The sequence below is a fragment of the Onychomys torridus genome, chromosome 2, assembly GCF_903995425.1.
Source record: "Onychomys torridus chromosome 2, mOncTor1.1, whole genome shotgun sequence".
Taxonomy (NCBI): Eukaryota; Metazoa; Chordata; class Mammalia; order Rodentia; family Cricetidae; genus Onychomys; species Onychomys torridus.
In genome coordinates, this window is record NC_050444.1 from 145822348 (window position 1) to 145966526 (window position 144179).

Genomic DNA, 144179 nt, shown 5'->3' on the forward strand with positions numbered 1-144179 from the left:
TTCAGGTCGGCTATCAGGTGGAGAAGCTGGAGGTTTTCTAAGAGGCATCCCAAGGGGGAATGAGAGGGGATGGAAGACACTGTTTCCAGGGATGAGAAAGGGAAAATGTCACTGCAGGCTGTAGTTGTGGGTGTTCCCCAGGACTCAAGGAGGACCAAATGAGGACCAAGCCGTTCAATGGGTCATCACCAGACTCAACGGGGGTCAGGGCCTTAGCCAGAGGAGGGACTCAGTGCCTGGTACCAGGGCTTTTGTAGACGCTGGAAGGTGAGGATAAAAGCTGAGCTCTAGGAGGGTCTCATCTGCAGGAAAGGTCTCTAATGGGGTGGAAATAACCACGAGGGCCTAGAGGAGCTGTGGGATTACAGGCTGCTCTGAAGGCAAGGTAGAAGAGGGCAGGAGGAGTGCAATAGTCCAGCTGGGCCTAAGGAAACTGCAGGATTGCAGCTCCAAGGGTGGGGGGCAGGGTCAGGTCAAGAGGACCAGCCATAGCCTTAAAGATGGTGGATACCTCTACTTCCAAGAGTACCAGAGGAGTGCCGTACACTCTAAGGTCACTTTCTTGGACTCAGGGAAATGTTCACACGGACCAAAGGGAAAACTTACCTACTTGCTGCTGGTGGGTGGGGTACTGTGGGATTGGTAAGCAGGAAGGTGAGTCTGTTGTGGGTAGACTGGAGATGAGGGATAGGGTCCCAGTGCAGGCACGAGGAGAGCCAATCTGAGTCACAACACCCAATGTAAGCATTACAGCTCAGATGGAAAGGGACTTGGCAGCTTGACAAGGAATACAAGCCACACTTCCTAACAAACCTCACACCAGAGATTTATTGTCAGGACTATGATTCAGCAGGGAACTGAGCAGAAGGCAAGGCTTACAGAGTTTCTCGGGGGAGGGGGAAACTTTTCAGGGTGCAGCTCTCCAGGGTGGTTTTTCACTCTGTAGGGTGGGGGCAGGGTCCAGCTGTTAGGACAGTTAGAGTGTTCTGTGGGTGGAACCTGGCAGTTGGAGGTCCTCAGGGGAGGAACCTGGCTTACACTCAAGATGACCTAGAACTTCTCACCCTTCTGCCTAGGCCTCAGAAGGGTTGGCATCCGTTTTGTCTTGTTTTATGACGTGGGATTAAACTCAGGGCTTGGTGCATACTAGGCACGCACTTTACTGACTATGCCCCCAGCCCTGGGATTTTTGTTTATGGAGAGAAATACATGAACGACAGATTCTCACTTCTGGCTACATTGAACATAATCATTTATCTTCTTCATTTGAAGTCACTAGCAGTATTTTGGGTATCATTTTTTCTTTTTCTTTTTCTTTTTTTTTTTTTTTTTCTGAAATAGGGTCTTTCTGTGTAGCCCTGGCTGTTCTGGAACTCAGAGATCTGCTTGCCTCTGCCTCCTAAGTGCTTGGATTTGGGTGTAATTTTTTTTTGTTTTTGTTTTTCAAGACAGGGTTTCTCTGGGTAGTTTTGGTGCCTGTCCTGGATCTCGCTCTGTAGACCAGACCAGGCTGGCCTTGAACTCGGAGAGATCCACCTGCCTCTGCCTGGCTCTGCTTCCCAAGTGCTGGGATTAAAGGCATGAGTCGCCGCTGCCACCGCCGCCACCACCCACCCCAGCGCTTGCTAGGCAAGCACTCTACCACTGAGCTAAATCCCCAATCCCCAGATTTTTTTTAAAATTTATTTTATTTTTGGGGGGGGTTTAGAATTTTTAAGTTGCTTTAATTTTCTGGAATGAAGTAAAACAAAACAAAGCCTGAAGAGATGGCTCAGTGGTTAAGAGCACTGACTACTCCTCCAGAGGACCTAGGCTGAATTCCCAGCACCTACATGGCAGCTCACAACTGTCTGTAACTCCAATACCTTCACACAGACATACATACAGGCAAAACACCAATAAAAAATAAAAATAAATTTTTAAATGTAAAACAAAACACAACACAGGTCAGGGATATGGCTTTGCAGTACAGTAATGAGGCCTGAGCTCAGTCTCCACCACTGAAGAAGTAAAAATAAACAAATCCAGGGCGTTTTTTCCAATATTCTAAAATACTTTAATAATTAAGACTGGTAGGAAGACTGATATACAATGTAATTATTTTTTTTTTACATGATTCTGTACATTAGGGGAACATCTTGACGTACAATACGCTAGGCTTCTCCTCCTTTACATTTACAATCGTGACTCCAAGTTACAGACAGAAAACACAAAGTCAACTTTTATATACACTAAGACAAAACCACTGACTAGATGCCACCCTCACCCAGGTTTCAGAAGACAATGAGATGAACAGTGAATCCGAGCCCTGATGGCACACAGGAGCGGGCAGGTGGCTCAGGCTTGGCACTGAGAGGGAAGGAGCAGTGAAGGAAGGCTGGAAAGTTTTGCTGTCAGGCATGGTGTCATGTCTGCACTCCCTGTACTTGGGAGGTGGAGGCAGAAGGATCAGAGGTTGAGGTCTTCCGTGGCTATCTAGTGAGTCTGAAGCCAGCCTGCGCTACATGAGACCCTATCTAATAGAACAAAACAGAAAATGTCACCTCAGCCACAGACAGCGTAGGTATATGCAAAGCAGTCTCCAAACCAAAGGAAAGAGTGGTTAGAATCAGGGCCGGGGACAGATCAGGGGCAGGGAGCACCGGCCTAGCTTGTGAGAACTTGGGTTCCATCCTGGGCACACTGAACAAAATGCAATCACAAAGGAGAAAGGAGACCGATCAGGTTAGCAGTTGCGGCAACCCGTTTCTAGACTTCTAACAGCCTTAGCACTGCCACTGGGTTTCCTCCTTAACCCAAGTGTTAGCGAGCTCCGGGGAGCTGGGGTCTTGTTCCATAGCCAGAAACTACCATGCAGGAAGAAAGAACAAAACCACCTTTTCCTCCGTGGAGAAGGAAGTACTATTTAAGGTCACTTGAGCTTTTTTGTTTGCCCTCTATTCTAAATCTTCACTAAGTGTGATGCTAACAAGGAGAAAATCGCTGAGAGAACACCAAGAGGAAAGAGGATAAAGCAGGAGAAACTCAAAACAGTCACAGTTTACTAAATACGAAGGTAAGGAAGAGCTGGGCAAGCCTGCTGACCTATGATCCCAGATGGGGAAGGCTAGCTGAGCTACATACTGACTGCAGACTAAAACAAAAAGACAAGAGAAAATGGGACGTTTCCTTTCCCACTTACAATGTAAATCACAACCAGGAGGGAACAGTGAGGCTGTGTGGGTTTCAAGAGAAAAATTCTTCGAGGTATACAACCAGATCTGCTTTAGGAAATCATACATCACAAATGCAACGGGGAGGGCCTGATCCAGAAACTTAGGCACCGGCCACACTGCTACAGCGTGGAATTGAAAAGGCAGTGAGGTGAATGCTGCCAGAGAGCAGAGGCAGGAGGGCCCCTGGAGTAAAGGGGGCTCCGCAGTAGGGGGGCCAAGAGCTCTGACAGGGGCTCTGGCTACAAGCATGGGCACCAACGGCACATGTGTGCTCGCACAGGGCGCCTACATCCACTGGCTGAAGTGATGATTTACAGTATTTGGTACAAGGAACGTATATAGTCTATGGAGTTTAACTCATGAGTCAGTTCTCTGCCAAAATGACATTAATATTAAGGCCTTTTTCTTGGTTTGTATAGAAACCATGCATGATATTCTCATTTAAACAGCTTGATTACAGCCCCGACTGTTTAATGAGCAAATTCCCATCATTTCTTTCAGATAACTTTAAAATAAGGACCAGGATGAAAGCCAAACATGATGGCTCATGCTTGTCATCCCAGCAGGTGGGAGGCTGAGACAGGAGTTTGAGGCCAGCCTGGGCTACACAGTGAGTTCTGGGTCAGCCTGAGCCACAGTTTAAGATCTTGTCTCGAAACAAAAGGAAAAGAGCTGGGAAGACAAGTGTCAAGGAGGGACAGCCGGGACGCCGAGCTTCCTGTCGGCCTCGATCTAGGAGGGATAGTACATTCTTCCAACTGCCACGCCAGGGGGTCCAAGCACTTCTTCTGCAAGTGGGGCCCTTTGCTAGAACGGTAGTGCCTCCAGGTTTCCTGGCAGGAGGATTTGGTGGCTAGAATAACACCTACATAGTGGGTCTCACACACAGCGCGGGTGGGTAAGGCTAACGGTACAACCTGCCTCAGCACAAGCAGCTGTCTCAGGGCAGGGTGTGCTGCAGCCAGTAAAACTCAGACGCGTCAAGTGCCTGAGCATGGGTGGCTGGGGAGAGGCCTTCAAGTCCACTGCAGTGTTAACAGGTTCAAAAGCATTAGGTGTTTCATTCTAAGGGCAGCACAGGAGACTCCGTTCCAGGGAAAGCTACATTCATACAAGTGCTCTTCACCTCTGAACCAGATCCCAGAGCAGCCTGGCTGTGTGGGAAGTGCTATGGTTGCTTTTCCATGGTCCTTCAGTCCCTTTCTCATACTTCAGCATCATGGGCGATGGTAGCTGGAAGGGTCAAAAAGGGACAAGTTACCAGACAATGGAGACTGCTTCTCTATTCTTTAAATTTGTTTGGGAAAAATCAAAAGGATTTTTGTTGATTACAAAAATATATACACTTCAAGTGGTACTGAAGACTGACCTAGAGCTTGTACATGCCCCACCACTAAATTAAACCTCCAGCTCTGGCTTTCTCTATTAGTACTATTATGCTGTAGCTGGAGAGGTAGCAGAACTTCCAGCAATTGGGAAGTTGAGGCAGGAGGACTGCTTTGAGTTCCAGGTTCCAGGCTAGCTTGAACTACAGTGTGAGATTCTATCTCAAAAGACCAATAAATAAATAACTAAACAAAAGGACAAAAAGCTCCTCAAGGAAGAACTGGTCAGACCTGTGCTTGTCACACTGCAGACAAGCGGCAGAGCAGTTCGTCAGAAGCCGAGTAAACAAGAGCAGGGTCCCTTGCTTTGTCTCACAGAACCAAACCAAAACAAAACAGAACCAAAAAACTTGGATTTTCCCCTTAAGGATCTGCTGTCTTGAGTTGATATGGTGGCAGTTCAAATGTAGGCTGAGGAGGGAGGGTCTGAGAGAGAGGGATGCTTGCTCTCTAGACTCCAGGCAGCTCCACCTCAGTATGTCACAGGTGCCTCAGCCTGAAATGTCTGCAGTTTATTTCCCAGCTGCCCTTCTGCTGCAGCATAAGAGCCTGTAGAGACTCGAGGTTCTTCCCGATTCCCTGTTGTAACCAAAGGATCCAGAATTGTATGTACCATGTTGTAGGCTCAGTAAATACTTGCTAAATAAACTAAGCTGTCTACACAGCTTATGGTCTCACAGATCTCACACTCAGGTGTGCTGGCTCACATCTGCAGCCTCTGCTCTTAGGAGGCTGACAGAAGGGTCGAGAGCCCCAGGCTAAGCTGGGCATGGTGGCACAGGCCTGCAGTCCAGTCTCGGAACAGTGAGACCCTGTCTCAAAACAACAGCAAAAGAAGTATCTGGGAGATTAGTAACTCAAGTTTGTAATCCCAGCACTTTGAGGGTAGGGGCTAGACAACTGTGAGTTCCAAGCCAGCCCTGGTTATATATAAATTATAGGTCTGGGCTACACAAAATGGCAGAACTCAGAAAGGCATTTACAACTACCCCTTAGTTCTCATTCTCTTTTGTTGGTGGTGTTGCTTTGGTACAGGGTTTGATTTAGCCCAGGATGCTCTGGAACTCCTGACCTCTATCACTTGAGTGCTAGGACATGCACCACCATGCCCAGATTATGCAGTGCTGGGGATGGAACCCAGGGCTTTGTGCATGCAAGACAAGCACTCTACCAACTGAGCTACATCCTCAGCCCTACTTATTTCTTCTTTTTGTGTTGTTTTTTGGTTTCTTGAGGCAGGGTTTCTTGTATATCCCTGGCTGTCCTGAACTCTCTGAAGACCAAGCTGGTCTAGAACTCAGAGATCCATCTGTCTCTGTCTCCTGAGTGCTGGGATTAAAGGCATGCACCACCATGCCTGGTGCATTATTCTATTCTATTCTATTCTATTCTATTCTATTCTATTCTATTCTATTCTATTCTATTTATTCCAATTTAATCCCTCCAAGTGCTGGGATTAAAGGCATGTGCCACCACTGCTCGGGCTCATTGTTCTATTTTTAATGCGTGTAGTGTGTGGGTGCAGGTCCACATATACAATGGGCATGTGGGAGTCAGACGACAGCCGAGGGTGTCAGTCTTTGTCTTCCACTGGTTTAAGTCAAGAACTCTTGTTCACTGCTATGTACACTAGGCTAGCTAGCCCATGGACTTCTGAGGATTGGCCAATCTCTGCTTTCCATCTCATCATGGTGCATGGGGATGACAGACACTCACAGCTGCATCTGGTTTTACATGGTTCTAGGGATCCAAACTCATCTTTACACTTTCACAGCAGTGCTCATCCACACAGCCATCACCCTGGCCCCACTGTCTTTGTTCTTAATACAAAGTCTCATGAAGTCTAGGCTGGCTAGACTCACTACAGGGATGGGTTAGCCTTGAACTCCTGATCCTTCTGCCTCTACCTTCCAAGTGCTGTGATTGTGGATATATGCCACCATGCCTGGCTTTCCAGCTCAGTAGAATTCCTCCTATCTGAACAACTTTGTTATGCTTGTCCATTGGAGAAATTTTACTTAGCTATAAATATTTGGCGTCTTACCGTGTAAAATGTTTGCTGTCTTCATGAACCTCCATCTCTGAGCTTTTAAATTCATTCAATTCTTTTCTTATGGCAGCCTGTAGGATAGAAATAAGATTGAAGCATTGTTTCTCTCCTGAAGGACAGCTGTGTGACCTGCCATGTATCTCTAATGGGACAACCGACAGGAGGAACCACAAGTCTTGGGTACAGCACAGAGGGGAGAAAAAAGCCAGGTCAAGAGAGCCGGCGGAGCTGAGCCAGACACATGGTACTCTCCTTGACACCACTAAGCTTCATGCAAACCCAAGTCTCAAGTTAACGCAAAGCATTAAAAAGATAGACTGTAAAGCCTTTGTAGTTTCCACAGTACATTAAACAGGGTATAGAAGTGAATAAGTATAATTACTCAAATACAGCACCAAATCTCCTCCAATTGCAGCTGTTAAAAATATGGGGATTTTTTTATGTTTTATTTTTCTGAAGCTTTATTTATTTTTATGTGTATTGGTTTTTTTTTGTTTTTGTTTTTGTTTGTTTGTTTGTTTTTGCCTGTGTGTATGCCTCTGCAAGGATGCCAGATGCTCTAGAACTGGAGTTACAGACAGTTGTGAGCTGCTATGTGGGTGCAGGGAACTGAACCTGGATCCTCTGGAACAGCAGCTGGTGAATTCGAGGCCAGCCTGGTCTACAGAGCAAGATCCAGGACAGCCACAAAAACTACAGAGAAACCCTGTCTCAAAAAAATCCCCCCCAAAACAAACAAAACAAAAAATGTAACAACAACAACAACAAAAAGAATTTTATTTCTATCTTAAATTTTTTTTTTTTTTTTTGAGACAGTTTCTCTGTGTAGACCTGGGTGTCCTGGAACTCACTCTGTAGACCAGGCTGACCTCAAACCCACAGAGATCCACCTGCCTCTGACTCCTGAGGGCTGGGATTAAAGGTGTGTGCTGTGCCATCACTGCCTGGCAATACAGCTGTTTTCTCAATGTTTAATATAAAACTTGGGTTTACATCTTGGCATTTGTATCTTGCTTTGAAATTTAGCATCCTATCAAAACTAAAATGTTTGCTGCCGGCTTACTCTCTCATTAGTAACTTGTATCCTTCAGAGAAAGAAGAGCAGAACACAGACTCTGAAGATGCCCATCCTGGGGTGTATGCTGTGCTTTGCCAAGTGCCTCTTTCTGTTACCTCCATGCTTAAGTCTGTTTAAAATCTCTCTTAATAAACCCTAAACTGGGCGGTGGTGGTGCTCGCCTTTAATCCCAGCACTTGGGAGGCGGATCTCTGTGAGTTCGAGGCCAGCCTGGTCTACAGAGTGAGATCCAGGACAGGCACCAAAGCTACCCAGAGAAACCCTGTCTCGAGAAAAAAAAACTCTAAGTGTGTTTCAAAATAAAAAAATAATAGAAAAGAGAAGAGTAGGAAGGAAAATCAAAGAGACTATGTAAGCATTTTTTAGTTACCTTGTCAGCAGGGGTCAGTTTGGTCCAAGGTTTATCTGCTCGCCGGTCATAATCCTGAGCATCTGTTACCTCCACATACTCATTAAACCTCAGAATCTTCCTGGCAAGTAGTTCAGCCACAGTTGGCCTTTGACTGAGCTGAAAGAAACAGAGGCAATCACAATTCAAATTGCCTTTACCATTCACTGGACATGGAGTTACGTGGGGAGCTTGCTTTCTTTTATTTATTTATTTTGTTTTTTGAGACAGGGTCTCTCTGTGTAGTTCTAGCCATCTTGGAACTCACTCTGTAGCCCAGGCAGGCCTCGAACTCAGAGACCCGCTGCCTCCGCCTCCCGAGTGCTGAGTTACAGGCGAGCTCTGCTGTCGGCAGTGTTTTTCCTTTTGAGAAAAGGTCTCACACTGTAGCTCAGGCTAGCCTGAGACTTGCAGTAATTTTCCTGCTGACTCAGCCACCTTCGTGCCAGAATTATAGGAATGAGCCACCATACCCAGACTACCCGGGAAGCTTTAACTATACCCCCACCCCCACCCTGGGTCCCATCTTCCCCAAAGCTCTCCAAGGATTCTGGGTATCTGGAGTTTCATTTTGGGCTGGTAAGGTGGCTTGGTGGGTAATGAGTTTCAGGTCATCCTCGACTTCATAATAAGTTCAAGAATTGATAGCCCGGAGCAACAGGCCTTGTGACCTAAGACAGGTTATTACTCCTAAAACAGGAACATCACATTTATATGTATAAAAACTGTAAGGTTTGGCTTTTCATTTGAATTCACTTCATTGTACAGAACTCTTGCCATGCCCCATGTTCTTCAAATTTTAGTATGTGTTCCTGGTGCCTGAAAGTCTGGTTACCATGTAGACGCTGCCTGAGAATAGAACTCAGTGCAAAGGACATGTTTACTGTCCATCCGTGATACCCTTGGTCCACCCCCAGCACTGGCCCCCTCCCACCTCCTTGCCCCAAGAAAAAGTAGATTATGATTATAGATGGGTCTAGAATAGAACCTGAGATTACATAGCTCTGATACATTCCCAGGAAATACCTGGTCAATGCTACCAAAATAGCAGATTCTGTGGAAATTTTGACTTTTTTCCCCTAAAGATTTATTTATTTATCTTAAGTGTATGAATACTCCATCTGCAAGTATGCCTGCACACCAGCAGAGGGCATCAGATCCCATTCGGCAGTCACCTTCTTTTGTGTCCTGCTTGTCCAGTTTGGACAGCATACTTTTAGCAGTTGAGGCAATGGCAGTTTCTTTGCCCAGTGGCAAAATTTGCCACAAATGAAATCAAACTCCATATGGAGGTTCTTCAATGCCCTTCATCCTCCCTTTTTTCCCCCTCAAAGATTTACCTATTTTTTAAAAGATTTATTTATTTATTATGTATACAGTGTTCTGTCTGCATGTGTCCCTGCATGCTAAAAGAGGGCACCAGATCTCATTACAGATGGTTGTGAGCCACGATGCAGTTGCTGGGAATGGAACTCAGGACCTTTGAGCCAGTGCTCTTAACCTCTGAGCCAACTCTCCAGCCTGGGAAATTACATTTAAGGCTATATAATTAGGTCACCTTAAATGTTAAAAGGCAGTAGGACTGGGAATGGCCTCTAATCAGCAAGGATAATTCCTCCATTCCTGGAGAGGGATAAAATAATTCCAGAAAAAAAATGTCCATATTGTCACTGTTCTGGGATTTCTTGTTTTGTTTTTTGAGACAGGGTTTCCCTGTGTAGTTCTGTCTGTCATGGAACTCACTCTGTAGACCAGGTTATCCTTGACTGAGATATCCAACTACCTCTCTGTCTCCCAAGTGCCAGGACTAAAGGTGCCACGGCATTTGCCTGGCAAGTCTTATGACTTTCAGTAAGTATCTAGAGAGCTGAGAACATATCCGCATCTGCAGGAGGCAATCATAAACGTAACGGGAATAGAAAAGAGACGACTCCAGTGCCAACATGGGCCCACTGCAGAAAAGGTCTAACCTAACCTAACCTGACCTGACCTGACCTAGACTAGGGAGAAAATCACGTCTCTTCTTATTTCTCAGGTCTCAGGATTATTTCAATTATTTTCTTGATTAGTTTGTTTGAAAAATGGAATGCTACAAATTCTCCTATTATCGCTTCTATATATCAATACGATTTTTAGTCTAAAAGGGCTCACTAGTAGAATAGTTGTCTAGAATGCACAAAGACCTTCTTTTGATCCCCAGCCCCCACAAAACCCAAGCAAACAGAACCCTCCAGGAGAACAAGAAACCTCCCACCACATTCAGAGTTTTTTGTTTAAATGTATCATGTGCCAACCTCTCTCAAATATTAAAAACAAACCAACAGATGCCACTCCCGCCAATATGGTGAGGTTTCTATACAGATGTGCTTATTTTCCTAGCAATTGAAGGCATGAGTCCAGCTCATTGACTCTAATCACACAGGTCATGCAAACACAAGGACACTCTACCTTTCTAGTGAGTCGACGCTTAATCTCTCGTTTCTCTGCTTGGCGATCAGCTTCATTTTTAGCTTCAGTTGACAGAAACAAAGGATATTACTTCAAAATGACAATTTGCACAGCAAACATTTTAGTAATATAATACATGTATTTCTTAGAGGTCAAAGCTAGACCAAAATACTCCATTTGTGAATGGCTAATCAAGAACCCTTTCCTAGCAAGGTAGTCTTTCCTGTCCACGGTACAGTCAAGTACTAAAGAGCAAGACAGAAAACTAGGGCGCCAGACTTAAGCCAAGGATGTTTTTCACTTTTTTTAAGGCAGGCTTTCTCTGTGTAGCAGTCCTGACTGTTCTAAAGTAGCTCTGTAGACCAGGCTGGCCTCAAACTCACATCCTGAGTGCTTGGGATTAAAGGTGTGAGCCACAACCACCAGGCAGATTTTCATATTTTTAAACATTTTCCAGCTACTTAAACATTTCCATGTGCTTAAAGATCTACAGAGCTGAAAATATTTTTAATATTGACTATGGTGCTCTTGAAGAGGAAGTTTTCAGGAGACAGTTCAGTACACTTGCTGCACTAGAGGACCTGGGTTCAATTCCTAGCAACCACAGTGGAGGCTCACAGCTGCCTGTGACTTCAGCTGGGGTGGGGGAATTCCACTCTTTCTTCTGGCCTCTACCATCACCCCACCTCAAACATGGCACACACTCACAACACATGTACACATATATGATAAAATAAACAAATACTTTTCTCAGGGAAAAAAGTTTCTAAGGGCTGCAGAGATGGCCCAGTGATTAAGAGCACTGGCTGCTCCTCTAAAGGATCCAGGTTTGGTTACCAGGCTCAAAACCATCTGTAACTCCAGTTCCAGAGGATCTGATGCCCTCTTCTGGCCTCTGAGGGCACCAGACACCCATATGCTGCACAGACATACTTGCAGACAAAACACATACAAATAAAATATATTCTATATAAAAAGAATGCATACTGCCCTTGCAGAGGACCCAAGTTTAGTCCTCAGCACCTCTACTGGCGGCTCACAACTGCCCGTGACTCTGGCTCTGGGGGATGTGATGCCTCTGGCCTCAGTGGACACCTGCACTCATGTGCATGTACACAAATATATGCAATTAAAAATAGTAATAGATCTTTTTTTTAGAAAAGAAAAGAAAAAATTTCCAGAGATAGGCCACTGATATGGCACCCTGTCAAGGGTGGTCTCTACAAGCTTCTCAACTCTCAATTCCCTGAGTGACTAGAGTGAATATAGATCCAAAAAGCACTGAGAAAACAGGCGATGGAGTGGGAGATAGCATGCTCAGAAGCAGCTTCTGGAGACCCTGCCATTCCTCTGCTGAAATAGGAACACTGTCGTTCATCCCACTGCTTCCAGCCCCAGAGAATCCAATGTGTCTCTCCACTCTCTCAGACACCCCACCCCCTTCACTGCACCCTTTCTTCCTTTGTGTTTCTCCTCCTCACTCCGTACCCTCCACATCCATGTCCACAGGGATGAGAAAAACAGAGCTGCCGAGAAGAGGACACTCTCTGAGGGCAGACAGGATTGCAGGCACAAGGACACAGAGTATCCCAGGACATGGCTAGTCCTTGTCCTAGGGGCTCAGCTCAGGTTCTTCACTGAGGTGGGTACTTCCAAGGAACCAGGACACAGAGGGGCCTTCAGGGAAGGTGTCCTGGCGCTCAGGTGAGAATCCATGCTGTGAGATGGGCTCACACGGCTTGGGGTGGGAAGACCCAAGGGAGCCCTGGAGTGGAAGGGCCTGGCTGGACTATTTCTGGTGATTTTACCTGGGGGGGGGGGGGGGCTGCCATCTGTCCTCAGGAGCTCCAGACGCAGAAGAGGAGGGAGGAGCTCCAGAGCACAAGTTCTAACCCAAAACTCGAGTAAAACAAACTAAGTCAGTCTTAGATGAGAACATTGTTCCAAAGACTTAACTATGCACATGAACAGGAAGTTAGATACATTCTCCTATTTGGTGGCTGAGGAAATACAAGTCAAGGGATAAAAGCAGAATGAAAACCATGGACCAGGAGATTGTTTGGGCCCTATCCTTAGAATCCACCAGGAACAGATATGTCCTTTACCTTTAGCTCCCTGAACAAAGAGTGCATAGGCCAAGCCTGCACACACTATCACATTATCACAAAGGCCAACATAGACCCAGGATGCTATGAAAATATTCAAAAAATTTTTCTGGTGTATTCTAGTATACTAAACAACACCATGGAGACATCTTTCTAGGAAGCTGGGCTTCCGGAGCAGGAACTAACTCTCCGTGGCCCTTTAGCAAACACTCCTGGTCTCATGCACATTGCACTCATGGCCCACAAAGACCTGCACTCACGCTGTAGTATATTCCGTTGTTCCAGTTCTTCTGCTGTCGGTCTTTGGCTCAGTCGCCTGCAACAGAGAGACACAGGGTACTTAACTGTCCATGCAAAGCTCCAATTACTGTTTCTAAGGATTTGGGGGCCAAGATTTATAGTGACCTAGAACAAAGAAATCAGTAAAATTTCTAACATATACTCCAGTAACTTATTTGTTTATCACGAAGCCAATCTGACGCTCAGAGTGCTAATACACACACACTACTACGCTGACTGTGGTGGCTCACATCTGTGATGCCAGCACCTGAGGGTCGATGCCCAAGGGTAACTAGATCTGCCTCAGAACAGAAAGGTGGGCAAGTGTGGAGGGAGCCTGGCAGTTAAAAACACCGGCTGTTCTACCAGAGAACCCGGGTTTGGTTCCAAGCACTCATGTGGCAGCTCAAAACCGACCGGAAATCCAGTTCCAGGGGATCTGATGTTGTCTTCTGAATTTCTTTGGCACTGCACACATGTGGTTACATACAGCCAAAACACTCATACATATTTTTAAAAAAGGAAAAAGAATTTGAAAACAAACAAACAAAAAGAATCCTTGCTAGGTATGATGGCCTTTAATCCCAGCACTCAGGAGGCAGAGGCAGTCAGATCTCTGTGAGTTCGAGGCCAGCCTGGTCTACAGAGCAAGTTCCAGAACAGGCACCAAAGCTACACAGAGAAACCCTGTCTCAAAAAACAAAAACAAAAACAAAAAAACACAACACACACACACATACACACACACACACACACACACACACACACACACACACTGATGCCATATATATGTTATTTATTTTTGTAAACAGGGTTTCCCACTGTGCACCAGTGTGGTCTGAAACTTGAGGCAATCATCTTGCCTCAGCCTCCCCATGCTGGGATCTCAGGCATGCATTATCCCACCTGGCTGCAACACCCGGAGAAAGGCAAAGATAACTCTCCATGGACAGATGCAGGGGGGCAGCTGCTGAGAGGAAAGGCCACACCCGTGACCATGAACAGACTGACTGGTCTTCATTTCCTGACAGAGCAGAGGCAGAGATGGGGAGGAAGGCGCTGCACTGCTGAGCAGTCACTAAGACCTCGAGTCCCAGCACACAGGAGGCTGAGGCAGGAAGGCTGCCATAGGTGCAAGGCCAGCTTAGGCCACAGCATGAGACTTTCACAAAACAACCACAAAAGAATTTACATTAGGGGCTCACAGGTTAAGATTACAGGCTGTTCTTCCAGAGGTCCTGAGTTCAATTCCCAGCAAACACATGGTGGCTAATAACCATCTATAATGAGATCTGGTGCCCTCTTCTGGCCTACAGACATACATGCAGACAGAACACTGTGTACATAATAAATAAATCTTAAAAAAAAAAAAAAAGAATTTACATTATAATCCCAAAAAACATTTGCAGTGAAAACACGGGTGGAAACTAATAGAACCCTGGCTTTCAGAGTGGCCCCAGGATCAGTGGTATGAACAAGACATACAAACCAGGCCCCACCCTCGAGCAAAAACTCTGGGCGGAACTCAACAGTTTGCTTTTTAAACAAGCCTGACAGGTAAGTTAAGCCTGCCAAGTGAATGCTTAAGTGTGAGAATCACTGACTAGAATTAATTAGAAGAATGAAAAATCAGGCTAAACACCAACTACCAGGGTTATTGACTCAATTGATTGTATCAGTTCAGTGGAGTAGCATACAGTGATCATTAGTAATAAGAACAAAGACTATATATTTGGTTGCTGGTGGTGGTATGAGCTTTTAATCTTAGCACTCAGGGAAGCAGAGGCAAGTGGACCCCTTAAAGTTTGAGACCAGCCTGGTCTACATAGTTGCAGGATAGCCAGGGTTACATAGTAAGACCTTGTCTCAAAAAAAAAGACTATATAGTAACAGGAAAATGTTATGATTTAAAAAAAAATGTTGGCCAAGAGGTGGTAGCACATACATTTAATCCCAGCACTGGGGAGGCAGAGCCAGGCGGATCTCTGTGAGTTCAAGGCCAGCCTAGTCTACAGAGATACATCCAGGAAAGGTTCCAAAGCTACACAGAGAAACTCTGTCTTGAAAAAACAAAACAAAACAAAAAAGATGATGAGGGCCTGGAGAGATGACTCAGTGGTTAAAAGCTTATACTACTCTTCTAGGGGACCCAAGCTGAATTCTCAAAACCCACATAAAGTGGCTAACTCCATTCCAGGAGATCCATACCCCTCTAGTCTGTGAGGGCACTTCACCCATGCATACACATGCATGTACACAAACACACATGCACACACAGTTATTTAACCTTTAGAATAAAGTGGCTAAGAACAATTTCCAGATTAAAGCAGACTGAAGAGTCAGGGAAACTAGATATCACATATTACCTCAGACTGGAAATTAGACTTGGGAGTATAAAACCCTGCTCTTAAAATTATTGTGGGTTAGCTGGGCAGTGGGGGCCCAGGCCTTTAATCCCAGCACTCCGAGGCAGAGGCAGGCAGATCTCTGAGTTTGAGGCCAGCCTGGTCTACAGAGTGAGATCCAGGAGAGCCAAGGCTACACAGAGAAACCCTGTTTCGAAAAACAAAACAAAACAAAAACGGATGGGGTACGGTAGTACACCAATAATTCTAATACTTGGGAGGTGGAGGCAGGAGCTGAGGACTTCAAAGCCATCCTCAGGTACATGGTGAGTTTGAGTCTAGCCTAGGCTACATGAGACCCTGCTTCACAAATAAATACATACAAATAAGTACAATTGAGTATGGATAGTATACTAGATAAAAATACTACATTGAATACTAGTTTTGTTGAAAAATTGGTAGTATGCTGTGGGGATAAGAGAATGTCCTTCTTCACAGAAGACTGCCAAAGTACTTAGAAGTAGAGTCACCTGGTATGGTGGCACACACCTTTAACTCCAGCAGAGGCAGGGGGATCTCCGTGAGTTCAAGACTAGTCAGAGCTATATCATGAGATCCCGTCTTAAAAAACAAAAATCAGGGGGCTGGAGAGATGGCTCAGAGGTTAAGAGCACTGACTGCTCTTCCAGAGGTCCTGAGTTCAATTTCCAGCAACCACATGGTGGCTCACAGCCATCTGTAATGAGATCTGGTGCCCTCTTCTGGCCTGCAGTCATACATGCTGTATACATAATAATAAATAAATAAACCTTAAAAACAAAACCAAACCAAAAATCAACTGCATGTGTTAGTGTGCATAGACCTGTCGTCCTAGCACTTGATAGACTGAGATAGGAGAATTCTGAAATTCAAGGCCAGCCTGGGTTACCTAGAGAATTTGAAGTCAGCCTGAGATACAAAGAGAGAACCTGTCTAAACAAAACAAAACAAAGATTATGAATGTTTGAGAGTCTCATTATATGGCCCAGGTTAGCTTGGAACCAGAAATAGTCTAGCTTCAGTCTCTCAAGTGCTAAAATGACATGTGAGAGACATCACATCCTGCTTACACTGTATTCTGAAAGGGTCCAGAAAAAGTTTGTGCATAGTGGCAGTGCACATAATAATCATTAATGCAAACAAGCACACATTAATACATCTAGGTAAAGGGTATTTTCTCACAATTCTTCTTGTTTGAAATGGGTATCTCCTCTCTAAAGTAAATGATATACAGTATGAGATAAAGGCTTCAGCACCCCAAATGCCAGAGTAGACTATAGGCCAGCCTTGTTTCTTTCTTTCCTTTTGTTTTTTTTGTTTTGTTTTGTTTTTTGTTTTTTTGAGACAGGGTCTTTCTGTGTAGCTTTGCGCCTTTCCTGGAACTCATTTTGGAGACCAGGCTGGTCTCGAACTCACAGAGATCCGCCTCTCGAGTGCTGGGATTACAGGCGTGTGCCACCACTGCCCGGCTTCTTTTTTTTTTAAATTAATTTATTTATTGTGCATTGTTGTTTTGTCTGTGTAAGGGCGTTGGTCCCCTGGAACTGTAGTTACAGACAGTTGTGAGCTGCCATGTAGGTGCTGGGAATTGAACCTCTTAAGCACTAGGCCATCTCTCCAGCCCTGCCAGCCTTGTTTCTAGATGCAGCATACATGGACTATGGACTAGAAAAGCTAGGTGTCTATGATAGGTTAGAAGGCTGGACCTTAACTAATGGACACTCTCAGTTAACTTCTCTTGTTGTTTGTTTGTTTGTTTGTTTGGTTTGGTTTGGTTTTCCGAGACAGGGTTTCTCTGTGTAGTTTTGGAGCCTGTCCTGGATCTCGCTCTGTAGCCCAGGCTGGCCTCAAACTCACAGATCTGCCTGGCTCTGCCTCCAGAGTGCTGGGATTAAAGGTGTGAAGGTGCGCGCCACCACTGCCGAGTTAACTTCTCTTGTAGGGAGAAGGTCAAGAGTTTTTTCTACCTTTTATCTCTTTTAGAGGGGGAGAAGTAGCTGTGTCATGCAAACACCTGTCCATACACAAATATGCTCAGTACATAAATAGCATTTCACTTCCCTCCTTGATTCCAGCTGACTTGAAAAACATACTAACTTTTTGAAAAGAAATAGCTACATGGTACTTATGGTACTTATTTATTAAAAAAAAAAAAAATACAGGTGTGATGAGTTAGGTTGGTATTTCATGGTTCAGCAAGAGGATAAAGTCACACAGGAATCTGCCTGTCCTGGGAACCAGCCTGACTTCTTTAGCAACCTTTGCAAAACCTTCAGTCTTATGTGATGGCTGAAAGTTCCCAGTGCCGTCTCTGACATTCCCTGACCTCCTAAAGCTTAGAGGAACTCTACCTGTCTAACATACATTGTTAGAAATTATTCTTTTAAAAGACAGATGAATGCTTTATAAACCCAAACGCAAAGGCCTACCGGATCAGCGTGTTCCCAATCTGGTGCCGTATTTCATTCCACTCCTCCTTGCTTTTACGAGGCCAAGAAGTCAGGTTCAACTCTGGCTCACTGGGTCTGCTGCTTAGCTTCATTGCCAATGTGTCTTTCCTCTTCACTTTGTTGGCCAGAGCACCTTTACACAGGGAAAAAATGTTCAAGCACAAAGGCACAGCTCATGTGAGCCAGGCAAGAGCGTGAGAATACAACTCCCAGCTGCCCAGTTGGCTTCAAATGATCCAGCCAAACACAGAGGAAGGAATAACATAAGACATTTAAAGATACTTTCAGCAAAATAGAGTGAGACAGATAAAGAATACCTTCTCTCTTCCATCAGCCCTCTACACCTTCCTCATTTAGTAAGAGTTTATATTTTTAATTTAGGTGCGCATTTGTCTGTGTGAGGGTGTTGGATCACCTGGCACTGGAGTTACAGACAGCTGTGAGCTGCCATGTGGGCACTGGGAACTGAACCCAGGTTCTCTGGAAGAGCAGCCAGTGCTCTTAACCACTGAGCCATTTCTACAGCACCCTTATTAATTTTGTGTTTTTGAGAATGGGTTTCTCTGTGTAACAGTACTGGCTGTCCTGGAACTCTCTCTGTAAACCAGGCTGGCCTCGAACTTACAGAGATCTGCCTGCCTCTGCCTTCTGTGTGCTGGGATTAAAGGTGTGCACCACCAACGCCCCAAAAGTGAAAGTTCCTAAAAATGGAATTGTCTGTTCTGGGGCAGTCGTCTGATTTAAAACATGAAAACTTTTTATATTAATAGACCTTCTAATCTCTTCAACATTGTTTTGAGAGAGAATCTTACTATGTTGTTAGGCTGCTCTCAAACTCCCAAGTTCACTTGATCTTCCCACCTCCACCCCTTAGTAGCTGGACTAGAGTCATCTGGTAAGCCTTGCTTTCTTTGCTGTTTAGAGACAGGGTTTCATGTAGCTAACACTCCCACACTCCCCCCACCTCTCTCTCTCTCCCTCCCTCCCTTCTTCCCTCCCTCCCTCCCTCCCTCCAGTCCCATTTTTGGTTTTTGAGTTAACTGGCAGCTTAGGCTATATTCTAACTAATGTAATACTCCTGCCTTAGCCTCTTCCATGGCGTGGTTATAGGTGTAAATTACCACACCCAAGAAAACACACTTTTTAGTTTGGGTTCTCAAGAAGTTCATTATATTAAAGAAAAATCATTATTTATCTCTTTCATTAAGTCTTTGAGATTATTTTTAATGATGTATGTGTGTTTATGTCTGTGTGGAGGTATGGGCACATAAGTGTAAATTCCCTCAGAGGCCAGAGGTATTGGATCCCCTGGAGCCAGAGTTACAGGAGGCTGTGAGCTACCCAACATGGGTACTGGGAACCAAACTCAGGTCCTCTGCAAGAGCAGTATTCATTATCATTATTATTATTATTTTTTTTTTTTGAGCTGAGGATCGAACCCAGGGTGTTGCACTTGCTAGACAAGTGCTCTACCATTGAGCTAAATCCCCAACCCCAGTATCCATTCTTAATTGCTGAGCCAGCACTCCAGTATATCACCTAACTTTTCTGTATAATTCTTTTTTTTTTTTTTTTTTTAAAGATTTATTCATTATGTATACAGTGTTCTGCCTGCTTGCCAGAAGAGGGCGCCAGATCTCATTACAGATGGTTGTGAGCCACCATATGGTTGCTGGGAATTGAACTCAGGACCTCTGGAAGAATAGCCAGTGCTCTTAAAGGCTGAGCCATCTCTCCTGCCCTTCTGTATAATTCTTAAGTACCAGCTTTTCTCTATAATTCTTAAGTCTCTATCTTCAAGGTGAATTTTTTATTTTTTTATTTTATTTTATTTTATTATTTGCACATATCCCTGCAGGCCAGAAGGAGCCAGATCTCATTACAGATGGTTGTGAGCCACCATGTGGTTGCTGGGAATTGAACTCAGGACCTCTGGAAGAACAGACAGTGCTCTTAACCTCTGAGCCATCTCTGCAGCCCAGTTTTGTTTTTTTATTTTTCTATTTTTGAATTGGGGACTGAATCCAGGCTCTGTACTTAATTTAGCACCGGCTCTACAACTGAACTATACCTCTGGTCTCTGGGTGACAAAGGATCTGGGTTTTGTTTGTTTGTTTTTGTTTTTTCGAGACAGGGTTTCTCTGTAGCTTTGCACTTTTCCTGGAACTCGCTCTGTAGACCAGGCTGGCCTGGAACTCACAGAGATCCGCCTGCCTCTGCCTCCCAAGTGCTGGGACTACAGGCATGAGCCACCACCGCCTGGCTGACAAACAAAGAATCTGAATGATGGTGGCACACACCTTTAATCCTAGCACTAAGAATGTTTGTGAGTTCAAGGCCACCCTGGTCTACACAGTGAGTTCCAGGCTAACCAGGGCTACACAATTATTTTGTCTGAAAAATAAACAAAAAATAAATTTGAATGATTTGTCAATGTGGTTCCCTCTCCTGGCTTCCCCAGCAGAGACACAATAATGGGGGGGGGATGTCCTTCACACCACTCTTGCTGGGGATCCAGCTCGCTGACAGAGGGTCTGCCTGGCACTGTGGTGCCCAGTTCCCAGCAAACACACAGAACTCCCCCACTGCTCTCCCTTCTTACTCTGATGGCTTTCGTCTTCCTCATCTTCATCCTCTTCATCTCGATACTGAATGGGACCCTCTGAATCTGAGTCACTCTCCTTTTCTTCCTCTTGCAGACACTGTGGTAGTTTAGGAGTGACTGAGGTAGATGTCATGTCTTCAACAAATGCCAGTGGGCAGGTCTGCTCCTCTTCTTCATCGTCTGGACTAACAAATGAACATAAGTACATGGTTTTGTTTTTTTCAGAAACAATGAGGCTTTTCAAAAGGATTGAAGCACATAGGAAGTCCATTAGTGAGAAGATGCATAAATCCCTGTCTTAACCTTAACATTCTTCCCAAGAAGCCTTGTGGGGTTTTTTGTTTTGTTTTTTTTTTTGGGGGGGGGTGTTTGAGACAGGGTTTCTCTCTGTAGCTTTGGAGTCTGTCCTGGAACTTGCTTTGTAGACCAGGTTGGCCTCAAACTCAGAGATCCACCTGACTCTGCCTCCTGAGTGCTGGGATTACAGGCGTGCGCCACCAACGCCCGGCCCAAGAAGCCTTTTAAGATTCGTGAATCCATGTACCAAAACTACACAGAGAAACCCTGTCTCGAAAAAAAAACAAAAAAAGAAAAAAAATTCATGAATCCAAAAAGCACTGTGTTCAAATCCCAGGCTGTTTCTTAGTAGACACTGGCACATTTCAGTTTGCCTCATTTCTTTCACAGAAGCCTTTGGAGTGGACACTACCCCCATTTAGAGACGAGATATTAAAAGAACAGAGAGGCTGAGTGACATGCCAGATGTGATAACCCAGGGCTTCCTCAGTATCAGCAAAAGCTCTTAAACACCATGTAATACATGTGTGTCAAGTAAAACTTGTAGTATTAATGTTCATATCTACAAAAGGTAATTTTGGTGTCAACACAGAAATCACCATAAAAATACATTAAAAACCCCACAAGTTTAGAGAAATTAGCAGGGTAAAAAGCACTGTTTCTAGACTGATTCTCTGGGCAGAGCATGCCTTGAACTTTAATTTACCCACATTTTCTGAAGGATGCTTCCCGTGTGGGCTATCCACACTAGGCACAAAACCAGGAGGGAGGTAGAAACACTCACACTTTCAGCATTTCAATCGTGATGGGAAGTGATCTGGTCCGACCCAGGGTCCCACTGTCCTCAGAGAAGCTGTCACTGCTCTCAAAGAGCTGAGAATGAGCTCTGTGAGCACCTTCCAAGGGAGGGGTCATAGGAAGGGGGCTAGTAAGGGCCTGCTGAATTCGGATATGCAGCGGGAGTGGGGGCAGCCTGGAGGGTATGTAGGGCTCCCCGAAGCTCTGGTCCTGTATCTTCTTGGGGACTTCCTTTTTCTGATCTTCCTGCTGGGAAATGTCCTGGGATAGATCTAAAGGAGGGGAAAATTCAACTTCTGGCACAACGTGAAAAGTCTTAGCAGGAAATGGTGGGGACCGTGGGGGCTCTGGAGGTATGTGGGTAGGCAGTGGGGGTGATGGGGAGGAAGGCGGGGTTATCATCGGTGAGTCCCAACACACAGTGGCAGGTTTTTCTCTTTGATCACTTGCTGTTTTTGTTGGGGGTGAAGCAGCAGGCTCTGAGGTGGGTCCTGAGGTTGATGGAATGCCTCTCTTGGGTGGTAAGGGTGGGGATGGTTTCGGTAACAGTGTACCACTGTTTATTGCCTGGGATAGTTCAGCTGGGAAGAAGAGAGCAACACTTGGTTAACATGCTTTACAATGCACTAAGACCTAGGTCAGAGCTGAGGTCAGAATTAACCTTTCAGCCAAATTATAACATTTCATGGCTTTGCAATTCCTGAAACAAAATTGGTATTTATTCAGGCAGAGGATCTAATGAGTAGTGCTGTTAGAATGTTAATCTGATGATTAACATTTAATTTCTATGATGATAGATATGGCAACTCTATGAGCTGATGGATAAACAGAATAGACCCTGAAAAACAAACAAACAAACAAACAAAACGTACTAAAATGTTGTTTGTAACTGAGCAGTGGTGGAGAATGCCTTTTATCCCAGTGCTCAGGAGGCAGAGGAAGGTGGATCTCTGAGTGCAAGGCCAGCCTGGTCTACAGAGGTCTACATGTATGTCTGTGTCCCACAAATGTACATGGACTAGTGCCTCTAGAGTCCAGAAAAAGGGCCCTGGACCCCCTGGCACTGAAGTTACAGGTGGTTGTGAGCCGCCATCTGGGTGCTGGGAACCGAATCGAGGTTCTCTGGAAGAGCAGCCAGTGCTCCTAACTGCTGTGTCATCTTTCCAACCCCATAATCCTAGCACTCAGGAAGAGCAGCACAAGTTTGAGACCAGCTTTCTCTGAACACCAAGTTCCAGGCCTGCCAGGGCTATATGTATAGCAAGACCCTGTTTCATCTGTAGTCGGGGCTATGGGGGTAGAACACCACCAGCCAATAAAATTTAGTCTTAAAAAAATCCAACCAACCTGGGTGGGCAGGATGGCTCAGTAGGTAAAGGCACATACCTCCAAGCATGATGACCTGAGTTTGATCCTTAACTCATAGTGGAAGGTGAGAAGCAATTCCTGAAAGCTGTCTTCTGACCTCTACAGTGCACTGTGGTAGTGTGTATCGGCACTCACAACATCATACACACACAATAATAATAATTAATTAAAACCAAAAGCACCCCAAGCTCTTGGCCATTCTTACCATACCCTGATAAATGATGATACCTGAATATCTCAGCCTTGTATTATATATTGTTCAATAAAATTCAATAAAGCTATTTAATAAATCTTATTATGGCAAATGTAAAGCCCTTCAAAGAAACTAAAGTTTTTTTTTCTTTTTCTTTTTTTAATGTCTTAAAAAAAGGGTTTTAGATTGTTGGGCATCAGTGTTGGTGCACACCTGTAATCCCAGCACTCGGGAGGCAGAGGCAGGGGGATCTCTGAGTTTGAAGCCAGTCTGGTCTACAGAGCTTGTTCTAGGACAGCCAAGGCTATCAAAGAAACCTTGTTTCAAAAAAACAAAACAACTTGGGGGTAATTGGTTCTTTTTTTTCACCATGTAAGTCATGAGGATCAAAGTGAAGTTGTCAAGCTTGGTGGCTTTAAGTACCTTTCTCACTGAGCCACCTCACAGAACTATCTTTATGTCTTAAGTCTCCAGTACCCCTGAGTGACAAGGGAAAACAAGGTATCTTTTTTTTTCTCTTTTCCTCCAAAATGAAACTGAAGCCAGACACTAGGTAACTTTCCCAAGGTCATTCTATAAACAAACATGGTCTTTAGCTGGTATCCAGCCTGGTCATTAGACCGTCACTCCACCCTCTGCTCCCCACTGCCCTTGACTAGTCTGCACACCTCCTCCGGCCCCTTGGAAAGTCCATGCTCACTTTGCATTACACTCTGGGTTTGCTGGCAGGACAGCTCTTGCCTCCATCAGCAGCATGTTCACAGGCATACACACAGTGTGCCCTCAATACATGCTTATAAGACGCTCTTACTCTGTATCATGACAGCATATATCCCACTGATCTTCCCAGAGCCCACATCACTCAGGCATTAATCTACGTAAGAAGTAGGCCATCACATCATACAGAAGCTAACCTGTGAACCAATTAAAGAGGCGATCTTTTGATGAGCAACCTCTAATCATCTATCTGAATCTTTTTTAAAAAAATTATTTATGGCTGGAGAGATGGCTCAGTGGTTAAGTACACTGGCTGCTCTTCCAAAGGTCCTGAGTTCAATTCCCAGCAACCACATGGTGGCTGATAACCACCTGAAACTCAATCTGGTGCCCTCTTCTGGCCCGCCGGGATACATGCAGACAGAATACTGTATACATAATAAATAAAAAAATCTTTAAAAAAAATTATTTATTTATTTATTATGTATTCAGAAGAGGGTGCCAGATCTCATTACAGATGGTTGTGAGCCACCATGTGGGTGCTGGGAATTGAACTCAGGACCTCTGGAAGAGCAGTCGGTGCTCTTAACCTCTGAGCCATCTCTCCAGCCCCTATCTGAACCTTTTATTGCTGTCTATCCAATGTTCTCAAGGAATCTATAAATTTCCTCAAATAAAATGTCATTTTCCCTTAATCTCCTTTCACAAATACACTCAAAGACTGAGCTAGTCCAGGACTGTCATATCACTTCTCATCACTAAACTTCATACAGGGTATTTAATGCTGACACAGTGTGAGCATCTAGTCTCAGCTGAGAGAGGAGGATGAAGACTTCAAGATCATCCTTGGCTGCATAGTGATTTCAAGGACTGGACCACAGATGAGACCTTGCCAGAAAAACAAAATAAAAACAAGAAACAGGGTTCGGTCCTCAGCTAAAACAAAAACAAAAACAAAAACCAAACCAACCAACCAAACAAACAAAAGAAACAAACAAGAAACCCCACCCCAAACAAACAAATAAAAAGGACAATCTAAAAACCCCTGTACATGATACACAAAGATAAGAATAGCAGTTAGCTATTCCATCTACAATAAAACTGGCCTCTAACACGATCTTTTTTTTTTGGCCTCAAACTCACAAAGTTTGTACCTTCACCACAATAAGACCATATTCGAGCATTTTAATTTTGTTTATGTTTTTCAAGACATGATTTCTCTGTGTAACAACAGCTCTCTCTGGCTGTCTTGGAACTCACTCTGTAGACCAGACTAACTTAGAACTCACAGAGATCTGCCTCCCAAGAGCTGGGATTAAAGGCATGCCCTCCAACACCCTGGTGAGCATTTTAATTTTTAATTGATGAAGTGTTAAACTGCTTAGATTTTTTTGAGACAGGGTCTCACTGCGTAGCCTGTAGGTTGGCCTGGAACTCATCAACCTGGCTTTAAACTTGTTTTTTTCTTTCTTTCTTTTTTTTTTTTTTTGTGGAGTTGAGAATCGAACCCAGGGCCTTGGGCTTGCTAGGTAAGCGCTCTACCACTGAGCTAAATCCCCAACCCCTAATCTTGTTTTTTAAGATAGTCTCTCACTGAGACCTGAGGCTTGCCAATTAGGCTGGACTGACTGGCCTGTGATCCCAAGAATCTACCTGCCTGTTAGTATTCTGAACCGCCCCTTGGGGACCCGCCCAGCGTCCTGACGTCATCAAGTCCCCTTTAAGAAAAAACTCCCCCCCTTCTCCTCTCCTCCTCCTTCTCTCTCTCTCTTGCCAAAAGTAGTGAGCGCACTCCTTCCTTCCTTCCTTCCTCCCTCCCTCCCTGCCTCTCTCTCTCTCCCTTTAATAATAAAACTTGCCATGTGGATGCTGTGTCTGCATGGTGTGAGTAACTTCCCACTGCCTCACACTCTAGCCCCACATCCTGTCTGCATGGTTCATCTCCATCACCCTCGGGGCACCTTGGCCCAACCCACTAAGGCCTCATAACCCTGCACTCACAGGGCACCATCAGACCAACTTTTCTTTAAGGTGAATTCTAGGGGTTGACACAGGCCCTTATGCTTGCAAAGGCCCGTATGTACTTTACAGACTGAGCTCTCTCCTGGGTCTTAAGAGATTTTTCTTTTTCTACTTTTAGAGTTTTATTCTACTTCTATGTATGTTTGTGTGTGAGTGCCCACAGAGGCCAGAAAAGGACACTAAGTGCCCTGGAGCTAACATACAGGACATCAGCCCCACTAGTTCTGATGAGTCATCTCTCCAAAATTCCCAACCCCAACCCAGCCTATCAGTTCTAAGTAAATCATTTGTGATCATAATCTTTCTGTGACAGAAGCGGTACTTTAGAATCAAAGCATTAGGAAGGTCACTAATTTTAGAATAAGATCTAACTGTGGTGGTATTGTGTTCCCCAAAATATTGTGCACTCTAATGAACTTATCTGGGGTCAGAGAACAGAACAGCCACTAGATATAGAGGCCAGAAAAGGGTGGCACACGCGCCTTTAATCCTAGCATTCCCAAGGCAGAGATACACCTTGATCTCTGTGAGTTCAAGGCCACACTGGAAACGGCTAGGCATGGTGACTCACTCCTTTAATTCCAGGAAGTAATGGCAGAAAGCAGAAAAGTATATAAGGCGTGAAAACCAGGAACTAGGCTGGTTAAGCTTTTAGGTTTTTGAACAGCACAGTTCAGCTAAGAGGCATCCAGTCTGAGGAAACAGGATCAGCTGAGAATTGGCGAGGTGAGGTGGCTGTGGCTTGTTCTGCTTCTCTGATCTTTCAGCATTCACCTAAATACCTGGGGCTCCAGGTTTGTTTTTATTAATGAGACCTGTTTAAGATTCGTGCTACAGTCTAACTTTTGAATCCTATCTATTTAATCTTAATAAAAAAACTCTGATTTACCCATTTTTCTTCTGTGAAGGCCTGTCATGGAATAATGTTCCTGTTTTAGGAGTAATAACCTGTCTTAGGTCACAAGGCCTGTTGCTCTGGGCTATCAATTCTTGAACTTATTATGAAGTCGAGGATGACCTTAAACTCATACCTCCCCAGTACTGAGATGATAGGTGTGGAGCACCAAAGCCAGTTAGTTATTTTAGGTGTTGCCAAAACTTAGAAACAGCACCTGAGCAGAAGCGTATCATATTGTCCCAGGACTAGCAGCATGAACAACCTCTGTGAATCTATTGGAAGTACAGACTCACAGGCCCTAGGCTGGGCTGACATCAGAGCCTCTGGGATCAGTGTTCCCTCATCCATGAGGCCTTCTAGGTGAACTCCATCAACAGCTTGAGAAACACACTGTCGAGATCAGAGGTGAGTTTCTGTCCCACATTAGTTACAACCTTGTGAGTCACAACATCTGCACATCTAATTGCCACTGCATATAACAGATACAATCATTCACTACAGCCCAAGGTGGTTTAAAAGTCCATGTTGGTGGCTCACGCCTTTAATCCCAGCACTTGGGAGGCAGAGCCAAGCAGATCTCTGTGAGTTCAAGGCCAGCCTGGGCTACAAGTGAGTTCTAGGAAAGGCACAAAGCTACACAGAGAAACCCTGTCTCGAAAAATAAAAAATAAAAAAAAAAAAAAAGAAAAAAAAGAAAGTAAGTCCATGTGAAAGCTCCTCAGGTTCCTCAGATCTAAGTCAGGACAACATCAACACTAAGTGTTGCTATCATGATGATCCTGTTCCTATGCTACTCTGGAAGCCTGATAAGGTTCTAGTCACTCCACCCAGCTGAGTGACATTAAGAGTGTTAATGAGGATACTTTTTATTCATTAGCTGTGCAATCATTAGCAAGAACTTTAAGCATGGGTAAGCCTAATACTGTTTTTTTCCTGAAAAATTACACTTTCATTAGCTCTGAAACACTTATCAGTAAGAGCTTTCCCTTTTTCTTCCCTTTCTGGAAAATTCTTGTATGAAGTGCAATTATGACAGGAAAATAGACCTAAGCAAGTCTTTAGGAAATGCAAAGTAATTTACTAAGCCTAAAAACATATACTGATACACTTCCCTGCTTTCATTTTGTAGTGGTCCTAACTAGGTTAGCACTACACACACACACACACACACACACACACACACACACGCATGCACACCAGCCAGCTGTAGCCCTATCCCTCACTGGTCTCATGAAGTTTAAGACTGACCATGTAGGACTTGAATTTGCAGTCCTGAGTAGCTGAAATCATAGGCCTGTTCTAGCATCCTTTACCATCATTTTTTAAAAAATCTATCTATCTATCTATCTATCTCTCTGTCTGTCTGTCTGTCTATCTATCTATCTATCTATCTGTCTGTCTGTCTGTGTTTAAGACAGGATCTACAGAGCTTTGGCAAACTCTCCTGTCTCCATTTCCTGAGTGCTCAGTTTACAGCATGCCCCCACACCTGGCAAGAGCAGCATTTTAGCTCTCCTCAAGATAAAACATGATGCTATCAGGACTGCTTAAATACCTCTGTAGTTCCCATTAGTTACTGTACTGGACACTGAATCACAAGTTAGGACACTGACAAAACTATCATTTTAGCTACTAGCCTTATGTTTAGAGAAGGAACTGATAGTTTGAAGTAGATGAGACACTCACCTTGCCCCTTGTAAACCTTGCCATTATTCTAATTTCCTCAGTGAGACCAAAGGTCTCACCATGATGGTCAAGCTTGCTTTTGTCTTCAATATCCAGCCCATCAACTATATGTAATGAATTTCTTTTGTTACTGCTGTTTTTGTTTTTTTCAGAGAGAGAGGAGTTGAGACAGAGTTTCATGTAGCTCAGGCTAGCCTCAAACTCACATATCCAAAGATGATATCCTTGAGTCATGATTCTCCTGCCCCCACTACCTGACACATTCCCAAGTGTCACCAATGCCTAGTTCTAGGGAATATTCTTTTTAAATTTTCAAAACTGTAATTATCAGGCAGGCGGTGGTGATGTACGCCTTTAATCCCAGCACTCGGGAGGCAGAGGCAGGTGGATCTCTGTGAGTTCAAGGTCAGCCTGGGCTACAGAGTGAGTTCCAGGACAGCAAGGACTACACAGAGAAACCCTGTCCCCTATCTCGAAAAACTAAAATCAAATAAATTAAATAAGCAATGTTAAAGTTAGTTTTGTAATACTTATATAATAAAACATATTAATTTCCCCATATTTCAACTTAGTTTTACTGATGTTTCTAATTCATGGCCATTTTTGTCTTATTCTTAGAACTTTTTCTTTCTTTCTTTCTTCCTTCCTTCCTCCCTTCTTTCCTTCCTTCCTTCCTTCCTTTTTTTTTTTTTTTAGACCAGGCTGGCATCAAACTCACAGGTCTACCTGACTCTGCCTCCCAAGTGCTGGGATTAAACACGTGCGCCACCACTGCCGCCTGGCTCTACTTTTTCCTATATTGAGAATATTCCAAGAGATGAGTTAGAAAACTCTTTCACAGACTCAATCAGTAATCTAGTAGTCATTCAATAAAATAACTATCCAAACCAAACCAAACCAAAGCCCCACCCCAAATCTGAAGACTCACCAATGACAGGGTTGCTGTTTCTGTGGGCTGGCTTGGGAGGGGGGATGGGGGGCTGCTTGGCAGGGGTGGCAGCAGTGCTGGTGGCAGTAGCGGCAGCAGGCGGCAGAGTCCTGGGAGCTGGGGCAGGGGTGACCGAGGAATGAGCAGTCCTTGCTAGGTTTGGGGCAGCAGTGGTGACAGCAGGTGTCGTGGTGGTGGAGCCAGAAGTGGAGGGGACGGCTCTGGCTGCACTGCCAGGCGCAGCCTCCTTTGCTTGCCCTTCGCTTGCTTCGTAAGAAGAGGACGAGAGTCTTCTTGGGGGGAGCAAAGGCTGCTTAGCTACATGCCCAGGAGCAGACTCTGCTTCAGAGCTGGGCTGGCTTCCAGTGGAGCCTGTGCAAGAGAAGAGGGTTTCAAAGGGAAGAGACTGAAAGTGAGAACACATCTACAACCAACTTCATCAGTGAATTTACAAATTAGTCTACAGACCACTTTCCAGCTGCCGTCAGCATGCTTAGGGAGTGTCCAGAAGAGAGGTTCAGTAAGGGTAATGATGCTTCCTACAAGAGCCTACTACCAAGGACACATCAGGTAAGTGCCTGCCACACAAGCATGAGGACTGAGTTCTGATCTCTACTGTTGTGTGATACATTGATGGCATACTGACGCTCCTGAGATTGACAATAAAGTTTGTTTTGAATCGGAGGGCAGAGCTAGCTACCTGCTGACCAAAATTAACCATAGAGGTTTTGAGGACTGAGGACAGATAGACACAGGAAGTAGTAGGGCAGGGTGGGAAGGAACAAAAAAGATAGGAGGTCACTGGTCACTTCTCCACCACTTCTCTCATCATTCAGGTTCTTACCCTGCTATCTGACTCACGAGTTTTGATTGATAAAGAGTAATTAGATAAATGCACCACTCCACATTTACATAAAAGCTAGGTGCTAACCCCTAGAACAGTGCTGGGGGTGGAGCAGAGACGAGACCACTGGAGCTTATTGGCCACCATTCTAGCTAAGCAGTGAGCTCTGGGTTCAGTAAGAGCTGCTGTCTCAAAATAAATAAACAACCTGGGTGGTGGCGGCACAGGCCTTTAATCCCAGAACTGGAGGAGTCAAGCAGATCTCTGAGTCTGAGGCTAGCCTGGTCTACAGAGCTAGATCCAGGATAGCCAGAGAAACTCTGTCTTGAAAAACCAAAATAAAATTAAATTAAATTTAAAAAATAAATTTTAAATCCACCCCCCAAAAAGGGAAAAAATAAAAAGGTGGAGAACAAAAAGGAGACACCAATGCAACTTCTAGTACCCACATGCATATGGACCTGCACCCGTAAAAGCACATCCAAAATTTCTTGGGGAGAACATAAATGTGGAGCTTAAAAAAATCCTACAGGAGAGCTAAGTGTGACGGCTCCCATCTGAAACCCAGCATGTGGGAGGCCAAGTCAGGAAGACCACCATGAGATCAAGGCCAGCCTGAGCTTCAAAGTGAGACTCTGTGTCAAAGAATGAGGGTGGAGAGGTGGGTACGGTGGCAATGACTTTAATCCAGAATCTGGGAGGCAGAGGCAGGAAGATCTCTGAGTTTGAGGCCAGCCTGGTCTACACATAGAGACACTGTCTCCAAACAAACAGAGAAAAAAGAAAGAGGCAGGGAAGGAAGCATAAATTTCAGAGACAGGCTGGAGTAACCAGGAGAAGAGCGCAGTTACTCAGAACACGAGCCCTCCTCCCCGCCTCCACCTGATGTCTCTTGCAGCCCTCTGAGGAAAATGACAACAGTCTGTGGCTTTCAAACTCAAGCACCCACTTTTACCAAGTCTCTTCTTTGGATCCTCTTCTGGAATAAGATTCCTAAGACTTGATATTCTCACTGCCTCCTCCTCTTCTTCTGGACGAGAAGACCTGGCACTCCCTATGGGGGTAGTGTGGCCATTCTTTAGTGTGGTCTGGCTCAGCTTGCCTGGCTCCTCACCACCTGCAAGACGACAAAGAAAAGAGCTTAGTGACAAGCCTGGCATGGCCAGATGGGAAGAGCTGGCGGTTTCTAACCTCTCTTACCGCCTTCTTTCTAATACATAGGCTTCTTATTGAAATCTGTGTTATCTGGAACAGAAATAAGCAGTTCCTCTTCCAAAAGGTAACTTACTGTCTACTATATCAAGTAACTTGCTACATAAATAATCTACCATACATACATATCACAATGTTAAGGTGGGGTAAAGCTCAGTGGAATACTTGCCTAGCATATATATGGCCCTGTGACCAACACCCAGCACTAAGGAGGAAAAGGACACTTGGGACAGAAAGGCTATAGTAAGAATAAAGAAAACTCCATTCTTCTGGGGTGGGAAAGGGTTTCGGGAAGCACCACAGAAAGCGGTAGGTTCTGGAAAAGGACCAGAAGTCCACCACATGGATAAAAGACTATTTAAATCAAGACAATAGGATGGACTGGAAAGATGGCTCAATGGTTAAGAGCACATTCTGCTTTTGCAGAGGACCTGAGTTCAGTCCCCAGGATCCATGCCAGGCAGCTCACAAGAACCAGTAACTACAGCTCCAGGGGATCTTACACCTCCGACCTATCTGCCATCAGATGCACACACCCCTGACACAGACACTTATACATAATTTAAAAAATAAGTCTTTTCAAAAAGAAGTGATAACATATAAAGGCTAAACTATGATTAGGGGCTGGCAGTGAGCACAGTATGGTAGCCACTACTAGGCTGTGAGCAGGACTGCAGTGGTTATGTGCAGGACTGTAAAGCAGGCAGGGAGCCGGCCATGAAGATCATTAAACATGCATAAAGGAGCCAGAAACAGAATTCTGGATGAAACCAGAATCCCAAGGATTAGAAGGAGCAGGTAGGTGTAATGTTGTCTATCTTGTAGAAGGTTGGCTCTGGAACCTGTTAGGAGGAAGGGTTGTAGACAGGCAGTGACTGAACAGGAAAAGCAAGAGAAACTACTATTTCACTGCACATGGAAAAACAGCAGGAGGTGACTGAGGGTAGTACGAGTGGAGCCTGGGGACGGAAGGGTAACTCTACGCTAACATGATATACACAGATTCCCTACACACTAAACTACAAGGATGGCCACTAGCCTGGAGCGGTGGGAAGCCTTTGATTATCACACACAGCCATGGAAAAGGAAGTGAGATCTTTCATGGAGCAATTAGACAAACATCCCCAGTGCCTGAAGTTCTTTCTCCTAGACTTATTTAGAAGACAAAGCTGAAAATAGTGAGGCCAGGGGCCAGAGTCAGTGGTTAAGAGCACTGGCTGCTCTTCCAGAGGACCTGAGTTCAATTCTCAGTAGCCACACCATCTGTAACTCCAGTTCCAGGTGATCTAATGTACTCTTCTAGTCTCCAAGGGCACCAGGGAGGCACATGGTGCACAGACATATATTCAAGCAAAACACCTATACATAAAAAGATCTAGAACTATATTTTTAAAATATATTTTTTAAAAAAAGAGAGAGCAGGCCGGGCGGCGGCGGTGGTGGCGGCGGCGGCGGCGCACACCTGTAATCCCAGCACTCGGGAGGCAGAGGCAGGTGGATCTTCGTGAGTTCGAGGCCAGCCTGGTCTACCAAACGAGATCCAGGAAAGGCGCAATGCTACACAGAGAAACCCTGTCTCGAAAATCCAAAAAAAAAAAAAAAAAAAAAAAAGAAAGAAAGAAAGAAAGAAAGAAAAAGGGAGAGCAAAAGGGGCTGGAAAGATGGCTCAGAGGTTCAGAGCACTGACTGTTCTTCCAGAGGTCCTGAGTTCAATTCCCAGCACCCACATGGTGCCTCACAACCATCTGTAATGAGATCTGGTGCCCTCCTCTGGTGTGTAGGCATATATGCAGACAGAACACTGTATACATAATAAATAAATCTTTAAAGAGAGAGAGACAGATAGAGAGAGAAAAAGAGAGAGAGAGAAAGAGAAAAAACAGTGAGGTCACAGGCTGACAGTCTCATATCCTTGTCATAGGGCGGTGTTAGTCTTTCCTTGCTTCCCACAGTAATGCTTAGAGTAATATCATTTAAAGATCTGTTGTATTTTTATTTGTGTGTGCATACACATGTATGCTCACCTCTTGGTATTTTTAGGGTTAGTCCAATAACTTCTCACAGACCAGCTCCTGTCAGCCAACATATCACTGCCCACTAAGAGACTAGATGGTATCCTTCAAGCATGCCCAGTAAGCAGTGGAGTTTGGACTAAAGTATTGAAGAAAAGCCAAGTCATAAGTAAAATGTATCTCTAAAGCTAAAGACACTATAAAGCATTTTTACTAATTATTTGTTTTAAAGCAAGGTCTCATACTTAGCCTAGACTAGCCTTGAACTGGATTGAGCTGGCTCTGTCTCCTACTGCTGTTGGATTATAGGTGTGACATACCACACCTTGGTGTATTTTTATTAAATTAATTAATAGGTTAATTTTTTTTCTTATTTTTCCCCCCCGCCCTAATAGGTTAATTATTAAACTAGCTTTTCCAGACAGAGTCTTACCATCTATCCTGACTAGCCTAGAGCTCTCTACGTATACCAGGCTGGTTTTTAGCTTAGTAATCCTCCTGCCTCTGCTCCTCAGGTTATAGGTATGTACCACTATGAGCAGTTGTATTTTGTTTTTTAAGTGAGTTATCACTGGGTAGCCCTGGCTGGCCTACTTATTCTGTAGATCAGGCTGGCCTAGAACTCACAGAGATCCATCTTCCAAGTACTGGGACTAAAGGTGTGTGCCATTCTGCCTGGCTTTTTAATTATTTTTTTAAATTATTACATTTCTTTATGGATGTATGCATGTGCATGGGTATGTATGTGCCATGGCTCATAGGTCATGGAGCACACACTGAGACTAGAAGACAGCTTGTGGCTGTCACTTCCCTGTAGGTACCTTTACGTGCTGAACCATCTTTCTAGCAATGCTGAGCTGTCTCTCTAGCACTGTACTTTTAAGTTTATTAATTTAAATTTGTTTGTTTTGTTCTTTGTTATTTTGAGACAAGGTTTCTCTGTGTAACCCTGGCTGTCCTAGACCTCACTCTGTAGAACAGGTTGGCCTCAAACTCAGAGATCCATCTGCCTATGCCTCCACTCACTCTGCTGAGATTAAAGGTTGTGCACTGCCGCCACCACCACCTGGCTAATTTTTAAAAATCTTTTGTTGCTGGTTTTTTTTGTGTGTGTGTGTTTGTTTGTTTTTGTTTTTTTAAAGATTTATTTATTTATTATATATACAGAAGAGGGCGCCAGATCTTATTACAGATGGTTGTGAGCCACCATGTCGTTGCTGGGAATTGAACTCAGGACCTCTGGAAGAGCAGTCGGTGCTCTTAACCTCTAAGCCATCTCTTCAGCCCCTGTTGCTGGTTTTTAAGTGTATTAGTGTTTTGCTTGCATGTATGCATGTATGTGCACTGTAAATGAATGGTTCCTGCCTGCTAGTTCCTGAATAACCACTCAGAGGCTTAATATTACTTATAAATCCTTGGTTAGTAGCTCAAGCTTATTACTAACTAGCTTTTACATTTATGTTAACCCATTTCTATTCATCTTTGCATCACCATGTGGCCCATGGCTTACCAGTGCTCTGGCATCTTGCTTCTGCAGTGTCTGCTCTCTCTGACTCCATCCTCCTTCTCCCCATCATTCTCAGTTTGGCTTTCCTACCTAACTTCTTGCCCAACTACCAGCCTGTCATCTTTTTACTAACCAATGAGAGCAGCACACATTCACAGTGTACAGAGGGATCCCACAGCAGTGCACCACATGCTTGCCTGGTGGCAGGGGAAGCCAGAAGAGGGTGCTAGGTCACCTGGAACTGGAGTTACAGAAAGATGGCTGTGAGATATTACATGGGTAAGTACCCTTAACCACTGAGCCATCTTCTTATTTTTAGGAGAGGAAGGGAGCAAGATGGCAATTCCATAAAAGTAGTAAACTGTTCCATCTATGAAACTGAAGAGAAATGAAATAAATCAAGGTAAAATAGTGTGTTTTACATTTATAATCCACTGCTTTATAACAGCCACACAAGACAGTCTCAACGTCATTAACGAGCAATGGGTACTAAAACATCAATGAGTGATCATTGTAAGATGAGCATGGAGGTGATGGCAGTTTGGTCAAAACTATCAACAGGCAATCTGAAATAACTGTCACCAATGCAGGTGACAAGTTGGAGGAAGACACACATGAAACTTTGCTCCCAGGACCCTTCACCAATCACTCTATTTCGCAGCTTAAGAGTAAAGCCAGACAGACACCTGGGAAGAAATAGGGAATCATTTTTAAAGTGTTCCTCCACCATAACTTCAGGAAGAGTAAAGCACGGGAAGAAAATTCAAACCCCTGGTGAGACCCAGCGAAAGACCACATGTAGAGACAGGCATTTGCTGATCGTGTGGAACTCACCCTGCTCAGGGTCTTCCAATAGAACCCCTCTTTTAACCAGCTCTTCTCTTGGTTTTCGCATAGATATTTTTCGCTCTAAAACTAACATTAAATTGGAAAACAGAACTCAGAAATGTGGCAGTTGGAAGGTCAACATAACTCTTAGCATTGTAAATATATTAAAAAAGTGGTTCCTATTTCTTCCTTCCTACCTTCCTTCCTTCCTTCCTTCCTTCCTTCCTTCCTTCCTTCCTTCCTTTCTAGTACAATGGTTCCTATTTCTTGTATTCTTAAGGAAAAAGAGAACAGGAAAACTACCCTTACATTTAAAAACTTAGCTAAGGATGGTCCCACATGTCTGTAATCTTAGTACTTGGGAGGTGGAGGCAGGTAGAGGCAGGAAGATCAGTTCCAGGATAGCCTCAGCTACATAGACTAGCATGGGCTACACAAGACTGCCTCAAACAAAACAAACATCACCATATGAGAGGAAGATGCTGAGGAATACTGCAGAGTTTGAGGCCAGCCTATGCTACACAGTGCTAGGCCATCTAGGGCAGGACAAGGCTCTGACCAAAACAAAACAAAATTAATTGCTGGGGCTGAGTGTTAGATCAAAAGTAGTGATTGCCCGGCATGTTCAAGACCCTGGGTTCCACAACTAGAACTACATATACAAAAAAAATCAAACAGCCGGGCGGTGGTGGCGCACACCTGTAATCCCAGCACTCAGGAGGCAGAGCCAGGTGGATCTCTGTGAGTTCGAGGCCAGCCTGGTCTACAAAGCGAGTTCCAGGACAGCCTCCAAAGCTACAGAGAAACCCTGTCTCAAAAAACCAAAAAAAAAAAAAAAAATCAAACAGCATCTTCATTTATTTCCTGTGCTGGGAAAGTATCATCTCCCAGAGAAGCCATATTCACATGTCGTCGGCAGCTTCAGTGGGCCTTCAATAGTAAGGCGTTTACAGATGAGCCATGCTGATGGCACATGGACTAAGGGAAAAGAAGCACCTTAGATCTACTACAAGACAGCTGCTCCAGAGTCTCACTGCATATTTCCACCTAGTCCTTTTATTTTCATATTTATTTTTGAGAGGGGGGGTCTTACAATACAGCTCTGACTGGCCCAGAACTCACTATGTAGTCCAGGCTAACCACATACTTATGGTAAGCCTCATGTTCCTGGCTCTCAAGCACTGAGATAACAGGTGTGCAACACTAAGTTTGTCTTTACTGAACAGATTCGATCCCATCAAAATACAACCTGGGGGCCGAGTGGTGGTGGTGCACACCTTTAATCCCAGGCGGATCTCTGTGAGTTCCAGGCCAGCCTGGTCTCCAAAGCGAGTTCCAGGAAAGGCGCAAAGCTACACAGAAAAACCCTGTCTCAAAACACCAAAACAAAAAACAAAAAACAACTTGGGAATGAGGCTGTAGAACATAAGTGTCAGCCAGCCTTGCTGAAACAGGCCTGTAAATTTCAGCTATTCCAAAGGCTGAGGCAGGAGGATTGTCATGGTTAATCTAAGGCAGCCTGTGCAATCTAGTGAGAACCTGCATCACAATAAAAAGTAAAATGGGGGCTGGAGAGATGGCTCAGAGGTTAAGAGCACCAGCTGTTCTTCCAGAGGTCCTGAATTCAATTCCCAGCAACCACATGGTGTCTCACAACCATCTGTAATGAGATCTGACGCCCTCTTCTGTGTATATAATAAATAAATAAATCTTTAAAAAAACAAAACAAAAAAACAAAAAACAACTAGACATCATGGCCCATACTATCGCACTTGGGAGGCTGAGGCAGGATAAGTATTACAAATGAGGCCATCCCAGGCAAGAAAGAGAGTGGGTAGCAGGCCAATTGAGACCCTGCCTACAAAAACAAAACACACCAGAAAAAGATGGCTAGGGTTGTAGGTCAGTGGTAGAGCACTTGCCTAGCCTAGTATGTATCCTACCTTAGGGTCGTAAGCTTAATCCTTAACACAAAACGCAAAAGAGAGTAAAGGCTCAGTGAAGGACCATTCATCAGTCTAACTCGAAAAGGATGGACTCTCAAGTAGGAGGTTATAGAAGTTCAGGGGCATATGGAAAAGCTGGGTACTTCTAAAATAGGAAGGTCAATTGGGAGAGTGTGTGCCTTCAAGCACAAAGCCCTGGCTTGATCTCTAGAGTCATATAAGTGAGAATCAGCACATACCTGTAATCCTAGTGCTCAGGAGGCAGAGGCAGGAGAATCACAATTTCAAAATCATCCTTGCTGTATAAAGAGTACAAGGATACCCCGCTACATGAGACTGTCTGCTAAATTAATCAACTTAACAATAAATTAATTAACAGAATTCCCCCCTTTTGTTGTTATGGTTTGCCTCAGATAACCCAGACTGACCAAGGATATCCTTAAATTCTTGCTCCTCATGCCACAGCCAGCACCACCATGCCCAGCTAAATCAGGGAATCCTTCTTCTTTTATGTGTGTGTACAATTTGTATGTATATGTGTGCAAGCAAATTGGGCACAAGCAGGACATGGTCTGCACATGAAGGTCAGAGGTCAACCGCCAGTATCAGTTTTCACCCACTTTGGTTGAGCTGGGTCTCTTGGGTTTGTTTGCTTTCTTCCCCCACTGCATGCCAGGTGGCCCCAGGTTTCTGGCAATTCTCTGTCTCAGCCTTTCATCTCCCCACAGAACCATTGGCTTACAATTGTATGTGTACCAAATCCAGCTTTATGTGAGTTCTGGGGGTTCCAACTCAGGTCCTCATGTTTGCATCATGCACTTTACCTGCTCAATTACTCCTCAGCACAAACAGGGGACTCTCAAAATTAGAAGCCATATTTATTTTATTTTATTGAGACAAGTTCTCATGGTGGGTGCCAAGGTTGGCTGGAACTCAACATATGACTCAGAATGACCTTGGTTCTCCCCTCTGCAGGGACCACAGGAGAACACAAGTGCACCAGGTCCTCTGTGCTATAAGGGAAGAAGAGCCCAGGGCTTTGCTCAAACTAGGCAAGCACTCCACCCTCACCCCTCAGAACACATATTTAAATCTTAGCATCTTACCTTCTGATGTCTCTTTAAATTTATCACTACTTTTTTTCTTCCTCCATTTCCACGGCTTGAAGATCTTGCCAAAACCTGAGAACTTGCTTTTTCTCTTGGTGGGAGGTGTTGTGTCCCCTGCTTCCACACCATCCAGGACCATGCCTGGATCTCCTGCTTCTTCTGTACATGGAGGAGAGCAGGAAGAAACAGCCAACTTATTAGTCCTGTATAACCTCTAAAAATGTCCCCTCTCTTCCTGTGGCAGCTGGAAAGGACTGGACAATAATAAACAATCATGCAGACAAGTCACACTCCGGATATTGCATGGACAGAAAAGGTCCACTTTAGATCCCTATAGGAGCCAAACCAACCTGGATCATTTAAGAGAAAAATTCAGTGAGATGATTCAGGACCACCAGGTCAACATTTTTAGCATACACAATGTAGATGTCCTCTCAATATGCATGAGTTCTGTATCCTTGAAGCAGGGAATTCCACCACTAAGGAGTCACTGTTAAATATTACTCCCTCCCAGAAGTTTCCAGGATTTAAATAGTTCAGGGGAGGGCACTTCATCAAGTGTTGACACCTTGGATCTGTTTATCAGCTTTTCTCCCCAGACAAAAAGGACTCTGCATAACTTTGGGACTTAGGTTGGGGAGGGGCATTAGAGAGAAGATGCTTTGAAATGAAGGGAAATGGGGAGAGCAGAGGTGAGATTCTACTTTGCCATCACCCTATTACTTAGGGAAGCCCTTGGTATTAAGGATTTGACACAAAACACACTACAAGTTCAGAACTGAGATCAAAGGTCTCGGGGCCTCACAAGGACAACACGCGCAGCGCTTTAATGGTAGGGGAAGTAGCAGCCAAGGGGCGGGGCAGGAAGGCAACAGAAAAAGCAGGAAAGCGACACAATGCAGCCTTGCCCTCCACCTACTGTCCCAGGGCTCTCTGGAGAAGTCTAAAGGAAAGACAAAGCTCTTTGGACTCACTCCTGGGATTAAGGTACAATTGCTGCTTCACAGAAATGCATCAATACACGTATCTGTAAATTACTGCATACTAGGAGCAAACAATGTTTGGGGGCAAGGAAGAGTTTAACACATGTACTGAAGAAAAATCGTCTCCTTTTAACACTCTAGGTTGGTGTTACTGTCATATTTCAATTACCCCCTCTTTCCCCCAAGACAGGGTTTCTCTGTGTAGCCCTGGCTGTTCTGCAACTTGCTATGTAGACCAGGCTGGCCTCCAACTCACAGAGATCCCCCTGCCTCTGCCTCCCGAGTGCTGGGATCAAAGGCATGTGCACCACCACCGCCTGGCAGAAACAGTGCTTTCTTTGCTTCTCTCTTCCTATGTACCTAATTATGTCAAATGTTTTAGAAGAACAGAACCTTAGTTCATGCAGTGGGGTGAAGCCACACCCAGCCCTGCATTTTATATGCTCCAATTCATTCATCCATATTAACATTTACTTATTCATCTGTCTTTGTATTTTTATGTTTGCTTGTTTTATGTGATAGGGTCTTAAGCAGCCTGGGCTGGGTTTGAATTCATTTATAGCTGAGGATGACCCTGAACTCCTGATCCTCTACAGTCTTCCTGTCAATGCAGGATTACAGGTGTGAGCCACCACATCCGCCTTTACTCATATTTCTATTCTTCCTCCTCCCTTCTCCCCTCCCTACTCTCAATGACAAATTGCATATTATTTCACTGACTCACGTTTGTCCAAATATTTAGAATCAGCCCAACTACCTTTATAATATACAAGATCTCCAGGAAGTGCAACCATGAATCTTTTTAAAAACTCTCCAGCCAGTTGCGATGGCATCTGCCTATGATCTTAGCACCTAGGAGGCAAAAGCAGGAAGATCAAAAGTTCCAGGACAGCTTGGGCTACACAGAGGAAGCCTGTCTCAAAACACAAGGGCAGGGCTGAAGCTCTTAAGTGTGGCACTGGCACAAGGCCTTGCATGAAGCTGAGGGAAAAAAAAAAAAAAAGACTAAATATTCAGGGGTCTCAGGCCCACCAAGCTTGTTACCCCAGCCCCAGATTATTATCTGGAAACCTCACATAGGTTAAAAGAGACACAGGCATTTTCTGGCTCAGACTTATGCCTTCCTTTGTTGAAGAAGCCAGAAGATCCCAGGTTGCAGACTTCTGCTCAGCAAGGCATTCCCATGGGGTAGTGAGGGGTCTCCTGCGCATGTACTTCCTAGTCTCACTCATACACTTCAAATGAAAAGGAAGCACAGGCTTGTTTTGTTTGTTTGTTTTTGAAACAGGGTCTCTCTGTGTAGTCCTGGCTGTCCTGTAACTCTGTGTAGACCAATGGTTCTCAACCTCTTTGGAGGGGATCAAATGACCCTTTTATAGGGATTACCTAAGACCATTGGAAAACACGGTATTTACATTACGATTCATAACTGTAGCAAAATTTACAGTTATGAAGTAGCATCAAAAATAATTGTATGGTTGGGGGTCCCCCCAACATGAGGAACTGTATTAAAGGGCTGCAGCATTAGGAAGGTGGAGAACACTGATGTAGATCAAACTTGTCTCAGACTCATCCACACTTACATTACGTTCCATATACACAACAGTGTGTGTTATTATACAAAATATGGTGGTGCACACCTATAATCTAGAATTTGGGAGGTTCAGGAAGGAGAATTATTTGAAGTTCAAGACCAGCCTGGGACACAGAGATCCTAAATCAAAAATAAAAAGGCGGGTTGGGGATTTAGCTCAGTGGTAGAGCGCTTGCCTAGCAAGCGCAAGGCCCAGGGTTCAATCCTCAGGTTAAATAAACAAATAAACAAACAAATAAATAAAATAAAATAAAAACATAAAAAGGCCAGAGAGATGGTTCTGTGGGTAAAAGCTTACTGAGCAAGCCTGAAGACCTGAGTTCTCTCACATAGTGGAAGGAGAGAACTGACTCCCAAAATATAGCACATCCTCCCACTAATAATAGACAAAATAACAAGGGGCCAGAGAGATGGCTCAGCTGTTAAGAGCACTTATTGCTCTTTCAGAGGACCTAGGTTTGAGTCCCAGCACCTACATGGTGGCTCACAACCATGTACAACTCTGGTTTCAGAGGATCAGATACCCTCTTCTGACCTCCGTAGGCATCAGGTACACACACAGTGCACATACATACACACAGGGAAAACATACGTACACATAAAACAAAACAGATACTTTTTAAAAAATTAAAACAATAAGTGTCTCATAAGCAGGATCCAATAGTTTACACTTATGATCCCAGCACTGTCACTATGGGGGTTGAGGTTAGAGGATTACAAGCTTAAGGGCAGCGTGGGCTACGTATATAGCAAGCCTCATCTCAAAACAGACAAACCTAAAACTATGTGCATTATGTAGTGGTTGGGTGTAGTGTAGTGTTCCAAACATGCCCATCAGGTCAAGTTCATTCACTGTGTTGCACCCTGTCTGGGGTGCCGTCTGCTTGTTCCACCAACTGCTGGGAGAGGCACAGTAACATCTCTAGCTATGAAAGAAATCTGTTCCTTTTTGTGTGACAAGGTCTGTTGGATAATTGTAAATTTAGTTAAGTTTTCTTCTTTTAAAAAAATTTAAAGAGCCAGGTGGTGATGGTGCACACCTTTAATCCCAGCATTAGTAAGGCAGAAGCAGGCAGATCTCTGAGTTCCAGGCCAGCCTGGTCTACAGAGTGAGTTCCAGGACAGTCAAGACTAAAACAGAGAAACCCTGTCTCGAAAAAAAAATTTTTTTAAAGATTTATTTATTTATAATTTATACAGTTTTCACAAACAATACTGTTATATTTTCTATATATGAAGCCAGGTTTGATTCCCAGCACCCACATGGTGGCTCACAATTCTCTGTATCTCTAGTCCCAGAGGATCTGATGTCCTCCCCTGGCCTCTTTGTGTACCAGACACACACAAGGCACACACATATATATATACAGACAAAACATCTATATATGGGCTGGAGAGATGGTTAGGGGTCAAGAGCACTGCCTATTCTTCCAGAGATCCTGAGTTCAATTCCCAGCAACCACGAGGTGGCTCACAACCATCTGTAATGAGATCTGGTGCCCTCTTCTGGCCTGCAGTCATACATGCTGGCAGAACACTGTATACATAACAAAGACATAAATATTAAACAACAACAACAACAAACCCATCCATACACATAAAAATAAAGAAAATTTAATTTGTGACAAAATGGGGATATATATTAAAATCTAACTTCAAAGTCTGTGGCTCTTTTTCTATCATGCTCCTTTTTATTTTAAAGTAAATGCTTTTATATTTATTCTTCTCACATATATTACATCGCAACTGCAATTTTCCTAATTCCATTCTTCCTAGTTCCCCCCACCTCCCTTCTCCCCCAGATCCACTTTTTATATTTTAATTTTTAATCTGAAATCTTATTATACCTTATTATTATAACTTCTTACATTTGGTTTCATTTAATAACAAAGGCTCGTGGCATACAATTTATAATGAGCAAGGTAATAAACATCTGTAATCCCAGTATTTGAGAGGTCAAAGTGAGATCAAACATTCAAGGCCATCTGGGGTATATGAAACCATATTTCAAAAAGAGACAAAAACTAAACAGCAACAAAACACATACCAAAATGAAATTTACACAATGACATGTTATATAATTCTTGTTCTCACAACTACCTACACAACTGTTATTAATCTCAAGTACTATTTAATATCAAATTTTATAAAAGGGCTGAAAAGATGGCGTGGCAGGTATAGGAACTTATTGATAAGTCTGATGACCTGAGTTTGCTCCCTGAGACCCACATGGTAGGGGAAAACAGACTTCTGTAAGTTATCCTCTGACCCTGCCTGTACAATGTGCATGTGCACACAGACAGACAGTGTAATTTTTCATTTAAAAGGTTTAAATTATAAAGTTAGATTCAAATTAAATTCTTTTTACAAACTAATTTGTCATCCAGTTATAAGTCATTCAAATGTCCTGTGATACTTTATCAAGTCTTTCTATTTATTTATTTATTTATTTATTTTTTGAGCTGAGATCAAACCCAGGGCCTTGCGCTCGTTAGGCCACTGAGCTAAATCCCCAATCCTATCAAGTCTTTCTTTATATCCTTGTATCTAGAGAAGACTCATTTTGCTATCTGTTTGTGTAGGTATGCAAGAAGGCCAGAGGTCAGCCCTGGGAATCATTACCCAGGAGCCAGCCACTTTACCCTTCTTATTACTTTTATTTTAGCTGATGTGCATGAGTGTTTTGCCTGCATGTTTATCTGTACATGATATGCATGCTCAGTACCTGAAGAAGCCAAAAGAGGGTGTTGGACTCTCCTGGAACTGGAATCATAGATGGCTGTTAGCCAAAGTATGGTGCTGGAAATCAAACCTGGGTCCTCTAGAGGAGCATCAAGTACCCTTAACCATTGAGCCATCTCTCCAGCCCCTTTTTGTTTTTCTCTTTCTTTTCCTTTAGACAAGGTCTTACATGTAGTCCTAGCTGCCCTGCAACTCACTCTGTAGACCAGGCTGGCCTGGAACTCATAGATTCATTTGCCTTTGCCTCACAAGTGCTGGGATTAGGTGCCACTGATGTCCAGGAGGGTTTTTTTGGTTTTGGAAGCAGAGTTTCTCTGTGTAGCCCTTGGCTGGCCTAGAACTTGCTCTGTAGAACAGGCAGGCCTTGAACTAAAAAATCAACTTGTCTCTGCCTCCTAAATGCTGGGATTAAAAGTGTGCACCATTAATGTGCACATTTATTTTTACGCAAAGGCAGGGCTGTCAAGACAGTCAGTAGGTGAAAAAACTGGCTGTACAAGCCTGATGAGATGAGTTTCATCCTCAGAACCCATGGTGGGAAGAGAGCCTACTCCTTCAAACTGACCTCCATATACACGCCATGGCATAAATGATGCTCCCTGCCTGCCCAAGTAATAAGTAAATACTTAAATAAATTAAAAAGAAACACAAAAACTTGGCTATGGTGGCACATGCCTATAATTCAAACACTTCAAAGACTAAAGTAGGCTGGGAGGTGGTGGCGCACGCCTTTAATCCCAGCACTTGGGAGGCAGAGGCAGGCGGATCTTTGTGAGTTCAAGGCCAGCCTGGTCTACAGAGCGAGATCCAGGAAAGGTGCAAAGCTACACAGAGAAACCCTGAAAAACCAAAAACCAAACAAACAAAAAAGACTAAAGTAGGATGTTAGCTGTGTCTTTGAGGCCAGCCTGGACTTCACAGCAGAAACCTTGTCTCAAAACAACAAAACCAAGCCATATCTACTAATATTTTGCATCTTCAGGTATTCACTATTTGTAAATTATACGTACACATAATTAAATAAAAAAATAGGATTAAACAATAAAGCCTAGATCAAAGACTGTCTAGTTTTACATATTCCTATTTTGATAGTACTAGGAATTGAAAGCAAGGCCTCTTGCATAGTAAGGAAGTATTTTACCAATGAAGAAGGTGTCACTAGCCTTCTTTCCATTTATTTTGAGGAGAGGCCTCACTTGCCCAGACTGGCCTTGAGCTCACTCACTCTCATCTCAGCTTCCAGAGTACCTGGTTTTACAGATGTACAGCATCACACCTGGCCTTCAACCAATTCTCACTCACCTATGCTAGATGGCTAAGTACAGCCAGGCACCAAAAATCCACAGAACATAAATCTTCAACATTTCTTCACTAGATTTGTAGTAAGTGACTAAATTACTTGGTTTATTTGAATTCCACATCTATCATTTGTACCTTATCAATTTTAAAAATTATTATTTGTTAATTTTTTGGTGTTATGTGCTGTTAAGTCATCGTGTCATCCCTGTCCCCTGGCTGTATATAGTGTATGTATGCATGCATATGCTGGGGCTCATATAGTGTATGCATGCATGCATATGCTGGGGCTCATATAGTGTATGCATGCATGCAAATGCTGGGGCTCATATAGTGTATGCATGCATGCATATGCTGGGGCTCATATAATGTATGCATGCATGCATATGCTGGGGCTCATATAGTGTATGCATGCATGCATATGCTGGGGCTCATATAGTGTATGCATGCATGCATATGCTGGGGCTCATATAGTGTATGTATGCATGCATATGCTGGGGCTCATATAGTGTATGTATGCATGCATATGCTGGGGCTCATATAGTGTATGTATGCATGCATATGCTGGGGCTCATATAGTGTATGTATGCATGCATATGCTGGGGCTCATATAGTGTATGTATGCATGCATATGCTGGGGCTCATATAGTGTATGCATGCATGCATATGCTGGGGCTCATATAGTGTATGTATGCATGCATATGCTGGGGCTCATATAGTGTATGTATGCATGCATATGCTGGGCTCATATGTGTGGTGGTCAGAGGACAACTTGAAGGAGTTTGTTCTCTCTTTTTTTTGGGGGGGGATACAGGGTTTCTCTGTGTAGCCCTGGCTGTCCTGGAACTCACTTTGTAGACTAGGCTGGCCTCAAACTCACAGAGATTGGCCTATTTCTACCTCCTGAGCTCTGGGATTAAAGGTGTGTGCCACTACTGCTGGCTTGCTCTCTCCTACCAGTGGGTTCCAGGATCAAACTCAGATCATCAGTCTTGGGCAAAAAGTACCTTTACCATCTGATCAATGTTTTTAGCCCTCGTTGTTTTTCTGTATTCATTCATTCATTCATTCATTTATTTATTTAAAAGACAAGGTCTTACTCCCTAGGCCTGGCTGACCTGAAACTTAATATGATCTTCCTACCTCAGCTTTTAGAACTTTGTAAATAGCATACTTTATGATACTTTGCTCAGTACTTAACACTTTTTTTGTTCTTTAAAAGAGGCTTATTGTTGGATTTAAGGAATAGTTTTAGAAAACTGCAACAAAATTATAGAAAGCAAAATGTTTCACTAATGAACAAAGCAGCCTTTGTGCAGAGAAGGCCTACAACTTCTGGAGCTCTCCAACAGCCTTGACCATGGGGATTAGAAAGCACTCCACAGAGGGAGAGACAGATAAGGTCTCTGCACTTTGAAATACAGAAACCTCTGCCTCTGCCTCAGGAAAAATGTATTTCCAGCCACAACAGCGGCAAGAAGGAGGCAGCCTCGGGTTCAGCTGAGTGCTTGCTTAACCTAGTCCAAGGCCCAGCTCAGACACATGACATGCCTACTTTGTAGATAATGATGCCTGACTTCGGACCATGGGGCCTTGGCTTTGGATCCCCAGCACCCATGTAAAAGGCAGCACAGTAACTTGGGTCTGTAACCCAGCACTGAGAGGGTAGGGATGGAGTCAATAGGACCCTGGAGCCCATTAGTCACATACTCTATCCAGGTTCAGGAAGGGATCTTGTCTCAAAAACAAGATAGAGGGGCCAGTGAGGTTGCTCATAGTGTAAAAGCATTTGTCACACAGCTATGATAAACTGAGTTCAATTCCCAGAACCCATAGCGCAAAAGAACCGACTCCTGAAAGTTGTCCTCTGACCTCCACACATGCAATGTGGCATGCATGCATTGCATTCACACATCATACACATACACACAGACACACACACAAACAAACTAACATTTTTAAATGTGTTTTTATTAAAGGGGGGGGGGACCAGTATGGTGGTGTCCACCTTTGATCTCAGCATTTGGGAGGCAGAGGCAGGCAGATCTCTGAGTCTGAGGCCAGCCTGGTCTACATATGGATTTCCAAACAAGCCAGGGCTGTAAAGTGAGACCTTGTCTTTTGGCTTTTGGCTTTTGTTTTGAGACAAGGTGTCTGTCTTAGTTAGGGTTTCTATTGCTAAGAAGAGACATCATGACCATGGTAACTCTTTTTTTTTTTTTTTTTTAAATTATGTATACAGTGTTCTGCCTGTGGGTATCCCTGCAGGCCAGAAGAGGGCACCAGATCTCATTACAGACGGTTGTGAGTCACCATGTGGTTGCTGGGAATTGAACTCAGGACCTCTGGAAGAGCAGCCAGTGCTCTTAACCTCTGAGCCATCTCTCCAACCCGATGGTAACTCTTAATTGGGGCTGGCTTACAGTTCAGAGGTTTAGTCCATTGTCATTATAGTAGGAAGCATGGTGGCACACAGGCAGACATGATGCTGGAGAGGTAGCTGAGAGTTCTACTTCCAGATCTGAAGACAGCAGAAAGAGACTGGGACTCACCAGGCCTGGCTTGAGCTTCAGAGAGCTCTCAAAGCATATCCCTAGTGACACACTTCCTCCAACAAAGCCACACCTATTCCAACAAGGCCACACCTCCCAATAGTGCCACTCCCTATAGGCTAAGCAAACACGAGTCTATGGGGGCCATTCAAATTCAAACCTGTGGTGGTATTGTGTTCCCCAAAATATTGTGCACCCTAATATATTTACCTGGGGTCAGAGAACAGACAGCCACTAGATACAGAGGACAGAAAATGGTGTCACTCATGCCTTTAATCCTAGCACTCCAGGGGCAGAGATCCACCTGTTCAAGGATACAGCCAAGCATGGTGACTCACGCCTTTAATCCCAGGAAGTGATGGCAGAAAGTGAAAGATATATAAGGCGTGAAGACCAGAACTAGAAGCATTTGGCTGGTTAAGCTTTCAGGCTTCTAGCAAGAGTTCAGCTGAGAGCCATTCTGGATGAGGACTCAGAGGCTTTCTGAGGAAACAGATCAGCTGAGGAAATGGCAAGGTAGGAAGCTGTGGCTTGTTCTGTCTCTCTGATCTTCCAGCATTCACCCCAATACCTGGCTCTGAGTTTGATTTTATTAATAAGACCATTTAAGATTCCTGCTACACAAACCACCATGGTGTTACTGTGTACCTCTGGCTGGCCTCCAACACTATGTAGATCCTATGGCCTGGAACTCACAGAGATCTGCCTCCCTCTGCCTCCCGAGTACTGGGTTTAAAAGTATGCATCACCAAGACCTCAGCATGAAACCTTTTCTTAAAAAAGGAAAAAAAAGAAAGAAAGAAAGACATTGGGGTGGAGTGGAGTGGGCCCATATTGAAAATGGCTCAGCAGATAAAGACTACAGTCACCAAACCAGAAGGCCTGAGTTTGATTCCTAGGTCCTACCAGGGTAGAAGCAGAGAACAGATTCTGGTGGGTTGTGCTCTGACTTCCACAAAAGCGCTCTGGTATACACATGTCCCCACACATATATAAGCACACACATAATAACTAAAAAATAAAAATGTAAAACAGAACAACAAAAAGATAATGAAGAGCAAAGAGTGCCTGAGAAGGTCATCAACATCTCCCTTGGGCCTCCATATGCATGCATTCATGAATGTACACATGTACACACACACACCACCACACACACCACATACACAATACCACCTATACTACCTACACCACATAGCACGTGCACGCGTGTGCACACACACACACAACACACACACACACAGTTTCTTTTTTAAAGAAAATAAAAAGACTGAACAGACTTAAGTGTATAATAAATCTAAAACACCGAACTATATCTTTTTTTGCTGTTGTTGTTGTGGTTTTCCGAGACAGGGTTTCTCTGTGTAGCTTTGCGCCTTTTCCTAGAACTCACTTGATAGCCCAGGCTACTCACAGAGATCCACCTGGTCTGCCTCCCGAGTGCTGGGATTAAAGGCATGTGCCACCACCGCCCGGCTGAACTACATATCTTAATATATTTAGTCTTCTAAAGCACCTAGTGCGACCTTCTAAACAGCTGCCTACTGAAACACTTCCTAAAAAATTAGTACCTTAGAGCTGGAGAGATGGCTCAGTGCTGTGGGATGTTCTGTATGTCAAATGTGTTGCTCTGATTGGTTAAAATAAATAAAGTGCTGATTGGCCAATAGCCAGGCAGGAAGGACAGGGTAGGCAGGACAAGGAGGAGGAGAATTGTGGGAAGTGAAGGCTGGGGATGAGAGACCTGCCAGCAGCTGCCAGGACAAGGAAGATGTAAGGTGCCAGTAAGCCACGAGCCATGTGGCAAAGTATAGTTTAATAGAAATGGGCTAAATATAAGAGTAAGAGCTAGACAATGGTAGGCCTGAGCTAATGGCCAAGCAGTTTAAATAATATAAGCGTCTGTGTGTTTATTTTATAAGTGGGCTGTTAGTGGACTAACAGGGCTTGGCGGGGACTGGAGAGGTCTCCAGCTGCAGCTCAGTGGTGTAGAGCACCACTGTACTTTCCAGAGGACCTAAGCCTGACTCCCGTTCCCACCCACCTGCAGCTCCAGATTCAGAAGACCCAATGCCCTCTACTGGCCTCAGTGGACAGACAGCAAACCTAAGCGGTGTACAGACAAAACACCATACAAGTAAGATTTAAATTTGTGTTTAGTTTTCGAGACTAGAGCTCAAATGGTAGACCAAGCTAGTCTCAAACTCAGAGATCTGCCTGCCTCTGCCGGGATTAAAGGCATGTGCCTCCACTACCTGACTAAAAAATTTTAATTAAAACATTTTCTTTATTATTATTGTTGTGTGTAATTAAAATTTTTTTGGCATGATTGGGATCAAATCCAATCCAGGGTTTCATGCATGCTAGAAAGTACTTTAAACTAAACTACACCTCTAGTCTCCTAAAAAATTTTTGTTACAGTTATTAGTGGCAAAACTGACTTCTTGTTCCTGAGACAGTGTTCTAGGCAAACCAGGAAAGCCTGGCATTCAATATGTATCTAAGAATAACTTTGACCTGATTCTTCTGCCTCCATCTGAATGTAGGGATTACAGGTGTATGCCACACCCAAGTTTTTTTTTCTGTTTGTTTGCTTTGTTTTTCGAGAGCACTCGGGAGGCAGAGCCAGGTGGATCTCGGTGAGTTCGAGGCCAGCCTGGGCTACAGAGTGAGTTCCAGAAGGTTGGGGATTTAGCTCAGTGGTAGAGCACTCGCCTAGCAAGTGCAAGGCCCTGGGTTCTGTCCTCAGCTCTGGAAAGAGGAAAACAAAAAAAAAACAAAAAAAACCCCACAAGAACAGAGTGAGTTCCAGGACAGGCTCCAAAGCTACACAGAGAAACCCTGTCTCAAAAAACCAAAAAAAAAAAAAAAAAGAAGATTTCTTTATTTTTTATTTACTATGTATACAGAAGAGGGTGCCAGATCTCATTACAGATGGTTGTGGGCCACCATGTGGTTGCTGGGAATTGAACTCAGGACCTCTGGAAGAGCAGTTGGTACTCTTAACCTCTGAGCCATCTCTCCAGCCCCCTGGTTTTTGACTTTTAAAACTTATTTAATTAAGTTTCTGTGTGTGAGAGACAGGGGCTCCTAAATCCTAGACTGGCCTAAAACTTGCTACTTGGCCCAGGATGATTCTTGAGCTCCTGATCATCTGGCTTCTGCCTCCAAGTACTGGGGTTACTAACATGTACCCCACCCCATCTCTATGTTTTAACTTACTTTCCCAAACTGCAAAGTGGTCCTAGAGGGCTTCTTATATTTTTCTGTATACCTTTTCTAGAAAGCATTTCACTCTTTTTTTTTTTAAATAATTTTTTAAGATTTATTTATTTTATGTATGTAGTGCTCTATCTGAATATACACCTGCACACCAGAAGAGGTATCAGATCCCATTATAGATGGCTGTAAGCCCTATGTGGGTTCTGGGAATTGAACTCAGGACCTCTGGAAGAGCTGCCAATGCTCTTAACCTCTGAGCCATTGCTCCAGCCCCCCATTTCACTCTTTTAAAAAGTACTGAACTGATACTCAGCCTAGTGGTCAAAGTAAAGCAAGCAGCCAGACCAACCACCTGGAGTCCTCAAGTCTGTGACTGGGTAAGTACTTTGTCATCCATATGCTCAGTGTCAGGAAAACCTGACAAACACCTTCCCTGGGAAATCAGAAACTAAACTGCAACAAGTTATGAGACACATCTGAGGCATCACCAGCTTCCCAAACCTGAACGCTTTCTTTAGTCCCCACCACTTTTTATTTCGTCTTATTGGGATTCTGTTTTGTCTTTGTTTCTATTTTTGAGACGGGGTCTCACTATGAAGCCTTGGCTAGCCTAGGAACTCACTGTGTAGACCAGGTGAGCCTAAAAGCAGAGATCCATCTGCCTCTGCCTCCTTGACACTGGGATTAAAGGTGTGCACCAGGTCAAGCTTAGATTTTTTATTTCTTAGCAGAGAGAAAAACAAAATACAAAACAAAACAAAAAACAGATTAAAGAGGCTTCCTGATGCTTTCTAAACTAGTTAGCCTATATACTTCTTTCCTAAATAGCACACTGTCCAGAAATAACCTAGATACACTCTCCTACTCGACTTTTTCCAATCCTCTTTTTAAAATCATTTCCCCCAATTATTATCATCAAACTCTACAAAGGTAGGAGAATGTGCTCAACAAGACGATGGTCAAACTCATCACTTCACACTTGAACTCTGAGCTACACTCACAATTCCCAGCCTGTCCAGTGTGAGCTAGCCCCCCCCCCCCCAGACAGTAACATTTCAGAAGTTCATACAGCACAATGTCTTCTGAGGAGCGAACATTGGTACAACGGAGAGAGCCCAGGACAGACTTGGAAAAGATACAACAAGTCTAAAACTCAAACTCAATATTAAAATGGTCTTGTTTTTATAATTCGGCAGTTTTATTTCTAGATCATACACTTAACAATTGCCTGAACCTACAAAACATCAGTAAAAGGCCTCTAACCTCTATGTAACAGCTCCTGTAACTTTTATTTTCTTCTAAGACTTGGAATTAACAAGTAGGCAACTTCTTAGCAATATAATCTAAAACACAGAGAACAAGTAAACAAGATTGTGAGAGGTAAACAAATTTAACAGAGTGGAAACAACTTTAAAGTTTTCATTCATTTCTTCCAAACTTTCATAAACATGCCAAAGTCTTGCATTCCAGTTCCTAAGAGATACTAACTTCAGCTGTACACCTGCCTCGATTATGCCAAGACTTCTACTTTCCTGCCTTCTATTACTCACCAACTGCATCTGGATTAACCGGTCTGGAGACATCAGCTTGCCCCATGATTATAGTTGTCTTAGATGTATCCCACGACAGCAAACTATCTCGGACAAAAGCAAACTTCTCTTAAAAGACAAATCCACACAAGGGACCAGCAATCCTGTTTCACCGCCAAATGCCAGGAAACAGTATGAGATCTGGAGTTTCTGTTTTCCTGTATCCCGGTCACCGGGTACTTGTGGCTCTCACAAATGTCTTCACGCCGCCGGCTTTCTTCACACAGGAATGCCTGTCATTCCAGAGTGCAGTGTAGAGAGCTCCAGTGCGGAAGGGGAGGAGACAGCCAACCACGTTCTGGCTGCCAGTGGCACAGCCCAAAAAGCCCACACCTCCTTTCCCTGACTTTGAGCTTGGTTGGAAGCCTCTAGATTCAAAGCCACAGAAGACAGGGAGCCTGCCCCAAAGTACAACAGAGACCCTATACATTTAATCACAAAAAAGCATCCCACACCATCAGTGGGGGTCGGATAACAGTCTAATGTGGGTAGAAGTCCATTTCAAAGACATAATTTAGATATCTGCTTACTTGCAAAGCATCCAGTTATTCTAGAATTTCTGTGTTGTATATGGACTGATTATTTGTTACCTCCCCATCCACCCACATTGTAAAACACCTGTGTGTTTGTGTGTTTGTGTGTGTGTGTGTGTGTGTGTGTGTGTGTGTGTGTGTGTATTGGGGCTAAAGAGATGGTTCAGCAGTTAAGAGTATTTGTTGCTCTTATAGAGAACCTGGGTTCCATTCCTAATACATACAGGGCAGCTCACAACTCCAGTTCCAGGGGATCTAACACTCTCTTCTAACCTCTGTGGGCACCAGGCATACAGTCCACATACATATATGCAGGCAAAACATACATAAAAAAAAAAAATCTAAAAAAATAATATGCATCCTAAATTCTTGGGAATCTCTGAAGTAAAAATGTATGATTATTTACCCTCCCCTCCCCACCTTTCTGAGACAGTTTCATGTAGTCTAGGCTACCCTCAAGCTGGACTACATAGCCTTGAACTGCTGACCTCCTGCCTCCAGTTCCCTGGGATTTAGGCTGGCATTACAGGCCTCTATTACTATACTTGGTTGTGCGATGCTGAGATGGAGTCAGGGCTTTTGTGTATCCTAGGCACTAGTCCAGCAACTGAACTACATTCCCAGTCCCTATTTTAAAACATTTTTATGACATTTATTTGTGTGTGTGTCTGTGTGTGTGTGTGTGTCTGTGTGGCACACACAACATGCACAAACCTGTAGATGTCAGAAAAGACACTTTTCATTCACCACATAGATCTTGGAGATGGAACTCAGGTTATGAGGCTTGGTGGCAAGCACCTTTACCTGCCGAGCCATCTTACTGGTCCCCTAACCCCTATTATCAACTTTGGTGTGTGTATGTCTATGGTGTAAATGTGTGCACGTATGCAGAGGCTCATGCGGAACCAGAGGCTGGTTGATACTGATCTGTCTCAATAGCTTCAATAGTCTCTGTGCACGATGCTGGGGGTCATCATGCTCGCACACAGCAAGCACCAAGCCGCCTCCCAGTCCTTATTATCAGTTCTGATTGAGAAACAAACAACAGAAAATCACAGTGACAACAAGAAAAATGACCAAAATGCTGAGGCATAAGTACAAGGGGAAAAACAATGCTCAGGCAATATAATATAATAACACAGTCCGGCGGCTAGGCTTGGGACACCTGTGGTAATGGCATATGTCAGTGACTATCTCACACCTGTGTTAGAAGGTCTTCCTACTCACTGGTGCGGACTCTGCACTGTTTTTCATTTGTGTAAATTGCTCCTTTAGCCAGGTGGTGGCGCACGCCTTTAATCCCCGCATACGGGAGGCAAAGCCAGGTGGATCTCTGTGAGTTCGAGGCCAGCCTGGTCTACAGAGCGAGACCAAGGACAGGTACCAAAACTACACAGAGAAACCCTGTCTTGAAGAACAAAAAAAAAAAAAAAAAAGGTTCCTTTAGCTGGAATTTCTTGATCCAGGTAGGGATGATCTACCCCGACCCTTTAAGAACAGGCTCAAATTTGCTTCCTTCACCAAAGCCTTTCCTTAACCACATAAACAGAGCTCTAGGAAAGATTCACTGAACACTGATGGTGTGTCTAGCACTGTGTTGGCACCAAAAGAAAGGTTTTCCCTAAGTGTTTAGAGTAACTGGAGCTATAACAGAATATAAAGAGCACATAGACAACATGCAAATACATAGGGTGTGTGTGTGTGTGTGTGTGTGTGTGTGTGTGTGTGTGTGTGTGAGAGAGAGAGAGAGAGAGAGAGAGAGAGACAGACAGACAGACTAGAGGAAGCCAGAGGTGTGATAGAGGTGAGAAAAGGAACAAGTATCAAGAGACACCATTGGAAAGACAAAGACCTGACCATCTGCCTCACTGTGGTACAAACCAGCACTTGGGAGTTAGAGGCAGATTTAAGTTCCAGGCTAACCTAAGCTACATGGTAAAACTATCTCAAAAAACTCAAACAATTGGAGTTGAGGATTTAGCTCAGTGTTAGAGCGCTTGCCTAGCAAGTGCAAGGCCCTGGGGGGAAAAAAAAACAAAAAACCAAAAACTCAAACAATTAAACAAAGAGAATGGACCAGACCGGTAGTTCTCAACCTTTCTAATGCTGTGTGTGACCCTTTAATATAGTCCCTTGGGCTGGAGAGATGGCTCAGAGGTTAAGAGCACTGATTGCTCTTCCAAAGGTCCTGAGTTCAATTCCCAGCAACCACATGGTGGCTCACAACCACCTGTAATGAGATCTGGTGCCCTCTTCTGGCCTGCAGTCATACATGCTGTATACATAATAAATAAATAAATCTTTAAAAAAAAAATACAGTTCCTTATATTGTGGTGACACCCCCAACCATATTATTTTCATTGCTACGTTATAACTGTAACTGTTATGAATTGTAAACACCTGTGTTTTCTGATGGTCTTAAGTGACCCCTGTGAATAGGTCGTTCAACTCCCCCCCCACCAAAAGGGGTCAAGACTCACAGGTTGAGAACCACTGGACTAAGCAGTGGTTTTGGTGTATACAACACCCTGAACTACAATAATCTTCACACTTCCCTGGTAGTCTAAAAGCTCCTCATGATCAGGACCATTATGTATTTATCCTTGATGAAAGTATCCTGGTGTACAGTGTACATGCAATAAGTCTTTAGCAACCTGAACCTCCCCGCTATGAGCATGCCTCATGCATGCTAGACAAGCATTGAGCTACAGCCCCAGCAAGAAACAAAATTAATCTGAAGCTTTGCTTATGGAACCTAGAAGTAAAAGACAACCAACATACATGCCTGCAACCTCAGCATTCAGGATGTTGAGTAAGAGGAATGACAAGTTAAAGGCAGCTAGTGTTGTACAGCAAGACCCTGTCTTAACTGGAATAAGGCCATCAGTGCAATGGAGGACAGAATAAAATGGCAGACTATAGCTGATTCCATTATTCCAATGATCATGAGAATTGTTAAGAAACTCTCACTTTTGTGGGGAAAAAAATGTTATGTTCATAATATATTTTGAAAATTTCCTCCTAATCAGGCATGATGGTGTATACCTTGAATTTCAGCACTCAAGAGGTGGAGCAGGCAAATTTCTGCAAGTTTGAAGCCATCCTGATATACAAAGTACGTTCCAGGACTGCCAGAGCTACATAGTAAGACCCCGTCTCAAAAAAAAAGGCCCTATCTGGGGGTAGAGGAAATATATATATATGCAAAAATCCATGTATCTGTCTGTCTGTCTGTCTCTCTCTCTCTCTCTGTCTCTTTTTGCACAGGATTATAAAGAATAAGTAAAAGAATAGACTGCCAAGTCCTTCATGTGACATTAGTCAGGAATTAGGGATCACTTTGTTTCATGATTAAATCAGAAAAAAAGAATGAGGATATACCTGTGAATGGAGATAATTACTCACAAAGTTGTGTGAGGATTAAGTCAAGAGAAATACCTACAGCTCACTGGCCAGCGTAGCCATGGGGACCTTCAGGTTCAGTAGAAGACTATGTCTCAAACAATAAGATGGAGAGCAACAAGCTGGGGCATGGTGGCACATGCCTTTAATCTCAGCACTGGGGAAGCAGAGGCAGGCAGACCTCTGAGTTCGAGGCCAGCCTAATCTGCAAAGCAAATTCCTGGACAGCAAGGGCTACACAGAGAAACCCTGTCTCAAAAAAACAAAAAGAAACAAATAAAAAAACAAAACAAAACAAAACAAAAAACCAACAATAAAATAGATGGATAAGAACAGATGAATATACCTGATATCTCCCTCTGGTACCTGCATGCGTACACTATACACATCACACACAAGATGGAGATTGAGAGAGGAAGACATACAATGTCCAACAGTGCCTCCATATGCATTTGAGTTTGCATCTGTACCTACACATACATACATGCAAGTGGATCCTCACACACACAAGAAAACATATATTCATCCATACACCATATATACAGACAAAAAAAATCACCATGAACTACTACATAAGTGATAAAAATTACTGTCAAAGTCTCTTCCTGTTAAACCAATGATTTAACTAATTCAATATTCTGCTAGGGGAAAAAAATAGGTTCCAGGAAATGTTGGCAGGGCAGTAGCCACAGTGTACTTTCTATAATGAATCTAAGTCAGTGTTTGCCAAATAAGGCAAAAAGATTAAGTGAATTGTATTATTAATAATCTTCACTGGTCAACACTTTCTTTCTACCGTATTATTTTTTCATGAGTAGAATGTAGTTTTTTAATAGTTACAATAAAGGAGATCAAAAAGCCTAAGTCTTCTAATGAAGAAGAGCGCTTATAGAACCACATGGACAAGCCAACTGAGCTCTATCAAGGAACCAAGGCATCAATAACATGTGGGAACAGGCGGACAGACACGCAGGAGGCCACGGCAAGGCTGGAAATGTGCTGACTGGTTCCTAGTGAGTAGCGTCACTGCTGGTGACGCAAAGCGATGACCACGAAGCACTGCTGTTCCATCTTCCTCCTCTCGCTTTCCTAACTCTACAGCTTAGCTGGCGGTAACCGTCTCTAAGTAAAACAAACAGGATCTGGGCAGAATCAGCCCTCAGTCACAAAGCTATGGGAATACAGTAACTGTCTGAGGATAGCCATGGCACCTGAAAGTTATTCAGGTACTTCTAGCAAGGATTCAGGTTAAGGGGCATTCCTTTCCGGCTCATAAGCAGAAGAATCCAGCCTTTATCCTCTCCTAAATAAAAAGTCTGAGTAATGAGCACCTGGTGTCACTGTGAGTCAATAGTAATTCCTGCAAAATAACTAAGGATGACTTGTAAAATGTTTCTATCAAACTCTCTCCAGCCAGGAATGCACTTTGCTGTTTTCATGTATACAATAGCCCTCCCTTCAAAATCTTCAATTTTTTAACACCACAGGGAGCATGGGGGGGTGTGAATAATTATTTTTTTCAGAGAACTTTTTGTTTTGTTTTTCAAGATAGGGTTTCTCTGTATAATAGCTCTGGCTGTCCTGGAACACTTTGTGGAGCAGGCTGGCCTCCTGCCGCTGCCTCCGGAGTGCTGGGATTGAAGGTGTGAGCCACCACCACCACCCAGGCTTTTCATAGAACTTTTAAAATCAAAGAGAAAATTCTGGAGTTGGGGATTTAGCTCAGTGGTAGAGCGCTTGCCTAGCAAGCACAAGGCCCTGGGTTCAATCAGCTTAAAAAAAAAAAAAAAAATTCCGTTTTGCATTACATGCACCTTTGCTTCTAACTTCAGTTTAAAAGCAGAGCCAAATGTATTCACGCCTTAGGAAACAGTCCAGTGAGATCAGAGGAAAGCTCCCTCAACTCCCACCTATGCTTATCTGTCTATGCTAATGCAGTTGTGCAATCCTACGCTGCCTTTTCTGAAAAGCTTTACAAGTACTTTAGATAAATACGCATCCCAAAAAACAGAACCTCCCAAGAAACAAGCTTGGTAACTGTCATTTCAACCTAAAAACTATTTCTTCTTGTGAAGAAAGAAGCCTTAAAAGAAACCTGATCCCACCACAGGTGGTGACAAAGGCCTGGAAATCCTAGCACTTGGGAAGCTGAGGCAAGAGGGCTGCCTTGAATGTGAAGCTAGTGTAAGCCAGAGTGAGACTCTGCCTCTAAATAAATAAATAAACAAACAAACAAACAGATGAATGAATGAATAAATAGATGAATAAGCAAACAAGCGATAAACAAGATCCGTGAGACTCTGTCTCTAAATAAATACATAAATGAATGAATGAATAAATATAAGATAAACAAGATCTGTTAACCATTAAACACTACACTTATATTCCCTGTTCCCTGGCTTAGGCACTAAGAACTCTAAGAGCACTGCCTACATAAAATCTAAGAAAGAGCCATATGATAATTCTTCACTACGAACTTGACTGGACAGAGAATCACCATGAAAACCCACCTCAGGCTATACTTAGAAGAGTATTTCCAGAAAGTTTTAACTAAGGCTGGCAAAATGGCTTTGCCATGCAAGCCTGGAGACCTGAATTTGACCCCTGGAGTCCACATAAAGGCGTAGAAAAAAGAACCTACTCCACAAAGTTGTCCCCTGACCTCCACAGGATGTTGTGGCATGCATTGGCACAATACACTAAATTAATAAATAAATAAATTTTACAAAGATTTCCCTTAGGAGAGAAGACTCACCCTACATATGAACAGTACCCTCCCATGGGCTGGTGTCTGGACTGAATAAAAAGTAGAAAGTGGACAGCTGAGATGGCTCAGCAGGTAAAGGAGCTTGCTGCTAAACCTAAAACCTGCTTTCAATGCCCAGGCTCCACATGGTAGAAGAGAACAGACTCCAACAAGCTCTCTTCTCAGGCCACAGACACACACTCACATAATAAAGAAATAAAACCAGGCAGTGGTGACCCAGGCCTTTAATCCCAGCACTGGGCAGACAGAGGCAGGCAGATCTCTGAGTCTGAGGCCAGCCTGGTCTACATAGGGAGCTCCAAGCCAACCAGGGCCACATCACCTCAAAAACAAATGAGTGGAGAGAAAGCTGCCTCCTGGCTGCCATGCCATGCGGCCCTGCAGCCACCTCACCCCTTGCTTCTTTCTCTGCCTTCTCCAGCCCAGCTCCCCATGGCAGACCCCGTGTTGACATTAAATGTCAGCAAAAACAATCCTCCTCCCTTGAAGTGCTTCTTTGTCCGGCATTTGGTCACAAGGAGAGTAATTACTCCTAAAACTCAATTTGTTTTGTTGTGTTGGTTTTCAGCAATGTGAAGAGAGGAAAAAGACAATGGGCTGGGTGTTCCTTTTTTCTTCTTCAAGTCATAGTCTCATGTACCCCAGGCTGTCTGAAACTCCCTGAGTAGCTGAGATTGACCTTCATGTGCTTAATCTGTACGGTGTGAGACTAGATCCAACGGCTGTGAGTGCACTAGGTAAACTAGGTAAACACTCTACCAGCTGAGCCACAACCCTAGCCCCTAAGTTTGGGGGTTTATTGACTTGGTTCAAATTTTCTTTTTCTTTTAAGAAAAACTTACTATAAATTCTGTGAAGCTCAACTTTAGAATTCAACACATATATTTGGACAATAATTTCATACCTGTCTTTAGTTCTGTCCCTCTCTTGGGAGGCTGAGGCCAGGAAGGCTCTGAGCTTTCAATCCCCCTGCCTCAGCCTCCTAAGAACTGAGATTACAAATGTGTAACACCATGCCTGGCTACAATGGTATCTTTTCTGTGCTGTGTGTATGCTAGGCAAATGCTGTCCCATTGAGCTATGTCAGCTCAATGTCCCTTCCTAATTTATTTGATAATTTTCCCAAGACACTCTGTATTCTCTTGCCTTAAAAGTCTTGGGATTACAGACATGTGCTACCACAGCCAGCTTTTCATTTATTTTCAACATAGGTCACAGTGACCCTTAGAATATATGCAGTCCTGGTAGCACATGCCTATAATCCAGTCACTTGGGAGGCTGACGTATGAGAATCAAGTGTTCAAGGCCAGAGGCTCTGACCTTGTACCTATTCTCTCCCACATCTCCCTCATCTTTAGTCCTGTTGACCTTTGGAGCTCCTAAACTATGACACCTGTTCTCCCTGGTCTAACTCACCCAGCCATACACTGTTCTCTCCACCTTTCCTTCCTAAATCTGACCAACTGCCACTCTTCAATATCCAGTTCACTTCTGACTTCCTCAAGCTGAATTCCTTGAACCATCTCATCCCTGAGTCGGCACTAGACACTCTCATCTTGTGCAATCAGTTATCTTGAATGTACCTCTACCTACAGTCTATGCAACCTTTGCGCTAATCATCTATTCATTCATCAATTTCTTGTTAGACTGTGTATTCCTTGACAGCAGAAGCTGTGGCTGGCAGTGGTGGCTCCTGTCTAATACCAGGTTGAGGCAGGAAGACTGCAGTCTGTTCTAGAGCAGCCTGGGCTGTAGTATGAGACACTGTGCATACAGGTATGTGGAGGCCAAGGCTAGATGCTGAGTATTTTCCTTGAGATCAATCCCTATCTTATTTTTTGAAACCAAAAAAAAGGGGGGGGGCGGGGAGTTGGGGATTTAGCTCAGTGGTAGAGTGCTTGCCTAGCAAGAGCAAGGCCCTGGGTTCAGTCCTCAGCTCTGGGGGAAAAAAAAAGGTAGAAATTGTCTTGATAAGACTTAAAAAATAACATAGTACACAGCACACTAGAGCATTCAAGAAATACTTGGGGACCAGTGAGATGGCTTAGTGGATATAAGGGCTTGCTTCAAAAGCCTGATGATTGGACTCTGAACCCCAGGACCCACACAGGAAAAGGAGAGAATCAACACCAGACTCCCTTGGGTTATGATGGATTTTAGTTTTGAAATGTGCACATGCTTAGAAGTTCTGAACACATAATAATCACTGACCAGTCCAGGCAGTGGTGGCGCATGCCTTTAATCCCAGCACTTGGGAGGCAAAGCTAGGCAGATCTCTGTGAGTTCAAGGCCAGTCTGCTCTTCAGAGCAAGATCCAAGACAGGCACCAAAACTACACAGAGAAACTCTGTCTCGAAAACCAAAAAAAAAAAAAAAAAAAAAAAAAAAAAAAAAAAAAAAAAAAAAAAAAATCACTGATCAGTTGTTTCAAAAAGGAATGAAAAAGATAGCATAATTGAGATTATCCTGCTATGTGTGGGTTACATGTTATTATAAATTAGTTTACATGAGTTTATATGCTATTATAAATTAGCTTTCACAGAGGCTCATGGCAACTGATCTCTGTGTGTGCATCTGCATGCAGGTTGTGGAGGCCAGAGATAGATGCTGAGTACACTCTGCTATCACTCTACCTTTACTTTGAGACCTGGAGCTCCCCAATGAAGCCAGGCTGGCTGGACAGAGCACCAGCATCTAGCCTTGGCCTCCACATACCTGTATGCATCTGCCTGGCCCTACCTCCCCAGGGCCTGGATTACAACCACAAGCCGTCACACCTGGCTTTTTTGCATGGATTCAGGTGGGATGAACTCAATTTTTGCCAACTGAGCAAACTCCCTAGCCTCATAACTATTTTAATTTATATAAAAAGTTAATTTTAGCCAGGCAATGGTGGTGTACACCTTTAATTCCAGAACTTGGGAGGCAGGTGGATCTCTGTGAGTTCAGAGGCCAGCTTAGTCTATAGAGTGAGTTCCAGAATAGCCAAAGCTATACCAAGAAACCCTGTTTCAATTTAAAAAAAAAAAAAAAATCAAATCTCTCTCTTTCTTTCTGTTTTGGAGCTGAGGATCGAACCCAGGGCCTTGCACTTGCTAGGCAAGCACTCTACCACTGAGCTAAATCCCCAACTCAAATCTCTTAAGATCTTAAATTTTCTTTTCTTTCTGCGTGTGTATTCTGCACCCAAGTGCACATGGACACATGTGTGTAGGCCATAGGTCACTCTACAACCTATCTTTTGAGGCAAGGTCTCTCACTGAAGCTGGAACTCAATGATTCAGCTGTACTGACTGGCTAGCAAGCCCAGGAGATCAGCCTGTCTCCACCTGGTCAGCACTGGGATTACAAAGGCCACTGTACTCAGCTTTTAGATGGTGTTGGAAATGTGAAATTCATGCCCTTACTCTGCACAAGCAAGCACTTACTCACTGAGTCATCCCTAGTCCCCTGAAACACTAACCTATTCTAAAATTTGTTGGAAGAACTAATAAATCCTGTCAACCCATTAGCTTTTGATTGAGGTTAGACTACTAACTAGCCTTCATTGTTACCCAACATTAAAGCACATACTGTGGAAGCATAGTGAAATTATAAGCAGAAGCTTGTGGCACATGCCTTTGTATGTTCTGTACTAACTCAAACCATTCATCTTTTTAAGAATGTCTCAGGGGTGGGGATCTAGCTCAGTGGTAGAGCACTTGTCTAGCAAGCGCAAGGCCCTGGGTTCGATCCTCAGCTAAAAAAAAAAAATGTCTCGTCAGGGCTGGAGAAAGAGTTCAGGAGTTAAGAGCACTGGCTGCTCTTCCAGAGGACTGGAATTCAACTCCCAGCACCCCTACAGCAGCTAACAACCATCTGTAACAACAATCCAGGGCCATCTGACACCTTCTGGCCTTTGAGATCACCAGGCATGCACGTGGTGTACAGACACACACAGACAAAACAGCTATACATATAAAACAAATCCTTAGCCCCAAACCAAAACAAACCCTCCAAAAACAAAACAAAAAAGTTTTACTCTTATTTTACAGTTAATACATTACTTATTAGTAGTAATTTTTCATCACTAGTATGTATCTTTGTGGATAGGGAGGTACACATGCCTGCATGGACACATGTTTGTGCAGATTCATGTAAGACCCAAGGACATTATCCAGAACACTGTTCATCTCCTTTGAAACAGGGTCTCTCACTAACTCATCAATTAGGCTACACTGACCAGGCAGGGAGTCTCCAGGGATCTCTCTGCTCCCCCAGACTGGGATTACAAACACGTACCACTAGGCCCAGGATTTTCTTTTCTTTCTTTCTTTCTTTCTTTTTTTTTTTTTTTTTTTTTTTTGGAGCTGAGGATTGAACCCAGGTCCTTGTACTTGCTAGGCAAGTGCTCTACCACTGAGCTAAATCCCCAACCCCCCAATTTTTTTTTTTTTTGTTTTTTTATTTTTTTTTTTTGTTTTTTGAGACAGGGTTTCTCTAGCTTTGCACCTTTCTGGAACTCGCTTTGTAGACCAGACTGGCCTCGAACTCACAGAGATCCGCCTGGCTCTGCCTCCAGAGTGCTGGGATTAAAGGCATGCACTACCACCACCCACCAGGATTTTCAAGTAGGTTCTAAGAATGCTTTACCAACTAAACCATTCCCCAACCCTACCTATCTGTCTATCCACCCATCCATTCACTATCCACCCTCCTCCCAGCCATCTTGTTTGGAGGTGAAGAATCAATCTGTAGCTCAGGCTGCATAGGAATTTGTTATTTATTACAAGCTGACATCAGACCAGTGGCACTCCTCCTGCCTCAATCTCCAGAATGTTGGGATGACAGGTGTGAGCCAGGACAGGCACACGTTATTCTTAAAAGCTTATTATTTTAGACTCAGTTTTTAAGCTTTCTGTGGTGGTACTGTGTTCCCCAAAATATTGTGCACCATAATAAATTTATCTGGGGTCAGAGAACAGACAGCCACTAGATACAGAGCCAAAAATGGTGGCTAGAAAATGGGTCAGAGCAAGCCATAGCAGAAGCTGGATGGTGGTGGTGCACGCCTTTAATCCCAGCACTTGAGAGGCAGAGCTAGGCGGATCTCTGTGAGTTCAAGGACATAGCCAGCATGGAGACACACGCCTTTAATCCCAGGGAGTAACGGCAGAAAGAGGAAGATATATAAGGCGTGAGGACCAGAAACTTGAAGCATTTGGCTGGTTAAGCTTTCAGGCTTTGAGCAGCTCAGTTCAGCTGAAAAAAACGATTTGGATGAGGACTCAGAAGCTTGCAGTCTGAGGAAACAAGACCAGCTGAGGAACTGGCTAGGTGAGGAAGCTGTGGCTTGTTCTGTCTCTCTGATCTTCCAGCATTCACCCCAATAACTGGCCTCAGGTTTGATCTTATTAATAAGACCTACTACATCTGGCGCCCAATGGCTTTCTTTTTTAGAAACAAAGTTTTAGATTAGCCCAAGCTACAGTAAATAGACTCTGTCTCAAAAACAAAAACAAATAGATTGGGGCTAGAGAGCTGACTCGGTTGTTAAAAGCACAAGATGCTTTTCTAGAGGACCCAGGTTCAGTTCCCATCATTCATATGGTGGTTCACAATCATCCATCACTCTAGTTCAAGGGAATCCAACACACTCTTCTAGCCTCTGTGGACATTGCATGCACATGGTGCACGCACTTACATGCAGACAAGCACTTATACACAAGAAATGAAAATAAATTGAGTTTTTAAAAAAGATTAAAGGGCTGGAGAGATGGCTCAGAGGTTAAAAGCACTGACTGCTCTTCCAGAGGTCCTGAGTTCAATTCCCAGCAACCACATGGTGGTTCACAACCATCTGTAAAGAGATCTGGCGCCCTCTTCTGTATACATAATAAATAAAAAAATCTTAAAAAAAAAAAAAAAAAAAAAAAAGAGTTGTGGGTCAACTTTATAAAAAAATAAAAAAGATTAAAGACTTCTTCTAGAGGGCTGTGGTTGTAGACTCAAGGGCACGTTTGCAGATCCATGAATTTCTGATCCTTCTGCCTCTGCCTCCAGAGGTCAGTATTCTAGGTATTTGTGACCACATGTGGCTTGTGTGGCCACCACATTTAATTTCACAAAGAGAAATTAAATCTCCCAGAAGAAATATATACAAAAGAATTCCATGTTCACTTCTGAGTAGTGGAATTTAACAATAAAATATTCCTGTCCTAAGTTTATGCTCTTGTCAGGGAAGAAAATAACAGAAGCTACTCATTATATATTTGTAGAGATGCCACATTAAATTTCCAGACAAATTACAAGAAAGCCTTTATAGTCCCTGTCCTGGGACTAAAGGGGGCTGGGGAGGGAGGAAGCTGTATGTTTGAAGTCAGCTTCAGATTCCTTGTCCCAAACCAAAACCAAAATCAAACAACAAAGAGAAAAAAGGAAAGAGAGAGAGAGAACAAAAGACAGACACATACTACAAGAGAAAGATGAAGTAACATTACTTTTAGTCTCATTTAATCTTAAAGGAATTTATCTCCTACGCCTGAAGGATTGCAACTAATTAGAGTTCATGCTTCCTCCTCCTTTTTAATAGGAGGGAAGGGCTGTGCTGTTGACACACTTTTAGCTTCCAATGTTAAGATAACAAGACAAAAAAATTTCCCATAAACTCTGAAACAAGACTCACTAGCCAGGAGCATGGCTACTTAATAAATATTCTTGACCAGATAGAGCCGTGGTTCTCAACCTTCCTAATGCTGTGACCCTTTAATACAGTTCCTCATGTTGTGGTGACCCCCAACCATAAGATTATTTTCGAGCCAGGCAGTGGTAACACACACCTTTATTCCCAGCACTGGGGAGGCAGAGGCATGTGGATCTCTGTGAGTTCGAGGACAGCCTGGTCTACAGAGCTAGTCCAGGACAGGCTCCAAAGCTACAGAGAAACCCTGTCTCAAAAAAAAAAAAAGAAAAAGATTTTTTTCATTGCTATTTCATAACAATTTTGCTACTTTTATGAATCATAATGTGAATATATGATATGGAGGACACCTGTGAAAGGGTGAGAACCACTGAGATGGAGGAACGAAATCAACAACAAACCCAAACTCCTGCAACCGAAGAGGTACTTACAAATTTAGACATAGTAAAAGCAGACCTTTAATGCCAGCACTCAGGAGGCAGAAGCAGAAATATCTCTGTGAGTTTGAGGGCAGCCTGGTCTACAGAATGAGTTCTGGGATAGCCAGGGCTACACAGAGATCCTGTCTCAAGAAAAACAAAAATTTAGACATAATAGATACAAGAATCTCTTTGGCCATTGTCCACTCAAGGATACTCCACTTTATTCTATAGCCTTAGTCTACTGTCTTCTATACTAAATAAAGTAAAATTGACCATTTTGTTTAGGAAATAAATTGTTCACTACACTAACAAATGGTTTGTTACATTTCCTAAATGATACAATTCTTTAATGAAAAAAAAAAAAAAAGACAATGGTGACGCACACCTTTAATCTCAGTAGTCAAAAGGCAGAGCCAGGCGGATCTCTGTGAGATCTACAGAGTGAGATCTACAGAGTGAGATCCAGGACAGGCACCAAAAGTACACAGAGGTTTCTGTCTCGGAAAAAAAACAAACAACAAAAACCAAAAAAACCTTCATACACTTAAAATAATATATATTTGTTTGTTTGTTTTTATTTTTTGTTTTTCAAGACAGGTTTTCTCTGTTTAACACTTCTGGATATCCTGGAACTCATTCTGTAGACCAGGCTGGCTTCAAACTCATGGAGATCCTCCTGCCTCTGCCTCCCAAGTGCTGGGATTAAAGACATGTGCCACCATGGCCAGACATAAAATAACTTTTAAAAACAGTATTACATTATTAACCTATTTCTATAACACCCAGAAAGTCTTTGTAAATTTACTATATAACCAAAGAAAGCTACACATTCTGCTTCTCCCAATTTACTTTCTGAATGCTGAGGTTATAGATGTGTACCACCCCACCTAGTTTTAGGTTCAAAATTCACATCAGTAAACTGTATCTCATTAATTATTTCATCAAACATACTGCCAAAAGATATTTTCAATTAGTATTCATATCTTTCCAGGAATTGTTAGATGCAGAAACTTAAAAATTAGGTGGTTTAAAACATGTAGGGAGCTGGGAGGTGGTAGCACACACCTTTAGTCCCAGCACTTGGTAGGCAGAGGCAGGTGGATCTTTGTGAGTTCAAGGCCAGCCTGGTCTACAGAGTAAGATCCAGGACAGGCACCAAAACTACACAGAGAAACCCTGTCTTGAAAAAAACAAAACAAAACAAAACAAACAAAACCCAAACATTTGGAGAAGGCAACTAGTATATAGATCCTCCACCTCTCAAATCTTTAGCAGTGACAATTCAGCAGGGTTGTTTGTTCATTTGTTTGCTTGCTTGTTTGGGGGGTGGGGGCGGGGAGGAGGAGTCTCACGTATCTTAGGTTGGCCTGAAACTCAGGAGATAGCTGAGGGTGACCCTGGAATTCCTGACCCACCTGACTCTGCCTTCCAAGTGCTGGATTAAAGCACACCCAGTTATGGGGTGCTGGGAATCAAACCCAGGGCCTCATACATGTTAGGCAAGTGCTCTACCCACTGAGCTACATGTCCAACCCTTACAATTCAGTACATTTCTCTCTTTTTTTCTATCTTAGAACATTGTTGTCTTCAATTTCATGCACACATAATGCATGGTGATTACATTTCACCTTATTTTTTTAATAAACATAATATTTGCAACAATTCAGTACATTTTAACAACTGATAATTTTTCAATTCTGATATTCTGTAGGGAGACTGGGATTAATCCATAAAGAATAGAAAAAGAGGGGTTGGGGATTTAGCTCAGTGGTAGAGCGCTTGCCTAGCAAGGGTAAGGCCCTGGATTCGATCCTCAGCTTCAAAAAGAAAAAAAGAAAAAAAAAATAGAAAAAGAAAGAAATTAGAAGTAATTCTTTTTTTTGTTTGTTTTGTTTTGTTTTTCGAGACAGGGTTTCTCTGTAGCTTTGGAGCCTGTCCTGGACTAGCTCTGTAGCCCAGGCTGGCCTCGAACTCACAGAGATCCACCTGCCTCTGCCTCCCGAGTGCTGGGATTACAGGCATGCGCCACCACGGCCCAGCTGTAATTCATTTTTTAAAAGGAGTTTAGTGTGGGGGCTGGAGAGATGCCTCAGCAGTTAAGAGCACTGACTACTCTTCCACCGGACCTGGGTTCAATTCCCAGCACCCACAAGGCAGCTCACAACTGCGTAACTCCAAGATCTGACACCCTCACACAGACATACATGCAGGCAAAACACCAATGCACATAAAAAAATAAATAATTTTTTTTTAAAAAACGGAAGCCAGGCAGTGGTGGCACACGCCTTTAATCCCAGTACTCGGGAGGCAGAGGCAGGTGGATCTCTATGATCAAGGCCAGCCTGGTTTACAGAGCAAGTTCGAGGACAGGCTCCAGAAACCCTGTCTCGAGAGAGGGAAAAAAAGAGTGAGGTGTGAAGCACCACAGCACAGGCTGTGCACACACTCTCCGTGTCGTCTTGACAGGACTTCGCCTACAGTGCAGCCATTTCTCTTTGTAACTACACACCAATACACGTTGGCAAGTGACACTTTCAATGTATTATCTCCAAGTCCCTATGGAAGGAAGAGAGGACTAAAAGAAGAAGAGTCCTCCGGGCTGGAGAGATGGCTCAGCAGTTAAGAGCACTGGCTGTTCTTTCAGAGGTTCTGAGTTCAATTCCCAGCGACCACATGGTGGCTCACAACCATCTGTAATGAGATCTGGTGCCCTCTTCTCCAGGCATACATGCAGGCATAACATTGTATACATAATAAATAAATCTTTAAAAAAACAAGAGTCGTCCTTCCTTTTCTTTCTTTTTTCTTTTTCTTTTTTCTTTTTGGTTTTTCAAGGCAGGGTTTCTCTGTGTAGCTTTGGCGCCTTTCCTAGAACTAGCTTTGTAGACCAGGCTGGCCTCGAACTCACAGAGATCCACTGGCCTCTGCCTCCCAAGTGCTGGGATTAAAGGCATGCGCCACCACCGCCCGGCTAGAGTCCTCCCTTTTCAAATCATATTGTTTAATGATAAGACACGTTCTGAGATAGAGGCTAGGTAATTTCTTTATTGGACAAACAGAACAGGATGATAACGAAGATGACTGCAATATCTCCAGGTAATTTCTGTTTGTTTAGTTTTCTCTCAGACAGGATCTCAGTATAATAGTCTTGGCTGGCCTCCAGAGAATGCTGAGTTTTTTTGTTTTTGTTTTGTTTTGTTTTGTTTTAATGATTTATTTATTTGCATTGGGGCATCTGTGTAAGAGTGTTGGATCCCTGGAACTGGAGTTACAGACAGTTGTGAGCTGCCACATATATATATATGGTTACTGGGAATTGAACTCAGGACCTCTGGAAGAGCAGCCAGTGCTCTTAACCACTGATCCATCTCTCCAGCCCCTGAATGTTGGGTTTAAAGGCATGCACCAAGTTCACCTCTAGCTGATATAATCTTATGGAACCATCTCTGTATATGTGGTTTGTCACTGACCAAGGCACATTATGTGGTGTATGACCAGATTTGTGACTCTTATTCCAGTCTGGCCTTGAATTCATGACGACCTACCTACCTGTGGCCTCTAGGATGCTGAGGCTGCCCAAGCAGCCACCATGCCTATTTTTACTGTATTCACACTTGAATGACAAGTTTAACCAATGTCCTTATGAAGCCGTAAAAAGTATTAGTTTTGGGGGAAGAGATGAAAATGACTAAAATCCACTATTTAAATTATAAAACTGCCAGATAATGAAAAAGAATTTTTTAAAAGTATTAGTTTTTGGCTCTCAAGGTGGTTCATTCAGCAGGTAAAGGTGTGATCCCAGGAAACCATGGTAGAGAGAACCAACTCTTAAAAGTTTTCCTCTGGTCTCCACAGGTATGTCATAACCATGTAAACCCACACATCACCATACAACAATAATAATGGAATATTGCTTTTAATAATTCTCAAGCCTCTAATACATGTCTTTTTGTCAATTTTCATCAGAGACCAATAGTAATCCTAGTGATTTTGTTGTTATTTGGTTTGGTTTTGGGTTTGGGTTTTTTAAGACAGGGTCTCACTATGTAGCCTTGGTTGGCCTGGAACTTGATAAGTAGACCAGTCTTGATTCAAATTCACAGATATCTACCTGCCTCTGCCTCCCAAGTACTGGGTTTAAAGAGATGTTCCTCCACACCTGGCCTTTAATAGCATTATTTTTAGATAATGGGGCTGCAGAGATGGCTCAGAAGTTAAGAGCATTTATTGCTCTTCTAGAAGACCAGAGTTCAAGTCCCAGTGGTAGCTCACAACTGTCTCTAACTCCAGTTTCAAGGGATCCAATGCTCTCTTCTGGCCTCCACAGACACTGCACACATGTGGTACAGACATATATGCAAAGGAAAGGAGCTAGAAGCTTCAGGTCTTCCCCATAAGAATTTGAGAGCAAAAATCTCTCAACGGGAGCAAGAATAGCTCAGTGGCAGAGTGCTTGCCTAGTATATACAAAACCCTGGGTATGAGTCTCAGCATGGCAACACAAAACAAAAACAACTGCTAACTCTCACTACTCTTCATTTTAGAACACTACAGATAATTCTTCCTAAATATATCTTCATGATTATTAGCTGTCACAGTGTGGTATGGTGACACACACTTCTAATCTAATTCTAATCAGGGAATACAGGTACAACTGAGAGTTAGAGGCAGCCTTGGTTACACAGTGAAACCCTAAAAAAGTTAGCAATCTTGATTAGAACAAAGTTCTTGAGCAAGGCAAGTAGCTCAGTTGGTAGAGTACTTGCTCAGCATGCTTGAAGCCCTAAGCTTGAACTCCAGCACCATGGTGGTACACATTTGGGAGGCAATAGTATGAAGATCGTTGAGTTCAAACCCAAAATCTGAAAAGAGTGTATACGTATATATTGAAACATCGTCTAGTCACTATATACAGTGAAGTACAGGAAAGAGGAAAAAGAATTCAAGGGCAGCTTTGGTACACAGAAAACTCTGCCTCAAAAAGGAAATCACAAGGCCACCTTAGTGGTGCATGCCTTTAATCCCAGCACTTGAGAGGTCAAAGCACAAGGATCTCTGTGAGCAGTTCAAAGCCAGCCTGGTCTACATAGTGAGTTCAGACAGTCAGAGCTACAAAGTGAGACCCTGTCTCAAAAAACAAACAACAAAAAGAAAACACACACACTCTAGCATCTGGGGCTAGGGATGTGGCTCAGTAGTAAAGGACTTGGCCTAGCATATGTAAAGTCATCAATTCAATCTCAGCACCTCAACCAAGACTCAAAGGGATACATGGCTCAGTTCAGGGAATGTTTGCCTAGCATGCACAAGGACTTGGGCTCCATCCCAATCATTACATAAAACCAATTGTGGTACACACCTGTAATCCCCAAATTCATTGGAACTCACTTTACAGTGAGTTTAAGGCCAGCCAGCCATGGTTGTAGGAGATCCTGTCTCAAAAAACAATTTTTAAAGGGCCATCAAGGCAGGCATAGTGGTATTTTAGACCACCCTGGTCTACACAGTGAGTTCCAGGCTATCCAGGGATACACAGTGAGATCCTGTCCCAAAGGGAGTCAGAGAAGTTGGATCTAGATAGTCCAGGTGGTAAAGACACTGGATGCCAAGCATAACTACCCGAGTTTGATCCCCAGACCCCACATGGTGGAAGGACAGACTCTTGACAGTTGTCCTTGACCTCTCCACTGCTGTGTTGAACATCACACACAAACATAAATAATTATAATAAAAATTTTAAAAATCAAGTTATACATGAAATTCATTTACATGTCATATATACCTTGTCAAAGGTAATTTTATACATTTTTGTATTTGCTTTAGGATTGTGACACATCCCATTCTCAGTCAGGAAGAATTTCCCAATTATAAGAGCATTCAAAAAGTTTCCAACTTTGTACAATTACAGATTTGATTTGATTTTATATGTATGGGTGTTTTCCTACTTGTCTCTGCATAATGTTTGTTCAGTGCCCCCAGAAGCCAGAAGAGGGCACCAGATCCCCTGTAACTAGAGTTATAGAGGGTTTTAAGTGCCTGGGAATCAAACCCAGGTCCTCTGGAAGAGCAGCCAGTGCTTTTAACCTCTGAGCCATCTCTCAGCAGCCCCATTACAGATTTTAGATTAGGAACATATCATGCACCAATCCAGTCTGCTGTCACCGCGTTTCATTTCTTTCTTTCTTTCTTTCTTTTCTTTTAAAGGATTTCATGGAGCTTAGGTATGTTCTTCTAAGTTCTGGAGGATGACCTCCTGAGTACCTCCCCCAGTACAAGGACTACAGGCTTGTGGCATCACATCCCACTTTTTCATTATATGGACTCGTCTTTGGAAACAGTCACTGTGCTATGAAAGTAAGTTCAACCTCCCAAATCTTCACAAAGAATAACTTGGTGACAAAACAAGGTCTATTAACAGGTGCTGACTGCCCTCTAGTGTTCACACTAAAGATCTCCCAATAACTAGTTAGACTTTGGTAAAGACTTGAAGGTGCTCATCCTAGGCTCATTAAAATCAGAAAAAACACTCATCTTGCAAGGTCTTAAACAAAAGTCTTCTCAACACGAGGCAAAAACTGCACCTGGATTTCCTGACTATGGCTACCAGGTCAAGGAGTCCAGAGAGGTTGGCCTCAGTTACATCAATGTCTATTGGGCAAGACAGAAGAAAATAAACTAAATTACCATCTCAAATATACTTCTTAGGCCTGAGGATATAGCTTGTGGTAAGATTTTACAATGCCTGCATATATATAATTAGGAATCTGGTATTTTTTAAACTGCTGACTCATCTTTCCAGCCTCTCAGGTCTCATTTACAATACAGCAAATGTCAACTAACAGAAGGCTGTTAGGACCCTTAATTATATTAAGAGCATGAATGGAGCCCAGCATTATATTATAATCAGAAGGCAAGCAGAGGGAATTCTGGGAGTTCAAGATTAACTTGGTCTGTATAGTGAGTTCCAAGCTGGCTAGAGCTCCACAGTGAGACCCTGTCTCAACAAACAAGCAAACATTAGGGATGGGGATGGTGGCAGAGGCAGGAGGATCTCTGTGAGTGAGACAGCCTGTTCTACATAATGAGTTCCAGGACAGCTAGCACTGTGTAGAGAGACCCTGCCTCAAAAGCAAATCAACAAGAAAATAAGCTAACAAACGAGAGTATAGATGGATAAGTCTGAGAGCCACTGTTCTACACCAGCACACTGGGCAGGAGGTAATCTACTCAAGCCGTGACAGGTACAGACAAAGTACCAGCACCATTTAAATTCAGGCCACACTCCACACACTCTCCACACTCCACACACTCCCCATACTCACCAAATGGGTCTTCCATGCCACTATTAACCAGAGTAGGGAGATGAGGAGCAGTTTCTAGAAAGAAAAAAGATACAGGTGATATTGAAAATGTCAAATTTACCATCTCGTATGTTTCTCACTAACACATTATATAGCTTGAATATTATTGAAGCCAGGTGGTGGTGGTGCCTGCCTTTAATCCCAGCACTCAGGATCACCTGAGGAACTAGCAAGGTGAGATAGCTGTGGCTTGTTCTGCTTCTCTGATCTTCCAGCATTCACCCCAATAACTGGCCTCGGGTTTGAGTTTTATTAACAAGTACCTTTAAAATTCCTACTACAAATGGCGCCCAATGTGGGGCAAGAGTTTCCACCTAAAATCTGAGAAAAAAGATTCTAAACGGAGCTAAAAACAGCTTCCTAGTTGTCTCTCTCAAATTAGTGGCAGCCTGCCGGTTTGAGCTACTATGGCGGGTTCCTGGTGTGTGTGTCTGACCTGCAGTGTGGCGGGAATGAAGAGTCTACAAGCTGTACTTTACTCTGCTGTGTGGTAGATTTAGCCTTTGCTAGTTAAAAACAACAACAAAAGGTTTCTGGGCTATGAACTGCTTTGATAGAACTGCTTCTGATAGTTGATGGTACACATGGCTCCAGACCCAGAGCTGGCGGTAAACTGTACCACAGCCATGTTGGGAAGCTGAGGTGGGTGGAGCCAGCAGCCACAGCAGCGTTTCAGTCTTACAAAGATGGATATTACACAGAAAATCTGGTTTATGTTGTCTTTGGGATTTTTAACTACAGAAAAAGATTTGATCATAAAAACTGTTGAGTTAAACAAATATGTAAATTTTAAAGGTACCTTGACTTCAAAATTTGGATATAAGGATATGTTGCTTTGGAAAAGAGTCTCTGCTTTTGTTTCCACAGAAAGCCAGAGGCTGTGGATTTGTTCCAGATTAAGATATATCAGGTTTGATCAGCCAAGACCACCTGAAAGGTCTCCGATGACACCATAGCCCAGATGATCCAACATCCAGAATGGTTTCAAGGCAACTGGCTCAGAGGTTCACCCTAATGGACTACTCCATAATCCTAAAATTTTCTTTATGTCCCCATAAGATACAGTGCCCCCCTCCAGCAGGAAGTAGTAAGAAAAACTACGCCCACATTCCCAAAATTATCAAGCTGGCTTTGGAGATGGAATTGGCTCACTCCTTCTCTAAACCCAGACATATTGCTAAAAGAAAAGGTTAAGAGATTCTTGTGTCCCAAATCAGAAGAGCCCTCTGGTGAAAACCAATATTTTTCTTTAATGCAGGTTGATTATAAATGCGATCTCTTTCTAAAGAAGAAAAGGGGATATGATATAGATATAATAGGATGAAAGGGTAGACTAAGGAAGGAACTTACTTCTAAAGAGCAACAGCTTGTTTAAAATGTTTTACATTGGTATAGATTTTAGTCTATTGATACAAACTTAAAGTTAATTTTGTTATACTATGTATATATTTCTACTCCTGTTTAAGGTATTATGTTTGTATAGCTCATTTAAAATTGTAATGGATAATTAAAAATAGATTAATAATTAATCATCTGTGATAATCATACTCATAGCCATGTTAGTTAAGTCTTCTGGGTATACATAGAGATATTTCAGATAGATAGGTAATCTTCAAATACTTCAAAGACCTTCAGAATATGGCATTTAAAATATTTTTAAAATTTAGACTTTCTGAACAGTGAGACATGTCTGCTCCTGGCAACACTGATTTACTTCAGAGACAACGATGGGCATTGAAGACACTTCATATCTTATCTTCACCTTGGCAAAAATAGCCATTTGGGCAAGAAACTGTTCTTGCCTGGACTGCTTGATCGACTGGACATGCAGGACCCATAGAAAGGTGACCACTAAACTTTGCTTGACAAAATGGTCCTTCGGGTTCCTGCTTCACAGAGGAAAAAGCCAGACATTCTACAGGACACTGAGAGAAGTGACCGAGAGACTCTAGCCCTATGGGCTGAAGACAAATGCCCCAACTTTACAAAGGAACATTAGGTGACTGTCCAGGCTGCCAGCTGTCTCTGTCTATTCTTGCAAGACTCCTAAAAAATGCTCACATCCTTCTCCCAGTTCTCAGGTAATATTATATCCTTCTGAGGTCTTTGATGTGGTTGAAGACTAGATAGTTATAATTTCCTCAGTTATGATACAAGATAAGTTAGATATAAAACCTTAGACTCACAAATATAAGATAGATAGGATATCTTCTTTAATATTGTAACTGTAATTCTTGCTAGATAATTGTTTTGTTATATGTAATTGTACTATGTAAAAGTTAAAACCTTCCTTAAAAAAAAAAAAAAAGAAAGAAAAGGGGAAGTGCTGTGGATATCGCTCTGTGTAAATAAAGTTCTGATTGGCCAGTGGCCAGTCAGGAAGTATAGGCAGGACAAGAGAGAAGAGAATTCTGGGAAGTAGAAGGTTGGAGGGAGACAACCCAGCCGCCGCCATGAGAAGCAACATGTAAAGACACTGGTAAGCCACAGTCTTGTGGCAAAGTATAGATTAACAGAAATGGGTTAATTTAAGATAGAAGAAGTAGATAACAAGCAGCCTGCCACTGCCATACAGTTTATAAGCAATATAAGTTTCTGTGTGCTTTCTTGGTTGGGTGTGAGCGACTGTGGGACTGGCGGGTAAGAGAGATTTGTCCTGACTGTGGGCCAGGCAGGAAAACTCTTAACTACACACTCGGGAGGCAGAGGCAGGAGGATCTCTGTGAGTTCGAGGCCAGCCTGGTCTACAGAGCGAGTTCCAGGACAGGCACCAAAACTACACATAGAAACCCTGTCTCAAAAAAACAAAACAAAATTATTGAAAAAATATAACTTATTAAATGAGAACACTGCTATCTGGAGGCTGGTGAGATGGTTCAGCAAATGAAAGTGTCTACTCCTCAAGCCTGGTGACCTGAGTTCCATTCCTGGAAGCCATGGAAAACACCAGGTGCAGTGGCATGCATCTATAACCTCTACATTCCTAAGGTGAAATGGGAGACAGAGGTGAGAGCACCTGGGCACTCCTGGGCCAGCTCACTTGGCACACACAGCACAGCAGAAACTAAAGACCCTTCTTCAACAAGGTAGAAGGAAGGCCAGGCAGTGGTTCCACATGCCTTTAATCCCAGCACTCGGGAGGCAGAGACAGGTGGATCTCTGAGTTAATAAAGGCTAGCCTGGTCTACAGAGTGAGTTCCAGGACAGCTAGAGCTGTACAGGGAAACCTTTTCTCAAAAAAACAAACAAACAAACAAACAAAAACCCTAAGAGTCAATCATCAGAGCAGCCCAGCTCCAAAGGTGGCTAGTTCACCCCACAAGCTATGGTATACTATACTATAGTATACTATGGTATACTATGGCATAGCAACAGAAGGACTCTGAGGAGGAAAGAATGAGATGTTCATGTGTAGAATCAAGCTATCAGAGTTGAAGCCTACTGTGGTTTAGATGTATTGGGAACCCTGTCCCCAGTTGCTAGTACTGGGAAATGGAACCTTCAGAGCTAGGGCCTAATGGAGGGCACTTAGGTAACTTGAAGGAACTGTTAAGTTTATGAGAGGGCAAGCTGTTATGAAGGCCTAAGCCTGAGCTTTTGCCCTCCCTGCCACTGTAGTAAGGTCCTTACCAGAGCATTCAGCAAAAGCTGGATAACTTGCTGGTTCACAGCACATAAGGAAATCTCTGTCTAATCATTAGTTAACCACTAAGCCGAACAAATGCAGACTACAGTGGATACACAGAACAAAGATCACAAACTTTACAGGTTTACCCCAGGAGAGTCACCAAACAAAGAAAAAGAAACCCACAGAAAGAGAGTTTTACTTTCAGGGCTGCCACATTATATTATTTTAAATGCCCAATACATATATCCATCCACCCATACATACATACATACATACATACATACATACATACATACATACATACACACATGGGGTGTGTGTGTGTGTGTGTGTGTGTGTGTGTGTGTGTGTGTAAAACCAAAGAAAAAGGGTTTAAAAATCAAGAAAGAGACAACACATAACCAGGAAAGTACGACTTGTAATCAAGTAGAAAAAGAGCAGTCAAGAAAACTGAATTGGGCCAGGTTCTTTAATCCCAGCAGTCAGGAGTCAGAGTCATTCTGACCTCTGTGAGTTAGAGGCCAGCCTGATCTACATAGCAAATTCCAGGACAGCCAGGACTACCTGGTAAAAACACTTTCTTACAAAAAAGGGGTGGGGGCAGTGGTAGTGCACACCTTTTATCCCAGCACTCTGGAGGCAGAGACAGGCAGATCTCTGAGTTTGAGGACAGCCTGGTCTACATAGTTCTAGGACTGCCAAGGCTACACAAAGAAATTCTGTCTCAAGAAAACAAATACAAAAACAAAGAAAGAGAGAGAGAGAGAAAGAGAGAGAGAGAGAGAGAAAGAATGAATGAAAGGAAGGAGGGAGGGAAATAAAAGCTGAATCAAGAAATCCTAACTGGCCAGCGGTGGTGGCACACACCTTCAATCCCAGCACTTGGGAGGCAGAGCCAGGCAGATCTCTGTGAGTTCGAGGCCAGCCTGGTCTACAGCTCGAGATCCAGGACAGGCACCAAAACTACACAGAGAAATCCTGTCTCAAAAATAAATAAATAAATAAATAAATAAATAAATAAATAAAATAAAATAAGCTAAAAAAAAAAAAAACAAACTTCTAAAGAGTCAAAGGGCTATGGGGAGCTCATAGAAAACATGTTTCATGGGATTTGGTCTGTAACATCACAAAAAGAACTAAAAGAAATCATGTCTAATTAATTTTCTTTTTTTGCTTGTTTTTCAAAAACCTATAGCCCAGATTGGCCTAGGACACTGTACCTCAGTGTGGCCTCAAACTCACAGCAATCCTCCCGAAATTAGCCTCGTAGGTGCTGGGATAAGTGGTGTGAGCCACCACACCAGTGCAGGTCTAAGTGACTGACACTCCAGGTGCCTGCTTGCTATGTACAGTCGTCTAGGGTGAACCATGGCTTTGTTCAGGCTATCGAGAGGGTTATCAGAATCAAAATGTTAAAATCCAAGTACTCTCAGCACTCCAGATCACTCATCCTCCCCTAAACATTTTTACACTCATCCCATTCTTATGCTCAAAAACTATACCCTCCTCCTAGAGCTGGGGAGTCTAAAAAGTGCTGTCTCCCAACCATCATGATCTGAGTCTGACCACCAGAGGAGTCATGTTTACTTAAAAACAAAAACAAGTCTGGTGCAGGCTGGAACTGGAGAACCAGTCTCAAAACCTGTGTACACCAGAGGAAGGGTCAAGGTTGCTTTCTAGCCCCCATGTGTAGTCTTGTACTTGTGGGAACACACACACACCTTCCAAGAAGGAAATGGTAGAGGAGGAGGAGGAGGAGGAAGAGGAAGAGGAGGAGGAGGAGGAGGAGGAGGAGGAGGAGGAGGAGGAGGAGGAGGAGGACTTGGAAAGTGACATGTCCTCCTGAAGTCCTCCTTACCTAAAAACTGTACTGGAAAACCACACCTTCTATAACACCTTCCTGAACTCTTTACCAAAACAGAACCTTTTTGCTTTGTTTTCTTTTTTTGAGACAGGGTTTCTCTGTGCAAAACAGAATCTTAAACCAGACATACTGGTGTTTGCTTTTAATCCCAAAACTCAGGAGGATCATTGAAATTTCATGGCCAGGACTGGATAGATGGCTCAGAGGTTAAGAGCACCAGCAGCTCTTCGGAGGTCCTGAGTTCAATTCCCAGCATCCATAGGGTGGCTCACAACCATCTATAATGAGATGTGGTGCCCTCTTCTGGGTTGTAAGATTATATGTAGACAGAACACTGTATACATAACAAATAAATAAATCTTAAAAAAAAAAAGTTCCAAGGCCAGCCTGATCTACACAGTGACTTCCAGGCCCACATGGGCTACAAAGCAAAACTCCAGTCTCAAACAAAACAAAATTGTTTAGTCCTTATTTAAATTTTATTTTCATTTTAAAAATTATGTGGGGTTGGGGATTTAGCTCAGTGGTAGAGCACTTGCCTTGGGTTCAATCCTCAGCTCAAAAAAAAAAAAAAAAAAAAAAAGAGAAAAAAATTAAGTGTATGTATTTGCTTATATGTATTTATGTGCACCACAGTGAGCCTGGGGCCCTTAGAGGCCAGAAAAGGGCATTTGATCCCCTAGATTTACAGATGGCTGTGAGCCACCATGTGAATGCCAGGAACAAAACCTGGATCCTCTGCAAAATCAGAAAGTGCTCTTATCATGCATGTGGAGGTAAGCATGCAAAAGTTAGTTCTCTCCTTCTACAATGTTAGTTCCAGGGATTAAACTCAGGTTTAATCTAACTTGGCACCCTTACTGACTAAGCCACTCAGCCCCCAACCCTATCTACTTTGAAGTGTACCTCTATTATACTGTTATAGTTTTTAGGATTTGAAGACTGGGCTATATACCATTACATCAGTATGCTCATAAAACATGCAGCCTCTACCATACAACAGTAAAACAAAACTATCTGCTGGATAAAAAGTCCATTTTGGTTCTGATATTCTCCAAACTGTATCTGCCCACTTTTATTATTCATTCATTCACCGAGCAATTTGGGGCTAGCATTCCAGTGAACACCCAGAGCTGGGACTGGAAAGTAGACTTAGTGGTCAAGAGCACTGGCTACTCTTACAAAGGACTCAGGTGATTCCCAGCCCCTTCATCAGGTGGCTCACACTGCCTATTAACTCCAGGTCCAGGGGATCCAATGCCCTTTTCCATAGTACTTGCATGCACATGATGCATATGCATACACTCAAGTACACACACACATAAAATTAAAAAAAAAAAAACCTTAAAAAAGAAATACCAAGAAATGTGTACTATGCAATATGCAAGAAAATTAAGACTTTATCCTGTGCTGGAGATGTAGCTTGGTGGTAGTCATAAGTGTCATTATGGCAATTAACTGTAACAATATAAACACAAGGGAGCTGGAGAGATAGCTCAGCAATTAAGAGCACCGGTGGCTCTTCCAGAGGACATTGGTTCAATTCCCAGCACCCACATGGCAGCTCAAAACTGTTGGTAACTTCAGTTCCAGGGGATCTGACACCCTCACACAGACATACATGCAGGCAAAACACCAATGCACATAAAATAAAAATAAATTATTGCCGGGCGGTGGTGGCATGCACGCCTGTAATTCCAGCACTCGGGAGGCAGAGCCAGGTGGATCTCTGTGAGTTCGAGGCCAGCCTGGGCTACCAAGTGAGTTCCAGGAAAAGGCGCAAAGCTACACAGGAAAACCCTGTCTCAAAAAAAAAAAAAAAAAAAAAAAAAAAAAAAATTAAAAATATATAAAAACAAACTTTCTTTTTTTTTTCTTTTTTTTTTGGGGGGGGGGTTTCGAGACAGGGTTTCTCTGTGTAGCTTTGCGCCTTTCCTGGAACTCACTCTAGCCCAGGCTGGCCTCGAACTCACAGAGATCCACCTGGCTCTGCCTCCCGAGTGCTGGAATTACAGGCTTGCGCCACCACCGCCCAGCAAAACAAACTTTCTTTAAAGGAGAATACTTTGGGGGGGGGGGGTGTCTCCATGAATGGTTAGCGGTAGCTCCTATTAAGATACAAAATTAATCTCTGCCTGCTTTGCAGCATGAGTTCCAGGATGGTCAGGGATACACAGAGAAATCCTATCTCAAAAACCAAACACTAACAAAAGATACAAGGGAAGGAGTGGGAATATAGAGCTTGCCCATCATATATAGGTCCCAGCATGCCAACATGGCAGCCTCCCCCATTCCCCCAAAAAAGACCTCCAAGTTTTACAAGGGGACAGACGCTTGGCCAGTGTCCACCCACTCCCTTCTCCTTTTCTAGCAGCAGCAGCTTACAACAGAAGATTCTCAGACCACCGTTCCTGGGAACATTCCACCAGGTAAAGCAAGAAACTAAGGCTCAGGCATGTGCCATAACCCAGGCATGTGGCACAGGCCGAATCTCAGTACTTTTGAGACTGAGGCAGGAAGATCATTTCAGGTTCATAGTGAGTGTCGGACCAGTGTGAGCTATCCTATATAGCAAAAAAAAACAGAGTTATCTTTGAAAACAGAAGAGTTTACGTGAGCTCACTGTACAGACTGAGACTCTTATTTGGTTGTAGTTACTGTCTGTCTGTCTCTCTTCCTCCCCGAGTCAATGCCAGTCAGTAAAGTCTGTAGAACCCAAGAGACGAAAACACTTCACTGCTTTGTCCTCAGGGCCCAGTCTTAACTTTCATTCTTAGCTGAATGAGGAAAAGGATGAATTTGGAAATAAAGTACACCAACATAGAGAGAGAGAGAGAGAGAGAGAGAGAGAGAGAAACAAACAAACAAGTTCTTCCTTACTATAGTATCAATACAAAATAGATTTACAACAGGCATGTATTAGTTTAAAAGGCTAAACTAGTCTGTAATCCACCACTGAGAAGGTTGAGACAGCAGTGAGAATATGAGGCTAGCCTGGACTACATAGCAAGATCCTACTTTAAAAAGAAAATATTGGTTGGGGATTTAGCTCAGTGGTAGAGTGCTTGCCTAGCAAGTGTTAAGGCCCTAGGTTCGATCCTCAGCTAAAAAAAAAAAAAAAAAAAATTAAGACAAAGAAGCTAGACTAATTACCCTGACTCAATTCCACTGGAATGTTATGCATTTTACTTAACAATTTAAGTATGAGAGTTGAAGTAGGCTGCTATTTCTGATGTCACATTCATGGCATGTACTGACAGAAAACCAAGACTAAACGGCAGGTTTAGTCTGATCAAAAGGTTTTACTAAGCAAAGAAATTAAGAAAGCATTTTCCTAAGTCTTAATACTCTTTAAAAAAAGCACATGTTTGAGTTCAATGTGAGGTCTCAGGAACCAAAGCAGTCTTACCCATCATACTTGGTTTTTGTTTGTTTGTTTGTTTTTGTTTTTGTTTTTTTGAGACAGGGTTTCTCTGTAGCTTTGGAGCCTGTCATGGACTAGCTCTGTAGACCAGGCTGGCCTCGAACTCACAGAGATCCACCTGCCTCTGCCTCCCAAGTGCTGGGATTACAGGTGTGCGCCACCACTGCCTGGCTTTTCTTTTTTTTTTAAACATGGTCTTAGTGGGTAGCTCTGGCTGACCTGAAACTTGTTATGAAGACCAGGCTAGCCTCAAACATAATCACCTTTTTTTTTTGTATGTGGAGCTGAGGATCAAACCCAGGGCCTTGCACTTGCTAGGCAAGCGCTCTACCGCTGAGCTAAGTCCCCAACCCCTATAATCACCTTTTAATAAAAGATGAAAACCACAACTTAGTAATTCATCACCCCTTGTCCTCAAGGACCCATAAAATTGTTATTCTGCCTAGATACAGGATAATCAAACTACAGTGAAGGCAGTAATCTTCAGAAAGGCTTATGGGAAAGACTTCATGGTTCTATGAATTTCAGTTCCTTGTAAGTCAGTTTGTTCAGGCTGGAAAATATTTCCATAATTTTTCTCTAATATTCAGGTCAGAATATTAAAGCAGTTTGTGGAAATATGATTAATAGTTGCATTAAATTTGAAGTAACAGAAAGTGCTAGGCTTGCTATTTATATTTAGGTCAGCTTTCTTACCTGGGCTAACTGTATGGCTTTGGGCTAGTCATTTAACATTTTGGCAAGGTTGTATCAAATGCAAAGTGAGAACCAATACCTCACAGAATTGTGAGGATATAATAGTTACACAATGTGTATTAATGGGACATACAATGTATACAACTCTTCAAAAAACATGGACAGCACTATTACGTTTGAGGAAATAAGCCAGAAAGTAGTAAGCCTGCTATAAATTCAGAATTTAATAGCTAGGTGTGATGGTACAACCATAATAATCTTAGCACTTAGAAAGACAAAGTCGGAGCCGGGCGTTGGTGGTACATGCCTGTAATCCCAGCACTCGAGAGGCAGAGGCAGGTGGATCTCTGTGAGTTTGAGGCCAGTCTGGTCTACCAAGCGAGTTCCAGGACAGGCTCCAAAGCTACAGACAAACCCTGTCTCGAGAAAAAAAAAAAAAAAAAAAAAAGAAAAGAAAAGAAAGAAAAAGAGAAAAACAAAGTCGGGATAGGAGAGTTCAAGGCCAGACCAGGCTACATAGCAACCCAATCTCAAAGAAATAAATTTCCATTTCCGAAAACTTAAGACTAGCTAGCTGGGGCTAGAGGTGTATGCACCGTGGCAGAGCAGGTGCTACACAAGATACTGGATGCCAGTCCTAGCTCGACAAAAAAGGAAAAAAGTGAGCTAGCGAAATGGTTGTGAATGAAAAGGTTCTTGCTGTGTAAGCCTGGTCATTTGAGCTCCATTCCAGAAACCCAAGGGACGTGGGAAAAGTCAACTCCACAGAGTTAGTCTCTAAAGTCACATCTGCACTGGCCCCACTCCCCTCTTCCACACACATTTAAGAAAACTTTATTTTATTTTTGAGATAAGGTCTCAATTATGTAGCCCTAGCTGGTCTCCAACCCATGCATGATCTTCCTTAGCCACAGAAGTATTGGGGTTACAGAGATGTGCCACCACAACTTTCTAGGAAAGATACAACCTGTATTAAGGTACACTCTGTATTAAGAACCTTCCATCTCTACACAGTATTACTACAATCTAAGAGTCTCAAAGTCATTTCCGTTATGAAATGCCAAATCGAATAATGAAGACTTTATTTGCCCACATGTCTAGGGTGGGAATTTAGCCTCAAAACACCTTTCCCGGTTCTGTAAAGGAGGCCCAAGTGTCTTCCCTCAAGGGATTTGAAATACCAACCAGTTTTCAAAGGGGTACCTACCTTGGCCTTTATAAAGCTTTACCCCTGTGCTAAGTCTCGCGATGGGGTCTTTGACTGGACATACAGTTACTACTATCTGACCAAATCCACGGATTCTGCAGTGTCCAGAAAGAATACATTTGATTCTCTTCCTTTCCCCTAAACAGCCTGCATTTTTTTTAACCTGGTAAAAACCAACCAACCTGCTTTCGAGAATATACTGAGTTTCTAGGTTTCTCTACAAAGCAGGTTCTTCAGTGAACGGACTTTTTCTTTGGAGTTTTTGTTTAAAAAAGAAAAAGGATGCAGTCTGGGGAATCGAGGAGCTGTGTGGGCGAATGAAGTGCCAAAGACTATTTGCAGGTGATGAACGATGCCCCAGAAATCACTCTCCTCCGTTTTTCAGGTTTCTAAAGCCATGATTCACTGGAGTTCTTTGCCCACCCACCCCCCTCACAGCTGCCACACGGATCGCAGTAAATTCCACTCTTTCTCAGTTTCCGGGGTTGGGACTCCCAAGTCTCACTTCTTTTTCTTAGACACCATCCTCTGGGGGAGAAAAGCGCCTCGAGTTTTGGTCCCTAGCTGCCGAAGGCTGACGTTTAGGAACTGGACAATAACTTCCAGGTTTCCACTGAAACTATGCCCGGCAGGCTCCAAAGCCTCCGTCCTGCTCCGCCGGGATGCAGAGGTCTGAGGGAGGTCACTTTTGAAAGATGGACTTTGACCCGATCCAGTTACAGTAACCGGATCCCCAGGGAGCGGTCCCCGGCAGGACGGGTGGGCTCCCCCGGAGACCGCGACTCCATGCACGGCCACAGACAAAAAGGGGGCCAAGCGGCGCAGACAAAAGGGCCCCGCGGAGGCTGGGGGGCGGAGAGCGCGAGCCTGCGCGGCCCGGCCACAGGCGGGGACAACGCAGCGGGACCGTTGTGGGAGGGCCGAGGGAGGAGGCTACGGCCCGCCACGCCCTGGCTGCACGGACCGCCGCCCGCGCCGTTACCCCCCACCCCGGCCGGGCCGCGACCCTCCAGGCGAGCCGAGACCGCGGCCGCAGCGCGCCCGAGTCGCTCACTTTCCCAAGTTTGGAGAACTCACCTAGGTCGCCGCTGCCTCCTAGGCACTCCACAGCACTTTCTCCCGGAAATCCTACCTGGTCTCCGGCAGTCTGGCTCTAGCCAGAGCCTTCGGCCCCAGGGGAGGGGGGCGGAGGGAGCCGGCTGGACAGCGAGGGTAGGAAGTGCGGCCGCGGAGGCTCACGGGACTTGTAGTCGCCAGCAGTGACCAGCTGTGTGGCGAGCGGGACAAAATGGCGGGAACTGCCGGCCCTCCGCTGCACGGTGCCTGGCCCCCAACTCTGCGGGTCTGGGCATGCGCCGCCCGCGGCCCCTGCACTGCACATAAATGGATTTGGGCAGCCTGCCTAGTTCTGAGCGAGGCGAAGGGAGGACTCGTTCAGTAACAGATTCCCTGGTGATGCCCAGGAAAGGAGCTGATGCACGGGTAGTGTTTCTACAGTCAGTGTCTCAAACTATTGAGAGCCAACTGAAGCACAGAAAACTTAGAAACAAATTACCCTCAATGTGTGAAATTAAAGAACCCAGCCCACTTCCACGCTCCCTACTGTTTGTATTCCCCACTATCACCTAGTGGAAGCCACCATCTGTCTCTAATTTACACTCCTGCCAGGCCCCGAGGCTATCACCCTCCAGACATCTTCCTTGTTGCTGCTGGAGGATCTTTCTAAAAGCCAAACCCATGGGTCACACCCATATTAAACCTAAATGTAACTTTTTTTTTTTTTTTTTAAGTTTTTCCAAACTGGGTTTCTCTGTGTAGACCTGGCTGTCTGGAACTCACTCTGTAGACCACAGAGATCCACCTGCCTCTGCTTCCCAAATGCAGCCTAAATGCAAACTTTTTCTTTCTTTCTTTCTTTTTTTTGGGGGGGGGTTCGAGACAGGATTTCTCTGTAGCTTTGGAGCCTGTCCTGGACTAGCTCTGTAGACCAAGCTGGCCTCGAACTCACAGAGATCCGCTTGCCTCTGCCTCCCGAGGGCTGGGATTACAGGCGTGCGCCACCATCGCCCGGCAAATGCAAACATTTTTAAATTACGATACATACAGAAGGAAACAGGAGAAAATCTAAGCCTTTCAAATATACAATCTATAACATTAAAAAATAGCGACAAATTACAACCCAGTTGTGGTGACACACACCTGTATTCTTACTTGCTTTGGAGACGGGGACTGGATTATTGCTGTGAGTTCAAGGACAGTTTAGTCTACACAGTTCCAGGGCAGCCAGAGCTACATAGTGATTGGGACCCTGTCTCAAACAAACAAACAAACAAACAAACAAAACAAAAAATAGACTAGCCAGACAATGTCTGGTAATATAATGATGATGATGATGATGATGATAATTGCATGTTGTGGAATATTATTTTAAGATGTGTACATTTATTTATGCTGTGAAATATTTGTTTAATGATGCAAAGATGTGTTACATTCTTTTATGTTGCATTTGTTTAACTCTGTAAAGCTGTGCTGCTTTACCTGTCTAAAACACCTGATTGGTCTAATAAAGAGCTGAAGGGCCAATAGCTATGCAGGAGAGATACATAGGCAGGGCTGCCAGGCAGAATAAACTGGAGAAGAAATCTCAGCTAAAGAAAGGGGAGGAGGGAGAGAAGGAGGAGAGAGGCCAACAGGGGCCAGCCACCCAGCTACACAGCAAGCCAGGGGGTAAGAAGTAGAAAAGTATAGAGAATAGAGAAGGATAAAAGCCCGGGGCAAAAGGTATACAGGATAATTTAAGTTAAGAAAACCGGCTAGAAAGAAGCCAAGCTAAGGCCAGGCATTCATAATAAATAATAAGTCTCTGTGTTTTTATTTGGGAGCTGAGTGGCAGGCCCTCCTAAAGAGCTAAGAGTAAAAACAAACAAGCAAAATCAACAACAATTGCATGTCACCAAAATTAAGCTTTTGTGCTTTAAGATCATATATAAATAAAAAGGTAAATTCAACACATTCTCAAGTTCCTTTCAAGCTTCAAGGAGTTGTTTCATTACTTCTCAATAAAATTTGATTCCTACCTTTCTAAAATAAATAAAATAAGATGAATAATAAAAAAAAAAAGGCAAGCCACAGACCAGGATAAAATAGTTGCAAAGCCTATAATCAACAAAAGTCCAGTATTGAATATACAAAACAACAACAACAACAACAAAAACTCACTGATATAAAAATAATAATAAGCCATGGACTAGGGACAGCTCAATAGTAGAACACTTGCCTTGCACACAAGATTCTCAAAGTTCAACCTCTACCATTACTAAATAAATAAATAAATGACACTTTTTGTTTGTTTGTTTTGGAGACAGGGTTTCTCTGTATAGTCCTGACAGTCCTGGAACTCTGTAAACCAGGCTGGCTGTGATTAAAGGTGTATGCCACCACTGACCAGCAGCACTCTACTTTTTACAAAAGGCTTGAGTACACTTTGTACCAAGAGATATAAACAGTTTGCAAATAACAAATGAAAGGCGTTAAATAGATGTAAGTGAAGTAGCATACTAGGATAGACTAATAAGGCTGGGGTTGGGACTAGAGAGAGGTCTCATTGGCAAAGAGCACTTGTTGCTTTTGCAGAGGACCTGGGTTTGGGTCCTAGGACCCACAAGGCAGTTGACAATCTTCTCTAACTCCTGTTACAGGAGATATGATGCCCTCTTCTGGCCACCATGGGTACTGCACACATATGGTATATATACACACACACACACACACACACACAGAGGCAAAATACTCATACATATATAATAAATATAAGTACTTTTTAAAAGTACTTCCTTCCCTCTTGGGTGGGTAAGATGGTTTGCTGCAGAATAATCCTTTTGTACACTGTGAAGATTTGTCACTCAGATTGATTTAATAAAAAGCTGAACAGTTGCCAGGCAGTGTTGGTGCACACCTTTAATCCCAGCACTGGAGAGGCAGAGCCAGGTGGATCACTGTGAAGCCAGCCTGGTCTACAGAGTAAGATACAGGACAGGCTCCAAAGCTACACAGAGAAACCCTGTCTCAAAAAACAAAACAGCTAAATAGTCAACAGCTAGGTAGGATTTTCAGGGCAGAAAGGATGCTGGGAAGAAGGGCGGGGGGGGGGGGGGGCAGCCAGATGGAGAGAGGAGGGAGGATGTGTAGAATATGAGGTAACAAGCCACGAGCCATGTGGCAGCACATAAATTAATAAACATTGGTTTATTTAAGTTGTAAGATCTAATTAGTAACAAGCCTAAGCTATTGGCTGGGCATTTATAATTAATAATACGTCTCTGTGTGGTTATTTGGGAACTGGATGGTGGGACAGAAAACCTCACCAACAATGAGTCACCTGGAAGAACACCCTAACACCAAGTCTTTTTTTTTTTTTTTAATTTTTAAAAAAGATTTATTTATTATATATATATAGCATATATGACTGCAGGCCAGAAGAGGGCACCATATCTCATTACAGATGGTTGTGGCCACCATGTGGTTGCTGGGAATTGAACTCAGGACCTCTGGAAGAGCAGCCAGGGCTCTTATCTCTGAGCCATCTCACCAGCCCCATGTACTTTCCTCTTATATTGATGTCTCTAAAACATCAGGTCATGGATATTAGAATACACCTCAGTGTTGTATGGTGAAGGTAGAGGTTTATACAGAAATTATAAAATCTCTGTAAATGCAGAAGTGAGTTGTGGACATCAGATGGTTGTGCCCTTCAAGCTACATTTATGTAGTACAAAAATTCATGGTTTGTCATCCTCACAGTGAGTGGCAAACACTTTGTCCACTGAACCATCTCTCTAGCCCCCTCAGTATTTTTTCTTTTGTTTTAGGCTTTCCTGTTCTATTAGAGAAGCATTAGGGCCTCGTATAATAAGGCTTTATTGTGTTGGGCTGTTTTGACCTGGCTTATGTTCTGATCTGTACTTGTAGATTGAATGAAGAGCATTAAATAACATTTGTCTGAAATGGCACTTTATTTCATTTATGCTTGGGATATAGTAAGCTGGCCTCAAACTCACTACATAGCTGAAGATGAACTCGAACCTCCAATCCTGCCTCCACCTCCCTAATGCTGCAATTACAACTGTAGGCTACCAAGCCTGCTTTATGAGGTGCTGAGACTTGAACCCAGAGCTTTGTTCATGCTAGGCAAGCACTCTGCTAACTGAGCTGCAGCTCAGCCCAGGAAATGGCATTTTTATCATTTCTGATTCAGAAAGTACTCACTTCTTTTGTTTGTTTGTTTTTGTTTTTGTTTTTTGAGACAGGGTTTCTCATGCAGTTTTGGTGCCTGTCCTGGATCTCGCCCTGTAGCCCAGGCTGGCCTCGAACTCACAGAGATCCGCCTGGCTCTGCCTCCAGAGTGCTGGGATTAAAGATGTGTACCACCGTGCCTGGCTGAGTACTCACTTCTTTCTCTTTCCCTCGATTAGCAGTGACCTGGAAGCAAAAAGTCTCAGTGCTTGTGAAAGTTTATTCTGTGAGTTTACTTTTTAAAATATCCAAGTTGTTTTTGAAAAACAGAATTTATAAATAGAAAAGTTGCCCATTATTGTGTGCATAAACTTTTTTTAAAAGATTTATTTATTTTTTATGTATACAGTGTTTTGTCCACATGCCAGAAGAGGGCACCACATCTCATTATAGATGGTTGTGAGCCACCATTTGATTGCTGGGAATCGAACTCAGGACCTCTAGGAAGAGCGGCCAGTGCTCTCAACCTCTGAACCACTGAGACATCTCTCCAGCCCCAAACTCTTTTTTTCAACACAGAGGAGCTCAGGCAGCCCAGGGTGGCCTGGACCTCACTACTTGCTCAAGGATTACCACCTGACTCAGTCTCCTGAGTGTTGGGATCACAGATGCTCTATCATTATAGCTTTGAGACTATTAACGTTGCTGCCACCTGCAGGCCCCACGGCTCTAACAAGTTCACAAATTCTTCCCCAACCTCCTACCAGAGGAAGATTTCTGAGTTCTCTGTGGAACTCTAGATTCACTTGAGAAAGTTTCTTAGTAATTTCCCCTGTCCTCCATCACCCACAGTCTGCCCACAAACCACAATTGTAATTAGGGGTTCCTAAAAGTGGTGTCTGTGACATCAGATTGAGCTTGGAACTTGTCTGTCCCCAGCCCAACACCCTACCCCACCCCTGCTGCCCCTGCGAGTAATACCTCAGTTTCCTCTTTCATAAAACAGGTATGATAACAGTCGCTCCTGCGCACAGATGTGGTAAGGATGGAATCAGACTTATAGAGCACAGTGCCTGGCACACAGCCATCCTGCAACAAACATGAATAGTTGTTGTCAGGCAGACTGGCATGTTCCCCTTCTGAGCAGAAGATGGTGCCTTGACTGCACAGCAGTTCCGTGGGCAGACCTTTAGCATCTGTTTCTGCCACTTATACCTTGTGACCTCGGGCAAGTGTCTCAACTTTGCTGAACCTTGACTGACCTCACAGGTGGTTTAGGAGATTCATGAGGTCATCTCTGTGAAGCACTGCGACAGAGCCTGGCATGGAGTCCACAGATAATAAACGGAGCAATGACGGAGTGATGATTAATGCAGAAAGAGTTACCAAGGATAGCTAAAGGCTGAACAGCATGGGCTGCAAATGGGCACGTTCCAGGCAGTCACTAGCCTTCAGGCATTTTTCAAATTGTTGGCCAGCATTAAAAATAGAAATGTGTGCACACATGTGGTACACAGATGTGCACACAGGCAAAACACCCATACACATAAAATAATAATGAAATAATAAAACTTCTTCTGGGTGTGGGGGTGCACTCCTACAATCCCCCATCTAAGTGGGAGGTTGAAGCAGAAAGATTGTGAATTTGATAGCAGTCTGGCTACATAGCATGACCCTCTCTCAAAAACAAAACAAAAAACAATCTGTGTGGGGTGGATTATCTGAATCCCAGGACTGCAGAAGGTGAGGGAGGGGGTTAAAAGGTCATGGCCATGGGGCTAGGATTTGGTTCAAAGATAGACTTCTGCTTACCTGGCAGGCACAGAACCCTAAGTTCAATCCCCAGCATCACAAAGGGTAGAGGGCTGGGCTGTAGCTCAGTTGGTAGAGTGCTTGCCTAGCATGTATGAAACCCAGCACTCAGTTTCCAACGCCACATACATCAGGCACAGCAGTACATGCCTGTAATCCAGCACTTGAGAAGTGGAGGCAGGAGGATCGGTGTTTAAGGTCCTCCTCTGATACATAGGCAATCCTTGGCCAGCTTAGAATATATAAGAACTTGTCTAACCAGGCGGTGGTGGCACATGCCTTTAATCCCAGCACTTGGGAGGCAGAGCCAGGCATATCTCTGTGAGTTCGAGGCCAGCCTGGGCTACAGAGTGAGTTCCAGGACAGACTCCAAAGCTACAAAGAGAAACCCTGTCTCGAAAAACCAAAAAAAAAAAAAAAAAAAAAAAGGGAGACAGAGACAGAGACAGAGACAGAGAGAGAGAGAAAGAAAGAAAGAAAGAAAGAAAGAAAGAAAGAAAGAAAGAAAGAAAGTAGAGAGATGAGGAAGGAAGGAAGGTAAAAAAATAAAAAAATTTCAGCTTAAGCGACATAGTGAGAACCTTTGTCTCAAAACAAACAAAAAAGCAGAAATTTCATGTTTAGGACCAGCTTCTTTCATTTTTAAAATGTGAAGACCTGACCATATGTCACATGCAGCCACCAAGAAGACAGTGTACAACAGAGAAAGCTAATTTATTCTAAGCAAGCCAAGTGACAGTCCTGAAGAAGTGACATTAAACTAGAATTACAACCCAGGAATGATGGTAATCACCTATACTCTTAGACAGTGAGTGTGAAGCCAGCCTGGGCTACATGGTTCCTGGATGGTCCAACCTGGAGGACTACATAGTGAGACCCTGTCTTAAAAAAAAAAAAAAAAAGCCAAGGCGTAAAGGTAGAGTTCAACTTATCAAGAGAAGGGAGAAAATGCTCCAAGTAGATATGCTATTGTGTCCTAAGGTCTAGAACAGAGAGATTAGATTTGGTTTGGTTTGGTTTGGTTAGCCCTGGCTGGCCTTGAACTCACTATGTAGACAGGCTGCTTTCACAGAGATCTACCTACCTCTGTGTCCCAAGTGCTAGAATTAGTTTTTCCAGTTCCGGAGGATCCAACATCCTCACACAGACATGTGTGCAGCCAAAACACCATACAAATAAATAAAATTTTAAAAAGACATTCAAACTTTCTAAAATTAATAAATGTATTATGATTGTGTGAGTGTGTGTGTGTGTGTGTGTGTGTGTGAAAGAGAGAGAGAGAGAGATTGAGAGAAAGAGAGAGAGAGAGATTGAGAGAGAGAGAGAGAAAGAGAGAGAGAGAGAGAGAGATGTGGTGGGAGGAGCATGTTCCATGGCACCCTCGTGAGGATCAGAGGACAATTTTGTGAGGTCTGTTCTTGCCTTTCACCTCCACATGAGTTCAGGGGATTGACGTCAAGTTATCAAACTTGCATGGCAAACACTTTATCCACTTTACTCTTCAAAACAATTGCCAGATCTCAATGTACAGGTTTTCATTTGACAGTGGGACAAATGTGACATGCGTTCAATAGCAGCCATACATTGAACTGTGGTGTTTTCCTAGTGATAAAGAAATACTCAGCTGATGCTGACAGCAGCCATGAGCCAACTGTGGCTCCTTCTCATTAACTAACTGTGCAGTTGGGCCGGGGGCAGGGTGGAGAAACACTGATTCTAACAGTGTACTATGTTGCCAGTATTTGTTAAGATACGGTATTCATAAAACTACATAAGCTACCCGTCACTTTCATTTCAAATCGGCATTGTGTTAGATGATTTTGTCTGGCTGTCAGATACCATTTGGAAAGTTAGGTTAAGCTATGATATTCAGTATACAAAATGTATTTCTTGCTCTTTTTTTCTTTTTCAAAGACAGAATCTTTCCAGCCCAGACTGGCCTTGATATTGCTATGTAGCTCCTCAAGGTAATCTCAGACTTGCAATCCTCCTGCCTCAGGTACCTTATTAGTGGCATCATAGGTCTGGGCCACCTCACCTGCCTAAAAAGCATTTTGATTTAGGGATTTCTTCCTCTCACAATGAATGGGTTGATCCCTGCTATCTCCAGAACCATTTTCACTTCCAGGCTGGTTTCTGGGCAGTGGTTAATTGATGTAATAAACTAGAGGGTAGCCAGGTCAGAATGAACATAGCCTGTGGTTAACTCTCAGCCACTGAGAAAGCAGAGGAGCACAAGGGTAGGGTCCATCTGGAGAAGCTCTGAACGTAAACATGACAGCCTGGAGGATGTAGCAAAGGGCAGACTTTACAAGAACCATGTTGCTCATCAGAATGGACATCTGTCATTCATTTTTTTATCTAATGGAAAAATGAAAGGAGAGATTTGGACAAGGACATAGAAAAAGACACAGAGTTCAATCCATAATACCTAGCTCAATTTGTTCTCAATGTGAGGAACGTTGAAAACTTAAAAAAATTACTATTATTATTGCTATTAGTGAGTGTGTGTATGTGTGTAAGTGTGTGTGTATAGCCTTGGCTGCAATTCACTGTGTAGGCCAGGCTGGCCGTACGCTGGGATTAAAGGCATGTGCCACCTCAGGCAGCAATAAGAAGACAACTTTCAGAAATCAGTTCTCTCCTTCCACCATGGGTTCTGGGATCAAGTTCAGGCTGTCAGGTTTATGTGCCTTTTGCCTTTACCCAATAAGCTATCTTGCTCTCCCTACACGTGTTATTTTTGTTTGTTTGTTTGTTTTGTTTTTGTTTTTTGTTGGAGCTGGGGACCGAACCCAGGGCCTTGTGCTTGCTAGGCAAGCACTCTACCACTGAGCTAAATCCCCAGCCCCTACATATGTTATTATTTACTTATTAATCATACTTTTCACTCATTTGACAAAAACAGTCTACCAAAATATTGTGCCCCAAGGAACGATTGGACACTTGAGACTCAGGAATGAATGAAACAGACTCTGTCCTGATCCTTCAGAAATGCACAGTCTAGAAAGGAAGTGAGCAGTGTGAGAAATAAGGGCAGGGCTGGGGATGAAGCTCAGTCAGTGGTAAAGTGCTTGTTTAGCATGCACAAAGCCTTGGGTTTCATCCTGAGTACCCCAAAATGAAAAAATTACAAAGAATTGGTAGGTGCTACAGGGAGACTTTAACAGTGAATCCAATATACCATAGCCAATGGGGAAGACATTCCAGAAAAAGTGATGGTGAAGGGTTGGGTGTGGAGACAGAGGCAGGCAGATCTCTGTGAGTTCAAACCAAGCCTGGTCTACACAGAGTTTCAGGCCAGCCAGGGCTGCATAGTGAGACCCTGTCTCAAGAAAGAAAAGTCAATCTGGCAGTGGTGGTGCAGGCCTCTAATCCCAGCACTTGGGGGCAGAGGCAGGTGGATCTCTGTGAGTTCAAGACCAGCCTGGTCTACAAAGTGAGTTCCAGGACAGCCAGGGCTGTTACACAGAGAATAAAATTAATTAATTAATTACTTAATTAATTAATTAATAAAAAGAAAGAAAGAAAAAAAAGAAGAAGTCAACTGAAAAAGCAGGAGGTGTAATACAAGTAAGTGTGATACAAAGTAAGGAGACATACAAATGTCTGTCCCTAAATTCCAAAGAAGTAAAACAGGGCAAGTGCCCCAGACAGCAAGAACAGCAGAAGATGGAAGACACCACTCTCTCAATAATGGGATGAGAGAGTAGCCATTCACTTCCCACAGACGAGGAAAATGCAGCTGGGAGAGATTAGCCGACCCCCGTAGTCGGACCAAGGGCCAGAAAAGCCTGAATGGCCTACCAAAGCCTGTATGGCCTACCCGGAAGCATCTCACAGCTGCTGAGGCAGGCTCCCCTTGCTTTGCCCTCTCTTCCTCAGGGTCAGGTGAATGGAATGAGATAGTAAGATGCCTGCAATGCAGGAAGTTGCAATCCTGACTTACCCAGTCTGCAGGCATGCTTGATTCATGATTGACCGTCACCTTTGGAATGATGGTTATTTGGTGACAGAGCTTTTGAGCTAATGTCTAAATGGATGTTCGGTTTACTTCATGTGATTCAAGAGCTGGGGACTGGGGACCTACTATGCCAATCATGATGCTAGGCACAGACATGGGAGGACAAGTTCCCAAGTACTGGGGTAAAGAGAATTCTTAATTACTGACTGTGTGTGTGTGTGTGTGTGTGTGTGTGTGTGTGTGTGTGTGTGTGTACAAGGAATTCCAGCACATGTAAGGCAAACACTCTACTGCTGAGTCAAATCCCATCCTAACATTTTTTTTTTCAAATGCCATAAATCTGACAGTTAGGAATTTTAGGTAACTTGTAACATCTTCATCTTTTTAGCATGAGCCATGTGCCCAGTACGGCATGAAGTAATTCAGAGAAAATTCAAGCTGCTGTGACAGCTTTCTCTGTTATCCCAGAAGGTATGATGTTAATGCAAGAGCTGTGCTTGAGCCCAGGAATCAAGAGTAGCATCAGCAACAAGAGAGACAGACCATGAGAGAGAAGGCCTGGAGGGTAAGGCACTGGCACCAAAGCCAAATGACCTGCGGACATTCTTTCTCCAAACCAGGCAAAGGTGGGAAAAGAACCTGATTGTACAAAGTTGTCCTGTAACTAACTGCTCCACTCATAACACTGGGGAGCCCAAACATACATCACACGTACACTAACAAAGTAAAATAATAATAACAGTGGTATTAAATAATTATAATAATAAACGAAATCCATTTTTGAGACAGAGTTTCTCTGTGTAGCTGTGGCTGTCTTGGAACTCGTTCTGTAGCCCAGGCTGGCCTCGAACTCACAGAGATCCACCTGCCTCTGCCTCCTGAGTGCTGGGATTAAAGTTGTGCGCCACCACTACCCGACTGAAATCAATTTTTAGAAGAGAAAATTCAAGTTATCACTTTGTGTGAGATCTGTATTAAGCAGTTTTTATATATTATCTTCTTCAACATTTCTGATCATTCTACAATGTTACTACCATAGTATTAATGATACAATATTTCTCATTTTACAAATGTGAAAATTGGGCTTCAGAGATTTCAGCTTGAAATTCCAGAGATAATAAATAGAAGAACCAGAATTCAGATCTAGGTTTCCCTGGGCCTAAAGCTTGGGCTCTAGACCACTGCAGCACACTATTTCCATTTTGTCAAAAGCCCTCAAGAATGTTCTCTGATCTATCCAACCAGGAACAGATCCAGGCAAGAGGGAATTTGTGCTTTTCTTTTTTTTTTTTCCATAGCTGAGGACCGAACCCAGGTCCTTGCGCTTGCTAGGCAAGCGCTCTACCACTGAGCTAAATCCCCAACCCCTGAATTTGTGCTTTTAAAACCTTCCAGTCCAGGGAGCTGGAGAGATGGCTCAGCAGTTAAGAGCACTGGCTGCTCTTCCAAAGGATGTGGGTTCAATTCCCAGCACTTGCATGGTGGTTCACAGCTGTCTGTAACCTTAGTTTCCGGGGACCCGACACCTTCACAAGGACATATATGCAGGCAAAACAGTAAAGACACGAGCTACCAAGCCCAATGACCTGAGTTCAATCCCTGGCACCCACATAGTAGAAGGAGAGAACCAGCTCCCATAAGTTGTCTTCTGACCTCCATATATCCATGCAGTAAATACTAGTTTAAAAAAATGAGCTGGGCGGTAGTGGCAGAGGCCAGTTTGGTCTACAAAGCAAGTTCCAGGATAATAGGAAGATTATGCTATATGGAGAAACCCTGTCTCAAAAAAAAAAAAAAAAAGAAAAGAAAAGAAAAAGTAAAATAATATCTTCTAGTCGAAGGCCAGGCCTATTGATAAACACCTGAAATCCCAGCACAGCCAAAGCTAAAGCAGGCTGGCTTTCAGGACTTCTTGCAAGGGATGCATAGCAAGAATTTGTCTCAAAGCCAAACAAAAACGGGAAAAAAAACCCAAAACCCTACTGTAGGGAGTAGTAGGTGGTGGTGTGTGCTGTGGTCTTAGAACCAGAGGCCGAGGAGGAATGAAGACATGGTCTTAAGAGACTGAGGGCAGCCTGGGCAGTAGAAGACCACTCCCACTCCAAAATCAAATAAATAATGACCACCACTCCCACACTCAGGGAAGTAAAGAACAAATCAAAATATTAAAACAGTGTGCCTTGTTATTAGATCTGGTTAATCTCTAAAGCAAAGAACCCATCTAAAAGTTATTTTCTATTAATACAGATGCAAATTTATCATTTAATCAGTAGTGAAAACTCAAAATCTGGTATCAAGATGTGTTGTACATGTTTTTTTTTTTTCCTAAAAGTGTGTGTGTGTGTGTGTGTGTGTGTGTGTGTGTGTGTGTGTGTCCTATGTGTGTACACTTGTATGTGTGGCTGCCTACTGCACCCGAAGAGTCTGGAAGAAGGCATCCTGTGTCCTCCTCTACCAGTCTCCACCCTATTCCTTAAGCAGGTGTTCGCTGTACCGGAGCCTGCCATTTTTCAGCTCTGCCTCCCACTGCATCTCTGCCCCAGGTTTCCAGCTCTCACCAGGATCACAGGTGCTCTCGGCTACATCTAGCTTTTTACACGGGGGCTGGAAATCCAGACGCAGGTTTCTGAGCTCACACAGCGTGCAGCCTTCTTGCTCACCCAGCCATCTCCCCCAGCCCAGTCCACTGCTTTTAGTTCTTATGCTATATTTACATGAGAAAGAAAAGAAAACTATTTTGCAAAAGTCAAAGTTGGGTCAGCATAGTGGTGTGCTACGGCTGCAATCCCAGCGTGAATGGGAGGCAGGAAGATTGGGAGATGCAGCCAGCCAGCCGAGCTGTATGACAAGTTCAAGTATCTGGCTATATAATGAGATCCTGTCTCAGAAATGTATGTGTGTGTGTGTGTGTGTGTGTGTGTGTGTGTGTGTGTGTGTACATCAGAAACATCATACATATACATACACACACATAGATAGATAGATAGATAGATAGATGAGAGAGAGAGAGAGAGAGAGAGAGAGAGAGAGAGAGAGAGAGAGGAGTGACATCTATGTTATGCTTTGTAAACTGGATTGAAAAACAAACAAACAGAAACAAAATAAAAGCAGAACAGCCATCAGCCCTGAGCTATATGAACAGCCTCCTGTCTCCGTGATTCCTTCCAGCTGGGAGGCAGCAGGTGTGCCACCTCTTCTGGTCTCCTGTGGCACAGGTGAAATCTCTGCAACTAAGGAAGTGCCCAGAAGTGGCTCTGTGACAGATGGATCAGGAAGATCCATGCAGTGTTCAAACACGAATGTTTGCAGTGTCGTGTTCAAACATATAGATGTTTGCCTTTCCACCTCCATATTGGTCCTGTGTCTCAACACAAAAGTGCAACAAAGGACGCTATGATTTATTGACTGTCACTTTGTGCTACCCTGTTGCCACAACTCATTGGATGATGTAAATATTGGAGTTCAGAAAGCAAGAACTCCAAGCTTAGCGACACTTTACTTATCAGTACAAAATCCTCTTAGTACGGCACAATACCAATGTCCACTAATTGAGTGCATACTATGGGCCAGGCATTGTGCAGGGCATTCCCCGTGTATTTTATTCAACATTCATGGCAACCCTGTGATAGAGAGAGAGACTCTTGGGGCTAAGCAATTTTCAGGTCACGGTTAGTAAGCGGCATCTGTTTGTGCTTGACTTCTATTACAGATGTGCAACGCCAAACCCACTTTGGTTCCAGGCAATCTTCAAAGTGCATCATACGAAGCCAGGCCTGGTGGTACGGGTCTCTAATCCTACCGACAACAAGAGGATTGCAAGTTCCAGGCCTGCTTGGGCTATAGACCGAGCTCCAGACAAGTTAGACAACAGAGTGAGACCCTGTCTCAAAAGTACAACAGGGGCTGGAGAGGTGGCTCAGCAGTTGAGAGTGCTTGTTTGAAGCCACCTTGGCCTACATAGTGAGTTCCAGGCCAGTCAAGCAGACAGAGACCCTGTCTCCACAAAGAGACAGAATGGGGGGGGGGTCCTGTAGAAGAGCATAGCTGTATTTCTCATGCATTTAGTTTCCCTATACACTAACCTCCAAATCCCACCAAAACTTCAGTAAAGGATTGTTTTCAAGCCTAAAGAGAGCTGGTGGGTGGGGAACAGTAGCTGCAGCATAGTACAGATGATAAATCAGGAGAATATATTGGAATAGACCTGGCCAATTCAAGAATGCTGAATCCTGGGGGCAGAAATGGCAGAGAGCTAAGAAGCAGCCCTCTACATCCAGGAACTAATCTACGGCTCTCCCTGGGGTTGGAGGGTGAAGGGCAGTTGTGATAAGAACAAACCGAAGGTGAACTCCCTTTCCCCATCACACTCTCTCAGCAATTACATGGATGTTTATTCTCCTGAGTCACCCTGTACAATTGGGGGCCCCACACTAAAAAGGGGGCAAATGAGCCTGTCTCTCTGGAGAAAATGAAGCCTGGTGTGAAGTAGTTTCTGCTAATGCATAGAGGTCTCCCAACAAATGTCTTCTCATGGTCAGTGACCTTTCTGGCCATTGGCTCCTGGACAAATGGCTTCATGGTCAATGACTCTCCTCATTCTGTACAGAGCTTTCAATCAGCCTTAATTCTACCTTTACCGATAAGCAGAAAACCAAAGATGATCAGATACAAGGATTTCCTCCATCAGAAGAGCCAGAGAGCAAACACCAGAGCAAATTGGAAGGAACCCAGACAACACAAATAAAAGTTTAGATTCATTTTATTATTTTTTAAATTGTGTGTGTGTGTGTGGGTCTGTGCAGACAACAAAGAGGGTGGATTCCCCCTGGAGCTGGAGTTACAAGCATGGATGCTGGGACTTTAGTTTGGGTCTTCTATAAGAGCAGTTTGTGCTCTTAATCTCTGAGCCATCTCTGCAGGACCAAAATAAAACATTTAAAACTATCAAGAGAGTAGCATGGCATCAGTATTTTGTAATACTTGGGAAACTGAGTCAGGAGAAGCATGCTTTTATGGCTAACTTGGACAAAACCCTGTCCCCATCTCCTCTTTCCCTCCATGCCCCCTTTCTCCCCAAACAAGGCTGCAGATGTAACTCAGTGGGAGCTCACTTGCCTCTCATGCACAAGGCCCCTGAGCTGGAGCCGACGGGAAGCGGGGACTCCGGGGAAGACATGGCCTACTACATACATACAAATATATGTTTTAAATTGTGGGAGATTGGAAATGATTTAGTGGGTAAGAGCACTTGCTACACAGGCGTGATGTCCTGAGATCTCCAGCATCCGGGTAAAAGGAACAGGGCCACATGATGCCTGTCACCTCAGTGCTGTGGGAAGTGGAGAGGATCCCAGAGGGTTGCTGACCCACCAACCTGCGGGAATCAAGGGGAAGAATGGGAGTTCCAGGTTCAACTGGAGACCCTGTCTCAAGGGAAAAGATGGAGAGTGCAGGGCAGGACACCATATGTCCTCCTTGAACTTCTGAGGCCTGCACACATTAGTGCACCTGCACTCATCCGTGTATCCACATGTGTGCAAGATGCACACACACATGTGCACACTCAGGTAACACCTACACACACACACACACACACACACACACACACACACACACACACACACAGAGTTTTGGGACTTAGGAAAGTCAACAGGAGAGGCACAAAGGGAATCAGAAAAGGTCTAGCCAGGTGATGGTGGTGCACGCCTTTGATCCCAGCACTCAGGAGGCAGAGGCAGGAGGATCTTTGTGAGTTCAAGGCCAGCCTGGTCTACATAGTGAATTTCAGGACAGCCAAGACTACACAGAGAAATCTTGTCTTTGGGGTGGGAGTGGGGGGGTGGGGGGTGGGAGGAGTGGGGGAGTGGGGGTGGGTAGGGCAGGGGGGAGACTAAAAAACAGGACTATTCTAGGGGGAAGCACAGGTACCACACATAGAAGTTACCTGCCCGGAGAGGAGGACTATTCCAGAGAGAGCACGGGTTCCAGACATAGAGGTTACCTGGAGCGCGGATACCAGATACAGAGGTTATCTTCCCGGAGGGACAGTTGGAGTCAAGAGAGAGACACTGAAATCAGCCATCATTAAGGACTCACTGTAATGGACACGTTGGGATTCTAACTACTTAGAAGGCTAATGGAGAAGCATCACATAAGCATAAGCCCTGTTTTTTGTTTTTGTTTTTAATTTAATTTTGGTTTTTCGAGACAGGGTTTCTCTGTGTAATTTTGGTGCATGTCCTGGATCTTGCTCTGTAGACCAGGCTGGCCTCGAACTCACAGAGATCCACCTGCTTCTGCCTCCTGAGTGCTGGGATTACAGGTGTGCGCCACCACTGCCTGGTTTGTTTTTTGTTTGTTTTTTTTAAAAAGGAACAACGCCGGGCAGTGGTGGTACACGCCTTTAATCCCAGCACTCAGGAGTTCGAGGCCAGCCTGGGCCACTGAGTGAGTTCCAGAAAAAAGGCTCAAAGCTACACAGAGAAACCCTGTCTCAGAAACAAACAAACAAACAAACAAACAAACAAACGGAACAAAAGAACCATGACCACTCTACACTGACTATCCTTAATCCAAAAACCAAAACCGCTGTGAAATCCAAATCTTTCATTTTTCAAATTAAAAGACATTCTTTAAAAAACATTTCATTTATTTGTAGGAGGAGGGCACATATACCACAGAGTGAGTGGAGGAGAGAGGTCTTTACAGAAGGCAGTTTTCTTCTCCCATCATGTGGGCTCCCGGAATTTGAACTCAGATCCTCAGGTTTGGCAGCAAGTGCCTTTACCTGATCAGCCATCTGTGTAGTTTGGCCTTTTTTTTTTTGGCTCTCTTTGATTTCTTCCTTTTTTTGTGTGTGTGTATGTGTGTGTGTGTTTTGTTTTGTTTTGTTTTTTCTTCCATTTCTTTAAGGGAATTTTTATTTCCTCTTTAAGGGAGTTTTTCATTTCCTCTTTAAGGGCCTCTATCATCTTCTTAAAGTCATTTTTAGGACTGATTTCTTCTGCCTTGGTATGATCAGGTCTTGCAGGTGTAGAATCTCTAGGTCCTGATGTTGTCATACAGGTCTTTATGTTGTTCCCTATATTTTTGCACTGGCGTCTACTCATCTCTTCCTCTGCTCGGTGTAGGAGGTGTCTGTGTCTGAAGGTGCCTCTTTTGTTCTAATTGATAGTCTTGGTCCACTAGAAGTTCTTGGTCAAATCAGTGCTTTTGGGCTCTGTTTCTCCAGGAGCAGTTGTTCCCAATTGGTGCATGGTGGGCTTATGGTTCCAGGGGTTGTTAGGTTCGTAGGGGTTGGGTTTTTTGTTTATTTGTTTGTTTTGTTTTGTTTGGTGGGGGAGCAGGGAGAGGTAGGGTAGCTGTCTGGTCCCTAGGACCCTGATAGGCTAAAGACTTGATCTGCCGGTCTGGAGATGGGGGCTTACCTGTTCCCAGTGGGTGTAGTGTAGGCTTATGATTCTGGTGATCTGGTCCGGTGGCTGGGCGGTGCCTTCTTTTGTGTTCTCAGGTCACGTTTTGCTCATTATATATATACATATACATATATATGTATATATATACAATTTATTTTTATTTTATGTTCATTTGTGTTTTGTTTACAGGTATGTCTGTGTGAGGGTGTCAGATCCCCTGGAGTTACAGAAAGGTGTGAGCTGCCTTGTAGGTGCTGGGCATTGAATCTAGGTGCTCTGGAAGAGCAACCAGAGCTCTTAACTGCTGAGCCATCTCTCCAGTCCCTGAGAAAGGGTCTCATGTACTCCAGACAGGTCTCTACCTTGATGTGTAGCCTAGGAGGGTGACCGTGAACTTCTGAGATATGTCTTCCTCAATCGCGCTCCACCATGTCATGATTTTAATAAATTAAGAGCTTTATAATATAAACTGATATTAAAATGAATGGCGTTGGTTTCTTCCTTCTCTTTCAATAATCCAAAACACCATCCAAGGGAGCTGCTCGTTTTGATGCTTATCACCTAATATGTTTGTTTGTTCCTTAAATTAGTCCCATCAGTCCCATCGCACTACCTAGGAAAAACAGAAAAACAATTAGTCAGCTTGACAAAAAGCCAGCTCAGTGACTCACATCCTGTCCACTTCTAAAGTTCAGCTCTGCTTCTCCATCCATGGGCATCATCACTGTGAAGAACCTGTCATTGCAGAGAGCATCCAAGGCTAAATCCTGTCTCATTTGAGAAGAAAGCTAATTACTCCCAAGTGCATGGAGAGACTCACCTCAGGCGCTGGCCATGCCACACAGACTGCACAGCCAGATAGAGAGGGAAAAGTTCCATACATTCTTACTTCACCTTTTTTGGTAGTTTGGTTTTTGTTTTTTTGTTTTTGTTTTTTGTTTTTGTTTTTTGTTTGTTTGTTTGTTTTGTTTTGAGACAGGGTTTCTCTAATAGCCCTGGCTATCCTGGAACTCTGTAGACCAGGCTGGCCTCAAACTCAGAGATCTGCCTGCCTCTGCCTCCTAAGGACTGGGATTAAAAGTGTGAGCCCCCACCACCTGGTTAACACAATGTATATTAAGAGCTAGAATGTAGCCGGGTGTGGTGGTGGCGCACGCCTTTAGTCTCAGCCCTCAGGAGGCAGAGGCAGGTGGATCTCTTTGAGTTCAAGGCCAGCCTGGTCTACAAAGCAAGTTCCAGGACAGCCAAGGCAACACAGAGAAACTCTGAAAAAAAACAAAAAACAAAAAACAAAAAAAAAAAGAAAAGAAAAAGAAAAAAGTAAGAAGCAAAGCAACAAAGAAAGAAAGAGAAGTGGGCTGGAGATGAGCTGAAGAGATGGCTCAGTGGTTAAGGCTGATTGTGGCTCTTCCAGAGGACCTGAGTTTAGCTCCCAGCACCCATATCGTGTGCCGCACAACTAACAACTACCCGTAACTATAGCTTCAGAGAGTCCAGCACCCTCTTCTGGTCTCTGAGGGCACCTGAGACACACATACATACTAGATAGGTAGAAAAATTAGATAGATAGATAGATAGATAGATAGATAGATAGATAGATAGATGATAGATAGACAGATAGATAGATAGAGACTTGAAAATGAGTTACTTGCTGGGCGGTGGTGGCGTACACCTTTAATCCCAGCACTCGGGAGGCAGAGGCAGGTGGATCTCTGTTAGTTCGAGGCCAGCCTGGGCTACCAAGGGAGTTCCAGGAAAGGTGCAAAGCTAAACAGAGGAAACCCTGTCTCGGGGGAAAAAAAAAGAGTTATTTTACAAATAAATAAATAAATCAGAGCACTAAAGGCTGATTCTTTTCTTTTCTTTCTTTCTTTTTTTTTTTCATTTTGAGACAAGCCTTCATGCAGCTGAGGCTGACCTTCAGCTTCCTGTGTAGCTAAGAATATCCTTGGGTTTCTGATCCTCCTCTCCCTATCAGGTGCTGGAATTACAGGCATGGGGTGAGGATCAAACCCAGGGCCTCCTGAATGCTAGCCAAGCACTGTACTAACTATAAGCCCAACCCAGCTGAGTTTTCTGTGTGTGGCGTATGCACACACACCACTGCATGCATATGGAGGGCAGAGGACAACTTATGGGAGTAGGCTTCTTCCTTCACCATGTGGGTCCCAGGGACTGAGCTCAGGTCACCAGGCCTGACAGCAAGCACCATTACCTAAGGTGCCATCGTGCTGGCCCATGTAGCTGTGTTCAAACCAGTCACTATATATATATCCAAATGGTGATTATTATCTTAATCTCTCCTATAGTCTGCAGGAAGAGGGTTCACAGAGTACATGCTTACCATGTGAGCCTCTGGGTCCCATCTCCAGCATCCCAAATGGGGAGGGTGGTGGGGTGGAGACTAATGTAAAGTGGTCCCGCCTGTTTGCACCACACACTTACAGTAGCAATTTGCTCCAGGATATTTATGTTGTCTTTGGTGCTAGGTGCCAGACCCTGAACTCAACACTGAAGCTCAACCGCAGGCCCCAAAGTGAACTTTGAACTGGAACGCAAACCGTTACGCTGTACTGCCAAATGACACCCCTCCCACCTCACCCCCCACCCCCGAGGAATTATGCCGCTTTGTCAGTAACACAGAAATAGGGGCCAGGGAGATGGTTTGTAAAGTGCTGGCTGCTCAAGCATGAGGCCCTGAGTTCAAGCCCCACAACTCACACAAAAACAGGGTTATGGGCGCACAGGCTTGTTGTAATCCCACTGCTGGGAAAATGAGACCAGAAATTTCCTGGGGCTTGCTTGCTGCCATTCTAGCCTAACTGACAAACTCCAGATTTAACACGCCAAACCTGTCTCAAGAAAAGAGGTGGATGGCTCCTGAGTCCTCATGAACACAAACACACACAAATGCACACACATGCACATACATGTGTAGCAGGAATCTTAAAAGTTCTTGCCAGGCGGTGGTGGCTCACGCCTTTAATCCCAGCACTCAGGAGGCAGAGCCAGGCTGATCTTTGTGAGTTCGAGGCCAGCCTGGTCTCCAAAGTGAGTTCCAGGAAAGGCGCAAAGCGACACAGAGAAACCCTGTCTCGAATCCCCCCCCTGCCAAAATATTCTTATTAATAAAAACAAACCTGAGGCCAGTTATTGGGGTGAATGCGGAAAGATCAGAGAAACAGAACAAGCCATAGCTACCTCACCTCCACAGTTCTTCAGCTGATTCTGTTTCCTCAGACTGGAAGCCTCTGTGTCTTCATCTGACTGGATCTCAGCTGAACTGTGCTGCTCCAAAGCCTGAAAACTTAACCAGTCAAATGTTGAACCAGCCAAATGCTTCTAGTTTCTGGTCTTCAGGCCTTATATAATCTTTCTCTTTCTGCCATCACTCCCTGGGATTAAAGGCGAGTGTCACCAAACCTGGCTGTTTCTAATGTGGCCTTGAACCTAGAGATCCAGAGGGATTTCAGCCTCTGGAATGCTAGGATTAAAGGTGTGAGTGCCCCCATTTTCTGGCCTCTATGTCTGTCTAGTGGCTGTTCCATTCTCTGACCCCAGATAAATTTATTAGGGTGCACAATATTTTGGGGAACACAATATCACCACATACATGACTACATACAAGTGTACAAAGTAATACACTAACATCTGGCAAGCAATATATTAGGATCTATGCATTTAGGCACACTGGTAATTTCACTCATTTGACCTACTTTTGAAAAGAGGGACTATAATGACATGCATGAGAAAATAGACTTTGTGAAAGCTTAAAACACATGCCCAGGGGTTGAGGATTTAGCTCAGTGGTAGAGTGCTTGCCTAGCAAGCAAAAGACCCTGGGTTCGGTGCTCAGCTCCATTAAAAAACAAAACAAAACAAACAATACGTGGTGTCACTTAGTAGCTATCAAAAGTCAGAGGGCTGGGCTGAGGCTATCAGAGGGTGGGGCTGAGGATGTGGCTCAGTCTGTAGAGGGCTCAGTTAGACCACTACATAAGCCAGGCATGGAAGCCTGTATCTGGCATCCTAACACTTTAGAGGCAGGACACTCAGAAGATCAAAGTCATTCTTGGCTACATAGTGAGTTCAAGGCCTGCTTGAGCGACAGGTCATCCTATATCTAAATTAATTAATACATAAATTGTGCTTTTTAAAAAGTAGAGGTCAAAGGGCCAGACTTAGATGGCCTTCTTGTGGCTTAAAACAGACCCAAGAAAGACAGAAATGCTTGACTTCTCAGGACCTATGTTGAAAGCTTCATGTGGGCAGCTGGGGAGCTGGAGCGCTGACGCAGAGGTTAAGAGCACTTGACTCTTGCAGAGGACCCAGGTTGTGTCTCCAGCACATACATGGTGGCTCAAAAACATCTGGAACTCCAGTTCCAAGGGAACTGACATCCTCTCAAGACCTCTATGGGCACCCTACATGGTACACAGACAAACTGCAGGCAAAACACTCATTAAATGGATAAAATGAATCAAATAACTAAACAAAACAAACAAAACAAACAAACAGACAAAAACAAAACCAACTTAATTGTATACAGGTAAGACAAAATAGCCATTACTTGCCAATGATCTGATGGCTTACACAGGAAAGCCAAACAGAAACACAAGTATCGGTCAACATGTCAAATTTTCCCTTTTGTGATCAAAAGGGTGGCACATGGCTATAATCCCAGCACTTGGGAGGCAGAGGCAAGAGATTTAGGAGTTTGTTTCTTTTTTAAAATATAGTTGTTGCTTTTTGTTTGTTTGTTTTTCGAGACAAGATTTCTCTGTGTGGTAGTCCTAGCTGTCCTGGAACTCACTCTGTAGACCAGGCTGGCCTCGAACTCATGGAGATCCACCTGCCTCTGCCTCCCGAGTGCTGGGATTAAAGACGTGTGACTCCACACTCAGCTTCTTGTTGCTGATTTTTTTTTTTAACCCATCTAGAGCTTTATTGGGAGAGAAAGAGAGAGGGAGAGGGAGGGGGGGGGGAGAGAGAGAGAGAGAGAGAGAGAGAGAGAGAGAGAGATGCTGATTTTTAAAAACAAGGTCTCACTATGTAGTTATTATTCATGAAGGAGGAAAAAGAAATGATTTTGCTATATAACCTCCTGGCCTTGTACTCTCCTATGTATGTATGTATGTCTCTTGAGGCTCCCAAGTGCTGGTGCAACCGGTGTGTGGCCTTTGAAAGCTAAGTCTATTTTGAAGGAGAAAGCAAAGTGGAGGTGCCTGCCCTACTGGTAGAACTGGATTTACCCCAAAGCCAATAAAAACACTGCTCTGCCAGCTGCTGGCCAAGAACAAAGAAAGGCCAGTGGAATAGAATGAGGAGCTTAAGAAAGACTGTATATGGGAAGCTAATACGTGATCAAGGTGACAAGCCACCAAACCCTGAAGACATTGTATCTCAGGTTGTGACAGAAACTACTTCACCATAGGCAGAAGAAAGGTGACTCTCTCCTTGAAACCATGCAGAATACAGACTTCAAAAGGTTTAAGGCTGAAATGTGAAGTTAAAACCATAAAGTTAGTATAAGAAAATGTAGGATGGACACTTAGGATGGCTCTGTGGTTAAGGCACCACGAATCTGGCCCTATCCAGGGGAAGGAAAGAATAGATTCCTGCAGGTTGTCCTTGGACCTCAACACTCAAGCTGTGGCATGCATATGAATGTGCTTGCAAGTGTGTGAATGTGCGCATGCACATAAATGTAATTTAAGAAAATGAGGCTGGGCATAGTGGTGCATGCCTTAAATCCCAGCACTCCAGAGGTAGATTTCTGTGAGTTCAAGGCCAGTCTTACTACCTCAGAAGTATGAGGCCAGACTGGGTTTCATGAGACCATACCTCAGAATAAAAACAGAAACAAACGAAAATAAATCCACTTTTGTTGTTATAAGCGGGAGAGAATAAAAGTATAATTTAGGGCTGGGTGTAGTAGTCCATGCCTGTAATCACAGCACTCTAGAGGCTAAAGAGGAAGGATTGCCTTGAGTTCAAGGCCAGCCTGGCCTGAGAAGGAAGACCTTGTCTAGAACAGCCCAAACAGACTCTAGAAATAGAAAGGGGACTGCCCAATAAGGAGCCTAATCACCAGCGAACACACTGGGACGGCGTGTTCTGGTTTGCTTTCTGGGACTGTAGTAAACACCATGACCTAAGATAATTTGGGGAGTGAAAGGCCTATTTTATCTTACAAGCCCCAGGTTACCATCCTTCACTGAGGAAGTCAGGGCAGGAACTTGGAGGTAGAAACTACAGCAAAGATCATGTAGGAATGCTTCTTCTTCTTCCTCTTCCCCTTCTCCTCCTCTCCTCCTCCTCCTTCTTTTCTTCTTCCTTCTCTCTCTCTCTCTCTCTCTCTCTGGGGGGGCGTGGTTATTGAGACAGGGTTTCTCTGTGTAGCCCTGGCTGTCCTCTGTAGACCAGGCTGGCCTCGAACGCAGACATTTGCCTGCCTCTGCCTCCGGAGTGCTGGGCTTAAAGCCATGCACCACTATGCCTGGCTGAGAAATACTTTCTATGTGTTCACACTGGCCTCAAATTTGCAATCCTCCTGCTTCAGCCTCCATGGAAATGGAATTATGGAATGAGAGATGTATACCACCAATCCAGTTAGGATTCCCTCTTTTACATTTCGTTTTTATTGCATGTATGTCTGTATGCTAGGACATGTATGTGGAGGTCAGAGGACAATTCGTGGGAATCAGTTCTCTCTTTATACCATGTGAGGCCCGGTTATGAAACTCAGGTCCCCAGCCTTGGCAGCAGGTACCTATTTACTGACTGAGCCATCTCCCCTTCCCTTTTCATTCCCAGTCACTTCCTCCTCTGCTTCCTCATCCTTTCTTCTTTCTTCCTTCTTTTTGTTTCCTTGGGACAGGATCTTACAATACACACACACATATATATATGATATACTATATATCAATATATACTGCATTATGTTATTAAATATATGTGTGTTGTATTTATTTATTTAATTTAATTAATTTATTTATTTAGGTTTTTCGAGACAGGGTTTCTCTGTAGCTTTGGTGCCTGTCCTGGATCTCACTCTGTAGACCAGGCTGGCCTCGAACTCACAGAGATCCGCCTGCCTCTGCCTCCCGAGTGCTGGGATTACAGGCGTGCGCCACCACTGGCTGGCTTATTATTATTATTTTTAAATAGAGTCTCTCTATGTAGCACTGGCTGTCCTGGAACTCAACTCTGTAGACCAGGCTGCCCTCAAATTCACAGACATTTGCCTGCTTTTATCTCTTGAATGCTGGGATTAAAGGTATGCACCAACCCCCACAGATGGGTCTTGCTATATTGTCCAAACTGGATCTTAAAAATTCCTGGGCTCAAATGATGCTTAGACTTCAGCTTCTCTGGTAGCTGGGACAAATGAGGGCAAACTGTGCCTGGCTTGACAGTTGTGTATGTTTTTGTATCTGAGTGGTACTGGTTATGGAACTGCCAGCTAGCCAAGCAGTCTACCACTGAGCTCCACCCCACCCCTCATATAACACTTTGAATGACAAATGAAGATCCAAAGAGAGTTATGGCCAGGCATGGTGGCATAGGCATTTTGGAATTTGGCTTTGGTTTTGGTTTTTTGAGACAGAGTTTCTCTGTGTAGCTCTGGCTGTCCTGGAACTCACTCTGTAGATCAGGCTGGCCTTGATCTCAGAGATCCTGCCTCTGCCTCCTGAGTGCTGGGATTAAAGACAAGTACCACCAGGCCTGGCTAGGGGAAAAATTTTTAAATGTTGCAAAAACACTTCCAACCAGCTCTCCATTGCTACACCTCAAAAAGCCTAACTTTTCTCTTTCCTTCTAACTCTTGAGTACCAGCCCAAACCCCGGAGTTTGATTCCTAGCACCCACATAGCAGCTAACAATGACAAGCTGGTCAGAGAATTCAGCCATGGCTCATGGCACACACGAAAATAAGTTTACACACTGCAATAAATGCTGCAGGCATGGCAGCAACAGAAGAACCATCTTTGGCATTTTATTGGTTTCTGAAATTGTCCATCAACAAAAATGTACTTTGTGTGTGTGTTTGTGTGTGTGGTTTGATTGCTCTGTAGCCCACACTGACCCTGAATTTGTGATCTTCCTCCACTGTCTTCCTAATGCTTTGATAACAGGGTGGCTCTAATAGACTACTATCATGAAGGGTTAAAACATCTCTACAGAGGCCGGTGGTGGTGGCACACGCCTTTGATCCCAGCACTTGGGAAGCAGAGGCAGGCGGTTCTCTGTGAGTTCAAGGCCAGCCTGGTCTCCAAAGGGAGTTCCAGGAAAGGCACAAAGCTACACAGAGAAACCCTGTCTCGGAAAAAAACAAAACAAAACAAAGAACAACAACAACAAAAAAGTCTCTACAAAGGATAATCACAAAGGACTGGGTCTGTAGCTTGGTGGTTGTGTGCTTTCTTAGCATGCTCAAGGCCTTTGATTTGGTTTCTTTTTTCTCCTCAATTTGGTAATGAGTGTGCCAGATTTGAAGGTAAGGAAATATGGATCAGGCTGAAGCATTGCTTCAGGTAAATCTAGTTCAGGTAAAGCATTGCTGTACAAGTACAGAAACCTGAGTGCAGATCCAGGTGCCAGCTGGAGGTAGCTGGCTTCTGTAATGCCAGTGCTGGGCATGGAGAGTCAGATCCAAGAGACTCCCTAGCTGGCCAGTCTAGAAGAACCTGAGCTGCAGGCTCAGAGAGAGAACTTGTCTGGACAGGAAAAGTGGACCAAGGTGCTTGCTGTCAAACCTGACAGCCAGAGTCCACACTCAGCCGCCACATGGTCAACCTGCAGGTCCAACCGCTGGCAGTGGTCCTTGACTTCCACATGTGCACATGTAGGACCTCAATAAAGAAATGTAATATAAAATCATATTGAGGTAGATGAGCCAACAGTGAGTTTCATTAGGGCTGTTTGTAGGATCCTGAGTAAAACTCCTAGAAAAAGTAGAATAAAAAAGAAAAGAAAGCAGGTTGGTGGTGATGAACAGCTTTATTCTCAGCATTCCGAAGACAGAGGTTGGACGATCTGAGTTCAAGACCAGCCTGGTCTACAGATCGAGCTGCAGGACAGTCAGAGATATAGGGAGAAATCCTGTCTCCAAACCCACCCCCGCCCCACCACCACCAAAAAAAAGAAAAAGAGGACTGAAAGTTTTCCTGAGAGAAAAATGAAAAGAAAAAACTGGATAATGTCAGCTACTTTTCTTTTCAGATTTACTTATTGAGGCTGGAGAGATGGCTCAGTGGTTAAGAGTATTGACTGCTCTTCCAGAGGACCTGGGTTCAATGCCCAGCACTCACATGGCAGCTCATAACTACCTATAACTCCAATTTCAGGGAACAGGACACCTTCACACAGACACACATGCAGGCAAAACATGAACGCACATGCAATAATTAAGAAGATTTATTTATTTTATGTATACAGTGTTCTGCCTGAACATGTCTGTGTACTATGTGTGTACCTGGTGCCTGTGTAGTTCACAAGTGGGCATCAGATCCTCTAGAACTGGAGTTACAGGTTAGCAACCAAGTGGGTGTTGGGCATTGAGCCTGGGTCCTCTGAAAGAGCAGTTGGTGCTTGTTAACAGCTAAACCATCTCTCCAGCCACTAGCTACTTAAAAATAGTTTTATTACATTTGTTCTGTGTGTACATGTGTACACATGCACACATACAGGAGCAGTCGTCAAGTATGTGGAGACTGCCCACACCCACAATAATAATGACAGCAAAACAGTAATATAATAATAGTAAATAGTTAAGTAATAGTAACAGTAGAAAGTTAAGAACAAGGATCAGAGTTGCAATTGTTTCTTTTCCGTCTTTATTACCATACAATGCTAGCTCACACACTGTTACAAACCTTATATATAAATGGTAAAACAGAACAAATAAAAACATGAAGACAACAAAAAATAAATATAAGAATTTTTTTTAAAAAAAGGCAAAACAATGATCAGGGTTGCTTTTGACATCTTCCTCTGAAAAGCTAGTACGTTCCAGTTCCTTTCTTTGACTAGAGACAGGACTTGAACAAATCTCCATGCTATCCTGGGTCTTTATTTGGAAAAGTCTGTCGAGGAAATGAAACTTGGTAAGGAGATCCTTTAACGCAGGCACTTAGGCAGACACATAGGGGAACTAAGTTGCAGGCTAGCTAGTTATGTAGTGAGTTCCAGGTGAGCCAGGGCTACATGGTAAGACCCTGTCACCAAAAGAGAAAAAAAAGAAATCCCCACATGAAGGAAACCGTTCAAGGGAACCAAATTCTCACCACCCATCTTCCTGAAAGGAGTCAGTCAGCCTGGCAACAGAACTGGGGTACTCCGGAGGCCTTTCACCTCCCAGGTGAGGACAGACCTTCTTAATCACATAAGCCTTTTGGGGTCTATTTTTTCCAGGTGAACCAGAGGTTTGAGCTGCTCCGCAAAGTTCCTCATGTCATCAGAGACCATGTCCTGGCCAGCTGGTGCGACCACACTTAACTCTACAAGATAGGAGAGCGACAGGGCCTCTGTGCTGTCTGTATTCCCTGGGACCAGGATTCGGAAAATCTTATACACCACGATCTTCATGATGCCCTTACGGAACAAGTGTCCTTTGGCGACAAACTCATGGTCCATGCGGAAGCCCATTTCCATCAAGAAGTCTGTGAGATTCTCAGATGTGGCAATGTCCACACAGTTGCGCACCAAAGCGTGGCGGTTCTTGTCTCCCATTTCTGGCTGTCCCAAGTAACGCAGGTGCCAGGGTGCCCCTGCCCTGTCCATGGAGCGCCGCGCCCTTAGAACAAATGGGCTGGCCTGCTGGCCCTTAAGGAGGAATACCATCTCGTGATCGAGGAAAGTCTCGGGCTCCATGTTGTCACACAAACCGCGAAGGCGATGGATGAGACTTTCCAAACTGTGGTCTAAAACACTTCCTGAGGAGGTAAAAAGACAGTGAGCTCTGGCTCTCAGTAAGGGTCGTGAAACAAGTAAAAGATAAACACACAAAATAAATTAATAGTTCTACGCATCTTTTCATAGGAGCAATTCATGGGATTCTACTGGTTCTCTCCCTCCACCATTGAACTTGGGTTGTAAGGCTTCGCAGCAAGTGCCCTGTTGTGGTTTGAAAATTGTCCCCATTGGCTCTTATATTTGAAGGTCTCGTCCCTAGTTGGTGGGCTGTTTAGAGAAGGATTAGGAGGCATGTCCTCGCTGGAGGAGGTATGTCACCAAGAGTGGGCTTTGAGCCCACTCCAGACCCAATATCTTTCTCTCTGCTGGTGGATCAGGTTGTAGTTATGAGCTACTGCCTGCCTGCTGCCATGCTCCCCACCATGATGATCATGGACCAAACCTCTGAACTGTGAGCAAGCCTGCAGCAAATGCTCTCTTTTGCTGGGTGGTGGTGGTGGCGCACGCCTTTAATCTCAGCACTCAGGAGGCAGAGCCAGGCGGATCTCTGTGAGTTCGAGGCCAGCCTGGTCTACAGAGCAACATCTAGGACAGGCACCAAAACTACACGGAGAAACCCTGTCTGGGGGGGAGGGAGGCTTTCTTTTATAAGAGTTGCCATTGGTCATGGTGCCAGGCAATAGAACAGTGTGACTAAGACGTACCCTTCTGCACTAAGCCGTCTTGCCAGCCCACAGCCAGTTTTCTTTCTTTATTCTGGTTTTTCAAGATAAGGTTTCTCTGTGTAGCCCTGGCTGTCTTGGAACTTGCTCTGTAGACCAGGCTGGCCTTGAACTCAGGGATCCACCTGTATCTGCCTCCTGATTGCTGTAATTAAAGGCATACAAAATCATTCCTGTCTTCTTGTTCTTAAGTATAATATGAAAAGGAAATTTTGAATTTGTTCCCTTAGGAGAATTTCCTTTGCTGGAAATAAGTAATTGTAGCCAACTGTAGATCAGTGGCAGAGCATGTGCTTGGAATGCAAGGCCTTGGGTTTGATCACCAGAACCAAAAGAGAAGAAGGGAGGTTGTAAGGCTGGGGACGTAGCTTAGTGACAAGAGAGATGACAAGGCTCTGGGTTCAATCCTTAGCACTATAAAAAAAAATAAGGTTATTTAACAACAAAACAGTATGTATTTTATTAGCCAGACATGACACTCAGGAAACTGAGGCAGTAGAATTGTTCACGACTCACGGGCTGGAAAATTGGCTTAGTGGTTCAGAATTGTACTACTTTTGCAGAGGACCAGAGTTCAGTTCCCAGCATGCACATCAGGCAGCTCACAACTGTCTGTTAACTCCAGGTTCAGGGGATCCAATGCCCTCTTCTGGCCTCAGCATGGACATGATGCACATAAATCCAAACAGGCAAGCATACAAATAAATAAAAAATATTTGCCACTTGGGAGGCAGAGGCAGGTGGATCTCTGTGAGTTAGAGGCTAGCCTGGTCTACAGAGTGAGATCCAGGAAAGGCGCAAAGCTACACAGAGAAACCCTGTCTCGAAAAACCAAAAAGAAAAGAAAAACCAAATAAATAAGTAAATTACTCAATAACATTTTAGAGGGGCCAATGTGATGGCTTAGTGGGTAGAGGTGCTTACTGCCAAGCCTGATGACCTGAGTTCAATCCTTGGACCTACATAATGAAGGGAAGGTACCAAGTCCTACACACCCCCTGAACTCTACAAGCATGTTGTGGCAAACACAAGCCCCTCCCAAACAAATAAAATGTAACAGAAAAATTTGATTAAAGACAGACCAAATGGCTCAACAGGTAAAGACTTTCTGTCAAGCCCGAGGATCTGAGTTTAATTCCCTCTGACCCACACAGCAGCAGAGAAATGACTCCTATAAAATGTGCAGCAACACCTGTGTAAACGTGCACATATACACATCCTCATACACACACAAATTAAAAAAAAAATGTTAAAGCCTAAATCTGTCCACTAAATATACTGTGTGATCTCCTAACAACCAGCACTCTCTTTGGGTCTTGTTTTATCATTGGGCCTTTATCTCTGTCCTCTGGTCTTTAGGATAGAGCTAATAAAAATACAAAAATAAAATCTCAGTGGCCGGTTCAAGATTCAAGTAAAGCCAGGCATGAAGGCACTGCCTCTGAGCCCAGCACTCAGGAGGCAGAGGCAGGAGTATCTCTGTGAGTTCAAGGCCAGCCTGATCTACATAGGGAGTTCCAGGTCAACCAGGGATATAAAGTGAGCCCTTGTCTTAAAAACCAAAACCAAAAACCCAACCAAACAAACCACCCCAAAGAGACTCCAGTAAGTAGATGTAACACCTGAGATACTTGGTACAGTAGAGATTCAGAAACATGAACTCAGCAGGGCCTGGTGACCCAGGCCTGTGATTCTAGCTAATAAGGAGTCCAAAGCGGGAATACAGCACGGTCAGTTCCTGCCTGGGCTATATGACCTGGGCTATATGGCAAATTCAAGACCAGCCTGGGTAATTGAGACCTTCTCAACAGTTTTTAAAAGGGCTATGATAAAACTCAGTGGCAGATCACTTGCCTTGGATGTTTAAGGACCTCAGTTCAATACCAGTACACAAAACAAAACCTAAATCCCAAAAACCTATTTTTTTGTTTAAAGTCAGGGTCTCACCCAAGATGCTTTAAGGCCCTAGAACTTACTATGTAGTCCAGGTTAGCCTTGAACTCACAGCAATTCTCATGGCTCAACTTCCTAATGCTTGGATTACAAGCATGAACTATCACAAACAGCTCATCATACACAGATAGATACACACACACACACACACACACACACACACACACACACACACAAACACACTTTTGGAAACCAGGTCTCTCATTGTAGCCTTGGCTGTTCTGGAGCTCAATATGAAAACAAGAATGGCCTCAGAACCATGGAGATCTGCCTGCTTCTGCTTCCAGAGTGCTGGGATTAAAAGTGGGTACCACATCTGACAGTTTAATCATAATTTTTAAAATTGTCTGAGCTGCCTCTCCAAAGTCACTAAGTTTTACTCAAAAGGTAGATACCTCACACCTCACTAAGAAATCCCACTCCTGGTTACTCAGCCAAGAAAAAAGAAAAAGAAACCAAACCCACAAAATACTTATAAGTAGACCAGATGTCCAGCCCAACAGTACTCGGGTAGACAAATGACCTGTGATTTGCTTATATATAAATTTATGTGGGCTGAAGAGATGGCTCAGAGGTTAAGAGCACTGACTGCTCTTCCAGAGGTCCTGAGTTCAATTCCCAGCAACCACAAGGTGGCTCACACCATCTGTAATGAGATCTGGTGCCTGTAGTCATACATGCTGTATACTAAATAAATCAATCTTTTAAAAAAAAAAAAAAAATCATGTATGTGTGGCAGGGTGGTGGCAGCACACACCTTTAATTCCAGCACTCAGGAGGCAAAAGCAGGCGGATCTCTGAGTTTGAGATCAGCCTGTTCTATAGATCGAGTTCTAGGACAGCCAGGGCTACACAGAGAAACCCTGTCTCAAAAAACAAACAAAATAAAACAAAACAACAAGAAAAAGTTGAGTGGACACTACTGAGCAACAAAAAGCAAGAACTTACTGACACACATACCAATAACAATGAAATAATAATGCTACGGGTTGGGGATTTAGCTCAGTAGTAAAGCACTTGCCTAGCAAGCACAAGGCCCTGGGTTCGATCCTCAGCTCAAAAAAAAGAAATAATAATGCTAAAAGAAACCTCAACAGAGGTTGGAAAGATGGCTCAGAGGTTAAGAGCACTGAATCCTCTTCCAGAGGTCCTGAGTTCAATTCCCAGCAACCACATGGTGGCTCACAACCATCTGTAATGAGATCTGGTGCCCTCTTCTGGCCTGTAGGGACACATGCAGACAGAACACTGTATACATAATAAATAAATAAACCCTTTAAAAAAAAAAAAAAAAAAAGAAACCTCAACAAAATACATCTTAGTTAGATGTGACACATGCCCATATGATCCATACACTTAGGCTCAAGACAGGAAGATCGGAAGGGCAGAGTTACCCTTGGCCACACAGCCAGTTAGTCAGCCTGGGGGATGGAGAGATGGCTCAGTGGTTAAGAGCACTGAACCTGGGTACAGTTCTACCAGTACCTACAGAGTGGCTTACAAATGTCCATAACTCCTTTTCAGGGACTCTTACACTCTAGGCTGATCTCTGACAGTACAGACATACATGCAGGCAGAGCACTCACACACACAAAAAATAAAATTTTAAAACCTAAAAGTTTTTTTTTTTAACATACTTAAAAATAATAAGGGTTGGGGATTTAGCTCAGTGGTAGAGAGCTTGCCTAGCAAGCAAAAGGCCCTGGGTTCGATCCTCAGCTCCAAAAAAAAAAAAAAAAGAAAGAAAGCATAAAAAATAAAAATAATAAGTCAGCCAGGAATATCTGAGACCATGACTCAAAAAAACAAAAAATCATGTAAATTCTGTCAAGTGGGAAGGTGATAAGTAAGGACTAGGAGAGAGGGAGAATAAGTAATGAAGGCCGAGGTTAATTTTTCAAGATTAAAAAGTGGGGGGCGCTGGGGATTGCACTCAGTGGTAGATCGCTTGGTGAGGGGTTGGGGATTGCACTCAGTGGTAGAGCACTTGCCTAGCAAGCACAAGCACAAGGCCCTGGGTTCCGTCCTCAGCTCCAAAAGAAAAAAGAAAAAAGAAAGAGCCAGCCCCCCCCCCCCCAGCTTTGTGCCTTTCCTGGAATTCAGCTGGCCTCGAACTCACAGAGATCGGCCTGCCTCTGCCTCCCAAGTGCTGGGATTAAAGGCGAGTGCCACCCCCGCCACCCCCCCACCCCCGGCTGGAGCACACCTTTAGTCCCAGCACTCGGGAGGCAGAGGTAGATGGATCTCTGTGAGTTTCGAGGCCAGCCTGGTTCCAGGACAGGCTCCAAAGCTACAGAGAAACCCTGTTGAAAAATAAATAAAAATAAATAGATAAAAGTTAACAAGCATTGTGCGGCATACCTATAATCCCAGGCACCTGAGGCCAGCCTGGTCTGCATGGTAAATTTCTGGCCACTGAGCCATCCTAACCATCCCACCTCCTTTTAAACATACTAGTCGACAGAAACTGTGCGGTTGTCCTTGTTAACTTTATCTCTACACACTCGGACCAGGAAAAAAAAAGAAAACTTGGCAATACACGCTCCCCGGTTCACTTACCCTGCAGGAGGTACTCCATCATGTTAATGGTGCCCCCAGTGACTGGCATCATGGTGACTGGTGGGGCCTCCATGATGTCTCTAATTAGGTCCGAGACGACAGAACTGGAAACAGATCTTCCAATCAGAGGCACGGGACACACCTAGAAGAGGCACACTTGTCCATACACTGGAGTGGTTAGTAGGTAGTGTGGCACAACTGACTTGCTGCGGCACCGGCCTTGAAATCAAGACTTACGCATTCAGATCTTTGGACATCTGTTTATACAGCCAGTTCCAAGAACGGATGGCCAGAAACAAAGAGTTCTGGCCACGGAGATACGGCATAACCATCCCAGCCTCAAGTTCTGAACCCTCTAGAAGTTTCCTATGTAATCTTGAGGCAGCTGCGCAACCTCTTGTTCTGGAACTGTCTGTCTTCTTAAATAAGACCAGGGGCATCTAACCACCCAGACCCTCCTCCCCCAGCTACGAGGCTCAAACGAAACAACCGACATACAACTAAATTCAAAACAGGTGAAGTCACCTAGGGCTACACAGGAAGGCCCCGTTTCCAAACATAAAGAAATAAAAGCTGGTCCTATCGGGGCGCATCTGTAATCTCAACACTCAGGAGCAGAGTTAGGAAGACGGCTGCAAGTTCGAGGCCAGACTGGTCTACACAGCAAGTTCCGGCCATCCAGGGAATCACCGTCTCAAAAAAAAAACCAAAAAACAAAAGATCCGAAAGCGACCTAAGGCCCTTGTCTACCCTTCACTCTATGGCCAGGCAGACTCAGACAGAGGCACCAGGGTACACGTGAGGGTCCAGCTAGAACGTCTTTTCAAACGAGCCAGGCGGGAAACGTGAAGTCAAAGTGACTCCACCGGTCCTCCCACGCGGGGATCGGGGGCACGTGTGAACTTACACCAGCCACACGCCTCCTTGCACGCTGCAGCTCCCCACAAAGTTAGATTTACATTCACGTGTGCACGCTAGCAATCCGCACTCCCCAAATGCCCAAACCCCGCCATCGAAGACCCTGCCAAACCGCCGAATGGCTTGCCTTTCGCACTTCCGGCAGGAAGCTGACGGACAGGAAACCTCGCCACTGAAGCCCCCGGAAGTAAGGGTGCCGAGAGGGCAGAGAACGCGCCCGCCTCTGGCACCGGCGGGCAAGAGCGCATGTGCAAAGTGCAGTGCTGCGTGGTGATGGGGTCCTGTCCTAGAGTGGTGCACTGGAGGTGACTGCAGGGCTTTACGTCATAGGACAGCGCTAGGATTTTTTTTTTTTTTTTTTCTGCTTTCCCGCAGCTTCGACTACCGGGATGTTTTGATCAGATCTCTCGAAACTGATTGGATACTATTTTTAAATTTTGAACTCAGCCGCTGGGGGGAGCGAGGAGGGAAAGAGCAGCACTGAAAAAGGGAAATATGCTATAAATCGGAGACATTCTAGGAGAGACCTGAAGGTGGCAAAGGGATGATGCGCTCCCCAACTAAGCACAGCGTTGTGCCGTTATTGACCTCAGTAGTAACACTTAATGTTTTGTGTGTTTTCAAGGGTCTGGAGAAACAGCTCAGTGCTAGAGCCTTCCCTGGCATGCGCAAGGCCGAAGGTTAATATGAAACAACAGCAAAACTTGTTCAATTTACAGTACATACCTCAACATTAAATACAGGAGACCAGGCACATTCTCAATCTGAGAACCTCAGAAAGCGGCGTTAAGGATCTCTCCAGCAGAGCTGTTCAAGACTTAAACAACATTGTGAGACTTCAAAAATGAATAGGGGCTAGAGAGGTAGCTGGGCAGGTCAGAGTGCTTGCTGCCCTTGCAGATTCCCCAACACCCACACGATGGCTGTCAGCCATCTGTAATTCCTCTTCCAGGGGATCCCTTGCCTCTTCTGCCCTGCTCAGGCACTGCATCCATATGGTGCACATACACACATGCAGGCAAAACACTCCTAACACACAAAATGGAAATAAACTAAATTAAATAAATAGGAGTTGAGAAGATGGCTAAGTGATTGAGAGCACTTGCTGCTCTTGCAGAGAACCTGGGTTCAGTCCCCAACACTTAAGTTAGGTGACTCACAGCCCTCTAGTTCCAAAGGATCTGACACCTTCATCTGGCATCTATGGAACCTGTACAGGACATATATGGTGCATACACATACATTCAGGCACACATACACATTAAGTAAATAAATGGAGATTTTAAGTTCAACCAGTACTTACTGAACCTGTACATATGTCAAACACATAAGTCAGAGTAGAGTGAACCGTCCTTAATCCTCCAGGAAGCCCCCTTAACATTCCCCCAGAGATCAACTATGTCGGGCAAGGACATCTAGCTCCCGGTCAATCTGGTCAGCCCGTGTCAGCTCAGATCCCATTTTATATGACCGTCATATAAAATCTGCTTGCTTTCCTGTCATCTTGTTCTTCCATTTGTATTCTGGCCACTCTCCCCATAGTCCTGACTGTTTGATCTCCAGTAAATCTTTCTGTCTACGCATGGAGTGATCTAGTTTAGTAGTTTATCTGCACCATTGCTTATAACATTCACTTGGAATGGAAAATACAAGATGGCATCAAGAAATGGAGTATCTGCCAGGTGGTGGTGGCGCACACCTTTAAACCCAGCAAGGAAGGTAGAGGCAGGCAGATAGATCTCTGAGTTCAACCCCAGCCTGGTCTACAGAGCAAGTTCCAGGACAGCCAGGGCTACACAGAGAAACCCTGTCTCAAAAAAAAAAAAAAAAAAGAAAAAAAAAAAAAAAGAAAGAAATGATATAGCTTCATGCCTGAGGCCTTAGGTTTGATCCTTAGCACTGTAATTAATACTAATAACATTTGTGGAGTTTTTTGTTTTTTTGAGACAAAGTTTCTCTGTGTAACTTTGCACCCTTCCTGTATCTCGCTCTGTAGACCAGGCTGGCCTCAAACTTACAAAGATGTGCCTGCTTCTGCCTCCTGAGGGCTGGGATTAAAGATGTACGCCACCATCGCCCGGCCCCTAATAACATTTGTAATGCAATGTTTTAAAAGATGAACGAAGCTGGGCAGTGGTGGTGCGCTCCTTTAATCCCAGCCCTCAGGAGGCAGAAGCAGGCGGATCTCTGTGAGTTCGAGGCCCAGCCTGGTCTACAGAGCGAGATCCAGGAAAGACACAAAGGTACACAAAGAAACCCTGTCTCAAAAAACAAACAAAAAAAAAAAAAAAAAAAAAAAAAAAAAGATAAATGAAAAAAAAAAACCAATGTCAGACAGTGGTTCACACTGTAACCCAAGCTTTCCTGGAACTCAGGGCTGGGATGAGAGCTGTGAAGCATTGCTCTATTCATTTAACTGCTGACTCTGTCATTTTTCCAGTGGGAAGACTCAGGCTACATGTGTTAAATAACATGGGAGAGATAGGCATGGTGGCTCATGAACCTACGTGCTATGAACCTACGTGCAGTACTACAGACTAAACAAGCAATATAAGCCACTGCTGGTGCATACTGACAAGTCTAATATGGAGTAGCTCACTGCTAATACTTTTTATGGATTTGAGGCCCGTGCCACAGGAGTGTAAACCTAGTCAAAAGCCTACGGCTTGAGACGTCATAGGCCCTAGCGGAAGAAGGCACTGCGGTTGCTTCACCGAAGGGACACGATGTGCCAGTCAAACTGCCTTCTCAATGGTTGTCTTTGCACATACATATAGGTCAGTACTGTTCTCAGCTTTCTTCAGAGAAGTTCCGTTTTGCAAGGGGCAGTGGTTCCTATGGAGACTCCTAACTGGTCACAGGAGACTGTGGAGTACTCAGCGGTGACTGGGGCATGCGTAACACCCCGAGGCTCAGAGAGCTCCACAGAAGAGATGAGAAGGATGTTGGAAGCTGAGGAAGGGATGGTGGTGCTGAGGTCAAACGCCGACTTCCGGGCATGATATGGTATGACACTTTGGTGCTAACCTATACAAGATCTGCTTCAGATTGGGCCCATCCTGTTGGAGAGGAGGGAGATGTTCAGGAGGCCCCGCCCCCCTGAAGACTTACAGCCAATTAATGTTTAATAGGGGAAGGAGAGGCATTTTCTTTGGTGCTGCAAGCTACTGATAAAGTGCATATGCTCCTGTGAGCAAGCCTAATGAAGCTTGCTTCGTATTGGGAAAACCAATATGAAAGTAGAAACAGAGGGCTGTTGGGAAAGGGTGGGGATCAGTGGGATTGGGAGGGGGCCAGAGAGATTAGTGAGGTATGTATGACCAGGAACCAAATGCATGTGTAGACGTATGAAAATGTCATATGAAACCCATTATTATGTATAATTAATATACGCTAGTTAAAAAACAACAACAACAACAAAACAATAAAAGGCCGGCAAGATGTCGGAGAGGGTGAAAATGTCTACCACCAAACCTGATAACTAGAGTTGGCTATTAGGGACCTAAATAGCCAATGGAATGAGAGACTCCCAAAAATTGTCTTCTGACCTCCACATGTATGCCATGACAGGTTTGTGCCCCACACAAGAATAAATAAATGTAATCTGAAAGTCATAATAAGCAGGGCATTGTAGCACATGCCTTTAATTCCAGCACTCAGGAGGCATAGGCAGACAGCCCTCTGTGACTTATCATGGACTACATGATAAGATTCTTTCCCCTCACTCCCCCAAAGAAAGCTGTAATAAAATGGTGGTGTAGGTCATCTGGTACAATGCTTACCTTGTGTACATGAAGTCCTAGGCTGAGTCCAGGGTGATGGTGCACACCAGTAACTCCAGGACCCAGGACATGGAGACAAAAGCGAGATTAGGAGTTCAAATGAGTTTGAGGCCGGCATGTCATACATAAGACCCACTCTATTTGGGGGATATTTTGGGCATATTAGAGATTGGATCCAGGGCATTGTGCGTTTGAAGCAAGTACTTTAGCTCTAAACGGTAGCCCCTGCCCTGGGACTCTGTCTAGAAGAAGAAAAGGAGGAAGAGATTGAATAGTTTAATGTCAGTCCAGAGAGGGGAGGGCAGAGAAGACCAAGTCGGAACTGTCCGGATTTTTGCCTTGGGTGCCTGAGGCCATACAGGAACTTTTTCTTCTCCTACAAGACTGGGCAAATGATGAGGGCCTGTGTTCTCACCATTGGAGGTAGCTGTTTCTCCCATAGAGATGCTAATTTCAGAACAGGACACCCAATGATTTATGTGGGTCATTTGAGACAACAAGGTATTTATCCAACTTGAAGCTTAAATAAGATTACATTTTGAAGCCTGGCAGTGGTGGCACATGCCTTTTATCCCAACATTCCTAGGCAGAGGCAGGTGGATCTCTGTTAGTTCAATGTCAGCCTGGTCTACAGAATGAGTTCCAGGAAACCAGGGCTATACAAAGAAATTCTCTATCTATCTATCTATCTATCTATCTATCTATCTATCTCATTTTTTTTCTTTCATCTTTGGACAGAAACCCTGTTTCAAAAAAAAAATCAAAAACCCAAAAACAAAAAAAATAAAATAAAATAGGAGCTAGAACTGGGTGTGGTGGTTTGCACTTGTAATCCTAGTGCTTGGAGAGAGACTTGCTCAGGGCCGTACTGCTATCACTGTCTGAGCTCATATTTAAATTCAGGTCTCTGTGACACCAAGCCTGTCCCATCTCTGTGAGAGTAAAAGCATGGTATTAAATGCTGATATGATCTGCCCACATCCTCTTTACTTCTCTGCCCAAGTACTGCCAACCATCCCCGTCTGTGCCATGCTGTTCTCATGGACCTAACATCTGCCTGTCAAAGATGCTCCCTGCTTCAGGCTTCTGCAACTCCACAGTCTGCCTGAAACTTTCTCCTGCCACTGAGCTGTGGGGTTCATTCTCTCGATTTCTATCTCCCTGCAAATCTTTTCTTTTTTTAACATGTGGTGTGTGTGTGTGTGTGTGTGTGTGTGTGTGGTGTATGTGTGTGTGTGTGTGTGTGTGTGTATGTGAGGGGGTGCAAATGTATGTCTGTCAATTGAACCTGTGGAGGCCAGAGATCAATTGCAACTGTTGTTGCTCAAGAGCACTCCCCCCCCACACCCATTTTTTGTTTTGTTTTTTGAGACAGGGTTTTTCTGTGTAGCTTTGGAGCCTGTCCTGGAACTCTGAAGACCAGGCTGGTCTGGAACTCACAGAGATCTACCTGCTTCTGCCTCCCGAGTGCTGGAATTAAAGGTGTGTGCCACCACTGCCCGGCCCTTTTTTTTTTTTTTTTTTGAGACAGAGTCTCACATTTGTCCCAAAAAGCTCATTAAGTAGGCTGGCTAGGTGAGCAGCAAGATCCTGAGATCCACCTGTCCCTGTCGTCCCTGCACAGGATACAAGCATGCCGCCATGCTTCTCTTTTCCCTGTGGGTTCTGGGGATTGAACTCAGGTCTCATCTTGCAGGCAAGCACCTTATTAACTGAGTCATCTCCCCGGCCTCTCAAATCTTCCTTTTCCTCAGAGCTGCCTCCCCTGGCCACCTGTTTACATTTGTATCCCAAGGTAGATGAGGTGGAATATACCTGTCATGGCAGCTACTCAGGAAGCTGAGGCAGGAGGATCACTGAACACCAACAATTGGAGATCAGCTAGTAATATGACAATACTCTGGGCTGGCAAGAAGGTTCAGCAGGTGAGATTGCCTGATAACCTGAGTATGATCCCCAGATCACATGGTGGAGTCAACTAACTCCCAAAAGTTAGCCTGTGATGTACACTGTGTACCTCCCTCTCCATATCGTACATACACTGATAATGAATTAAAGAAACAAAGCTTGGGGTTGGGGATTTAGCTCATTGGTAGAGTGCTTGCCTAGCAAATGCAAGGCCCTGGGTTCCATCCTCAGCTCAAAATAAAAAAAACAACAACAACAACAACAACAAAGCTTGGCTTGGTGGCACACGCCTTTAGCCCAGTACTGTTAGGCTCTGACCCTCGTTCATAGGGTGGCTGTTGCCTTGCTTGCTGAACTTGAGCAGATGTCCACCTTATGCTAATTCCCTGCCCATTTCCTTCCTCCTAAACTGCTTCCCGGAGGTTCCTTGTTTGTGTATCCTGCATATTGGTGTAAACAGCTAGGATGCAAGAATATGAAACATCTGTAGCCACCAACTTCTGCCCTCCCGGGTTCTCCCTCTGTGCTGTAAGCCTGTATTTAAGGGCTCCTCCCTCCTTCAATAAACGGCATTCGGCATTCTACTGAGAGGAATGACCTGTTGTCTTGTTTCCACTTTAATCCTCAGCCCCTCGCTTGGACATGGAGAAGGGGCAGTAGTGCAGGCGCTACACAGTACTCAGGAGGCAGAGGCAGGAGGATCTCTGTGAGTTTGAGGCCAGCCTGTCTACAGAGTGAGTTCCAGGACAACCAGGGCTACACAAAGAAACCCCATCTCAAAAAACAAATAGATTGATAGATAAGTAAATAATAAATCAACAAATAAAACCTTAGTTTGTGACCATGATGGTACTTGCCTATAACCCCAAAACTGGGGGACAGGAAGATTGCCAGTACAAGTCCAGCCCGGCCACATAAAGCGACCCTGTCTTTAGGAGATAATGGGCTGGGTTGTAGTTCAGTGATAGAGTGGCGTCTGTGCGTTCATCATAAGTGCAAGTCTCCAGGCCGGGGCCTCAAATGCATGTTAGAGTGGAGAAAAGGAGTTTACAGAGGAGTCCTCCACCTCTACAGAGACACCTCACCTGCGCCACCCTGCACCTTTGGTTTGTGATGGCTTTTGTTTGTTCTATTATGATAGCTGCAGCATGGTTTTTAATAGTAACCACCCAGCGACAGATCCCGTCCTTGGTCCCGGGAGTTTGTGTGGACATAGGAAAACATGCCAGGTCCTTTTGTGCCTAATGCTCCTCCCTGGGTGCTGACTCAAGAGTTTATCTTCCTGTCACCACCCCGTGGGTGACAGCAGCATGAACCACTTAATCTGGGGTGGGGGTTGCTAAGAAAGTCTGCCGCCCCAGGGTAATTGCCATATTTACTTGTTCCCTTCCATGCAGCCAACCATCCCAGCTGCAGGTTGGTCGGGTGTTAGGCTCCCTCAAGGGACTAGCTATAATAGTTAATGTATTACACACGTCCATAAAGGATTAAAGATCAGCTCCACTTTAGCTGAACTGTAACTGTCTGTTTGGGTTTCCTGCCCCTCCACAGCCTGCCTCCCACCCCCACCCCATGCTGTCTGGGGACATCAGCCTTGTTTTCTGTCTGAGGATAATTAACCCACTGGGGCTCAGATTTCCTGGATGGAGGCTCTCAGAGACAGCTCCCTTTAGTGAGCACTTGCTGGGTGCCAGGCTCTGGGGTAAACACTTTCTGTGAATCTCTCTCCCTCATTTACTCCATTTCCCGCCCTCTGAGGCAGGTGGAGGTCTCCTAGTTTGCTGGTTGCCAGACAGAGTCTGCCATACTCTGTTGTAAGTGTCTGGTCCTCTAATATTGCCTTACCATTAACCCCTTCCTGGGGTCAAAGGTTCACATGCCACTATGTATATCATCAACCTGGACAATTTCTTTGTTCTTTTTTAAAAAAATTTATTTATTTATATTTTATGTACATTGGTACTTTACCTCCATGTGTGTCTGTGTGAGGATGTCAGATCCCTCTGAAACAGGAGTTACAGACAGTTGTGAGTTCCTGACTGCCATGTCGGTGCTGGGAATTGAACCCAGGACCTCTGGAAAAGCAGACAGTGCTCCTTTTTTTTTTTTTTTTTTTTTTTTTTTTTTTGGTTTTTCGAGACAGGGTTTCTTTGTGTAGCTTTGGAGCCTGTCCTGGAACTCGTTCTGTAGACCAGGCTAGCCTTGAACTCACAGAGGTCTGCCTGGCTCTGCCTCCTGAGTGCTGGGATTAAAGGTGTGTGCCTCTACCGCCCAGTGCACACACTTTTAAGAATAAAATATATATATTTTTTAAGAATTTAAGGCTTAGTCTGGAGATGCATGTAGCTCAGCTGATAGAATGCAAGAGCCCGAATTCTGTCTCCAGCAGTGCATGTGAACAAAACCAGGCATGGTGGCAAATAACTGTAAAGCCACAATCAGGATGTAGACACAGGAAGACCAGAAGTTCAAAGTCATCTCCAGCAACACTGCAAGCTTAAAGCCAGCCTGCGTTACGAGAGACTGTCTTAAAAAATTAAGTAAGAGCCTGGAGCAATGGCTCAGAGCTAAGGGCACTGGCTGCTCTTACAGAGGACCAGGTTCAGGTCCCAGCACCCACATGGCGGCTCACAACCATTGGTAGCTCCAGTTCCAGGGAATCCATCGTCCTCCTCTGAACTACATAGGATCAGGCACTCACATGGTGCAGGCGAAACACTCATACACATAAAATAAATAAACCTTTAAATAAGTAAGAGGTAAAGGCCCACCTGAGTGACAGGGTGAGTTCAAGGCCAGCCTAGATAACTGAATTTGGCCTTTCCTGAAAAAGGGAGGGGTGATGAAAATACGGGGACTAGGGAGGGTGAGAGCAGTTGCCACAGGAGCCTGAGGATCTGAGTTCAAATGCCCAAAGAGGCATGGCTTGCAAGGGCCTGAAACCCCAGCACCTGGGTAGAGACAGGTCTCTAGCCTGGCTCCAGTTTCACTGAGACATCTTTGCAATAAAGCAGAGTGACAGGGTGAGTACAAACAATGTACCACACACCAACACCACACACACCACACATATATACCTAAACCACACACACACACATACACACACACATACACACACACACACACACACACACACACACAATTTTTTTTTTTTTCGAGACAGGGTTTCTCTACGTAGCTTTGCGCCTTTCCTGGAACTCACTTGGTAGCCCAGGCTGGCCTCAAACTCACAGAGATCCGCCTGGCTCTGCCTCCCGAGTGCTGGGATTAAAGGCGTGCGCCACCGCCGCCCGGTGCACAATTATTTTTCTAAAGTCTTTTTTTTATTTCCCAACTAAGTGTCTGGCATAGCTGTGCATGTGTGAGTACAGGTGCCTTTGGAATCTAGGGCTTAGGATCCCACAGGAGGATGTGAGTCCTCCAATGTGTATGCTGGGAACAGAACTTAGGTCTTCTGGAAGAGCATAAGTACTCTTAACCTCTAAGCCATCTCTCCAGCCCCTTAACTTAATTTAAAAAAAAAGAAGCAAGCTGGGCAGTGTTGGTGTGCATCCCAGTACTCGGGAGGCAGAGGCAGGTGGATCTGCGAGTTTGAGGTCAGCCTGGGCTACACGGAGACACGTTGTCTTGAAACCCCTCCACCCACTCACCTACTCTCTCTTCCCCACAAAACAGAAAGAAACAGAGGCCTTAACAGCACGAGTGAGGCCCTGGGTTCGATCCCAGCACCTGCAAAACAAAGAAAGCGGGGACCCAGTGAATGGACAGCAGCGCGCAGAAACTCCAGATCGCTACAGAACCCTAGTCAAACGCCCCCTAGAGGACAAGGCTGTTATGACGACGGAACCGTGCTGGAGCTGACTGCACCTTCGTGAGAGGGGTCTGTCAATCATGAATTATGTAAGCAACCACGCAAAGGCCCCTGTTGGCATTTGTGGATGCAAAAGTTGTGGAAGATTCGGCTCCTAGCTTCTACTCTGGTGGGAAGATGAGAACCCAAGGTGCGTGGTGTGACAATGCAGATGTGCAACATTCCTCAGCTCCCCACAGGAGAGAGTGACACAGACAAGATGCAATACTCAGGCTGAGACACCATCTCCACCTCCTGAAGCCAGGCAACTTCTACGGCCTAGTGAAGATGAAAAGGAAACCCGTGTGACACACTTAGCCACAGTGCGACACACTTAGCCGCAGTGCGACACACTTGGCACGCTGGGACACACTTGGCTCACTGGGACACACTTAGCCGCAGTGTGACACACTTGGCACACTGGGACACACTTAGCCGCAGTGAGACACACTTAGCACGCTGGGACACACTACCGGGACTGTGGTGCTGGCATTCTGGCCATCCTGATTTCACAGGTGCAGACACAGCTCGGTAGGAACCGTCCAAACGCTACAAGCATCACTTTGTCGTCTGCTCTTCCCCTGGAGGACAGTCAGGAAAGGACCGTGCAAGAACCTAAAATTACAGCCTACAGGCTGAAAAGAGACAGGTGTCTTCAGACTCCCGAGACTCTAGGAAAGGACGGGAAATGAAGCCCTACAGCGCAGAAGGGACTTGGCCAGGGTAACACAGCAAGCCCTCTGCAACAGGCAGCCTGTCCCTTGCCGGTTCCTTCTCAGCCCAGTTTCTTCATTTTTACTTTTGGAGAGTTTCAAGGGAGAGGCTCACTTCGTAGCCCAGGTTGGCCTCCCAAATACAAGGATTACAGGTATGTGCCACAACACACACACACACACACACACACACACACACACACACACACACACATTGGTTTTTAGAGACAGAGTTTCTCTGTGTAGCACTGGTTGTCCTGGAACTCACTACTGTAGACCAGGCTAGCCTCGAACCCGGAGATCTGCCTGCGTTTGCCTCCTAAGTGCTGGGATTGAAAGTGTTTGCCACCCACCACATGGTTACTTGTATTATATTACATTTTAGTTTATGTGTGTTGGGGAGGGTACACCACAGCATTCTTGTGGAGGTCAGAGGACATCTCATGGGAGGCAGCTCTCTTCTTTTACCATGTGGCTTCCAGGGATGGAACTCAGGCCATTAGGCCTGGTGGGAACAAGACAGGATCTTGCTATTAACCCAGGCTGGCCTAGAAGTCATTATGAAGCCCAGGCTAGAGTAATTTCTTTAGTCATATAGTCTTGGGTGGATTCCTGACCCTGCACTAACCTGTGTGATTTCAATTAGTGATATAACAACTCTGATCCCCAGTATTTCATTTGTCAAATGAAATAATGACATCAGTCTTACTGGGTTGCCATAAAGATTGAATTATATGGTATACATAGTATGCAATAATTAAAATACATATCTAGTTCCCATTTTACAGGTGAGAAACTAAGTCTTCCTGCAACTTCTCTTGTCTTAGAATTGTACCTCCAGGGAAAGAAAGAGCCAGGAAGTTGAAGAAACTTCTGGATGAAGACTGGGTGGGTTTGACTAAGCCAACCTCCCCTTGAACTTGTCACCGGGAGCTACTGTTTTGTCCAGGAGATCTAAAAGACACCAGGCAGCCAGAGTCCTTGCCCAGCCTCTGTGGCCTAATGGACAAACAGGTTGTGAAACTACCAAGCCATGACTCAGCCTGGACCTGCCCCACTGGTTACAGCCAGCAGGCTGAGGCTGTTTGGTTGAGTACTAAAAGGACATTGTGTCTAACAAACACATCGTCTGTCAAAGCCCTGACAGGGTGCCAAGCACAGACTGTGAACTCTGGTCATTGGGGCGTCAAGAATGACTGAACTGGGGTACCAACGTTGTATGCCTCTCTGCTTGTTGTTCTTGTCTAGTGATGGCCCGGTACTACGTCCGGGTGAAGGAATGTGCTAGAGGCTGGGGAGCGCTCCTGTCTCTCCAGGGGAAGCTTGGCCTGGCCTTTGAGGTCAGCATTATGCAAAGCTGAGTTCAGAGCCCTGGCTCTGCTGCTGGGTGTCTTTGTGACCCTGGGAACCTATTTTTACCCTCTGTAAGCATGAACTTCCTACTATAAAACAAAACAAAAAACAAAAAACAAAAACCGCCCACCTTGAAAAGCTGTCATTTAGTGATAAAGTATGCAAAGTTCCTAAAGTGTAGAAAATTCTCTGTAAGTTGGTATTAGAATCTTGTGCTGGAATCCATCCTTTCCTGATTCTAAAGGGAACTTGCCTCTTCTGCAAGGTAGGGCTCATATTATGGTAGAATGTTCCCACTCACCAGCACTTGGGAGATGGAGGCAGGAAGATCTTGGGCTTAAGGCCAGCCTCAGCTACATAATGAGTTAGAGACTAAGCTGGGCTACATGAGAAGGGTCTCAAAAGAACTAAAAAAAACCCAAAACCTCTTGGAGTTATACCATGTAGCCCAGGCTAGACTCAAATTCATCATCCTCCTGCCTTAGCCTCCTAATTCCTAAAAGCTGGAATAACAGTCTTGAAACTTATGTCTGGTTGTGAAAGAAACATTGTTAATAAAGAATGTGGCAGCTGAAAAATGGTTCCCAAAGGCACTCAAGTCCTTATCGCTGACTTGTCAACGTTGACAACATATCGCATCACTTTGCAAATGAATTGAAGAAAGGGTGATGAGGCATTTTTGAATTGAAGTCATTATCCTGGAAGATCTAGGTGGGTTTTGTTGGGGATCATATCTGTCATTATAAAAGGCAACTAGATCCTACTAAGAAGAAGAAGTCAAGATGTGCTGTGGTTTAAGCATGTCGCACAAAATTTATATGTTGGAAACAATCCCCAGGGCAAGAACAGTGAACTGTGAAACTTCCAGAGTGATTAAATCCTGGTGCTCCATTCTCATGGCTTCCTTATAAACAACCTATCATCATTTCTTCTCTCTCTCTCCTTCCACCAAACCCTGGTCTTATCTGATGCCTTGCAGCATGTTTTTATGCCCTTTCTATTCCATCTTGAAATCTTCACCCTTCAGAACAGAAAGAAATCAAATTTTTTTTTTTTTTTTTTTTTTTGAGACAGAGTTTCTCTGTGAAACAGTCTTGGATGTCCTGGAACTCGCTCTGTAGACCAGGCTGGCCTCGAACTCACAGAGATCTGCCTGCCTCTGCCTCCATAGTGCTGGGATTATTAACAACTCCACACCTGCTGCTTTTCTTTTCTTTCTTTCTTTTTTTTTTTTTTTTCTTTTTTTGGTCTTTTGAGACAGGGTTTCTCTGTATAGCTTTGTGCCTTTCCTGGAACTCACTCTGTAGTCCAGGCTGGCCTTGAACTCACAGAGATCCGCCTGGCTCTGCCTCCCTAGTGCTGGGATTAAAGGCGACATCTCCTTTTTTTGGTGCTCAGGTAACACCAAAGAGCTTCAGTTATAGAGGGCAAGCACTCTGCCAACTACATTGTACACCCAGCTCACATTTATTCATTTTCTATTTCCACTTATGTATGTTCAGGCTGGCCAATGTGTTAGTGCATGCCTGTAATCCCAGCACTTGAGAGGTAGAAACAAGAAGATCAGGAGTTTAAGGTCGTCATTGTCTATATAGAGGACCCAAGACCAGACTGAACTACAGGAGAGCATGGTGGTGCACACCTTTAATCCCAGCACTTGAGAGATGGAGGCAGGAGGATCTCTGTGAGTTGGAGGACAGCCTGGTCTACAGATCAAGATCCAGAACAGATTCCCAAGCTACACAGTGAAACCCTGCCTTGGAAAATAGATAGATAGATAGATAGATAGATAGATAGATAGATAGATAGATAGATAAAATAAAAACAAAATCCCAAGGGCTGACGGTTCAACCGGTAAAGACACTTGCTACCAAGCCTGAGTTTGAGTCCTGGGACCCAAATATTGGAAAATGGTGGAAGAGAGAACCAAACCCCACAAGCTGTTCTCTGACCTCCACATTCACACCATGACTGAATGAATTAATGAGATGACTCAGGGGTTAAGAGCACTTGTTCTTTTGGAGGACCTGTTTTGGTCCCCAGCACCTACAGAGTGGCTCAGAAACATCCTTCACTTCATTTCCTGGGGGATCTGACACCTCTGACCTCCTTGGGCACAAGCATACATGGAGGCAAAATTCTCATGCCCATAAAATAAATCTATCCTGGTTGGTGATGGTACATGCCTTTAATCCCAGCACTTGGGAGGCAGAGGCAGTCAGAGCTCTGTGAGTTTGAGGCCAGCCTGGTCTACAGAGAAAGTTCCAGGGCAGCCAGGGCTACAAGGTGAAACCTGGTCTTGAAAAACAAAAACAAAACAAAACAAAAATACAAAAAAAAAAAAAAAGAAAGAAAGAAGGAAAACATCACATATGGTGCTACAAGAAAGTTAACAAATCCAAAAACAGTTATCTAGCATGCACAGGTCACAGGTTTGATCCCCAATATTTTTAGGGGGATAACACACCATGTAGCCCAGGTTGGCTTTTAACTTGCAATCACCCTGGCTTAGTCTTCCAAGTACTAGAATAAAATGAATGGACCAGAACACCAGTCTGTAGGAGCTGAAAGTGTATCAAGATTGTGTAAATCTGAATGGACAGAAAGTTTGGGGGTTGCCAAGAGTTATGACACATACCGGTAATCTTAGCACTTGGGAAATGGAGGCAGAAGAGTGAGGAGTTCAAAGTTATCCTGACTACATGGAAGTTCAAGGTTATCATAGGCCCCATAACACCCTACTGATAATCATCATCATCATCATCATCAGGGATCCGAACACTCAGGAGGTAGAGTCAACTGGATCTCTGGTACATTAATTTAAGATGTGTTACATTTGTTTATGCTGTGAAACATTTGTTTAATGATGCAAAGATGTGTTGCATTCACTTACATTTCATTTGTTTAACTCTGTAAAGCTGTGTTACTTTACCTGTCTAAAACACCTGATTGGCCTAATAAAGAACTGAACGGCCAATAGCAAGGCAGGAGAGAGATAGGCAGGGCTGGTGGGCAGAGAGAATAAATAGGAGGAGAGATAAAGAGAAGAGGAGAGGAGGATAGAGAGGGCCAGCCATCCAGCCACACAACCCGCCATAGTGTAAGAAGGAAAGAAAGGTATACAGATAGAGAAAGGTAAAAGCCCAGAGACAAAAGATTTCAATGGGCTCATGGCCAGCCTGGTCTACAGACTGAGTTCCAGGACAGCCAGGGCTACACAGAGAAACCCTGCCTTGAAAAAACAAAACAACAATAATAAAGAAAGGACTGGTTGTGTCATTCACTTGGTACACTACTACTACTACTACACACACACACACACACACACACACACACACACACACACACACGCCCAAAGTTCCAGTTCAATCCCAGCACTGTCTTTTTTTTTTTTTTTTTTGGTTTTTTGAGACAGGGTTTCTCTGTGTAGCTTTGGAGGCTGTCCTAGATCTTGCTCTGTAGACCAGGCTAGCCCTCAGCACTGTCTTAACTGGGTGTGGTGGAAGTGGGGATGGGCAGAGAGGAAGATCAGAAGTTCAATGTCATCCTCTACCACACAGTCAGTCTGGAAACCGGGCTCAAGCTGGCCTCAAGATACTGTTGCCTCGGCACTGGAATTATAGGTATGTGCCTCCATTCACAGGTCCAAAGCCAAGAGATTAACCATTTCATTTGTTTGCCATTTTGCTTGGCTCATGAGACCCCCTCCTAGACTGGCTGACGAGATCTGCATAGATCTGCACAGAACTTTCCATTCCCATCTGTTCCTTTGCAAGGTGCCGTGGCATTTCCTGTGTCTCTATGGATTCTCCTTTGTCTATAGGAGAAATAGCTAAACCTGAGCTATTTCAGCTGTCCCTAAAAGTTTCCTGATTCTGAGAACACAGGGACTTGCTGAAGGCATGGTGACCAAGGAATCGAGGAGGATGCTCACACCAACCCTGGGACCTGGGGAGCTCTAGCTCTAGAGACCACAAACCAAAGACAAGACTGTGGCACTTTAGCTCCCCGAGCAGCTCAGCAGTTCCTTCGATGTTTCATCACAATGTAAGACTCTTCAGTGTGTGTATGTTTGAGGCAGCAGGCAGTGTGTGATGTAAGAGAGTATAGACCAGAGCTCAACATCAAGTGTCTTCTCCGATCACTTTACATCTTTGAGACAGGGTAGCCCCAGCTGTCCTGGAACTCACTCTGTAGCCCAGGCTGGCCTCGAACTCAGAGATCTGCTTGCCTCTGCCTCTTGAGTGCTGGGGTCAAAGGCATGCGCCACCACTGCCTGGTAACTTCCTTTTTTCTTGTTTTCTTGCTAGTTGTTTCTTTTTCTTACATGTTCCAACAAATATACTGGGCACAATTCTCATGGATTCAGCTTGCTGAACGGGTCCTTCCTTGTACCAATCTCCGTGTGTTCTAATCAGCTAGACCAGACTTCATTGTGTATCCATATCTGGAGATAAGGAGGTAGGCTCAGGCCTTCCAGGCTTCCAGAGCATAAGATAAGTGCATCTCCAGACAAAATAGCCCCATGCTGTTTCCAAGAGATGGGGAAGAGGCTGGGTGGACAAATTCACACACCCTTGTCATGGTATTTGAGATGCCACTGACTCAGCTTGTCCCCACCCGGATAGCTTTGAAAGTTGCTGCTCCTAGCTCACTGTCCGTTCTGCTTGAGTTTTAATATACCTTCTCGGTTGTTAAATATTTTCCCCACGCCCACCTGAGCCCTTCTCCAGCTCAGTCGTTAAGTACTTTGAACCCATTCATTTCAACCAAACGAACAGTTTCAGCCCAATTTATCAACTTATCAACCTTTCCAGGCAGATCTGTTTCTACAGCTACACACACATCCTATGGCCTGACCCAATGGTTCTGTGTCTCAGAACGTCAGCCTACAAAGGAAAAGTCTACCTGCCCATCTTCCAAGACCAGTTCCCCCACAGTTTCCCCTTGAAAACTTCCTAACTGCCCCCACCTACAACTACCTTCAGAATGCCTTACTCTGACTGAACACTCAGTCACTGCCTGTCTGTTTGATGGATGGATTAGACTTTTGCTGTCTTCTCCTGTACGAGACCCAATTGCGTTTGAAGGCAAGGACTATACAACAGTCATCCTTCCATTTCCATAAAAATCTATCACAATAATCCCGGACCACTTAATTAGCCTTGTGATACTGAGTAAAGTCATTCATGTCTCTGAGGTTTGAGGGGTGTGTGTGTGTGTGTGTGTGTGTGTGTGTGTGTGTGTGTGTGTGTTGGTAATTGGATACAGGCTCTCCCTTGTGCTGTGGTATCTATGCAAGTACTCTTCAGTTTATTCTTTGTTTGTTTGTTTCGATTTGCTGTATAGCTTTGTGCCTTTCCTGGAACTCACACAGATCTGCCTACCTCTGCCTACCTCTGCCTCCCTAGTGCTGGGATTAAAGGTGTGCATGCACCACCACCACCAGGCTGAGTTCTAGCTTTTTAAGACAAAAATCTCACTATGTAGACCATCTGCCTGGCCTAGAATTCACTATGTAGACCATTGTGGTGATATATTATGTACCCTAATAAACTTGCCTCAGGATCAGAGGACAGAGCCAGCCACTAGATCAGACATAGAGGTCAGGCAGTGGTGACACGCACCTTTAATCCCAGCATTTGAGATCTCACACCTTTGCTTAGGAAGCACACATGCCTTTAATCCCAGGAAGTAATATGGCAGGGCAGAGAAAGGTATATAAGGCATGAGGAAACAGGAACTCACTCTCTTTAGGCTGAGGATTTCACAGAGGTAAGAACTAGTGGCTGGCTGTTCTGTTCTCTGATCTTTCAGCTTTCACCCTGATATCTGGCTCTGGGTTTTTTGGGTTTTGTTTTTGTTTTTTTTCTTTTTTATTAAAAGACCATTTAAGATTTGAACAACAGACATTCATGCTGAACTCAAACTCATAGAGATCCTCTTGCCTCTGTCTCCCAAATTCTGGGATTGAAGGTGTGTGCTATCATGCCTGCCCTAATTTTTTAATGTGTATATACTAGGTGACCCTTGCATTGGACAAATACCCATGTTGACAGAGCTGGAGTTCAAATGTTTTTCTTTAGATAAAGATTGATGTGACTAAGGACTGTTCCAAACATCATTCTACGTAGGAACTGTGGCTGGCACATTGCACGGGAAGCTGTGAATGTTGCTAAATACTTTTCTCAGTAGACCTGAATTGGTTTCCGCTTTGGCTGCTCTTTGCCCTGGATTGCTTTGGCCCTCTCCAGTTCATCCAGGATTCATCCAGGAGGTTTCATCAGATCATGTGACGCAAATCTCTCTTGGAGAGTCTCACTTCATTTGTGCTGAACTAGGCCGAATCTTTTGAACAGGCCTGTGAAGGGGGTGAGGCATGGCAGACATGGGCTAGAAGTCCTGGATCTGGAGCTGCCCAAAGGTCTTTGTGCTGACCCAGACAACAAATGGAACGCAGGCCAAGGGAGATGCTGCCTGGTGGGGAAAGCGTTAGTCTTCCCTCCCTCGATGTCCCAGGAGTCCAAAGTCCAAAGCTGTGTCTGTTCTGAGCACACTGTTCACCCTTTGGTTCCCAAGGCTTTTTTTTTTTTTTTTTTTTTTTTGGTACTGAAACCACTTCTCCTTTGGTGTGAAGCTCTTCACTCCAACACACCTGCTTCAAGATGCCTGGAAGACCCATGGAGGTGTGGACTGACTGAACCCATGTTACTGCTCCTAGGGATACAGTTTCCTCTGAAAGCAAGCTGGGAAGATGGTCCAGTGACAAATTGCTTGCACCCATGTAAAAATCCCTAGCACACATATCAAAGCCTGTATAATCTTAGTTCTCAGGAAACAAAGACAGGAGACTCATTGGGACTCTCCTGCCAGCTGTCCTAACTTAATTTTTGAGCTCCAGATTCAGTGAGAGACCCTGTCCCCCCAAAATATGATAGGGCTTGGAAAGAGGTCTTGGGGTTAAATGCAATTACTACTCTTCCGGAGGATCTGAGTTCCATTCCCAGCACCCACATTGCAGAGAGAGGGGGTCTCCAACACCTGTAACCGTAGCTTCTGGATCTCCAATGCCTCTTCTGAGAGTACCTGCACTCAAGTGCACATACCCCCCCCCCGACACACACATGAACACAGATACATGCATACACCATACACACATACTAAAACACAGTCTATTTGCTTTCCAGTTACCAACCACTTGAGACTTACCAGGTGTTATATTGAAAATATCATGTGCATTATTTCATTCAGAGCTTATCAACCTTGGGACAGTTGGCTTTTTGGACTGGATAACAGTTTGTTATGGAGCCTGTCCTGTGTGTTATATGATGCCTGGCAGCACCCCTGGTTTTGACCCAATGAAGGTCAGGAGCACTTCCAATTGGGATAAACAAAAATGTCTCCTGACCTTGGCAAATGTTCTAGTGAGTAAATTATCCCTAGATGAGAGTGGCCACTCTTTTTTCCTTCAGAAGACACCCCCAGGAGTCAGTTTTCCTTGTCACCAGGTGGACTCTGAGCATGGATCTCAGGCCGTCAGGCTAGGCAGCAAGTGCCTTTTCCTGCTGAACTAACTCAGTGGACCTAATAGCACTTTTTTTTTTTTTTTTGGTGTTTTTTGAGCTGAGGATCGAACCCAGGGCCTTGCACTTGCTAGGCAAGTGCTCTACCTCTGAGCTAAATCCCCAAACCTTTTTTTTTTTTAAGAAAAGAAAAAAAAAAAAAAAAAGAGGGCAAGATCTCGCTGTATAGAGCTCTTGCTGCCTTGGAACTTTCTGTGTAGAACAGGCTGGCCGCAAATTCATAGAAATCAACCTGCTTCTACAACCTGAGTGCTGGGATTAAATGTGTGCACCACCATGCCTAGCAAAACTTTCGATATTGATGGTAACATTACCATTTTGTAGATGAAAAAATTTAAACAAGTTATTAATGGTCCTGAGAGCACTTTGGCTCTGTTTGTTCATGCTCTGCCTCACTCCAGATGGACTCACACTCCGAGTTGAGGCTCCCTCCATCTGGTTCCAAAGTCCAAGCTCTCTCCCCACCCCTAGACTGAGCCTGACTGTCTGAGAGCTGGCCACAGAACAGCCAGCCAGGCAGGGAGAGGGGACTGGAAAGGAGCCAAGGCCACTGCCTCAGAAACTGATTGTTTTTTTTCCAAATAGGGTTTTGCCATGTATATAGCCCCGGCTGTCCTGGAACTCACTCTGTAGACCAGGCTGGCTTTGAACTCAGAGATCTGCCTGCCTCTGCCTCTGGAGAGAGAAACTGATTTAAAAAATTTTTTTAATTGTATGTTATTTATTCAGTATGTGGACGTGTGTGTATGACATAGTGTGTGTATGTGTGTGTGTGCAAGTTAGTGTATGTATGTGTGTGTGCAAGTTAGTGTATGTATATGTGTGTGTAAGTTAGTGTATGTATGTGTGTGTGCAAGTTAGTGTATGTATGTGTGTGTGCAAGTTAGTGTATGTGTGTGTGTGTGCAAGTTAGTGTATGTGTGTGTGTGCAAGTTAGTGTATGTATGTGTGTGTGCAAGTTAGTGTATGTGTGTGTGTGCAAGTTAGAGGACAGATCCTATCACTCGGGCCCCGGGGATCTGACTCAGTTTGTAAGGTTTGACAGCAAGTGTCTTTACACGGTGTATCATCTCACTAGTCTGAGACTAGTATTCACTGAGTGCTGAGGCCCAGCATTAGACTAGGCTTTCGGGTAAAGATAGACATTTACAACTGCACACCTTTAATCCCAGCACTCGGGAGGCAGAGGCAGGTAGATCTCTGGGAGTTCGAGGCCAGCCTGGTCTACTGAGTGAGTTTCAGGACAGTCAAGGCTAAATAGAGAAACCCTGTCTCAAAAAAAAAAAACAAAACAAAAAGATTTTAAAAAAAGAAAAAGACATGTATTCCACACCAATTCATTCAACCCCCGCTACGAGAATAAAACAGAGCACACCAAGCAAAAATCCCTGCCTCTCTAGGGTTTTTAAGTAAACAGGAAAATGAGATAGCCACACAAATAATTATAAACTTGGATTAAAAAAAAAAAAGTCTTTTCAGGCTAGAGATGTAACCATGCTACACTTGTTTGACCAAGGCCCTAGGTCAGCCTCAGCTTTGGGGTTTGGTGTGGGGTTATAGAGTGGAGGGAGAAACTACAGTAAAATCAGGATTGGAAATGGAAGGATTTTATAAGGGTTAAATGTATTCTAGGAAGGGATGGGCAAGCAGAGAAATTCTTTTCTGTTTTTGAGATAGGGTCTTGAGTAGCATAGTCTGGCCTCAAACTTGGTATATAGCCAAGAATGACCTCTAGCTCCTGATCCTGCTTCCATATCTTGAATGCTGGGATTACCGACATCCATCTCCTTCCCCAGTTGATGTAGGGATCAAACCCAGGGCTTTGTCTATGCAGGGCAAGAACTCCACCAACTAAGCTCATAACCAGCCCAAGATAGTCTTTATGTTAATTAATTGATTAATTTTGATACAATGTTTTCTGGTATACCCCTGGGTGGTCTTGAACTCATAATATATATCAAGTTAGCCCCCAACTGTGGCCTGCCACTTGTTTCCAGGTGCTAGGAATTAGGGTACACACCACCAAGTCTGACTGCTCAGACTTATGTCCATTGGTGTTCTGCCTGCATGTATGTTTGTGTGAGGGTGTCAGATCTTGGAGTTACAGACAGTTGTGAGCTGCCATAATGGGCACTGGGAATTGAACCCAGGTCCTCTGAAAAAGCAGCCAGCCCTCATTAACCACTGAGCCATCTCTTCAGCCTCTGACTGATCTCGATTTTGTTTTTTTGTTATTGTTTTCAGAGAGAGGGCTCTCATAGTCCAGTATGATCTTAAACTCCTCATCCCCCTGCTTGTTCCTTCTGTTAGAATGAGACGCTAGTTCCACCATGCCTAGTTCTATTTATGCTTTTCTTTGAGTCAGGATCTGATTCTGTAGTCTAGGCTGGCCTACAACTGTGTCAATCTTCCTGCTTCTGCCTCCCAAGTGCTGGAATTGTGGGCCGGGCTAGTATATCTGGGTAGACATGTCAATCATGCATCCTGCTTCTACTCCCCCCCCCTCAAGTGCTGGAATTGTTGGCCGGGCTAGTAGTATACCTGGTAGACAGAAAACCTTTTTAGAAGTAAGGTTCATTGGAACCATCTGTACAATAGAGCTAACAAAACCAGGCATGGTGACTCACACCTGTAATTCCAGAATTTACAAGACTGAGGCAAGAGATCCATGAGTTCAAGGCTAACCTAAGCTACATAGCAAGATTCTATCTTAAAAAGAAAAAAAAAAAAAAAGCTGAGTGTGGTGGTGCATGCCTTTAATCCCAGCACTTGGGAGGTAGAGATGGAGACGGATCTCTGTGAGTTCGAGGCCAGCTTGGTCTACAAAGTAAGTTCTAGGACAGCCAGGGCTACACAGAGAAACTTTGTCTCAAAAAAATAAAAGAGGTTGTAATCAGCTCCATAGAGAGGGATGTGAGACCTGAGAGGTAAGTCAATAAGGCAGACTATGCCTGTGAAGTAGGGGTACCACATTCTAAGTCTTGTACTCTACTTCCTCTGCTAATAAATATTATCTATTTTGCAATAAACTATAAAATCTCCTCAGAAGATTTCCCAACACCATAGGACAAATGCTAAAAAGAAATTGTATTTTTACTAACTTGGGTATAAAACCCCGGGCCCAGGACGCCTGGTCCAAGGCTCTGCACCTCTAAGCTATAGCCCTAGGCCAAAGTCCAAAATTCTACCAGATTCACCCAGGACTTTTTCCAGCCTCCACTCTTATTTTTCCCTTTCCTTTCCCTTCAAGGGGTGGTGTGGTGGCACACACCTTAAGTCCCAGCACTTGGGAGGCAGAGACAGGCGGATCTCCTGAGACCCTGTCTCAAAAACCAAAAATCCTCTCTTTCTGTGCCAGCTCCTTTACCCCACTCCCTAAGTCCTAAGTCCATCCTTGTCTTCCAAGCCTGTAGGCTGTACTTGCTCAGAACTCCCTGGACTTTGATTTTTCCCAGGACTCGTTATGAGTATTTATATGAAATTCGTCTTTCTCTCATGGACTTCATGGCCACGAGGACTGGTACTGTGTGTGTCCCCATTCAAAGCTGTTCTGTTAGCATCTAGCTGTGTGGCAAACAGGAAGCAATCAAAAGGTATAAACAATAAACAAAAAGCTTCGTTTGTTTGTTTGGGTTTTTTTTCTTTCTTTCTTTCTTTTTTTTTTTTAAGAATACCTATTTTACTTTATCTGTATAAGTACTTTGCCTGCATGTATGTCCATGTCCTGTGTATGTACCTCCTACACACAGAGGGCATTCGTTCCTCTGGAACTTGAGTTACAAACAGTTGTGAGCCACCATATGGATGCTGGGAACTGAACCCTGGGCCTCTGGAGGAGCAGCCAGTGCTCTTAACCTCTGAGCCATCTCTCCAGTCTTTCTTTGTTTGTTTTTTCGAGACAGGGTCTCTCTGTAGGCAACAGACAGCCTTGTTTGTCCTGGAATGCCCGCCTCTGCCTCCTGAGTGCTCGGATTAAAGGCCTGCACCACCACTGCCCGGCTTGTTGTTTTTAAAGATGGGGTTTCATGGACTTGAGGTTGTCCTTAAACTAACTATGTAGGCAAGGATGACTTTGAACTTCTGATTCTTCTGCTTCCATCTGGCCTGTTTTTTGTAATGCTGGCATGGAACCCAGAGCTTCCTATAGTCCAAGGAAGCTCTCCACCAGCATCCCCTAACTCCATTTTTGTTGGGGAGGGGAGATAAAGTTGGCCTGAGTAGCCTTAACACCCCAGTTGCTAAGATGAGGCTTGAGCTACCACACCCAGGATGATGCTCTTTGTTGACTCTCAGAAATTCAGCAGGAGCTCAGGTTGTCATCCCTGCTATTAATACCCGTCACTCTTACAGCAACAGGAACAGAAGTGATTTGGACTCAGGAAGAAAAGAATTTCCACTAAGACCAGTAAGTAAGACTTGCTTTGTTTCTGTTCTTTCTTTTCGGGGGCCAGAGGCTGACTTCAGAGAAGGTGGAACACTCTGGCACTGTATGTTAGCTTTTCTACAGGGAGCAGATGTGACTGAGACAGGGTCTCCAGCAAGGGAGCAGAAACCTAATCCGGTTACCACACCTGCGGCCACCAACCAAAGAAAGAGGGAAATTAAGGCAAGCAGCTTGAAATCCCTACACTTAAGAAGAGGTAGAGGCAAGAGGATCAGGAGTTCAAGGCCAAACTCAAGTACACAGTGTGTTTAAAATCAGCCTGGGCTACATGAGACCCTGACTTGTCAGGGAGGGTGGAGGTGAGGGTGGGGCATGTCTGTGGGTGGGGTGGGGTGGGGCATGTC

At 44.1% G+C, this 144179-nt stretch overlaps 2 protein-coding genes across 7 annotated transcripts; both read right to left on the reverse strand.

Annotated features, from left to right (window-relative positions):
• Positions 1 to 2038: 2038 nt before the first annotated feature.
• On the reverse strand, positions 2039 to 85970 carry Phactr4 (phosphatase and actin regulator 4). Of its 4 annotated transcripts, none has more exons than XM_036179331.1 (14): positions 85788 to 85970; positions 73853 to 73906; positions 38750 to 38911; positions 35704 to 35784; positions 31094 to 31255; positions 29295 to 29666; positions 21469 to 22063; positions 20385 to 20572; positions 17762 to 17915; positions 12930 to 12985; positions 10565 to 10626; positions 8099 to 8236; positions 6645 to 6721; positions 2039 to 4448 (listed from the first exon to the last, which is right to left on the reverse strand). In XM_036179331.1, exons 2-14 carry the CDS (start codon positions 73866 to 73868, stop codon positions 4433 to 4435), a joined length of 2079 nt encoding a protein of 692 aa, XP_036035224.1. In that variant the 5' UTR covers positions 73869 to 73906; positions 85788 to 85970; the 3' UTR covers positions 2039 to 4432. The 4 variants fall into 4 exon arrangements, with proteins under 4 accessions (XP_036035224.1, XP_036035225.1, XP_036035223.1 ...); XM_036179332.1 differs by lacking the exon at positions 85788 to 85970 and adding an exon at positions 84711 to 84747; XM_036179330.1 differs by lacking the exons at positions 73853 to 73906; positions 85788 to 85970 and adding an exon at positions 52689 to 52924.
• A 27080-nt stretch (positions 85971 to 113050) lies between these two features.
• On the reverse strand, positions 113051 to 120346 carry Med18 (mediator complex subunit 18). Of its 3 annotated transcripts, none has more exons than XM_036178666.1 (3): positions 120192 to 120346; positions 119285 to 119426; positions 113051 to 114070 (listed from the first exon to the last, which is right to left on the reverse strand). In XM_036178666.1, exons 2-3 carry the CDS (start codon positions 119355 to 119357, stop codon positions 113517 to 113519), a joined length of 627 nt encoding a protein of 208 aa, XP_036034559.1. In that variant the 5' UTR covers positions 119358 to 119426; positions 120192 to 120346; the 3' UTR covers positions 113051 to 113516. The 3 variants fall into 3 exon arrangements, with proteins under 3 accessions (XP_036034559.1, XP_036034561.1, XP_036034560.1); XM_036178668.1 differs by lacking the exon at positions 120192 to 120346 and adding an exon at positions 119810 to 119884; XM_036178667.1 differs by lacking the exon at positions 120192 to 120346 and adding an exon at positions 119522 to 119884.
• Positions 120347 to 144179: the final 23833 nt, after the last annotated feature.

Excerpts from the sequence above, each read along its gene's own strand:
- Phactr4 (XM_036179330.1), bottom strand. The coding sequence starts at position 52,734 with ATGGGGCAAGCTGATGTCTCCAGACCGGTTAATCCAGATGCAGTTG. Across the intron at positions 22,064-29,294 it reads AAACAGCAACCCTGTCATTG|CTGAACTATCCCAGGCAATA; the intron begins GTGAGTCTTCAG and ends TCTTCTTCCCAG. Across the intron at positions 10,627-12,929 it reads ACAACGGAATATACTACAGC|CTAAAAATGAAGCTGATCGC; the intron begins GTGAGTGCAGGT and ends TGTCAACTGAAG.
- Med18 (XM_036178666.1), bottom strand. The coding sequence starts at position 119,357 with ATGGAGGCCCCACCAGTCACCATGATGCCAGTCACTGGGGGCACCATT. Across the intron at positions 114,071-119,284 it reads GATGGAGTACCTCCTGCAGG|GAAGTGTTTTAGACCACAGT; the intron begins GTAAGTGAACCG and ends TTACCTCCTCAG.